Source organism: Cyanistes caeruleus, unplaced genomic scaffold (assembly GCF_971803275.1).
Source record: "Cyanistes caeruleus unplaced genomic scaffold, bCyaCae1.hap1.1 HAP1_SCAFFOLD_65, whole genome shotgun sequence".
NCBI lineage: Eukaryota > Metazoa > Chordata > Aves > Passeriformes > Paridae > Cyanistes > Cyanistes caeruleus.
Genome location: NW_028255884.1, coordinates 4,224,367 through 4,350,533, shown reverse-complemented (window position 1 = coordinate 4,350,533; position 126,167 = coordinate 4,224,367). Strand labels below are relative to the sequence as shown.

At 52.9% G+C, this 126,167-nt stretch overlaps 6 protein-coding genes and 1 pseudogene across 7 annotated transcripts; 2 read left to right on the top strand and 5 right to left on the bottom strand.

Annotated features, from left to right (window-relative positions):
- Window positions 1-20,304: 20,304 nt before the first annotated feature.
- LOC147647245 (uncharacterized) lies at window positions 20,305-22,849 on the bottom strand. The gene is made up of 4 exons (XM_086872619.1): window positions 22,753-22,849; window positions 22,192-22,299; window positions 21,390-21,564; window positions 20,305-20,862 (listed from the first exon to the last, which is right to left on the bottom strand). Exons 1-4 carry the CDS (start codon window positions 22,778-22,780, stop codon window positions 20,619-20,621), a joined length of 555 nt encoding a protein of 184 aa, XP_086728745.1. The 5' UTR covers window positions 22,781-22,849; the 3' UTR covers window positions 20,305-20,618.
- A 14,484-nt stretch (window positions 22,850-37,333) lies between these two features.
- On the bottom strand, window positions 37,334-42,851 carry LOC147647244 (uncharacterized). The gene has a single exon (XM_086872559.1). The coding sequence runs from the start codon at window positions 38,971-38,973 to the stop codon at window positions 37,609-37,611; it is 1,365 nt and encodes a 454-aa protein (XP_086728685.1). The 5' UTR covers window positions 38,974-42,851; the 3' UTR covers window positions 37,334-37,608.
- LOC147647243 (serine/threonine-protein kinase pim-1-like) lies at window positions 39,428-62,091 on the bottom strand. Its single transcript, XM_086872442.1, has 4 exons — window positions 62,074-62,091; window positions 52,919-53,285; window positions 52,157-52,392; window positions 39,428-39,439 (listed from the first exon to the last, which is right to left on the bottom strand). The coding sequence occupies exons 1-4, from the start codon at window positions 62,089-62,091 to the stop codon at window positions 39,428-39,430; spliced, it is 633 nt and encodes a 210-aa protein (XP_086728568.1).
- A 76-nt stretch (window positions 62,092-62,167) lies between these two features.
- Window positions 62,168-92,620, bottom strand: LOC147647240 (uncharacterized; annotated as a pseudogene).
- Window positions 73,705-75,998, top strand: LOC147647242 (olfactory receptor 14J1-like). Its single transcript, XM_086872589.1, has 2 exons — window positions 73,705-73,925; window positions 74,992-75,998. Exons 1-2 carry the CDS (start codon window positions 73,895-73,897, stop codon window positions 75,945-75,947), a joined length of 987 nt encoding a protein of 328 aa, XP_086728715.1. The 5' UTR covers window positions 73,705-73,894; the 3' UTR covers window positions 75,948-75,998.
- On the bottom strand, window positions 83,689-88,715 carry LOC147647241 (uncharacterized). Of its 2 annotated transcripts, XR_015281644.1 has the most exons (10): window positions 88,489-88,715; window positions 88,059-88,130; window positions 87,609-87,680; window positions 87,337-87,408; window positions 87,148-87,249; window positions 86,240-86,311; window positions 86,080-86,151; window positions 85,390-85,992; window positions 84,598-84,760; window positions 83,689-84,066 (listed from the first exon to the last, which is right to left on the bottom strand). XR_015281644.1 is itself a non-coding variant. In XM_086872618.1 (8 exons), exons 1-8 carry the CDS (start codon window positions 88,583-88,585, stop codon window positions 85,865-85,867), a joined length of 687 nt encoding a protein of 228 aa, XP_086728744.1. In that variant the 5' UTR covers window positions 88,586-88,715; the 3' UTR covers window positions 83,689-85,864. The 2 variants fall into 2 exon arrangements, 1 of the variants encoding a protein (XP_086728744.1); XM_086872618.1 differs by having other exon boundaries at window positions 83,689-85,992.
- Window positions 92,621-105,856: 13,236 nt separating the features above from the next.
- LOC147647239 (olfactory receptor 14J1-like) lies at window positions 105,857-106,792 on the top strand. Its single transcript, XM_086872593.1, has one exon. The coding sequence runs from the start codon at window positions 105,857-105,859 to the stop codon at window positions 106,790-106,792; it is 936 nt and encodes a 311-aa protein (XP_086728719.1).
- The last annotated feature ends 19,375 nt before the right edge of the window (window positions 106,793-126,167 follow it).

Here is a 126,167-nt window from a genome sequence, read left to right as displayed (position 1 = left end):
ACACTGGAAAAGACAACAGCTCCTGTTTCCAAGGGAAGCAGCCACCACTCCAGGGAACCTGAATTGCCCCCAGGCTCGTGTGTGCACTTGAAGGGTGAGCAGGTGTTGGGGACAGAGATCTCAAACTCCTTCTAAGGCTGTGAGAAACCCACAAGTGGCAAAGTATCATTGTGAGTCAACTCCTGCTGAAATTCCATTCCCCCACACCCTCCAAATGGGCAGGCAGGGCTGGGCTCTGGCAGGGTTCAGTTTTGAGTGCCTTGTGCTCCCTGGCATGGAAGTGATCCTATGAACTCTGGTACTGATGGATTGTGGAATGGCTGCTGAAGGAGGAGGGGGAATCTCAGCAGACAGGAAAGTCTCTTCTTCTCCCTTCTCCCTGCAGAGCCCCCTCTCCAAAGAGAAATGCCTGTGCTGGGTTTCCATGGCACCCCTTCCCTCAGCCCAGTGTCTGAGCCACTGTGTGCTCTGCAGGACCAAAGCCAGAGGAGTCCCAATATCAGTCACCCCACGGTCCCCACACAGCAGGAGAAAGCACTGCTTGCAGTGGGGCTGCTGATCTGTGACCCGTCCTGGTTCCATCCACCCCACTCCTCTCAGCCACAGGCACCAGAAGGATCCCAGGAAAGCCACAGTGCTCTACCAGATGCCAGGAGCACTCCCTGCTGTGGCCTCAGGGATGCTGGGTGACCTCGTGGATGAGGATCTGTGGCTGCTGATGGAATGTGTGGATGGAGGCCCTTGACAGGAGGTTGTTGGAGACACGTGTGGGGCTGAAGGAGAGATGGCAGCTGTCAGTGGGGAGGGCAGGGACCCCGCTTGTGAGTCCACTGCCTTGGACACCCTCAGCCACAGGATGTCCAAGGAGTCACACAAGGCTTTGGCACTCAGCCTTCTTTCCCCCAAGTTCCTGCTTTCTGTACATTGACAGTAGAGAACCTTGCTTGTTTCTAGAACTAGAACAAAGATCCCAGATGGAACAAGCCTTGCTGGTTTTAGTCAGAAGCATCAGTGACCAAAAGTTGTCGTTCCTTTGGTTTGGTCACATCTTTGTTCCTTCTCAGTGTTCAGGCTGGGCTGTGGGGTGTCCTCATTTGCTGCATTTTCTGAGTTCCTCTTGGATCCCTTGAGCAATAGGTTGTGCCCTCGGAGGATCCTTTGTGCTCCTTGGTGACCCAGGAGAACCTTGCAGGCGGTTTTTGGGGGAGCTGCTGCTGTGATGTCACAGGAACGCTGCCGTGTCCTTGTGGTGTTCCCGTTGCTGTGGGGCACAGAGGCCTCAGTGTCAGAGCGGCTCTGGGCACCTGCTCATTGCCTGAGGATCCTCCTGCCCGAGGCATTCTCAGCAGCCAGCCCAGCCCCTGACGGGTGTCCTTCTGTCCTGGCAGGGGGACAGACAGTCTGCAGGTGTGTGCAGCACAGCCAAAATGATCCAGCAAGTGGTTGCTGCAGGTTGCACTCTGCACTCTGTGGCTTCTTATGGGTATTTTTTAACCCACTGGGCCCCTAAGTCGAGGATTTCCCCAGGTGCACCATATGTGCCTTTGGGATTGCTGTGGGCTTTCCATTCTTCCTTTGGAACAGAGGTGATTTTGAAAGAAAATTGCCATTAAGATGCCATTTATTTGGGAAAGCTCTTGCCAGCAGCTTCTTAGGGGTTGTTTTTGGCCAGCAGGGTGTGCACAGCATTTGGAATGGAGCCTGGGGGGGTTCTGTTCCCCAAGAGGAGAGTCTGTGGCAGTGAACCCTGGCATTCCTCCCTCCGTTTGCTGATCCAGCCAAAAACTGGACACAGCCTTGTATTTTGTGCTGTTCTCTTGCTTGCTGTGCAATCCAAAAGGACTGTGGCTCCAGGAGGGAAGTTGTGAAAGCAAAATGCTCTCTTGGCATTGACTTGTTGTGTGGGATTTTCCAGCAGAGGCAGCTTTTTCTCCTAACAGCATCTGGTTCAGGTGAAGGTCCCCTCACACATGGATACTGGGAAGCTCCGTCTTCAGTGAGCAGGAAAGGAACCTTTGGTGTTCAGAGATCCCAGTTGTTCCCTTTCAACACCATCATGAGCCCAGTAAGCTCCAGTATGATCCTTGTCACAAGGCAGCACTCCCAGGATGGTCCCAGTTGCCTCTGGCTAGATCAACCCAGTCAGTCCCAGTATGATGCCATTGGCTCCCAGCATGCTCCCAGTTGCTCCCAGTCACCCCCAGTATGGGGGATGATGTGCATGGTGTGTTCCCAGTCACTCTCAGATACTCCCAGTATGAGTCCAGTCACTCCCAGTATGATCCAAAATTGGATTGCTGGGAGGCCTCATGGAATCCTGGAGACCATTGTGACACTCTAGGGCCCCATGGAACCGTGGTGACACCAGGTTGCCTGGGAGTGTTGATGTGCTGCAGGGTAGGAGGGCTCTGCACAGGGAGCTGGACAGGCTGGATCCAGGGCCCAAACCCAACAAGGTGAGGTTTAACAAGTCGAAGTTCCAGGTCCTGCACTTTGGCCCCAACAACCCCTGCAGTGCTACAGGCTGGGGACAGAGTGGCTGGACAGCAGCCAGGCAGAAAGGGAGCTGGGGCACTGATGGACAGCAGGCTGGGCATGAGCCAGCAGTGTGCCCAGGTGGCCAAGGAGGCCAATGGCTCCTGGCCTGGATCAGGAGCAGTGTGGCCAGCAGGAGCAGGGCAGGGATTCCTCCCCTCTACTCTGCACTGGTTGGGCAGCACCTCGAGTGCTGTGTCCAGTTCTGGGCCCCCAGTTTAGGAAGGCCATGGAGGGGCTGGAGCGTGTCCAGAGAAGGGCAACAAGGCTGGTGAGGGGTCTGGAGCACAAGTCCTGTAAGTGATAGTAAAAGGTCTCAAAATGTTAGAAAATTCGGGGACTTAGAAAGGAAGTTAGGTTTGGAAAGGCCTTGGAAAAGCAGGCCCTGGGAAATGTTAGGCCTTGTACTTGCTAAAGATCAGGTGAAACTGCACCTGTGTAATCAGTAGATGATCATGATACAATTGTTAGATATGATTGGATATAATTATTGTTTAAAGAACATGAGGAACAATGTGAGGGGGCTGGGGGGTATCACGAGAAATCCATGCTTAGGTAAAAACAATGCTTACAATAGAACAATGTAAGTTTAATAATTAATATGTGAGTTATATAATGATAGAGTATAAAAGATGTTCAGTTCAAAACCAAGATGGGTCAGATTTGGGTATGTGTACCCCTGACACCCAGATCTCTTAATAAAGCACCTGCATATGATCATTTGTGATTATGTCTGTTCCTGAACGCTAACCATTTCATCAGATTTTCCTGGAATTTTGTGAGATATTTGTGGAATTTTGTGGAATTTTTGTGGAACTTTGCAGGACATTGAGGAGATTTTGTGGGATGTTTCTGGAATTTGGTAGGATTTTGAGAAGATTTAGGGAATTTAGTGGAATGTTTCTGGAATTTTTTGGGATGTTTCTGGAATTTGGTAGGGTTTTGAGAAGACATGAAGAATTTTGAGGTATTTTTTAGATTGTGTGGAAATTTGTAATAGTTTTGTGGGATGTGTCTGGAATTTTGTGGGACTTTTTTGGAATGTTGTGGAATTTTCTTAAATTTTGTGGGATTTTGAGGAGACTTGAAGAATTTTGAGGGATTTTTCTTAGAATGTGTGGAAATTTGTGGAGATTTTTTGGGATATGACTGGAATTTGGTGGGGTTTTGAAAAGATTTCTGCAGTTTTGTGGTATTTTTTTCAGGAATTTTGTGGGATTTTGAGGAGACTTGAAGAATTTTGTGGGATATTTCTTAGATTCTGTGGAAATTTGTGGAGATTTTGTGGGATGTTTCTGGAATTTGGTGGGGTTTTCAGAAAATTTAGGGAATTCTGTGGGATTTTTCTGCAATTTTGTGGGATTTTTCTTGAATTTTGTAGGATATTTTGGAGATTTTCTGAGAGTTTTGTGGAATTTTGAGGGATTTTGAGGAGACATGAAGAATTTTGAGGTATTTTCTTAGGTTTTTGTGGACATTTGTGGGGATTTTGTGGGATGTTTCTGTAATTTGTTGGGCTTTTGAGAAGATTTCCACAATTTTGTGGGATTTTTCTGCAATTTTTTGGGATTTTGTGGAGACTTGAAGAATTTTGTGGGATGTTTCAGGAATTTTGTGGGACTTTTTTGGAATGTTGTGGAATTTTCTTGAATTTTGTGGGATTTTGAGGAGCCTTGAAGAATTCTGAGGGATTTTTCTTAGAATGTGTGGAAATTTGTGGAGATTTTGTGGGATGTTTCTGGAATTTTGTGGGATGTTTCAGGAATTTGGTAGGATTTCTGTGGTATTTTGTGGGATTTTTGTGGAATTTTGAGGGATTTTGAAGAGACTTGAAGAATTTTGTGGGATTTCTCTAGATTGTGTGGAAATTTGTAATAATTTTGTGGGATGTGTCTGGAATTTTGTGAAATATTGGGGACACTTGAAAAATCTGGGGGTCCCACCCGACCTGTCCGTGCACCCCCAGATTTCTTCCACAGCCCCCCTGTGATGGTGGAGGGTGGGGGCCGAGTGCTGGTGCCCCCCTGCCTGCGGCAGATCCAGCGGTGAGGGCAGTTCGGGGGGTCCCTCAGCATTTGGGGTCCCTGGGATTTGGGGTGACCCCCCGGGCCCCCCAGGATCTCCCTGAACACGCTGACGCTGCCCGTGGGCAGTGAGAAGGTTCAAACCCGGCACGGGGTCCCCAGCACTGCCACCCGCATTGCCCAGGTACCCCCAAACCTGCCGAGAACCCCCAAAGCCCCCGGGACACCCCAACCTCCCCTGATCCCAAACACATCCCTGGATGCTCCAAAAACTCCCCAAAACCGCAAAACCCCATACAGCCATTGAGAAGGTTCATACCTGTCATGGGGTCCCCATCTCCATCACCAGCAGGTTCCCCAAAACAGCCTTGAGATCCCAAATTCCACTCCCGGGAAATTCCCCCATCAGGACCCCTGTAAACCCCCTTGAGAACTTCCAAAAAACCATTGTGGCCCCAAAAACACCCAGAACTTCCAAAAACCCCCAGGAAACGCTCACAAAGGTTTATACCCAGCATGGAGACCCCATCACCTTCATCGGCATCACCCAGGTACCCCCAACCCCTCCCGGGACCCCCAACCCCTCCCGGGCTCCACTGCCGGAACCAACGGGAGCGGTGTTGCCCTTTTAAGAGGAGTTACAGTGGGACCCGACAACACCGGGGGCCCTTAAAGCGGCCATGGTAGAGAGAACCCCCAAAATCCACCCTGGGGGGACAAAACATCGCCTACAGGGGCTTGGGGTGGGGACACCCCTAAAAATGTCACTTAAAGCCGTCATGATCCCCCCTCAAAAGGGGCTTGTGGGGCTGCGGCCGCACAAACACCCTAAAATGGGGAGGAAAAAACACCCCTGTAGTGGTGGGATCCCCCCCAAAAATACCTGAAAAAGAGAAAAACTCCTCTTGAGAAGGGCCTGAAGACCCTGGAAGGCCCTGGAAGAGGGACAAGATCCCCTCCTGTGCTGGGGCCTCCCCGAGCCGGGAACTCTCCCGTTCCTGCACTCGGGGGAGCCCCGAACGACGGCGGCTCCTGGGCTGAGCCCCCCTCAGCCGGGGCTGCGGGGGGAACTGGGGGGGCTGGGACGGGGCTTGGGGCTCCTGGGGTGAACTGGGGGACCCTCAGTGCTCCCACCTCCCCCTGTTCCCCTGTCCCGCCCCGTTCCCATTGTTCCCCCAAAGCTCCGCTGCCCCCAGCTCGGTTTGGGGGGGACCCAGCCCTTTCCCATCGTGTCCCGGCCCGGCCCCGCTCACCCGAGGGCTCCGAACCACGCACAGGGACAGAGGAGGGACAGAGGAGGAGGAAGAGGAGGGACAGAGGAGGAGGAAGAGGAGGAGCAGGAGGAGGAAGAGCTGGAGCAGGCAGAGGAGGCTCCACCTGCGCTCCCCGCTCTCTGCATCTGCAGCTCCTTCGGGACCATCGCCCCCCATCCCGCAGGTGCCCGGGGAGGGGGAGCTCGCCCCAAATACCCCGGGGCTCCCTGGCTTTGGGGTTTTTGGGGGGGATGTTTGGGGATGGCAGGGCTCCAGAGCCGAGCCGCAGATGCCCCTCGGGGGCACCCCGGGGGTCCCCGGGAGGTGTTTTTGGGGGGTCCCGGTGGCGGTGGCGGCAGAGCCCCGGCAAAGGGGCCGGGGGGATGCGGGTCCGGCATGGCCGGGAAAGGGGTTCGGGGCTCCCGGTGCCGGCAGTGGCTGCTCCCAGCATTGCCCAGTTGCTCACCCCCTGTGGCTCCAGTTTCCTCTGTGCCCCACGATAAGCCAAATCACTCCCAGTCATTCCCTATTAGAGTACAATTTGTCTCCATTTTATCACATTTTTCCACATTTTTATCCAATTTTCCCCATTTTTATCCCATTTTTGCTCTATTTTCCTAATTTTTATCCTATTTCCATATAGTTTTCGTCATTTTTATCCTATTTTTTATTTTTCACCAACTTTTCCCTCATTTTTTTTTCTTTTTTCCTCCATTTCTGCCTTTTTTATCTCATTTTTCCGCAGTTTTCTCTATTTTTTCCTTTTTTTTTTCCTATTTTTCCTCCACTCTTATTCAGTTTTTTCCCTATGTTTTCCTATTTTCCCCCCAATTTTTTTCTATTTTTAATCTATTTTTTTTCCCATTTCCCCATTTTACCATATTTTTGCTCCATTTTTCCCCATGTTCTCTCCTGTTTTCCCCATTTTCTTCCATATTTTCCACCATTCTTGCAATATTTTTACCATTTTTATTCCTATTTTTACCTCAGTTTTCCCCATTATTTTCCCCATTTTTATCCTGGTTTTATCTCATTTTTCCACAATTTTATCCCAATTTTTTTCCATTTCTTTCTCCCATTTTTCCCAATTTTTCCTCCATTTCCATCCCATTTTCCCCAATTTTTCCCTATTTTTTTCCAATTTTTTCCCTAATTTTGGCTCCATTTTCCCCCATTTTTGTTCCATTTTTCCTGTCATTTTTCTCAGTTTTCCCCCCATATTTTTGTAGTTTCCCCCGACTTTTCCACGTTCTTCCTCCATTTCTATCCTATTTTTCTCGATTTCTCCTTATCTTCCCCATTTAATTATCCCAAAAATTGAAATTTGGGGAAAAAAAATAGAAATTTTGGTGGGAAAAAAGGTGCTTTGGTGGCAAAATTCCATGAATTTAAATCACAGCTTTCCCATGATTTTTCCATGATTTTTCCATGATTTCCAGCCAGAAGGAGGTGTGGGATTCATTCCAATATTCTGGAAGCTGGAAGAGGACCAAGCCATCAGTCTTCCAAAAAACCTGGAGCACTCAAAGGTGCAATTCCACCTTTCCCCACTCCCCGGATTCTCAGGTCTGGAAATTCTTCCACAACCTCCCAAGCAGGCAATTCCCAAAATTCCATGGAAAAATGGGATAGTTGGATTCCATCCTGGTTTTTTCCTGATTTTTCCCATTTTTTTCCCAGTTTTTGTCCCTTTTTTCCTGTTTTTTCCTGATCTTTCCAGATTATTTTCCTCTTTATATTCCTCACTTTTCCCCCGATTTTTCCCAATATTTTCCTAATATTTTCCCAATTTTTTCCCAATTTTTTCTTTCCTTTTTTTCCCATTTTTCCTGATTTTCCCCTCTTTTTTTCCCAATTTTTTTCCTGTTTTTTTTTCCAGTTCTTTCTCAAATTTTCCTGATTTTTTCCTGATTTCCCTTGATTTTTCCCTCTTCTTTTCCCAAATTTTTCTGGATTTTCCCCAACTTTTTCTTAAATTTTTCCCTCATTTTCTGTTTTTTCCCCTGATTTTTCCAAAATTTTTCCCTGATTTTCCCACAATTTTTTTCATTATTTTTTCTGATTTTTCCAGTTTTCATTTACTTTTTCTTTTCCTTATCTTTCTCTCATTTTTCATAATTTTTTTCAAATTTTTTTCCCATTTTTTTCCTGAATTTTCCCTCTGATTTGTACCAATTTCCCCCCATTTTTTTCTAATTTTTCCTGACTTTTGCCTTTTTTTTCTAAATATTTCCTGGCTTTTTCCCAGTTTTTTCCCATTTATCTGTGGGGTTTTTTTCCCTGTTCTCTTTTCCTCATTTTTTCCCTGATTTTTTCCTTAATTTTTCCCAATTTTTTCCCAGTCTTCTTCCTCTTTTTTTTCCACATTTTTACCCATTTTTTCCCTATTTCTTCCCCCATTTTTTCCTGATTTCCCCTCTTCTTTTCCCAATTGTTTCCTGGTTAGTCCCCAATTTTTTTATAGTTTTTCCCTGATTATTTCCCTGTATTTTCTAGTTTTTTTACTGATTTTTCGTGATTTTTTTAGGTTTCTTTCCTCTTACTTCTCAATTTTCCAAATTTTGTTCCTGATTTTTCCTGATTTTTTTCCTGATATTTTCTCTTTCTTTTCCTGATTTTTTTTTCAGTTTTTTCCCAATCTTTTCTCAAAATTTTCCTTGATTTTTGCGGTTTTTCCCATTTTTTTGCCCATTTTTCCCCCTGATTTTTCCCTTTTCCTTTCCCAAATTTTTCTGGTTTTCCCAGTTTTTTCCTGATTCTTTTTCATTGTTTTTTTATGATTTCTTTTCCAGATTTTTTTATCCTTTTCCTGATTTTTTTTCCCTTATTTCCTTTGATTTTTCTTCTTTTTTCACAATTTTTTTCTGATTTTTTCCAACATTTTTCTCAAGTATTTCTGTTTGTTCTTTGATTTTTCCAAATTTTTTCCTTATTTTTCCCAGGGATTTTTGTCTTTCTTTTCCTGATATTTTCCCTTATTTTTATCAAATTTTCCCCAATTTTTTTCATGCTTTTCTCTTTTTTTCCTTCTTTTTCCAGATATTTCTGCCTTCTTTTCTCAAATTTTTCCTAGTGTTCTCCCAATTTCTTCTCAAATTTCACTGATTTTTCCTGTTTTTTTTCCAATTTTTTTCATTATTTCCCATTTTTTCCTAGATTTTATTCCTCTTTGTTTTCTTGATTTTTTTCCTGACCTTTCCCAGTTATTTCCCAGTTTTATTCCTGGCTTTTCCCATATTTTTCCTATATTTTTCCTGTGTTTTCCAGATTTTTCCTTATTTTCCTATTTTTTCCTGATTTTTTTTCCTGATTTTTCCCCATTTTTTCCTGATTTTTTCCTGATTTTTCCCAGGTTTTTTGCACTTCCTTTTCCTGTTTTTTTTCCTTGATTTTTCACAATTTTTTTCTTGAGTTTCTTCTTTTTTTTCCCAAATTTTTCCTGGTTTTCCCCAATTTTTTGTCAAATTTTCCCCTGTTTTTCCCAAATTTTTCCCAATTATTTCCTGATGTTTTCTTAATTTTTTTGGATTTCGCCTTGATATTTTTCTTTTTCCCTGAATTTTCCCTTCCATTTTCCTTGAATTTATCCTGGGTTTTTTTTCCATTTTTCCCCAATTTTCCAGTTTCCTTCACACTCCCAGTATCATCCCAGTCACAATCTAATCCCAGTAACACCCAGTATCATCCCAGTAACTCCCAGTCTGATCCCAGTCACTGCCAGTCTAATCCCAGTCGCTCCCAGGATGAGGCCAGTGGCCCCCAGTTGCTCCCTGGCAGTGCCAGTGTGACCCCAGTAGCCTCCAGTGGGATCCCTGGGACTCCCTGTCTCTCCCAGTATATCCCAGTCAGCCCCAGCACGCTCCCAGTCATTCCCAGCTCCTCCCAGTTGCTCTCAGCATGATCCCAGTTGTTCCCAGCCACTCCCAGTCAATCCCAGTATGATTCCAGTCACCCTCAGTGGGATCCCAGTCTCAGCCAGCAGGGACCCAGCTGCTCCCACTGTGATCCCAGTATGATCCCAGTTGAGTATGATCCCAGAATAGTTGCAATTCTTCCCAGTTCCTACCAGTGTGATCCCAGTTGTCCCTGGAATAGTCCCAGTCCATCTCAGCATGGTTCCACTCACTCCCAGTTGCCCCCACCACTGTTCCAGCTGTTCCCAGTATGGTTATAGACACTCCCAGTATATCCCAGTTGCCCCAGTAAGGTTCTGGTTACCTCAGAATGATCCCACTCTTTCCCACTTCCTTCCAGTATGATCCCAGCTGTGGTCTCAGTTCCCTCAGCATGGTTCCAGTACCTTCCAGTTGATCCCCAGTTGCTCCCAATGTGTCCACATTTTCCTCCCAGCATGGGCCCAGTAGCTCCCAGTAACCCCCAGTCAGGTTCCATTCACACCCACTGTAATCCCAGTGGTTCCCAGTGCTATCCCTGTAGGAGCCATTGTCACTCCCAGTATGGTTCCAGTCACTTCCAGGATGATCCCAGTCACTCCCACTACAATCTCAGTCACTCCCAGTATGAGCTGTTGTACCAGCCACCCCCAGTATGGTTCCAGTCACTCCCAGATACTCCCAGTATGGTTCCAGTCATGGCCAGAGTGACTCCCTGTTACTCCCAGGATGGGCTCAGTTGCTCCCAGTCACCTCCAGCATGGTTCCAGTCCCAGCCAGCGCCTTTGCAGTCACCCCCAGTATGATCCCAGCTAGTTCCAGTAGGATCCCAGTATGACCCCAGCATGGGCACAGCCGCTCCCAGGATTATCCAGTGTGGTTCCAGTTGCTCCCATTTACTTGCACTGTGGTTTCAGTCTCTCCCAGTCTATCCCAGTTGCTCCTAGTCACTCCTTGGGTGCTTCCAATGTGATCCCAGTTGCTCCTAGTCACTCCCAGTCACCCTGAGTGCAGTCCCAGTTGCTGCCAGTATGGTCCCAGTCTTGCACAGCGTGGCCCAGCTGCTCCCACTGTGATCCCAGTAGGACTTCAGCATGGTTCCAGTCACTCCCTGTTCCTCTCTGTGTGATCCCAGTTGCACCCAGTTTAATCCCAGTATAGTTGCAGTCCCTCCCCAGATGATCCCAGACCCTCCCAGCATGGTTCCAGTAATGCCCAGTTGCCCCCGGTGCAGACCCAGTCAATCCCAGTTGTTCCCAGTTGTCCCCAGCATGGTTCCCGTTGTTCCCAGCGTGATTTCAATTTCCCCAGGATGGTCACAGACATTCCCAGTATATCCCATGTGCCCTCAGCATGCTTGTGCTCACTCCCAAGGATTCCCAGTTACCCCAGTAAGGTTCCAGTTACCCCAGTCCAAACCAGTCCCTGCCAGTGCTGCCACTCCTGGGATCCCCCAGCCCTCTCTGTGTTCCCCCCTCCCACATCTCCCCAGAGGAGCCCCAAGGGCTGGCAGTCCCCAGCCAGGGTCCCCAGCCAGCCCCAGGTTGGATCTGCAGCCCCCAATTTTCCCAGTTTCCCTCTCCTTTTCCCCGGGCCGGGTTCCCCCGGTCCCCAGCGGGTGGGAGCAGCGGAGAGCCCCGCGCTGCCCATCCCGACCTGTCCCGGCTCCATCCCCGCTCCTGCCGTGGGCTGTGAGGGGTTTGGGAACGGGGCACCGAGGGTGTCACTGCTCCTGGGGGAGGAGGAGGAGGGATGGAAGAGGAGGGATGAAGAAGGAGAGGGAGAAGGGATGGGAGTAGGAGAAGGAGTTGGCGTTAGGGAGGAAGAGGAGGAGAAAGGATGGAAGGGGAGGAGAGGAAGGAAGAGGAGGGACAAAGGAGGATCAGGGTAAGGAGAAGGAACCACGAGGTCGAGCACTCCCTGAATTCATAGCCCCTCACCCATGGGATGATCATCCCCCATCCCACAGGTGCCTGGGGAGGGGGATCTTGGCACAAATATCCTGGGGCGTCCCTGGGTTGGGATTTTGGGGGGATGTTTGGAGAATGAAGAACTCCAAAGCTGAGCAGCAAATGCCCCTTGGGGTGACACTGGGGAGTCCAAGCATCCCTTATTGAGGAGATGGAAATGGGGGGAACTTTTCAAATTCCTGGCACTCCCAGCAGCCTGGGGAGGGCAGGGACTGAGCAGACAGAGGACCCCCAGTACAAGTGTAACCGTGAGCAGCTGGAACAGGGGGGAACCCCTGAACAGCAAAGGGGAGAGACCAGAGATGGGGAACTCCTGGGAGGCATTTTCAGGGCTGAATCTTGGTGTTTGGGATGTTTTTATGGACGGCTGGTGACTTCTAGAGATCGACTTGGGCAGAAAAAACTCCCTAACCCAATGTGCTCGTGAATTGTATTTCTCCCCAAACCAGGATTTCCCATTCCCAAATCTTGGCTGGATGGAGAAGGAGGCTGCGAGGAAGAGGAAGATGCCCCAGGACACCCAGGCAGGTGAGGAGGAAGTCAGTGCCCCTTTCCCCCTCTCTCCTGCTCCATCTCCCAGCCCAGCCTGGCCCCCGGCTGCAGGACAACCCCGCTGCCGACGCCGTCCTGCCGGGGACGCACTGGGGGGATCTCCTTCCCCTTCCCTCTGGCACGGAGGCAAATCCCATCCTCTCCTTGTCCTTCCTCCCCCAGACAAGGAGCTGAGGATGGAGACCAGAGAGGACAAATCCCCACGGCAGAACCTCATGGAAGAGGCCACTGTGAGCAGCTCCACAGTGCAGGAATCCAACAGGGAGGAAAATCCCCAGAGATCCCGCAGGAGGAGGGGCTCCAAACCCATCCCAGGGTGCTCTGAGGAGGAAAGACCCACCCTGTGCCGGGAAGGCGGCCAGAGATCCAGCCAGAGCTCTGAGCTGGTGGTCCATGAGCAGCTTCAGGATGGGGAGAAGCCCTACAAGTGCTTGGAGTGTGGGAAGAGCTTCAGCCGGAGCAACAGCCTGATCTGCCACCAGATGATCCACACTGGGGAATGGGCCTACGAGTGTGGGGAATGTGGGAAGGGCTTCAGCTGCAGCTCCCACCTCATCATCCACCAGCGCATCCACACTGGGGAGAGGCCCTATGAGTGTCCTGAGTGTGGGAAGAGGTTTCAGACCAGCTCCACTCTCCTTGAGCATCAGCGGATTCATACGGATGAGAGGCCCTTCCGCTGCCCTGACTGTGGGGAGGGCTTCAAGCACAACTCCCACCTCATCACCCACCGGCGCATCCACACTGGGGAGAGGCCCTTCGAGTGTGGGGAATGTGGGAAGAGCTTCAGACAGAGCTCCAGCCTGATCTGCCACCAGAGGACTCACACTGGGGAACGGCCCTATGAGTGTGAGGAATGTGGGATGACCTTCAGCCAGAGGTCCCACCTGACCATCCACCAGATGATCCACACTGGGGAGAGGCCCTATGAGTGTCCTGAGTGTGGGAAGAGGTTTCAGACCAGCTCCATTCTCCTCAGGCACCAGCGGATTCACACGGATGAGAGACCCTTCCGCTGCCCTGAGTGCAGGAAAGGCTTCAAGCACAACTCCACCCTCATCAGGCACCGGCGCATCCACACTGGGGAGAGGCCCTACAAGTGTACCCAGTGTGGGAAGAGCTTCTCCAGGAGCTCTAACTTGACCCAACACAAACGGAGGCACCGGTAAGGGAAGCCCTGTGAGTGCCCCAAGTGCAGGAGGAGCTTCGTGTGCTGCCTCAGCTCCATCCCCCATCAGAGGACCCACGTTGGGCAGAGCCCTGATGACCCACGGACCCAGTGATCTGTTTTGGGAAGACACTGGGCTGGTGGTCATTTTGATTTGGCCCTGATATTCTTTTAATTCATCTTCATCCCTTTAAAATAGACAAAATTGGGGTAAAAAGTCAAGAAATTCATCAAAGGCATCTAAAGCCTCACTTTTTACTAGTGCTTGAAGGGATTCTGGTATTCAGGGAGGTAATGGGGAGGGTTTTGGGGGTATTTGGTGTATTTGTCTCCATCTCTTGGCACTCAAGGAGATGAGCGAGTTCTATCTGTCACCTCAAAACCACTCAGTGCCATTGAAATCTACTCAATCCCACCCAAAATTCCTGGATTCCACAGCCCCTCAGGGTGTGATGTCTTAAGTTTTAGCTTTCCTATTTTTCATATTCTGCACTGCCTAGGTTTGTAGTTTTGAACTTCCTATTAAGTGTTAGTGAGCTCTCTTCACAGAGTAGGTAGACAAAACAATTCCTTTTCTAGCTTGATACCAAGGACAGTCGTTACAAGTTCCAGGCCCAAAAGCATGAAGAAGGGTGGACTGAAGAGAGAAAACAAGAAGGATGGGAATTCATCATCTGAAGCTGTAACTGGAAGATGAGCCCCAATATGCAGATGGACTTAAAATTCTAAAAATGTGAGACCTCATGATCATTTTTGTGACCATTTTTGGTCCATCTTGGGTGTAGCCCTGGCCAGGTTCTTGTACTGCCCAAGGTGTATCCTTTAAGGCCTTTTAATAAACTTTATTCTTAACTCTGTCCAGCCCCTGTTCTAGGTCAGCCTTCTGAAGGCATCAGGTGGAATGGGTTTGGAAGGGGATTGGGTGAAGTGGGATGCAGATCAGGAGGGGTGAGATGGGCATTGGGTGGGGCAGGATGGATGTGATGGAGTTTGGGAGGTGTGAAATGGGGGAAATAGAGCTTGGGAAGGGGGTCTTGATGTCCAGCAGGGATGGGATGGGTTGGGGTTGGGATTGGGGAGGTGGGGTGGGGTCTGGAATGAGACAGCCAAAGTTTGGGGATGATGAATGGAGGGGGAGCCCATTACTGAGTGAGGTTTTGTGTGAGGTGCCCCTGCCCAGGGAGGCAAGGATTGAGTTTCAAATGAACATTGTTAAAGTGAGGGGTGTGGGCAAGAGTGAATTCCATCCCTCAGCCTCAGAGGATGTGCCCTGCGAGCCCAGGAAGAAACTCCACTCTGGACCCCTCGTGAGGTGACAGCCCAGGGATTTCTGATTGGGTTTGGGCCCCTGGGGTTTCTCCCTTGCTGTGTTCCCAGTGGTCCCTGACCTTGAACTCCACCCTGGTTCTCAAACCCCATCTCCCTGCCTCTGTTTGGGGCTGTCTCTGGATCTGAGTTTGTTCCTGAGCTGAATAAATGGTTTCCTGAGCAGAATCCCATCTTGTTCGTGTCTCATGCCTGTTCCTGGTAACTGTGGCTTCCCTGGACATGATCCTGCAGCCCTGGAATGCAAGGCTCTGCAAACTGGAGACCCGCCCTTGACCCCCTAAAAATCCAAAAATTCCCTAAAATTTGCCCAAATCTCCCCAAATTCCCTTAATTTCCCTAAACTGGCCTTTTTGTTCCCTTCGCTGCCTCTGCAGACGGTGTCTTGGGGACACCTCCAGGAATTTGCAGGGGGTCTTTCCTCCCCTGCCACCCCCAAAAAACCCACTGCTTCTGGGAAAAAAATTCCCCCAAATCCCTTTGATTCAAGGGGGAGTTCCCACATTTTTTATGCATTTTTTGGGGGTTCCCCCCAAATTTTTCAGTTTTTTTTACCTTTTTTTGCCAGTTTTTTTTTTGGTTTTGGCATTTTTAAAAGTGAAATTTTGGGGGGGGGGGGTCCCCCAATTTTTTTTGGGGGGTCCCTCAATTATTTCCTGGGAATTCGACCCCTCCCTCGATATATCCTTTGTCCCCCTCCCCCCAAATTGGGTTGAGGGGATTTTTTTTCTTTTTTTTTTTTTTCTGTTTTTCTTTATTTTTACCTTTCCCCACCCTTGTATTCTTTTTTCCTCTTTTAATTTATTTGTACTTAATTGGGGGGGCTCAGGGGCAGGAATTTTGGGGAGGGGTCACCTGGGGGGGCTAGAAAATTTGGGGAGACACCCATTCCCCCAAAAAACAGGAAAAATCACAGCAATTCTGGTGTTTTCCCCCCCATCCCAAGGTGTGAAAAATATGAAATAAAAAATTTACGTTCTCAACTTTTCTGGAGATTTTTGGGGAGGGAGGTGTGATTTTGGGGTGGCGGGTTGGGGAGGAGTTGCTGTTTTTTTGCAGGGGAGTCTCCCAGGTTTTGGGGTGGAATTTGGGAATTTGGGGGAATTTGGAGGTTTGGGGGGAAATTTGGGGTGTTGGGGAGAAACTTTGAGGGTCCTGGGGGAATTTTGAGGTTTTAGGGCAGAAATTTTAGGATTTTTTTTGTAACATTTGGGGGTAGGTGGAGGAAATTTGGGGTTTTAGGGAGAACTTTGGGTTTCTCAGGGGGAGGATTTGGGGTTTTGGGAAAGAAATTGGGGTTTGGGGGGGAAATTTGGTGGTTTTGGGGGAAATTTGGGGGGGGGAGAATTTTGGGGGTTTTGATGAATTCTGGGGTTTTGAAGGGAAATTTGGGTTTGGGAGGAAATTTGGAGTTTTGGGGTGGGATTTTGAGTCTTAGGTGGATTTGGGACTTTGGGGGGAGTATGGGGGTTTTGGGGTTTTTGGGGTGATTTGTGAGGAATTTTGGTATTTTTGGGGAGGAATTTGGTGGTTTTTGGGGGAATCTCAGGGGTCCTGGGGGGGGTTCTGATTTTGGTAAAGGGGATTTGGGGAGAATTTTTTGGGTTTTGGGGGAATTTCCATTGATGGGGATGGGTCCTGATCCCATTGAGAAGGGGCATTTTGGGGAGGCCTGAATTTGGGGGGGGGGGTCTCAGGGAGGATTCCCCATTTTGGGGCAGGGTTTGGGGTGGATTTAGGAGGATTTTCCAGTGATGGGGAGGCATCTTGGGGGTGGGATTTGGGGAGGGGTCTCATCAGAGCCCAATCCTGAGCTGGAAGTGGGGGGGATGTTGGGAGTAGAATTTGGGGAGGATCTGGGGGGAGATTTTCCAGCCATGGGGAAGGGTCCAGATCCTGGGGCAGTTCCTGAATTTGGGGAGCAGTCTGGAATTTGTGAGGGGTCTCATTGGGGCAGCAGGAGGGGATGGAAGTGGGGCCTGATGTTGGCACAGCCGCTCTCCAGGGGGGCCGTGGGCAGCTCCTCGGGGGGTGCTGGGGGTCGCGGCCGCAGGCGCTGCAGCAGCGAGGTCAGGAACAGGAACAGCTCTGCCCGCACCAGCGCCTCCCCCAGGCACAGCCGCTGCCCTGTGGGGAGGGGGCGTCAGCACCACCCCACCACAAAGGGTCGGGGGTCCCAAAAGGGGTGGGGGTCTCCAGAGGGGCTGGGGGTCCCAAAGGGATGGGGGTCTCTAGAGGCTCTGGGGTCCCAAAGGGGGCTGGGAGTTCCAAAAGGGGCTGGGGGTTTCAGGGATTGGGGATTCAAAAAGGGCCAAGGGGATTCCAAAGGGTCTGGGGACTTTGGGGGCTATGGGATCCCAAAAGGGTCTGGGGTCCCAAGAGGGTCTGGGCTACCCCAAAAAGGGTATGGGGGGTCCCTAATGGGTCTGGGAGCTTTGGGATTGGGGTCCAAAAATGGTCTGGGTGTTTCAGGGGTGGGGGTCCCAAATGGGTCTGGAGTACCCACCCCGAGGAATTTTGGGATTCCAAAAGAATGTAGGGCCACACCCCAAAGGAATTTGGGGATTTTTGGGATTCCAGAAGGATTTAGGACTTCACCCCAAGGATTTATGGGATTTTTGGGGTGCCGAGAAGGGCACAAAGGCCTCATTGCACTGGAACTGACCCTGCTCATCCAGGATGTTCCCAGGGTCAAATTTTGAGGATTTTTGAAGGATTTGGGGTTGTATAGGACCGAGCTCAGCAGGGGGTAAATGTCTGTGTCCTGTGGGGTCAGGTGTGTGGCCAGAAGTGTCATTTGGGGTCAGGTGTGGGGTCAGAGGAGTCCTTTAGAGTAATTTGGGGTTATTTGTGGTAATTTGGGTTCATTGGAGTCATTTGGGGTTACTAGGGTGTAAGAGACAGTCTGAAGTTTCCCTCATCTGCCTCACAACCATCACAAGAACAGAGACCAAGACCCTGAACACTCCGAGGGAATTTGTGCAGGGGTTCTGGCCCGGTTGAGGTGGAAGCTTGCCAGGTGATGGTTTGCAGGTGTGCTTGTTGTGCTGTCAGGGTACACTGCCTTCATTCCTGCTGCTGAGCAGGGACTTGTAAGGAGCAGCCTGTTCTGTACCTTACACCTGCTTCCCAGAGCAAGGGGTCTCATCACAATAGCCTGGGAATTTCCCCACCTCTTGGCCAGCTGCCCCTTGCTTTGAAACAGACTGTAAAAGTGACTTTTCCAAGTTACTTTCTTCGAGAGAGATCTCCCCATTGAAGAAGACACCGGCGACCCTGTCTCGTCTGTTGGTAACTATAACCACCTCTTTTCTCTCTTTACGTTGGCTCTTTACCCCTCTCTCCCTCTATCTCTCCCTCTCTCCTTCTCTCCCCCTCTCATCTATCACATAACCCTTGCTGCTGGCACTAAAATAAAGATGCATTATTGCTGTTGTGATTTAAACTGAAATCCCCTGGTGTCCTTTTTGCACTCTGAGATCAAACGAACCTCTCACGACTCCCACTTGTGTTAGGGGATCGTGACACTCGGCAGCGGGGTGACCCAAGGTGCGGCTTAGAGCAAATGCTCCACGGCACAAGGATATTGGTAGGCGCATGGTGGAGACAAGGATGAGGAGGAGACCTCCAGTATGGGTTCCAAAGGCTTCTACTCCACTGCAGGGTCCAGGGACTGAAGACTGAGAACACAACTGTGTGGGGGTTTTTATATGGGGGAGGCCAGAGGGAGGGTACAAAATTTTAACCAATAGGAAGAAGCTGTGGGAGGAGTGGAAGGTTCCATTCAACAATACAATAGGGGAAACAAGGGGAGCAGAGTGGGTCACATGGGCCAATGGGGCATTGGAGATCAGGGGATTTTCAGAGGGGTGGCTCAGGTAGGAGGCTGGCCTAAGGGAAGACTGACAAATGGGTGTAATGACAGATGGGGAACATGAGAAAACAAGGGGTGGGCTTGAGGCAGGATTTGATAGGTGGGTAGGAAGATACAAACTAGGAGCAAACCAATGACTTAGGGGAATAATGGGAGAAACCACTCAAACAAAACACACCACAACAATAGAACTGTTAACCATTACAGGAGGTGGCATCTTCAGGAGGCAATGGATGTGAGTGAGCCCTTGCCACATTGACACTGATTGTTCTGTGTGGAAAGGGACACTGAGAACTTGCCTCCAGCATTCTCCATGGATCTCAAACTGCCATGTGCCAGGGCTTCCAGATAATCCATGTTCTGATCTCAATCTAGAAGGGAGAACAAATCAGAACCCTTTCCATGGTGCCCCCAGCAGAGCTGCATCCGCCTTTGTCCAGCAGGAAAAGGGATGCGGGCAAAGCGGGCAGGTGCCACCCTGCTCTATTTGTGTGCCAGACCTGAGCCTCAAATGTTTCTGGTTTCTTAGCTAATTTCTCCCTGGCTCCTCTTTAACATGAGCAAAAGAAGAGCATCACGCAATCCAGTCTGGCAAATAAGTGAACAGCTGAGTGCTTCCACTAAATTAAAAACCCAATGTGCTTGAAAGCCGACCTTCTGTTCACTCAGGCCTCCTCACCTTTGTAGATTGGGTGAGTTTATAATACTGGTATGTGGGTTTTAGGAGTATGTGGGTTTTTATCTGTGATAGAGATGAAGAAGTGTTGAACTCGTTCCAATGAGCTGCCAAAAGCAGTGACTTTAGTCCCTCTTTGGCTGGGGAGCAGCACTGGCCTTGTTGAATGCCGGCAGCAGCACAAGCAGGACTCCTCCAGCAGCAGGGACACGCCACAAGCCAGGAGAGGACCATGACACCAGAGGGGATGGTGGCACCAGAGGGGACGGTGGCACCAGAGGGGACCGTGGCACCAGAGGGGACCGTGGCACCAGCCATGCCCAAGGTCTGAACAGGGTGGCAAAGTCAGGTGGTGCTACCCGGCTGCATGAACAGCCCAGGCAAGGCCTGGTGAGGAGCCAGGTCTGGGGGCCATCCAAGGAGTCCTGTCAAGAGCAAATGGTTCTAATTCTAATTCTCTCTGGGATGAAAAAGGAGCAATCTTTAGAGTGAACTGGTGCTAATAAATATTTGCTCACATATGGTGGGGTTTCTCTGCAAATGGGCTTTGATGGGAAATTTCTGACCACATTTAGTTTTACTCTTTAAGTCGAGCACCTGCGTATCTTTGTTGAGGAACAGAGAATTGTTTGTAGCTCAGTATTTCCTCAGGAGGAGCCTTTCATTTTAGCACAGGAGGAAGGTAAGGCAAAGTTTAAAAGCTTTCCCCTCCTGAAGTGACACACTTTCTGAGGAGTCTGTGAGGAGAATTCCCCTCAGCCACTGCCAGGGCTGTTTGCCTCCTCTGCAGGCTCAGGATTCTGGGAGTTCCACGAGCCTCAGCTCCCACAGTATTTTCCTTTTAATATTTCTTGTTTTGCAGTACACAGGGAGAATATTTTGTGCTAGATTCTCTTCTGGGTTTTGAGGTGAATCTTAGTAATTCTGTTGATTTTCCTGTCCAGACGAACTTTTGGTAGATAGGAAGGAAAAGGGAAGAAGTACAATGGAAAATCAATTGCTCAAAAATTGAGAGGCTCAACCACAGTAAAAATGAAGTCTAAATTGAGGAATTTTTTTATTTTTTTTTTCCCTTGCTAGGTGGGGTAAAACATGAAGTGTTAATAAAGTTCTTTGAAAAGATTCAGCAAGCACCAAGCTATATGAAAATCAAAAGAATGAAGGATGAGACAGGGCATGGGAAGAATCTTCAGCCCTTCCCTGTTGAAAGTAAAACAGTAGGAAAACTGCCTCTGGCTGTTACCCAAAGGTAACGTGTTATCTGTAGCCAAGAGCAGATGGCCCAAGCTGTTGGTGGCCCAAGCTGTTGGTGGCCCAAGCCCTGCCGTGACTGGCCCACTTTCAGTCCTAACTGGACCAGGGTGGCCGGCTCGGGAGGGGAGGAGGTGGGGGGATCTCAGGGGGCTTCTGCTTCACAGCCGGGCTGGGGGGCCGTGGAGGAGGCACGGAGTGCTGGTGTTCTGCTTTCTGGAACGATTCCTCCTTCTGAGGCCATGTCTGAGAGCTGTCAAACCGGACAGTCTTTGGGCTCCCTGGGGGCGAGGGAGAGTCGCGCCTTCTTGGCCGGGAAGCTGGAGCTGCAGCAGGGCGACTGTGGAGAGAAGAGGTGGCTGAGGCCCCCAGCTGCCACTGGCACACAGGGACCCTCCTGCACAGCAGGGCCCAGAGCTGCCAAGGCTCCCCAGCACGGCTGCAGCTGCTGGCACAGCTTGGCCCAGCTGGACAGCTGCCCCTCAAGGCCCTGGAGAGCAGGGGATGGCTCTGGGCAGGGTCCCTGGCCAGGAGCGGGCCCCAGAGCACCTCTGCCTGTCAAGGGCAATCTCGTCCCCGCTCTTTCTCCTGCCCACCTTGCTTTGCCTCTGCCCGCTGCTCCTGGGGCTGCTCTTGGCCAGGCAGCCTCAGTGGCAGCCAGCACTGGCTGCAGCCCCAGCGGGCTCCCCAGGACAAGGCCCAGCAATTAAGAGGCCAATGAAAGGCCTGGGCAGCAGCAGAACTCTCAGCAGAGTTATTTGGGCAACCAAGGACTATCCACAAGTCCACAGCAGCCTCATTGGGAATGTCTCCTGACTATGAGCAGCCTTTCAAGAAGCTGGAGGGTGGGGATGAACAACAACTTACCGTTTCTTGTCCTTCCACCACCGGAATCCAACATAGCAGAGGACCATGGAAAGGGGCACTGTGAACAGTGTCACTACAGTGCCTATCATGCAGGACTTGCGCACATCCTGCGGGCAGAACACTCTTGGTGTGCTCGGTGCATTCTCAGCATTTATATTTGACTTGCCAAGCGCTTCTGTGGGAGCAATGGGCAGCGTGAGCCTGTGCTGTGCTCCACGGCTGAGCTGGCAGCACACTGGATACGGCCAGGACATTCTCTGTTTCCCCCAGAGCTGGGTCCTGCAGGCACCTTGGCACGCCTTGGCACAGGCTGTGACACCCAACAAAGCCCAGAAGGCCAAGAGCAGAGCCCGGGACAGCACAGCTGCTTGGGCAGTGGCTCCTTCCAGGGACACGGGCCAAACCCATCCCTGAGCAGCCACTGCCACCCCTGACCCTCCCTGCTCTATGACAGCTCCCCCAGCCCAAGGGGACAGAGCCAGGCCCTGTCAGGGGCCAGTGCAGCCCCTGCCCAGTTGGGAGCCAGGGCTGGCTGTGGCTCTGGGATCGCAGCAGGGCTCCCGCTCGGGGCTGCTCCTGTGCCTTGGGCCTCTGGATGCTTAGGGCCAGCTCCAGGAGCAGCTGCAGTGGGATGGATGTTGGTGAATGAGTCCCATTTCCCAGGGGCTGGGAATGAGCTCCAGAGGCCTGGAAGCTGCAGCACCTCCAGCTTTGGCTGCTGCTCACCCGTGCAAGGGCCAGCCATGGGGGAAGAGTTACTGGCACACAGCCCGGCCGAGGGAGAGCCCAGCACAGCAATTACCTCCTGTGCCTGGGCCTGGCATCTCCTCCTTTCCTGCATCAGGAGCTGGCACAGAGACATTGCTTCCTCTAGCATATGTCATTGTCTGCACAGACATTTCCTCCAGCACTTGAGAAAGGAAAAGGGACAGCTGGATGAGATAGAACTGTTTGCCATTAGGTGAGGTGGTATCTTCAGGAGGCAATACTTGTCAAATCATGGATAAGGATCAAGAGGAAAGGCCAGGTTACTGAAGCTGGGCCAGGGCCCTCCCTCCTCCAAACAGTCCCTACACCTGATCTAGCCCAAGACTGGGAAATTGCAGGGGATCTCAGGTTGTTTATGACCCTTGCTGCAGTTTGGGCTCCCTGTCAGCTGATGCCAAATGCCTTCCTGCAGAGGCTGGGGAGAAGCTGCAGCCAGGCCAGGCTGGGAAACAGCCCTGCAGGGCATGAAAGCAGCAGAGGGGCAGTGAGGCTGCCATGGATCCCTTCCTGCTGTGCCGGGCACAGCGTGTCCAGATGTGCAGAGAAAGCCCCCGGCTGCTGAGTGTCAGGAGAAGGCTGAGGGACATGGACCCACCACGGCGTCTCTCCAGGTCACTCAGCATCTTGTCCAAAAGTTGGGATGCCTCCAGGGATTTCTTGTCTTCTGTGTCTTGGTTCTTCCATCTAGGAGGACCTTAATGGAAAGTAGTTCCATTTCTCCTTCAGGCCAGAGTGGCAGTGAGTGCACCTGGGTGACTGCTGCCCTCCAAGGCACTCCCTCCTCTCTGCCTTCCACGCAGGAGCAGGGGGACCATGTGCCTGCAGTGGCCCCACACTGGGATGGAAGGAGCCCCTTGCATGGCAGTCAGGGGAGAAAGGACTCCCTGGAGCTGCCAGCAGCTCTGAACTGAGCCCCAGGCAGGACCAGGGCTTGGCAGTGGCAGCCAGAACAGCTCAGGCTCCCTGGGGCTAGCAAAGGAGATACACAAGGCACAGCCCTGGGACACAGCCCTGGGCCCGGCCCCTTCCTCTCTGCTCTTCTCTGTGGCTGCACAGAGCACACGGAAGGAGACATTGGCATTGCACATGGGAAGAGGATTGACAGCTAAATGCTCCTTCCTCCCACTGACAGCAATGCTGTGGGATCACTCAGGGCTCCAGAAGGGAGCAGGGTGAGGTTTCCAGAATCCATCAACCTTCAGACTCTCAAGGGAAATGGCACGTGAGTGAGCTCTTGCCACCTTGACACTGATTGTTCTGTGCAGAAAGGGACATTGAGAACTTGCCTCCAACATTCTCCATGGATCTCAAACCATTATGTGCCAGGGCTTTCAGGTACTCCATGTCACGATCCCAATCTAGAAGGGAGCACAGATCAGAACCATTCCATGGTGTGCTGGAATCCCATTCTGTTTTAGGGAACTGGGCACTGCAAGGTGAATGGGTAAGGCTGTGGGTGCCAGATGTCAATGGACATGGCCAAAGCTGCAGAGTGGCCTGGGGAGCTCTGGGCTGGCTCTGGTCACTCTCCACCCTCTTTGCAGGCCCCGTGCAACATCCCTGGAGGGGCAGTGGGACCAGCCAAGGGCCCCTGAGGCCTCTGTCCCTCCCACAGAGGAAACACTCCCTAAAGCCCTGGGGAAAATCATCCCCAACACTTCCCAGGGAGAAGGGAGCACTGTCCCAGGAAAGGGAAGCCAGGACGCCGGCTCACCTGCTCGCCCTGCTCGCCACGGAGCAGCCTGGGCAGCCCTGTCAGGCAGGGCCACTGCCAGGAGGAGCAGGAGGAGGAGGTGCAGAGCACAGGCCATGGTGCCTTGCCCACTGCCAGTCCTGCAGCTCTTGCTGCCACCACTGTCCTGACACCGCTGTCCCAATGTCAGCACCGCTGCTGCCGCCGCCGCTGCTGCCACAACAGTCGTGGTCAAGGACTGACTGCTTGGTCCTTGTGGTGCTGGGCAACCACGGGGCTCTGGGACCTCTGTGACCTCAGAGCCTGCTGTCACCTCAGCCTGCTGTCACCCCAGAGACTGCTGTGACCTCATGGCCAGGGTGGAATTGTGTGGGGAGTGGGATCTGCCTCCTTCACCAGGGAGCTTATCCTGCCCAGCAGCTCTGTCCAAGGGCTATGACAGGGTCCCAGCCCAGCTGATCTCACAGGCTGGGGGATGAAGGGATGGAGAGCAGCCCTGCTGAGAAGGACTTGTGGCTGCTGCAAGGTGAGAGGCTGGACATGAGCCAGCCATGTGCCCCCAAAGGAGGCTGCCCAGCAGCTTGAAGGAGGTGATTCCACCACCCCTCTGCTCTGCTGCGAGCTCACCTGGAGTACTGCATCCACCTCTGGGTGCCCAGCACAGGAAGGACATGGTCCTGTTGGAGCTGGTCCAGAGGAGGGACAAAATGCTCTGAGGGCTGGAGCCCCTCTGCTTTGGAGACAGGCTGGGATAGCTGGGGGTGTTCAGCCTGGAAGAGAGAAGGCTCCACGGAGACCTGATTGCTCCCTTTCAGTACTTTAAGGGGGCTTGTAAAAAAGATGGGACAGAATTTTTAGTAGGGCCCATTGTGACAAGACTGAGGGGGAATGTTTTCAATCTAAAAGATGGTAGATTTGGACTAGACGTAAGAAAGACGTTTTTTACACTGTGGGTTTTGAAACCCTGGCACAGGTTGCCCAGAGAGGTGGGCATCCATCCCTGCTGACATTCAAGCTCATGCTCTGAGCAACCTGATCTAAAGGTGTCCCTGCTCACTGCAGGGCACTGGACTAGATGGCCTTTAAATGTCCCTTCCAAGCCAAGCCATTCTGTGCTGCTGTGCACCAGCAGAGCAGTGCTGGAATAATGCTGGGGTGATGATGCTGGCACCTGTGTTTTGGTAGTTGTGCCATTTAGCTGTTGGCCAAGAGAGGATTGATGGGCTGCACAGTGAAGTCTGCAGAGAACAGTGTGCTCAAGGAGAAACAGGAGAGGAACAGGACTTCCAGCTCAGATAAATGCCAGCATTTTGCTGCCCATTCCTTGTTAAGAAATAAAGGGATGTCCTGAAGATCCCTTCAATGTGGGTGCACTATTGGCTGTATCAGTACTTGTGTTCTGTAAAACAGGTGAGTTGTTACAACTTCTTGCCCCATTTATCACTGGGTAAAACCCAAATACTGCATTGCTCCATGTCTACTTTCTTCCAAGTAAAGGCAGATTTTGTTCATTCTCGAGTGGGACATATTCATCTGTTGACAAGCAAATTCTTCTTGCCGTTCATACAACGTCGATATGCTCTAATTGGATTGTAATTAAGATCTACCACTCACTGTAATTAAGACTGATGGATTGTGAGGCAAAGTGTTGCATAATTTGCCCTGGAGAGAGTTTTTCTCTAATTCAGTGACATATGAAGACAGGTGTTGCCTACCATACTTGTGGCATTAGTCTCCCGCTCTGTCCTTTTCTCTCACCCAAGGGGAAGATCGAGGTCTGCAGGTCTCATCTGTGCACAGAAAGAGTTAATATCTCACCCAGACCTGCAGATGGTCATGATGGTTTCTGCCGGGCAGTGGCCGAAGCAGTCACGGTGATGGATTTCAGGCAGCGCTGGGGCTGTGCCAAGATCTCAGGGGGCCCGGCCAGAACAGTCGTGGCTGTTCTGCCCACATGGCTGGTCCCAGGCCCCTGCTCCCTTCAATCCCAGCTGCGGGCCGATGGCTTCCCCTCCCTGTGCCCGGCAGCCGCTGGGGCCGTGCGGGCCGTGGTGAAGGGGCCTGGCCCAGCCCAGAGCCGCTCCCGGGGCCTGGCGGAGCCCGGCTCGGTGCAGGCCAGGCTGGAGCAGGGCCGGCCTGACCAGCACCCAGTTAACCCTTCACAGCTGGAAAGAACAGAGAGCTTTCCTGGGCTTGCCTGTCTTTAAAATGTGGATTTCACACAGGAGGATACAGCTTTTAAATGGTTTAGTAGGTTGTCAGTTTCTCAGAGCCAGCCAGCTATTGGATTTGCTAAGGACAGAGGCAGATCTTAGAAGCCCCTTCCTAGAAAAATAATTTCTGTGGGTGACTTCTTCCCTCCTCACCAAGTATCAACTAATACAAAACCAGCACAGACACTCAGGGTGTAATAGGAAGCAATTTTGAAGCAATTGTTTTAAAGCAAAAGCAGTTATTGCACAGAGATTGATGTCACTCCCCCAGACCACTGGAGAGGGACAGTGACTCTGCCACCTCCCCCTGGCCAGCCCATTCCAATTCCCAATCAGCCTTTCTGGGAAGAACTCCTTCCTATTGTCCAGCCTAAACCTGCCCTGGTGCAGCTCAAGGCTGTGTCTCCTTGTCCTGCCCTCCAGCAGATCCCCACTCGCAGCCAGCTTGGTGTCATCTGCAATTTGTGAGTGCTGGACTCGACCCCCTCAGCCAGACCCTCAGTGAAGATATTAACCAGGCCTGGGCCCAGCACAGATCCCTGGGGACACCACCAGGGACTGGACACCAGCTGGATGCAGCACCATCCCCACCACTCTCTGGGCCCGGCCTCCAGCCAGTTCTGCAGCCAGCAAAGAGTGCTCCTGTCCAAGCCGTGGGCTGCAGCTTTTCCAGGGAATGCTGCGGCTCTCCGTGTCCAAGGCCTTGCTCAAGTCCAGCTCGACACATCCAGAGCCTTTTCCGCACCCACCAGGCGGGTCAGCTGGTTATAAAAGGAGATCAGGTTGGTCAGGCAGGAACTGCCCCTCCTAAAGCCACGCTGGCTGGGTCTGAGCCCTGGGCCATCCTGGAGGTGCCGTGTGATGGCACTCAAGGGGATCTGTTCCAAACCCTCACCAGGCACCGAGCTCAGGCTGACAGGCCTGCAGTTCCCCAGAGCCTCCTGCCAGCCCTTCTTGGGGATGGGCTCACACTGGCACCTCCAGTCCTCTGGGACCTCCCCAGTGAGCCAGGACTGATGAGGAGAAATGATGGAGAGCAGCTTGGGGAGCTCATCCACCAGCTCCCTCATCCCCCTAGCATGGATCCCATCCCATCCCATCCACCTGTGAGCATCTGAGTGGCTCAGCAGGTCTCTGACTGCTTCCTCCTGGATTACAGGGGGTTCTTCTGCTCCCTGTCCTCATCTACCAGCTCAGGAGAACACTTGTCCTGAGGAAATCCTGTCTTGATGTTGAAAATTGAGGCAAAGAAGGAGTTAAGTACCTCAGCCTTTTCCTCATCTTTGGTAACCATATCCCCCCCAATAAGGAATGGAGGTTGTCCATAGCATTCCTTTTGCCATTAATGTATTTCTAAAAACATATTTATTATCCTTCACAGAAGCAGCCATGTTAAGCTCTAATTGAACTTTCACCTCTCTACTTTTCTCTCTGCATAACCTAATGACATCCTTAAACATTTCCTGAGTTGCCCGCCCCTCTGTCCAAAGGTGATGCACTCTCATCTTTTCCCTGAGCTCCTCCAAAAGCTCCCTGCACACCCAGGTTGGTCATTTTCCTCACCAGCTCATTTTTTGTCACAGAGGGACAGGCTGTTCCTGCTCCTTCAAGACTTTTTTCTTGAAGTGTGTCCATCCTTCCTGGAATCCTTTGTTTTAAAAGGCTCTTTCCCTTAAAAAACTCAGTAGCTGATTTAGTACTCCCCATATCTGCATCTTTAATCGGCTGAAGTCTGTTCTCCCTAAGTCCAGTGTGGGAGTTTTGTTGATGCCCCTCCTTCTTTCACAGAATATTTCAAAACTCGATGATTTCATGGTCACTGTACCCCAGGCAGCCTCCAACCACCACATCCCCCAGCAGCCCTTCTCTGTCTGTGAACAGCAGGAGAGACAGCTTTCCTTGGCAGTGGGAAGAGAAGGAAACCTCCCCAAAGTGCAGCTTGGCAGGTTCAGCCTGGAGGGGAGGAGAAAGAAAAGTCCCTGCCAGGGTAGAATTTTGGTGCAGGAGGTGTCCCAGCGTGAGACTGGACCATGCCATGGCTGTGTGTGCCAGGAGCCGGCAGTCAGTGGGGCCCAGGGATGCTCCAAGGGACTTGGAGTTTTGCTTCTGACTCCTTGAGCAGCACCTTCAACCTTCTCTCAGTGCCTGAGGGTGCTGGTATCAGCCCCAAATCCAGACTGGGGTTCATTAAAATACAGAAAGCCTCGGGGGCTCTTTCTCTTCCTTCCACTGTCTTCAAGTCCAAGGCTTGTGCAGCTGCTTGGAGTCAGTTTGGAGTTCTGTTGAGGAGGAAGATTTTCAAATCCACCTTTTTTTTTTTTTTTTTTTTTTTTAAATCAAGGGTGTATTTTTTTATTTTCTAGTTGAGAGAAGAGGTGACAGAAGCATTCCCCAAGTGATCCTGATGCTGAATGTCTCCTGAGGAGGTCTGGTCACAGAGAAGAATGAGCCCCTTGTGGGCTGCCCCTGTTTGGACAACCTGCTCCTCACCCCGAGCCTCAGCATGTCTGACATCGCCCACCTGGGACTGACAGCCCAAAACATTGAGAACATTTATCAACTTTTCTTTATCATTAAAATCTGATTCATTAATAAAAACAAAATTTTACTTTTTTATAATAATTCTGTATTTTTCTAACCTAATTTTTATATTTATATGAAAGAATTTATACATTTTTAGCAACTAAAAACATTATTGGTCTTTGTTTCTAAATACCAAAATTCCTTTCATAAATTAATTAACCACTATTTCTCCCTCTTTATGCTAATTACACCTATTTTTAATCCTTAGATTATCATTATTAAAATCTCCTCAGACAGGGTAAAAGGAGCAAGTTTGGGGTCCATGGAGACTTTTCTGAGAAACATTTGGGGCAGTTTTGGGTCTGGGGAGGGAATTTAGAGAGAACTTGGGGGTCTGGAGGGCGCTTGGGAGAGCCGGGTGGGCACTTGGAGGGGGACTTGGGGATTCTGTGGGACAATTCGGGGTCAGGGGGAACACCTGGGGGTCCAGGCGGGCACTTGGGGGGCTGTAACGGGGCTCTCTGGGCCGCGGGGGATGATGGGAGTTGTAGGCGCCGGTATAATGAGGCTTAAGGGTGCCGCGGAGCATCACGGGAGTTATAGGCTCAGCGCCAATGGGTTCCGGTGAGGCGCGGGGCATGACGGGAGATGAAGTCCCGGCTGGAATAGAGCTCTATGGGCGCCGCGGAGCATGATGGGAGCTGTAGTCCCGGAAGTGGCTCAGAAGGCGCGTTTGGCGGTGTGGGGAAGCGCTTGGAGAATATTTTTGCGTCCGAGTCGTGGCTGCAGGTCCTGGGGGCGAATGTACACGGCTCGGGAGCACTTGGGGGGAACCTGGGGAGCTCTAACCGGGCTCTTTAGGGCGCGGGGCATGGCAGGAGGTTTGGGCGCGGAACTGTGTTGTGGGATGATGGGAGATGAATTCCCAGCAGTGGCTGGAAGGGGAATCTGTGGGGTCGGGAGCATTCAGCGATCCAGGGACACTTTGGGGGGCCTCGAACGGGTGCTGAGGGGGCACTTGGGGATCCTGAAGGGTCTGGGGGACACATGGGACCTATGGGGGTCGATCCCGGAGTTCTGGGGAGCGCAGGGCATATTCCCAGTTCCTCACAACCTGGTCTCAATTGCCCCCTGCAGGCTCCTACTGACTGCCAGTATGATCCCAGTCTGATCCCAGAATGATGTCAGTACACAGCCAGTGCAATCTCAGCCACTGCCAGGATGATCCCAGTCCAAACCAGTCCCTGCCAGTGCTGCCACTCCTGGGATCCCCCAGCCCTCTCTGTGTTCCCCGGTCCCACATCTCCCCAGAGGAGCCCCAAGGGCTGGCAGTCCCCAGCCAGGGTCCCCAGCCAGCCCCAGGTTGGATCTGCAGCCCCCAATTTTCCCAGTTTCCCTCTCCTTTTCCCCGGGCCGGGTTCCCCCGGTCCCCAGCGGGTGGGAGCAGCGGAGAGCCCCGCGCTGCCCATCCCGACCTGTCCCGGCTCCATCCCCGCTCCTGCCGTGGGCTGTGAGGGGTTTGGGAACGGGGCACCAAGGGTGTCACTGCTCCTGGGGGAGGAGGGGGAGGGATGGAAGAAGGAGAGAGAGAAGGGATGGAAGTAGGAGAAGGAGGTGGGGTTAGGGAGGAAGAGGAGGAGGAAGGATGGAAGGGGAGGAGAGGGAGAAAAAGGAGGGACAAAGGAGGATCAGGGAAAGGAGAAGGAACCATAAGGTTGAGCACTCCTTGAATTCATAGCCCCCTCCTGTGGGATCATCACCCACCATCCCACAGGTGATGGGGGAGTGGGAGCTTTGCCCGGATATCCTGGGGGGGTCCCTGGGTTGGGTTTATTTTGCGGGGGGGGAATGTTTGGAGAATGTGGAACTCCAAAGCTGAGTGGAAAATCCTACTTGGGGGGACATTGGGGGGTCTCACCATCCCTAAGTGGGGAAATGGAAACAGGGGGAACTTTTTGGATTCCTGGCACTCCCAGCAGCCTGGGGATGGTAGGGACTGAGCAGACAGGTTGTCCCCAGTACAAGCGTGACTCCCAGCAGCTGGGACAGGCGGGAACCCTTGAACCTTCTCTCCTTGAAGACAGGGGAGACTAGAGATGGGGAACTCCTGGGAGGCATTTTCAGAGCTGAATATTGGTGTTTTTTGGAGGTTTTATGGACCCCAGATGTCCGGTGACTTCTAGAGATGAGCTTGGACAGAGGGACCTGCAAACTCAATGTCCTCATCCCTTGTATTTCCTCAAACCAGGATTTCCCATTCCCAAACCTTGGCTGGATGGAGGAGGAGGCTGTGGAGAAGAGGAAGATGCCCCAGGACACCCAGGCAGGTGAGGAGGAAGTCAGTGCCCCTTTCCCCCTCTCTCCTGCTCCATCTCCCAGCCCAGCCTGGCCGCCAGCTGCAGGACAACCCCGCTGCCGACGCCGTCCTGCCGGGGACGCACTGGGGGGATCTCCTTCCCCTTCCCTCTGGCACGGAGGCAAATCCCATCCTCTCCTTGTCCTTCCTCCCCCAGACAAGGAGCTGAGGATGGAGACCAGGGAGGACAAATCCCCACAGGAGAAGCTCATGGAAGAGGCCGTTCTGAGCAGCTCCACGGCACAGGAATCCAATGGGGAGGAAAATCCCCAGAGATCCCGCAGGAGGAGGGGCTCCAAACGCTGCCTAGGGTGCTCTGAGGAGGAAAGACCCACCCTGTGCCAGGAAGGCGGCCGGAGATCCAGCCGGGGCTCTGAGCTGGTGGTCCATGAGCAGCTTCAGGATGGGGAGAAGCCCTACAAGTGCTTGGAGTGTGGGAAGAGCTTCAGCCAGAGCAACAGCCTGATCTGTCACCAGATGATCCACACTGGGGAATGGGCCTATGAGTGTGAGGAATGTGGGAAGGGCTTCAGCTGGAGCTCCCAACTCATCATCCACCAGCGCATCCACACTGGGGAGAGGCCCTACGAGTGTCCCCAGTGTGGGAAGAGGTTTCAGAGGAGCTCCACTCTCCTCAGGCACCAGCGGATTCACAGAGATGAGAGGCCCTTCTGCTGCCCTGACTGTGGGGAGGGCTTCAAGCAGAACTACACCCTCATCACCCACCGGCGCATCCACACTGGGGAGAGGCCCTATGAGTGTGGGGAATGTGGGAAGAGCTTCAGCCGGAACTCCAGCCTGATCTGCCACCAGAGGATCCACACCGGGGAACAGGCCTATGAGTGTGAGAAATGTGGGATGACCTTCAGCCGGAGGTCCCATCTGACCATCCACCAGATGATCCACACTGGGGAGAGGCCCTATGAGTGTCCCGAGTGTGGGATGAGGTTTCAGACCAGCTCCCATCTCCTCGAGCACCAGCGGATTCACACGGATGAGAAGCCCTTCCGCTGCCCCGACTGCAGGAAGGGCTTCAAGCACAACTCCCACCTCATCACCCACCGGCGCATCCACACTGGGGAGAGGCCCTACGAGTGTGGGGAATGTGGGAAGAGCTTCAGCCGCAGCTCCAGCCTCAACACCCACAAACGCCTCCACACTGGGGAGACACCCTACGAGTGTCCCCTGTGTGGGAAGAGCTTCACCTGGAGATCTAGCTTGACCCAACACCAACGGCAGCACCAGTAAGGGAAGCTCTGCAAATGCCCCAAAGTACAGGAAGAGCTTTGTGCACTGCTCCAGCTTCATCCCCTCTTGGAAAATTCAAGTTTGGCAGAGACCTGGTGATCCATGTTCCCTGTGATCCATGCTGGGGAGACACCTGTACCTTTTCCTGCCTATGGCAATGACATGATGTGGGATCAAAGAACATGAGGGTCTGGCCATGGCCCTTTTGTTACATTCAATCCCATCTCAGGTCATTGCCAGGGGCAGGTGTTTGTGGTTAGGTGTCTTTTTTTTTTTTAATTCTGGATTGCCTGTGGAATTTTTACCCATTAGTTGTGGGGACAGCCTAACTGTGGGTAATTGCTGGGTGATTGACAAAAGACAAAGAGCTTGGCCGGGCCCAGGGAGGGAAGGGGGGCAGGAAAAGAGGAGAGCGGGGACAGTTTGGGGGGCTTTCTTCAGCTTCGGAGAAGGACACGTTGGGTGCATAGCTGCTGCGGTGGGCACAAGAGAATTTCACCATCACTCACACGGAGCTGCTGCTGCTTCTCCTTCTCCCCTCTTTGTTGGTGGCCTCGCACCCCCTGTCCTGCCGGGACGTGTGGCAGTGCCAGGCACCGCCGTGGAGCTGCTGATCCACCTCAGCCACCGGCCCAGGATCTCAGCTCATCCCTGCTGTTCCAGCTGAGTGTTCCTCAGAGCCCTGCAGGAGCACCGGGACTGCCCGCCCGAGGGGGTTTGTGAAACAAAGCCTCTCCTCCATCCCTTCTCGTCTCAGCCGAGAAAGCTGTCACGGGGCCCCTGGTTCTGTTTTCCTGTTAATGCTGTAGTTATTGTTGTTTGTTTGCCTGGTTATAAATACTAATAAAGAACTGTTATTCCTATCCTCAGATCTCTGCCTGAAAGCCCCTTGATTTCAGAATTATAATAATATAGAGGGAGGGGGTCTACGTTTTCATTCCAGGGGAGGCCCCTGCCCTCCCTAGCAGACACCTGTCCTCCAAAACAAAGACAGATGGGGAGTTTCTCCATCCTCCTTACCCTTGTGGGGCCAGCAGTGCTCTTGGTTCCTCATGCTCTTTTTGTGGGGCCTTTTGTGTCTGTGCCCCTCTGACTTAGGGGGACAGGGGATATTTGCTGCCCCCTTTCTGCTTCTGGGAAGCCTGTGTGGGCTCTTTGTCCCTCTCTGATTTGGGGGGTGCCAGTGTTGTCACCATCCCGGCAGCCCCCGTCTGCTCTTTGCCCTTTGCCAGGCCAGGGGTGTTCTCTGTCCCCTTGCAATTTGTGGGGCTGGCACAGGCACAATTCCCCTCCTCTTTGGTGGGGCTGGCAGTCTCCTCTTCCCCCTCTGACTTGGGGGATGCTCTGGGCTACATCCATCTCTTACTTTGGGTTGCCAGGTATTTATCTCCCTTCAGTTTGGGGGGCCTGAGGATAGTCTCCATCCTCCTCCAGTTTTGAGGGGCCTAGGAGAAGTCTCTGTCTCCCACCGGTTTGGGGGGACAGGTGCAGGCTCCACCCCCCTCTGATTTTGAGGGACAACCTGGAGGAAAGGCACCAAAAGCTTGACAAAGTCTGAGGGGAACGCTCTGATTACCCCTTTTGCTAAGAGGTTCCCTTAGCTGAAGTTGCTAACAAGGACAAAAGTTCCAGGCCCGCAGTGGGTTTTGGGTTGTTTTATTTCCTGGGCCCTCAGTCCTGCGTGGGACACAGGAACTGGGTGCTGCAGAGGCTGCGCCAAGGCATCAGAAATGGCCACCCAACACCCAAGGGTGGTAGAAGATCTGCTCCAGCACCGGCTGGTCCATGGGGTGCTTGGACAAACAGCAGCGGATCAGATGTTGGCACTCTGGGGAGAGAAGGCAGAAAGCGGCGCTCACTTGCAGAAGGCTCCTGCCCAGCTGCTCCCGGCGCCTGCAGAAGCCGGGCCACGCTGCGTGTGCTGGGAGCTGCCCTTGGCGGGAGAGCGGCACGGCAGGACAAGCGTCCCCTCCTTCAGCCAAGCGTGCCACACCCAGCCTGCCACGGGCCACCTGCTGCAGCCGGCCCTTGAGGGCACATGGACGTCCCGCGCAGCTGCGGGAGGGCCGGGCTGGGCTGCGCGGTGCCACCTGCCAAAGCCTGCCTTCTTCAGGCCGCGTACCAACCTGGAGAGACCTCCTGCGGGAAGGAGAGCTGCTCCAACACGATGTCACGCTCGTTCTCGAAGGGCAGGAACCCGCACACCGTCTCCAACAGCAGCATGCCCAGGGACCAGATGGTCGCCCCATCGCCGTGGTAGCAGCGCAGGCCGATCCACTCGGGCAGGCAGTACGTGCGTGTTCCTAGGGGAGACGGGCGGCGCTGCTCAGGCGCAGGCTGCTGCCTTCCAGAGCCTGGTGCCAGCCTCCTGCCAAAGGCAGGGGCTGCAGCCATGGCCACAACTTCCCCCCAAGGCCTGCCCGCCTCCCCCTGACAATGGGCCAAAGCCAAGGAACCATTCTGCAAGGCTGAGAACGCCAGCGGAGCAGCCCAAGGCCTTGTGGGCCTGCCAAGCCGAGGAGCCGGGGCCCGGCTTTTGCAGCCCCTTTCTGTCGGCAGGGCCGGCAGCCAGCTCCTGGGGCACAGCACCTGCCCCGTGCCCCAGGGCAGCCGGCAGCCGGCTGAATGCTGCACCCCACGGCCCAGGAGGGAATGGGGCTGTGCAGTGCCTGGCACTGGGAGCAGGGCCCGCGCTCTGGGCTCACCGGCAAACTGTGCAAAGGCCCACTCCTGGAGGAAGGTGCCGCAACCGAAGTCAATCAGCTTCATGTCGCCAGTCTCTGGGTTGATGAGGAGGTTCTCTGGCTTGATGTCCTGGTGCAGAACGCCACAAGCCGTGCAGTGCCATACGGCCTCTCTTAGGGATGGAGGCTGTCAGAGATAGTGGAGGCTCCTGGCACCATGGACGTTCTCTGACCGCCTGAGCTTCTTGCACAGATGGCGGGTCTTCTCTGCTGTGCCATCCTTGCAAGGCTTGAGGCTCTCCCAAGGATGGCCAATCTTGCTGGGAGCATCCTCCTGAAGGGATGGCGGCATCTGGAGAAGCTAGGCAAGCCACAGCAGGGCAGGTGGCCTCACCTCATCAGCTTCTCCAGTTCTTTTCACAACGCCTGCCACATCCCAAAGTAGAGCGGCACAGATGTCCCATTGAGTGCCCAGTGCCGGATCATCACTTCCTGCAGCTCTTGGGCCACTGCCATGCAGGGACCGCAGCTGCAGGAGCTCTCCAGAGGGCTTGCGGGAGCACCTGGCCGCCAGCGAGGGGTGGCCTGAGGCCTGGAGAACCTGGGAGCTGCAGGGGCTGCTCGGTTCCTCCATGGGCCTTTGGGCCTAACCCTGGGGCGCTTCCTCGTCTGCCGCCTCCGTGGTTGCCAGTGGCCACCGGCCCAGCAGACAGCCACAGCGGCCAGCAGCAGGACAAGGGCAGGCATCAGGACACCACCGTCACCCATTGCTACGGCACGTCCCATGGCGACTGCACTGGCAGCTGTGGGGGCTGGCCCGGTTTATATAGGGCTGGCGCGGTGATGTCACAGTGCTGTGGGCAGGACAGCTGTGTGACATCACAGCCCTGCATCACACCAGAGCTTAACCCCTTTGTGACATCACAGCCCTGCGTCACCCCAGCCCTCACCAGTTCCACGGGAGCGAGGAAGGGGCTCCCTGTGGGCACTCGAGCACCCTCTGGAGCAGAGGAGAAGGAAGATTCTTGTCTAAATAGGACACGGGGATGAGGAGGGGAACGGTGATGGTGTCACCTCCTTGCTGGCAGAGCATGGGACATGGATTGTCCAGTCGGGGATTGCAAAGTCCATGGACAGGACAAGCCCTGCTCAGCAACATGGAAACCATCAGTGTGCTGTCCACTACATTCCCATGCTGAATCCGAACTTGGATTCAAATCTAATTCTGTGCCTCTTTCTGGGAATTAAATGGATCCTATCCCATTGAAAACCAGTACCTTTAATACTTTAGGGATCTCTGACTTCAGGGAATTGAGGTGCAAATAAAATGAAAGGGTATGATGGAGTTTGTGTCCACCTAAAATTAACACTTTTTATGAGAAATAAAATAAGGACAACGCCCATAAACCGTGCGCAGTATAGGGACAAACTGCAAAGACCAGGACTACGGGCAGACACAAAAATATACAGGGTAGGTCTGAGGGCAGAGCCTGAGGGCATGGGTCCAACCACAAACTGGGGTTAGAAATATGCAAAATACTGCAACAAATAACAACCAATCAGGGGAGAGAACCAGGAACATTCTAGAAACATAACCTTATAAGGGGTGAGTGGATTAACATATTAACTGCCATAAGCCCTTTCTCTTTGCCACATCTTAATCAAATGCTTCCCAAGGCTTGAACTTAATGCCTCTTTTTTTTTTCTGGGTGAAATTCGGCTGGCTTTGATCCCCAGCGAGGCACATTCCCTTATCACATTAGTCAGTTCTTCGCCCAACACTCCCTGTTCCCGTTCATTTCACACTGGGATTTCTGCTCCAGAAGGATTCTCTGAGGGACACAATTAAAAGTCTCTCATGGAATGGGCAGATCCAGATTTAACAAGTGGGAAAGAGTTTAACCCTACTATCTGTCTAACTGGTCCCAAGGGTGGAGACCTGAAGGAAACTCATGACTGGATTCAGGTCATAGATCTGCAGATGCCAAGGAGATATTAAATTATCCTCCTTGGAATTAAAGCTGGGAATTTTTCTTTCTCTGGAGCAGTAAATTAGGATGTTGATGGGCCCCCCTTCTCTGCTCGCTCTGACCCTCCTGCCCTAGCCTCGCTCGGTTCCATTCACGTTCCTCCTGTAAGGGACACTCTCCACACAGATCATGGCTCGGATTCCTTGGATCCTCAGCAGTGTTTTTCCTGGATTTTAGCCAGGGCTTCCCTGGTTTTGGGGCAGGCTGGAGTGTGTGGAGCTTTCTGCAGCCACCGTTAGGGGTGTGTGTCTTCCTTTTCCCAGCAATTTCCCTCTATCTTCCCATTACCGACGTTTCTCCTCTCCACCTCTTCCAGCTCCATGCCATGTTTGAGGAGACCTTCCCTTTGCCCCCCGAAGTAAATCCACGCTAGCTCTGTCGAATGGAGGGGTCAGGGAGGCTCCTCGAGACCGAGAAAAGACCAAAAGGTGCTGCTTCTCCCTCCAGGGGATCAGAAGATGTTTATTCTGGCTAGCTGCCAGAGAGAGAAGAGGCCGGGTTACTCTTTCCCGGACTCTTTCAAACCTCGGGAGAGGGGCGGGGGGATATATAGCACCAACCAATGGGGTAACGTTTCAGGGATAAGGGAGGGGAGGGGAAAAACACGTCACAGAGAAACACAGTAACTCCCAGAAATATGCACTACCACATCTGCCCCTACTTTAACATATGTAATTAAATGAAAGGTAATGAGCTTATACTACTTACTGACCCGAAGTGGCCCACCAATTCCCATTTGTAGGTTGGTGAGGGTTACTCCGGTCTGCCAACTCTATATGGTTGACATCTGAGGTAGTTGAGACTAGCTTAACTATGCTTCTGTACAGTATTTTGCTTAGCACTCCAAACACTAACACCGTCAGCAAAACAATGACTAGCAGTGACAGAATAGTTTTCACTACTGAAGCCCACCACCCCGAGAGCCCCCAGTTCTTAAACAGTCCATTGAACCAGTCATCAGCTTCTTGCTTGACTTGTCCGATCATGCTTTTCATCTCTCGGAGAGTGGCATGGATGTTAGGAGCCTTCGATGTTAGATCTATACAGCAAAGACCTTCAAACTCTTGGCACTCATGCCCGTGGAGCAATAGGAGAAAGTCTATTGCAGCACGGTTTTGAAGTGTCGCCTGCCTGGTAATTTCCTCATCTTCTAGGAGGGCACTTATGGCATTGGATGTTAAATTTGCTTGTTTTACTACCCAGCATTCTAGGTGTCCCAATTCACCTAGGGCTTTAGCTGCAGCTACCCAGGGAAGAAAAATGGATGCAGCAATCCTTTTTGATTTTGACCAATGGAAAATTTCTGAGTCACAATTTTCATCTAATTTTGTAGCACTTCTCTTTTGAATTTTTTTGGTCAAATTGTTTTTATGGGTCCACTCGCCAATTAATGTTTGATTGGGCGCTAACAGTGACAGACACCCTCTGGTACACGGCCCTCCAAGGAGACGGGATGGAATTCCTGCCCATGCACGGTCCCCACAAATGAGGAACAGTCCTTTGGGGAGGCTTTTGGGATGTGGATGAACTGAAGAGTGCACTTTGATGTAGCTTAGTACATGGCACCACTTTTTTGCTGTGAACTCTTCTCTATGTTGTACTATATGGTGGAATGTTTCTTTATGAGTAGGAGGACTAACTCTAAAGTGTACACAGTATGATGCTGGGGAGGAACCCAGCAACTCTAACTCCTGGGGTTCCTGGGTTGCCTTAGGAAAATGGGGTAGCCACTCTTCGACAGGGTTTCTTAACTCTGCTTCTACATGAGTGCTGTGTAGTTTATTATCTGCCTCAGGAGTCAGTGTACTAAAGCTGTGTGTGAATTCATCATGCTGCAGGGGAATTCCTACCAGGCAGGTAGACATAGGATTTTTTGTTGCTGCGGTCGATAGACATATGTTTTCCTGTTGGAGTGTTTGTGCCAGGGTCACCCAGACGTTTTGACGTGGCTGTGGGACGATCCAGGCTGTTGTCAGGCTGCTCAGTGCGAGCAGGATGACAGCAGGCTTAAGGCTCATCATGGATTTGAGTAAGAGGTAGGTTATTTCTAAAAAAAAGGAAACAGACATTCTTTAAAACATATTTACAGTTACAGTATGCAGGTTTCTTCTTGCTCTCTTCAGCGGCGTCTTCTTTTGGAAGCAACAGCTACTTGCTTCTCTTCTCTTCTTGCTGGTGCTGGATTCTTTGGAATAAAAGGTTTTACCCATTTCTGAGGAATCCATCGGGGGCCTGAAGGGGTGGATACACACGCGTAACCTCGCCCCCAGGTGACAAGTTCATAGGGACCCTTGGTTTGCCAAGTTTCAGGGTCTCTGATTAACACCGGTGGATGCTGTGACAATTTAAACTGATCACTACTGTTAAAATGCCGAGTTACAGGAGGATTCATGTTTTCAAATGAGCAGTTTAGGAAATTAATAGTAAACAGAGCTTTACATAGTTTCTGTTGGGGAGACATCCACACTGCCTCGCTACCTTGCCTGGCTAGGACTTGTTTGAGCGTCTGGTGCGTACGCTCGATTACAGCCTGACCTGTGGGGGAGTGGGGGATGCCAGTTTTATGTTCCACTCCCCACTGCTGGACAAATTCCAGGAACTCCTTGGATTTATACGCTGGGCCATTATCTGTTTTAATTTCTTTAGGGATTCCCAATACAGAAAAGGCCTGTACTAAGTGTTGTTTAGCATGTACAGACTTTTCTCCTGCATGAGCAGAGGCATACACCGCTCCTGAGTATGTATCAATACTCACATGTACATACTTCAGGCGACCAAAACTGGGAATGTGAGTGATATCTGTTTGCCACACTTCACAGCTCTTAAGGCCTCTGGGATTAACTCCGATGCCTAATGATGGCACTGCCTGGAGCTGACAATTGGGACAGGTAGCCACGATGGCTTTGGCCTGATTCCGTGTCAGCTGGAACTGACGAATCAGTCCTGGCACATTTTGATGATATTGCTGGTGACTTATTTTTGCCTGCTGAAACACATCAGGGAGACATACCTTTTCGGCTGGGGCAGCAAGGGAATCAGCCTTCCGGTTCCCCTCAGCGATTTCACCTGGCAATGGGGTGTGCGATCTTATATGCATCACATAGAAAGGTTGTTCTCTATTCGAGACTAAGTAAATCAGTTTTGAAAGCAATCTAAAGAGATGTTCGTTCTCAATGTCCTTGAGAACTGCCTGTTCCGCTCTGGACACCACTCCTGCTACGTAGGCTGAGTCAGTAACTAAATTAATCGGTTCTGAAAATTTTTCAAAGGCTCTCACGACCGCAGCTAGTTCAGCTATCTGGGGTGACCCCTCTACAAACTCAACATCAGCTTCCCAAAGCTGAGTCTGTGGATTTCTCCAAGTCATCACCGACTTGTGAGATGTCCCAGATGCATCAGTGAACACTGTGAGAGCTTTGAGTGGCCTCCGGCTCCTTTTCTCACGAGGAATGAGATGGAATTCCTCATGAAACAATTTGTGTGATGGTGCATGAACTGAAATTTGCCCACTGTAGCTGTCCAGAGCTAACTGGAGGTTAGCATTGCTCTGCAGCAGATGCTCAAACATCTCTTTGGTCAGTCTCTCAGGGGAGTTTTTCCCTTCTCCAGAGAGCCTGACTGGGAGGTGAATACACATAAAGTCACAACCTGCCAGTTCCCGCAGCCTTACCCTGGCCTTTTGAATCAGCTGAGCCATCAGCTCTTGTGGCTTGGTGATAGTCTTGGGTCTTTGATGGGAGAGGAAGACCCATTCTATTATTAAGAGTGGGTCTCTCTGCCCTTCAGCCCATTGGAATATTAACCCATGTAGGTGTGGCAATTTTCCCAGGACAATAAATTTGAAAGGCAGCTCAGGTTTGAAGCGGTGTGCCTGTCTTTCTGTCAAGGCCTTTTGTGCCTTTTCAATTACAGTTTTTGCTTCTGGAGTTAGCACTCTGGGAGACAGTAACTCTCTCTCCCCTTTTAATAAATTGAGTAGGGGGCCCAGGTCTTCATTGGTGAGACCTAGCCAGGGTCTGACCCAGTTTAGTGACCCGCATAGAGAATGAAGATCTGCTAGAGTTTTAGGATTACCAATAATTTCCAATTTTTGTGGAACAACAGTCCGTGCTGTAATTTGCAGGCCCAGATATTTCCAAGGTGGCATCCTCTGAACTTTGTCTTCCTGCAATTGGAATCCAGCAGAGGTTAAAACTTTAACCACTAGGTCAAGGGTGTCTTTCAGTATGTTGTTATTGGGACAGCATATTAAAATATCGTCCATATAATGCAAAATGATAGCCTCTCTCTTTTCAGCACGCACTGAGGACAGCAATGACCCCACATACCACTGGCAGATGAAGGGGCTGGCTTTCATCCCCTGAGGTAATACTGTCCAGTGGTACCGTTTCATTGGGGCTTCCCTGTCAATGGTAGGAATGGAAAAGGCAAACCTTGGTGCATCCTCTGGATGCAGGGGAATTTGAAAAAAGCAATCTTTAATATCCAGTACTGCTAGTAGCCAATCTTGTGGTAGCATGGTTGGGGAGGGCATTCCTGGTTGGAGAGATCCCATGTTTTGTATTTTTTTGTTTATTTCTCTTAAATCTTGAAGGAGACGCCATTTGTCTTTCCCTGGCTTTTTTATTACAAACACCGGGGAATTCCAAGGGCTGGTTGTTTCTACTATGTGTCCCTTAGCCAATTCTTCTTCCACTAATTTTTCTAGCGCCCCAAGTTTTTGTTTGCTGAGAGGCCACTGGTTCACCCAAATTGGATCATTATCTAGCCAAGATAATTTTTGGACAGGACGCTGTACAGTGGCCTCTATCAAAAATCCTGAGGTGTCTCAGGAATAGTGAGTTTCACCCCCCACTGCAACATGGTATCTCTCCCCCACAGGGGGCACTTGTAGTCAATTACAAAAGGTCGGACACTAGCAATCCTACCATCCGGACCTTCGATCTGGACGATATCTCTAGCAATTTTTGCCAGTTTCATCCCTCCAACACCTTGTATTTTTCCTGCCACTGGTTGTAGTTCCCAGTGTGAGGGCCACACCTTTTCCGGTATGATGGTCACATCTGCCCCAGTGTCAATTAACCCTTCTACATGGAGATGTTCTGATTTATGTGTTAAATTGCATCCTATAATAGGCTTGTTTTCACCCACTACTTCTGCCCAGTAAACTCCCGGTGCTTTGTCATCTACTGGGACTTCTGTTGGAACAGGGATTACCTGGGCTATTACCTGCCCTTTGTCTATATAGAAAGGTGGTTGGGGGCACCTAGCTAAGAGAGTGAGGTGTGTTAGGCCTCCTGTGATTGTCATGGGAGCCACCTCAATCTCTATTGGTGTGTGTGCTGTGTCTCCAATAACAAAATACCTACTATCCAGTCCAGCCAGGTCTTGTGAATTATCCTGCAAATCTACTCCCACGACAGTCCAGCGGTCAGATCTGAAACAAAAAGCTTTAGAAGTTACAAGTCTGAATCGCTTTTGCGGTTGCCAGACCTTATTAGGCAAACGTTTTTCACAATTATAGTTTTGCAGTTTTTCACCCCCCTTCCCCCTTTTTATTAAAGGACAGAGATTCGTTTCCACTTCATTTATGTCTGCACGCTGAGTGGATAAGCGCTGTGATGTAAGTTTTTTGGCAAGCTGGTATCTGTGTGTTTCTGTTGTTTTAAAGGACAGTTTTTAGCAAAGTGTCCTGGTTTTCTGCAATAAAAACAAATTCGCTGTTGCTGGTCAGGCGTCATCTGTTCATTCTTTGTCTCAGATGAAACTGCAGCAACAGGTCTTGGGGTGGTCCAGGGAGGTCTCTTTTCTTGCGAAAACATCTCTGCTTTCTTTGCACAGGCCGCTGACATCTGTGCCAGGGTCGGAGGGGGATCCACAGGCAAACCTAAAATAATTCTACGGCAAGATTCATTAGCATTTCTCTGAGCAAGTTCCTTGACTAACTCTGTCTGCACCACAGGGTCTTCTACCTGACAGGAGACTTGTTCTCTTAATCGGTCTAAGAATTGCAGGAATCCTTCTGAGGGCATTTGTTTTACATTAATATAACTGCCCTTAGTGTCAGCTGTAGGTAGCTGTGTGAAAGCCTTTTCTGCAGCTGTAGTGATTTTATCTATCACAGCTTTTGGCAATGCCCTAGTTTGGTCCTCAGGTTTTTCCCATACTCCTTCACCGCATAAATGCTCTAAAGAAATAGGATTATTTAATAAATCTACATATTGGGGATTAGTTTTTAATAATTCCACCAGTATGTTTTTTAGAAACCGCTTCCATGTGTTTTCCCATAATTCAAATTCAGATGGTGTAAGCAAACACTTAAAAAGATCTTTAATATCTGTAGGAACTAAATCATTTGAGGTTAATGTTGTTTTAACAATGCTTTTAAATATTTCACTATTACGGCCAAATTCTCTTTGTACTTTGCAAATTTCTTTTTTGTCTTGGTATGAAAACGGTTTGTAAGTACGGTTTTGAGGTCTCGTTCCAGTAAAGGTGACAGGAGCAACAGTGGGGAAAAAGGCTGAATTAAAACTATTTAGTTTTCCATTCTCAGTTGTATTGAGCTGGGCGGGGGGAAGGGCTTGTCCTGCTGGGACATCGGGGAAGCCCGTATTCCCCCATCCCCCAGGGGCACCATGTGGCTCCACACTGGGAGCAGGCTGTGAGGTTCCACCCTTCCATCCCCCGGGGCGTCCCCCGGGGCCATCAGGGCAATTTGCAGCAGCACAACCACACCCGCCTTTGGAATGTGGTGAGGCAACCTCACCTCCCTGCTCGGTCTTGGCCCCGCCCCCCGGACCGTGGGAACTGGGCGGGGCCCCGCCCCTCAGCCCCCACTCGGCTCCGCCCTCAGACCCGCCCCCCAGACCGTGGGAAATGGGAGGGGCTCCGCCCCTCACCCCCCCTTCGGCCCAGCCCCCAGCCCCGCCTCCGGTTTCCGCCCCATCTCCGCCCCCAGCCCCGCCCCCGCAGGAGCCGGGCGGGGGGGCACTCGCCCCCACGCCGGGCTTCAGGGTTCTACCCCCCCCCATGCCGGGTCTCGGGGTCTCCCCCCCCCCCACACCGGGCCTCGGGGTTCCACCCCCCCCCATGCCAGGTCCGGGAGGCTGGCACCCCCCCATCGGGGGGCAGAGCCGGGACACCCCTCTCCCTGCCCCTCTGCAGGAGCAAGGGGTATAACTCTCTCTCTCTCCGCACCCCCTCCCCACAGGACAGGGGCCGGAGGAACAGGGAATAGGGTTGCAGCCTCGGGGGACAGGGTCATAGGGTGGGGCCAGGCAGGGCTGGGGGGGATTATGGGTAGGAGAAAGGGAATACACAGGAAGATTCACCATGTGGCTGGCTAACACGTGGCCGGCGCCATCTTGGCTCTGCACATGTTCTTGAGTAAATTCAGCAGAGCTCTCCCCTCCTTGCAGGGAGGATTTAAAGCTATATTTTTCAGGGTTTTCTGCGGGGAGGGAAGGGTACAGGCAGTTTTTGTCTGCTTGTAATGCTTGGGACAAGCGTTCCTGTGGAGGTGCCGAGGGAAGGTAAGCGGAGGAGAAAGCCGGAAGCTTCTTCCTCTGTAATATGGTTTTCCGAATTAAAAGGAAAAGGGGGAGGAAATCACCAGCTGTGCTGTCCCCCGATTCAACTTGCACAGTAAGGGCTTGACCAACTTTTTCCCAGTCAGGCAGGGAATCAACATTTAAATCCGGAAAATGCAAAAAAACCCATTTTACTAATTTCTTCAGCTTATTTTTTGAGAAATTGATATTTCCAGCTTTTAAAATATTCTTAATAAGGGAATATTTATTCCTTTCCTGTGTAGACAAAAGAGTACCCATGGCTAATCTTAAGGCTTTATTACACAGGTTGGTCTAACCCTTTTTTTATCTCCGAAAAAGCAGAAAAGATCCAAACTGCAGTCAGGGTTTAAAAACCACCGCGGAGCCCAGGACCTGCTGCCGGTGCACTCCCCCCCCACTCCACGTGGACTCCTCTGGTCCCGATACCAGGGAGAGGCTTTGCCAGCAGCACTACCACCACCGTGCCCCGCAAAAACACCTATAACAACTGCCAGATTTCTCACACCCCCCGCGACCCCCCCAGTACCTGTTTCCTGAAGGATGCGCGGTGTTCGAAGAAAAGAAAAAAGTCCCAGTCCGAGTTGACTCGTGTAGTCCGCGAGCTACCAACTCGACCCTCGTCAGAAAAACTGCGAGGTAGATGGCTATCCCTAGGCTTGTTAAAACACCCGTGGGGTGTTTTCCAGCCGTCCGGAGGGGTTTTAAAGCCCCACACGATGGGCGCCACCTGAGGAGACCTTCCCTTTGCCCCCCGAAGTAAATCCACGCTAGCTCTGTCGAATGGAGGGGTCAGGGAGGCTCCTCGAGACCGAGAAAAGACCAAAAGGTGCTGCTTCTCCCTCCAGGGGATCAGAAGATGTTTATTCTGGCTAGCTGCCAGAGAGAGAAGAGGCCGGGTTACTCTTTCCCGGACTCTTTCAAACCTCGGGAGAGGGGCGGGGGGATATATAGCACCAACCAATGGGGTAACGTTTCAGGGATAAGGGAGGGGAGGGGAAAAACACGTCACAGAGAAACACAGTAACTCCCAGAAATATGCACTACCACAATGTTGACAGGAGCTCAGAAAGAGCAGGAAAACAGAAACAAGCTCCACAGCGAATTCCTTTAAGAAAAATCCATTGATGGCCGGGAGGCTGCTGTGGCTCCTTCCTGAAAATCAGGGCTGTTGGGAGCACGGCACAGGGTGTCCCAGGACTTAGAGCTGGACACTGAACCCTCCTGGATCTCCTTGGCACCCGTCCCAGGCAGGGATGGTCCTGGATATCCTCCTGGATCTGCCCCAGGACGGTCCCTGCTCCCTGGGGTGGGATGGGACGAGTAGAGGACAAGGAATGAAGGTCAGGAGAAGAATACAGAGATGCTTCTTGCCACTGCAGCAAGAAATCTGGTGCACGGAAAGCTCAGCTGGAGATGAAGGTGGCCAAAAATGTGAGGCACAATAAAAATTGAGTTGTTAAATCCATTAATAAAAAAAAATTAAAAAATAGAAATTACATCATCCCCTTCCAGGATGTGGATGGTCACCTGACAAACATGGACACAGACACAGTGCAGGTTTTCTAATGCATTTATTGCCTCTGTCTTCAACACTCACCCCTCCCTTCCCAGAGGAAAACACGCATTGTACCAAGGGACACTGCAAAGTCCTTGAAGAGGGCAAGCCCTGCTCAGCAGAAACCAAACCACCCCAGACTGAATCACAGCATTCCCATCTTGAATCCAAACCCAGCACGTGCCAGCTCTTGGGAAGAGAGGAACCCCATGGCAGTCAAAACCAGAGCAGTGGGACAAGCATGAGCGCTCTTTGGAATATCCAGATTTATTTAGAATGGAGACTCTGCGGAAGTTGGTGAGCTGCTAAGAGAAAACTCTTGCAGTCCTCGCCAGCCATTTCAGGAGAGCTCCCCAGAGACGGAGGAACTTCACCTCCCTTTGTCTCTGGGGGATCTTCTCTGGCACAGGGGAGTGGTTGTTTGAAGTTGGTGCCACTGTGGCGTCCTGAGATCCAGGGCTTGACACAGGTGGCAGCAGCACTCTTCCTGATGTGCTGCCGCTTGCTCCAGGGAAGGATTCATTGCAAGGGGCTGAGCTCCGGTTCTGATTTCCAGGCTTTTCCAGGCCATGTTCATCTTCAGGGATGAGCCAGGGCTGTGATCCCTGAATTGGGTGGGGCCGTGATGTCACAAAGGGGTTGAGCTCTGGTGTGATGCAGGGCCGTGATGTCACACAGCTGTCCTGGCCACAGCACTGTGACATCACTGCGCCAGCCCTATATAAACCGGGCCAGCCCCCTCAGCTGCCAGTGCAGTCGCCATGGGACGTGCCGTAGCCATGGGTGACGGTGGTGTCCTGATGCCTGCCCTTGTCCTGCTGCTGGCCGCTGGGGCTGTCTGCTGGGCCTGTGGCCACTGGCAACCACGGAGGCGGCAGACGAGGAAGCACCCCAGGGTTAGGCCCAGAGGCCCATGGAGGAACCGAGCAGCCCCTGAGGCTCCCAGGTTCTCCAGGCCTCGGGCCACCCCTCGCCGGCGGCCAGGTGCTCCCACAAGCCCTCTGGAGAGCTCCTGCAGCTGCGGTCCCTGCATGGCAGTGGCCCAAGAGCTGCAGGAAGTGATTATCCGGCACTGGGCACGCAATGGGACATCTGTGCCACTCTACTTTGGGATGTGGCTGGCGTTGTGGAAAGAACTGGAGAAGCTGATGAGGTGAGGCCACCTGCCCTGCTGTGGCTCGCCCAGCTTCTCCAGAAGCCACCATCCCTTCAGGAGGATGCTCCCAGCAAGATTGACCATCCTTGGGAGAGCCTCAAGCCTTGCAAGGATGGCACAGCAGAGAAGACCCGCCATCCGTGCAAGAAGCTCAGGCGGTCAGAGAACGTCCATGGTGCCAGGAGCCTCCACTATCTCTGACAGCCTCCGTCCCTCAGAGAGGCTGTATGGCACTGCACGGCTTGCGGCGTCCTGCACCGGGATTTCAAGCCAGAGAACCTCCTCGTCAACCCAGACACTGGGGACCTGAAGCTGATGGACTTCGGTTGCGGCACCTTCCTCCAGGAGTGGGCCTTTGCACAGTTTGCCGGTGAGCCCAGAGCGCGGGCCCTGCTCCCAGTGCCAGGCACTGCACAGCCCCATTCCCTCCTGGGCCGTGGGGTGTGGCATTCAGCCGGCTGCCGGCTGCCCTGTGGCACGGGGCAGGTGCTGTGCCCCAGGAGCCGGCTGCTGGCCCTGCCAACAGCAAGGGGCTGCAAAAGCCGGGCCCCGGCTCCTCGGCTTGGCAGGCCCACAAGGCCTTGGGCTGCTCCACTGGTGTTGTCAGCCTTGCAGAATGGATTCCTGGCTTTGGCACATTGTCAGGGGGAGGCAGGCAGGCCTTGGGGGGAAGTTGTGGCCACGGCTGCAGCCCCTGCCTCTGGCAGGAGGCTGGCGCCAGGCTCTGGAAGGCAGCAGCCTGCGCCTGAGCAGCGCCGCCCGTCTCCCCTAGGAACACGCACATACTGCCCACCCGAGTGGATCGGCCTGCGCTGCTACCACAGCGATGGAGCGACCATCTGGTCCCTGGGCGTGCTGCTGTTTGAGATGGTGTGTGGGTTCCTGCCCTTCGAGAACGAGCGTGACACCGTGTTGGGGCAGCTCTTCTTCCCGCAGGAGGTCTCTCCAGGTTGGTACGCGGCCTGAAGCAGGCAGGCTTTGGCAGGTGGCACCGCGCAGCCCAGCCCGGCCCTCCCGCAGCTGCGCGGGACGTCCATGTGCCCTCAAGGGCCGGCTGCAGCAGGTGGCCCGTGGCAGGCTGGGTGTGGCACGCTTGGCTGAAGGAGGGGACGCTTGTCCTGCCGTGCCGCTCTCCCGCCAAGGGCAGCTCCCAGCACACGCAGCGTGGCCCGGCTTCTGCAGGCGCCGGGAGCAGCTGGGCAGGAGCCTTCTGCAAGTGAGCGCCGCTTTCTGCCTTCTCTCCCCAGAGTGCCAACATCTGATCCGCTGGTGTTTGTCCAAGCACCCCATGGACCGGCCGGTGCTGGAGCAGATCTTCTACCACCCTTGGGTGCTGGGCGGGCATTTCTGATGCCTTGGCGCAGCCTCTGCAGCACCCAGTTCCCGTGTCCTACGCAGGACTGAGGGCCCAGGAAATAAAACAACCCAAAACCCACTGCGGGCCTGGAAGTTTTGTCCTGGTTAGCAACTTCAGCTAAGGGAACCTCTTAGCAAAAGGGGTAATCAGAGCGTTCCCTTCAGCCTTTGTCAAGCTTTTGGTGCCTTTCCTCCAGGTTGTCCCTCAAAATCAGAGGGGGGTGGAGCCTGCACCAGTCCCCCCAAATCGGTGGGAGACAGAGACTACTCCCAGGCCCCTCAAAACTGGAGGAGGATGGAGACTATCCCCGGGCCCCCCAAACTGAAGGGAGATAAATACCTGCCCCCCCCAAACTAAGAGATGGATGTAGCCCAGAGCATACCCCAAGTCAGAGGGGGAAGAGGAGACTGCCAGCCCCTCCAAAGAGGAGGGGAATTGTGCCTGAGCCAGCCCCACAAATTACAAGGGGACAGAGAACACCCCTGGCCTGGAAAAGGACAAAGAGCAGCCGGGGGATGCCAGGATGGTGACAACACTGGCAACCCCCAAATCAGAGAGGGACAAAGAGCCCGCACAGGCTTCCCAGAAGCAGAAAGGGGGCAGCAAATATCCCCTGTCCCCCTAAGTCGGAGGGGCACAGACACAAAAGGCCCCACAAAAAGAGCATGAGGAACCAAGAGCACTGCTGGCCCCACAAGGGTAAGGAGGATGGAGAAACTCCCCATCTGTCTTTGTTTTGGAAGACAGGTGTCTGCTAGAAAGGGCAGGGGCCTCCCCTGGAATGAAAATGTAGACCCCCCTCCCTCTGAATTATTATAATTCTGAAATCAAGGGGCTTTCAAGCAGAGATCTGAGGATAGGAATAACAGCTCTTTATTAGAATTTATAACCAGGCAAACAAACAACAATAACTACAGCATTAACAAGAAAACAGAACCAGGGGCCCCGTGACAGCTTTCTCGGCTGAGACGGGATGGAGGAGAGGCTTTGTTTCACAAACCCCCTCGGGCGGGCAGTCCCGGTGCTCCTGCAGGGCTCTGAGGAACACTCAGCTGGAACAGCAGGGATGAGCTGAGATCCTGGGCCGGTGGCTGAGGTGGATCAGCAGCTCCACGGCGGTGCCTGGCACTGCCACACATCCCGGCAGGACAGGGGGTGTGAGGCCACCAACAAAGAGGGGAGGAGGAGAAGCAGCAGCAGCTCCGTCTGGGTGATGGTGAAATTCCCTTCTCCCCACCACAACAACTCTGCGCCCGAAGTGTCCTTCTCCAAAACTGAAGAAAGCCCACCAAACTGTTGCCACCCTCCTTTTTTTCCTGCCCCCTTCCCTCCTTGGTCCCGGCCAAACTCTTTGTCTTTTTTCAAGCACCCACCAAGTACCCACAGTTAGGTTTTACCCCAAACTAATGGGTAAAAATCCTATGGGCAAGCCAGAAATAAAAAAGAAAGACACCTAACCCCCAACAGTCCCTGAGACTGGGGCTTGGCTTTCCTCGTGGAGAGGTGCATCAAGGAAGGCTGCAGTGTGATGGAGACTGTGATGGGCTGGGAACTCACTGGGGGAAAGGATGGAGCAGTTGTGAAGTAAAAGGCAGGTGGGGGACAGAACTGTTCAGAGAAGGGCTGAGCTACAGCTTGAGGAAGCTGAAAAATGTCATTTGGGGTCATCCCAGATGGATTTCATTTCAGAAGTTATGGAACAAGTTTAATTTTTGGGGGGTGTCATGTTTTCCCTTGGAGGTGGACACTGCAGACTTGAGCTGCATTGCCAAAATGCTCAGGTCTCTGCTGCAGGTCACAGCGTTTCTTCTTTGGCTGATCCCGGCCCGGTGCTGAGCCCAGCAGAGCCCTGGCAGAGCCCAGAGCAGCCTCAGCATCCGCAGAGCCCGGCTGCAAGGAGAGAAAGCAGAAACGGCCCGTCAGCTGAAGGCTCCTGTCCCCTTGTCCCAGCCAGCCGCGGTGCCCAGGCCATGCTGGCCGTGCTCAGAGCTGGGCCCAAAGCTGCCCATCACTGCTGCCTTGGGGAGCAGAGCAGGAGGGCAGGACATGTGCCCAGCCTGCAGCCAGCCATGGCACACCCAGCCCCTCAGCAGCTGCCCAGAGCGGGATGCTCCTGTGCCCGCTGCCATCTCCCAAAAGCTCTTGTCCCACCCATGCCAAGGAGATGAGGACCCACCTCACACCATCCGCTGCCACAAGAAAAGCTGGTCCCAAACCATGTCCTCAGTCTTCTCCAAGGGCACGGCCCATCCACGCCACAGCTGGTCCCAAGCACTTCCTGATCCAGACTGGACCCCACCTGGAACGCTTCCTTTAGAAAAACAAACAACAAATTAATGAAAATAGGTCACAGACAAAAAGAAGAAACAAGAAAAATGGTAAAAAAATCTTATGTCTGTCAGGAGCTTGAGGAAGGCCCAACCCCTACATTCTAGGGAAAAACCCACCCATGGGTGAGAGAAGCCCATGCTTTCTCCCTTTCCCCCTGCACTGTCCCCCAAAATCATGGTGATCCCAAAGCAAAGCAGGGGAGTGGAGCAGCCCAAGCCCTTCCTTGCCTGCACAGCAAAGCAGCCGTGCTCAGGTTCTGGAGTCCCACCTGTGCTCCTGCCATGGGGGTTTGTTTGTGTCGGGCTGGCTGCCCCAGCCCCAGCCCGGGGCACGGTGGGTGCTGGGGGCTGTTGGCAGGGCCAGGATCCCACTCCCATTTCGTATCCACCCCAGCCCACGTCCCCAGCCCTGCCAAAAACCAGCTGGGCAGCCACTGAGGAATCAGTTGCATCTGCCCCAGTGAAAGGGAAACCTTTGGTTCCCGGCCAATGCACAAATCTGGGAGCATCCCCCTGGGTCTGGACTTACCTGAAAATTCCCTGTGGAGCCTGGCTTTGAAGAAGGTGCCAGAATCAAAGTCCATCATCGCCAGATCCCGCTGGCCAGGTGGAGGAAGAGGTTGTCATCCTTGCTGCTGTCCTCCATGTCTCCAGCAGCAGCAGCAGCCCCACCTGGTACAGCTTCTCCAGGGGCTCCTTCTTCCCTGGGGTGACACCAGGCTGTCAGGATTCTGCCCAGGGCCCGGCTGTCAGTGAAGCAGGACAAGCAAAACCAGCTCAGATGGTGCCCACCAGTGCTGGGCAGAGCAGCTCAGCTCCAGCACAAGGGCTGTGTGCTCCCATTCCATGACCGCAGTGCAGTGACACAGGCAGGACAAAAAAGTCTGGGTTTCTTTGCTGCTGATTGCCAGGGCATGTGTGGAGCTGTAACTTACCAGGTCCCTGCATCACTGTGCCTGTGGCTCTCTCCCTTCTTCTAGGGCTGATGAACATCCTGCATCCAGGGATCACAGGACAGGTCTTCTAATGAGGGCCTGTCCAAGGAGTTCAGGGATAAACACCACCTGATCAGAATCTGGCAGTCTGGAGAGAGAAACCACAAACCACTGGTCAGTTGGAGAAGGCTCCTGTCGGCTTTGCCCCACTATTCTCGTGCCCAGGCCACGCTGGATGTGCTCAGAGCTGGGCCTAAACTTTCCCATCAATTCTTTGTTTTGGAGGAGAGCAGGAGAGCAGGACATGTGCCACCTCCTCAGCAGCTGCCAGAGCGGGATGCTCACGAGCCCGCTGCTGTCTCCCAGCACTGGTGTTCCCCCCGTGCCCAGAGATGAGGATCCACCTTGGGAGAGCCGTTGTGGCAGCGGGAGCTGGCCCCATCTGATGTTCCTGCCCCTCCTGAAAGGGTGCTCCCCGCAGACCATCTCGTGCAGCAGGATGCCCAGGGACCAGACGGTCGCTGCCTCGCCATGGTACCAGCCGAAGTCGTTCCATTCCGGGGGGCTGTATGACGGTGTTCCTATGGAATATGGATGGAGCTCATCAGGGGGATGCTGCTGCTCCCAGAGCCTGGCCCCAGCATCCCTGGGCATGTGGGGGCTGCCCCAGTGGCACACGGGGTGACCTGCTGCCCTCTCACCAGCACCTGGGACTTGGGTACAAACCTGGGGTTGGAAAAGAAGCCACTGCTGCTGGAAGAGGGCAGCAGAAACCCTGGCAAGGCCCGACCATGACACACAAAGGGAAATACCCACTCAGTGCTGGGGAAAAACCACACCCACATCCTCCCTGCTGACATTGCCCAAAAAATATCTTGAACCAAGGCAAACCAGGTGAGCAGAGCAGTCCAAGCCCATTCTCACCTGCACACCAAACCAGCTGGTGCACAGGTTCTGCCTCCCCCTCTCTGCTACCCCCACCCATGGGGGATTTTGTCAGGCTGGCTGCCCCATCCCCAGCCCCAGTCCTGGGAGAATCCCTGCTGCCACACCCAGGTTGGGCCAGGAGATGCCAGGACCAGGATCACCACCCCTGTGTGGGCTCACCTGCAAACTGAGTGTAGGCTGTGTCCTGCAGGTAGGTGCCACAGCCGAAGTCGATCAGTTTTGCCTCGCCGGTGTCCAGGTCTACCAAGACGTTCTCAGGTTTGATATCTCGGTGCAGGACCCCGCAGCTGGTGCAGTGCCGCACGGCCGCCAGCACCTGCTGGAACAGCTCCCGCGCCTCTTCCTCGGACAGGAACCTCCGTGCCCGAATGAAACGCCGCAGGTCCTGACACCGCTCCGGGCGCTCCAGCACCATCACGATGGTGTTGGGGAGCTCAAGCCATTCCAGCAGCTGCACCACACCGGGGAAGCCTGTGGACACCTTGTCCAGCAGCACTATCTCCAGGGGTGCGCTGGTGCCGTCGGGCTGCGGGAGGAGCACGGTGCCGTCAGTGGGGCTGAGGCCGTGCCAGGGCTCGGGAAGCCCTCAGCCAGCCCGGGATGCTCTGTGCCCTCCGCTGGCCCCACGCCCGCTCTCCCTGCAGGTGTCCTGGCGGCTCCCACCCTGCCGGGCCCCGGCTCATCCCCGCCCGGCACGGCCCGGCTTCTGCCGCTGGCCCCGCTCACTCACCAGCTCGCCCCAGTGCCGGACGCGGTTCCGTGGCACCTTTTTGATGGCCACCTGCAAGCCAAAGGGAACAGCGGATTCAGCTCACCGCCCACCGTGTCCAGCCCCATCCTCCTCCTCCGCCCCCTCCTCCTCCTCCGCCCGCCGCCGGCCCCTCTGCTCACCGGGAGTCCGTCCGAGAGCCGAGTGGCCGCAAAAACTCTGCCAAAGCCGCCGCGCCCCAGCAGTGAACCCACTCGGTAGCGCTGCTGCAGGGCCTGCTGCGCCTTCCCTGGGGAAGAGACGCGGCCGTCAGTGCTCGGCCCGGGGCCAGGAACGGCCCCCGAGCGCTCCCCGAGCTCCCCGGGCCGGGCACCCGCAGGCGTTCCCTCACTGGAACGCGACAGCGGCGGAGCTCGGGCCGGGGAAGCCGCAGCGGAGGCGGCGGCAGCGGCCGCACCGCCTGTGTCCTCCGCGGGCCCCGGGAGGAGCCGGGGCCGGGGCCGGGGCCGGGGCCGGGGCCGGGGCCGGGGCCGGGGCCGGGGCCGGGGCCGGGGCTGGGGCCGGGGCCGGGGCCGGGGCCGGGGTCGGGGTCGGGGTCGGGCCAGGCGGAGCCAAAGGGCAGCGATGCCGCCCCAGCCCCAGGCAATGATGCCCGCCCAGCAGCGCCAGCGCCAGCACAGCCAGAGCTGGGCGGAGGCGAGACCGCGGAGGAACGGCCGGGGACGGGAACGGGGCCGGGGCCGAGGCCGGGGCAGCCCCGCCCGGGGCCGGGGCCGGGCTGGGGGCATGGCCCGGGCGGGCACGGGGAGAGGGAACCTGGAAGAGGAGGGGACACAGGAAAAGGGCGACGGGGATGGGGTGCGGGACAGTTGGAGAGGGAGAGGAGAATCGACGGAGTCAAGAAATTCGCTTTTTGTCTGCTTCCACTGCTGCCGCTGCTGCCGCTGCAACTGAAGCCCCGGGGCCGTTTGTCCCCGTGTCCGTTTGTCCGTTGCCCGCTCGGCCCCGCCCCGAGCCCCGCGCTCCCCGGGCAGCCCCTGAGCCTGGCCAAACACGGCAACTTTGCCCTGCTGAGCCAAGAGCCAGAGTCTGGACTCCTGCACAGGGGCACAGCAATGCCCTTGGCTGCTGCTGTGCCTTGTCCCTGCTGAGGCTCAGACACCGTCTGAGCACATTCCCTGAATGCAGAATTTGTACCTGAGCCAAGCACTGCACTTGTGTCTCCAGCATTGCTTTCCAAGGAAAACAGGGCAAGGCAAACTGGCTATAGCTCAGGGTATTTTACAGTGTCTAAAACTTGCCAAGTCTCAGATCTTAGAGGTGAGATCCATTTGGAATGAATGGGATGGAGAAACAGCGCAAGATGGAAAAGGGGAACATAAAAATAAAGAGAGAAAAATAGAGAAAAACATATTGGTTGTTTCTTTTGATTTTATTTTCATTTCTTAAAAAAGCTGTTTCAATTTTCCCAGAATCTTCTCCCCAGTCCCGTCTGTTCTTTCCAAAAACCTGTCCTGGAGAACAAGGCGCAGCTCCTGTCACAAGATGTGCCCCCAGCTGCAGCTTCTCTTGGCTTCCCACACTGTGAGTGCAGCACAACTCTTGCAGCAAAGCAGGACAAATGTTTGAAGAACTTGACAACTTGTTCTTTCTTTTCCTCGTGCACAGGGGAGCTGTGCCATTGGTGAGGTTTTCATTGTTCCTCTTCTACCCAAAGAAAACATGATGGGCTGCCAGGAATTGTTGGGGAATACAAGCCTGGCTGAATGTGGAGAAAGAATCTCCAGAGCCTGCAGCCAGCAGTGGAGAGCTCATCATTCCAACAGCCCCCTGGACATCTGGAAAGTGATCTGGAACATGAAGATGGGCTGACAGAGGGAGTTTGTTTCTGTGTTCAGTTGAGATGATTCTACATCTCTTGCACTGGGAGAAATCAAGAGCACAATCAGTTGATGATAAGCAGCAGAACATGATAAGCTGGAGCTCTCAGTGGATGAGAGAAAGAATGTGAAAAGGAGAAATGCAGGGAATGACTTGGTGAACTTTGTGTGTAAGAAGGGTCATTTTTTCCTAATAATTCCCAATTCATTCCCCTTGCTTTTATCCTTTTAACAAGGCCAATTGCATCTCAGATTCCCCAGGAAATGAGAACCCTGAGCTTGTGGAGCTGCCTGAAAGGTGCCCTGTTCCTTTTTCTTCTGCTGCTCAGAAGAAACAATGAAGCGAGTTGGGAAGTTCTGGTTTTTCCTATTCCTGGTGGATTTTTTCATTTTATTTGCCACTGCAGAGGCAATTTCTGTGATGGCCTCTGTCAGCTGATTCTATTTCAGCAGCAGCAGCAGCAGCAACAGGGCTGTGTTTGAGCACTGCAAATGTGACCTGTGTGGCTTTAATTCCCCTCGACTTAGTGCTCAGGGACTTGGGAGCATTTTGATCTCTACTGATCATGATGCCTGAAACAAAAATCCTGAGTTCCCCGTGACAAAAGCACAATGGGTAGCACTGATTGAAAGAGGCAATTGCAGCTGTACTGCTAAAATTCAAGTGGCAAGCAGAAGAGGGGCAAGAGCAGCTGGGATCTACAATTGCCAAGGCAAATTTAGATTAAATAATTTTGTGGGACTTTTCTGGAATTTTGTGGTATTTTTCTTGAATTTTATGGAATTTTTGTGGAATTTAGTAAAAATTTGAAGAGATTTTGAGGGATGTTTCTTGAATTTTGTGATGTTTGAGAAGATTTAGGGAATTTTGTAGGTTTTTTCTAAGATTTTCTGGGATTTTTCTTAGATTTTCTGGGATTTTAGATTTTGTGGAAATTTGTGGTGATTTTGAGAATCGTTTCTGGAACTAGTTGGGGTTTTGAGATAATTTAGGCAATTTAGGGAAATATTTCTGTAATTTTGTGGGATCTTTTTTGATTTTTGTGGGATATTGAGGAGATTTTGTGAAACGTTCCTGGAATTTTGAGGTGTTTTGAGTAGACAAGAAGAATTTGGTGAGGGATATTTCTTAGATTTTTGTGGCAATTTGTGGAGCTTTTGTGTGATTTCGCTGGAATTCTCTGGAATTGTGAGAAAATTGAAAGAATTCTATGGGATTTTTCTGGAATTTTGTGGGATTTAGAAGAGACATAAAGAATTTTGAGAGGATTTTTCTTAGAATTTGTGGAATTTTGTGGAGATTTGGTGGGATGTTTCTGGAATTTGGTTGGGTTTTGGGAAGGTTTAGAGAATTTTGTGGGATCTTTTTCTGGAATCTTGAGGGATTTTGAGGAGACTTGAAGAATTGTGAGGGAGTTTCTGAAATTTTGTGGAAATTTGTGGCGATTTGGTGGGATGTTTCTGGAATTTGGTGGGATTTTTTTGTACTGTTGTGGAATTTTCTTGAATTTTGTGGGATTTTGTGGAGACTTGAAGAATTATGAGGAATTTTTCTTAGCTTCTTTGGAATTTTGTGGAGATTTGGTGGAATGTTTCTTGAATTTGCTGAGGTTTTGAGCACATATAGGGAATTTTGTGATATTTTTTCCTGGAATCTTGAGGGATTTTGAGGAGACTTGAAGAATTGTGAGGGATGTTTCTGAAATTTTGTGGAAATTTGTGGCGATTTGGTAGGATGTTTTTGGAATTTGGTGGGATTTTTTTGCACTGTTGTGGAATTTTCTGGTATTTTGTGGGATTTTGAGGATACTTGAAGAATTATGAGGGATTTTTCTTAGATTTTGTGGGATTTTCTGGAGATTTGGTGGGATGTTTCTGGAATTTGCTGGGGTTTTGAGAACATTTAATGATATGTGTGGGATTTTTCTGGAATGTGGTGGGATTTTTCTTGAATGTTGCAGGATATTGGGGAGATTTTGTGGGAGTTTTTTGGAATTTTGAGGGATTTTGAGGAGACATGAAGAATTTTGAGGTGTTAGATTTTGTGGAAATTTCTGGGGATTTTATGGGATGTTACTGGAATTTGGTGGGGTTTTGAGAAGCTTTCTGCAATTTTGTTGGAGGTTTTTCTGGAATCTTGAGGGATTTTGAGTAGAGTTCAAGAATTATGAGGGATTTTCTTTGATTTTGTGTTATTTTGTGGCGATTTTGTGGGATGTTTTTGGAATTTGGTGGGATTTTTTTGTACTGTTGTGGAATTTTCTGGTATTTTGTGGGATTTTGTGGAGACTTGAATAATTGTCAGGGATTTTTCTTAGATTTTGTGGGATTTTGTGGAGATTTGTTGGGATGTTTCTGGAATTTGGTGGGGTTTTGAGAACATTTAATGATTTATGTGGGATTTTTCTGCAATTTGGTGGGATTTTTCTTGAATGTTGCAGGATATTGGGGACATTTTGTGGGAGTTTTATGGAATTTTGAAAATTTTTGAGGGTTTTTTTTAGGTTTTGTGGAAATTTGTAGGGGTTCTGTGGGATGTTACTGGAATTTGGTAGGGTTTTTAGAAGCTCTGCAGTTTTGTTGGAGTTTTTTCTGGAATCTTGAGGGATTTTCTGGAGACTTGAAGAATTATGAGGGATGTTTCTTAGATTTTGTGTAATTTTTTAAAGATATGGTGAGATGTTTCTGGAATTTGCTGGGGTTTTGAGAACATTTAATGATTTGAGTGGGATTTTTCTGCAATTTGGTAGGATTTTGTGGAAACTTGAAGCATTGTGAGGTATTTTTCTTAGCTTCTTTGGAATTTTGTGGAGATTTGGTGGAATGTTTCTGGGATTTGCTGGGGTTTTGGTAAGATTTAGTGAATTTTGTGAGATTTATTCCTGGAACTTTGTGGGATTTTGAGTAGAGTTGAAGAATTTTGTGGGATTTTCTTTGATTTTGTGCTATTTTGTGGCGATTTGGTAGGATGTTTCTGGAATTCTGTGGGATTTTTTTGTACTGTTGTGGAATTTTCTGTTATTTTTCGGGATTTTGTGGAGACTTGAAGAATTTTGAGGGATTTTTCTTAGATTTTGTGGAAATTAGTTTAGATTTGGTGGGATGTTTCTGGTATTTTGTGGGATTTTTTTGTACTGTTGTGGAATTTTTTGGTATTTTGTGAAGATTTGGTGAGATGTTTCTTGAATTTGCTGGGGTTTTGAGGACATTCAATGATTTGTGTGGGATTTTTCTGCAATTTGGTGGGATTTTTCTTGAATGTTGCAGGATATTGGGGAGATTTTGTTGGAGTTTTATGTAATTTTGAGGGATTTTGAGGAGACATGCAGAATTTTGAGGTATTTTCTTAGATTTTGTGGAAATTTGTGGGGGTTTTGTGGGATGTTACTGGAATTTGGTCAGGTTTTGAGAAACTCTCTGCAGTTTTGTTGGAGTTTTTTCTGGAATCTTGAGGGATTTTGAGGAGACGTAGAATTGTGAGGGATTTTTCTTAGATTTTGTGGAATTTTGTGAAGATTTGGTGGGATGTTTCTGGAATTTGGTGGGGTTTTGAGAACATTTAATGATTTGTGTGGGATTTTTCTGCAATTTGGTGGGATTTTTCTTGAATGTGATAGGATATTGGGAAAATTTTGTGGGAGTTTTTTGGAATTTTGAGGAATTTTGAGGTATTTTCTTAGGTTTTGTGGAAATTTGTGGGGGTTTTTTAGGATGTTACTGGAATTTGGTAGGGTTTTGAGAAGCTTTCTGCAGTTCTGTTGGAGTTTTTTCTGGAATCTTGAGGGATTTTGAGGAGACTTGAAGAATTATGCAGGATTTTTCTTAGATTTTGTGGTATTTTGTGGAGATTTGGTGGAATGTTTCTTGAATTTGCTGGAGTTTTGGGAAGGTTTAGGGAATTTTGTGAGATTTTTTCCTGGTATCTTGAGGGATTTTGAGGAGTCTTGAAGAATTGTGAGGGATGTTTCTGAAATTTTGTGGAAATTTGTGGCGATTTGGTGGGATGTTTCTGGAATTTGGTGGGATTTTTTTTTGTACTCTGTTGCGGAAGGTGAAACAGGGAAACCTTATGAATGTGATTGTTTGGCAATAGATTGTGAAAATATGAAGGCTAGAATCAAATTAGAAATGAAACCTGCTTTGCGTTATAGGGTACTGAGTACTGGTTAACCAAAGAACAATAGCCTAGCCAGCTAGAGGAGAATCCCTGTTGATAAAACAATGTCCTTCTGCTGATAAGAAGAGTCCAAAAGTAAAGAAGCAAGGAAAGAACTTGTAAAGTTCTGTAGAGTATATAATGCGACACTGTATGTTAATATAGGGAAGCCCATAGGTTGTATGTAAATTCTTTAGTGGGTGTGTCTCATGGTGATTGGTTTCTGGTAATTAAAATATTCACGATCGAAAAAGATATGTTGGACAAGAACTTCGCTCTCTTAACTCTTATCTCTTACCTCTTAACTCTTCCCTCTTCTCTCTTACCTCTTACCCCTCTCTCAGCTCCCCTCTCCCCCGCTCTTACCTCTGAACCCCTCTCCCTTACCTCTTACCCCTTTACCCCTCTCCCCTACTCTTATCTCTCAGCCCCATCTCCCTGCTCCTACCCCTCTCGTCTTCCCTACTCTCTCCCTCTGGTTTTTCCCTCTTTCTCTCTGTTGCTCTCTTACTCTCTCCCTCCCCCTTCCAACCTCACCTTCCCTGCTCTACCTGTGCTCACTCCCCTCCCCCCGACCACGTGGACGCCGAGGCTGGTGGTGGACACGGCTCTCCCCTCCTTTTACGCTTATAATAAATTGCTTATGCTTGAACAGCTTGAACCTGGAGAAGTTTCTCACCTCGCTCGCTAGCGAACGTTTTTACACTCCAATACACAGGAAAGGCAGTTCCTGCTGGAGCAGGAGGCTGTGCTTGGAATGGGCTCAAACAACTCCAGCAAGGCCCTGCTTACTTCAAAATTGCTTCCTAGACCACTATAGTCTAATAATTGTTATAGCTCCTATACTGTGGAGTAAATAACACTTTTTCTTTAATTACTCTGTGGTGTAAATAAATCTGTCTAATCATGACAGAATCAGCCACAGTGGTGTTTGTATAAATATATCTGATATTCCATTGTTAATCCTGTGGGACAAATTGAATTACGGTTCAATTCCACCTGTCCAATATTTATACATAAACCTTTGACATACTCTGGGGCTGGGATTGAATCCAGCTGCTTTCATCCTCTTCTCTTAGAAGGAATTTAAATGTCTAGGTGACCTGGAGGGGTTTGAGGATCCCTGGTGGCTGCTGGGTGTCATTTCTCCACCTCAGCAGAAGTTTCTCCAAGTTTCTCCAATAAAGCAACAAAGCTTTTGCCAGAAGCTCCCACTCTGACCATGACAGGAAGCCCTGGGAGTGTCTGTGACATCCCGGCTCTTTGGCAGCCTGGGGACACCTGGGATGTCACCGTGGAGCCCCCGGGAGTGCCTGTGACAGAGCGGTGCCTTTGCAGCCCAGGGTCCCCTGGGATGTCACCATGGAATCGCTGTGACTGTGTCTGAGCACACGGCTCTTCAGCATCCCCAGAAATCCCTGGGAAGACTCTGTGGAGCCCCTGTATCTGCCTGTGACATTCCGGTTCTTGAACAGCCTGGAGACTCTTGGAATGTCCCCATGGAACCCCTCTGAAGGCCTGTAACAAATCTGATCCTTGGTAGGCAACCAACAGCATGACCTGTTGCTATGGTCTGATTCCATGGCAACCATCACAGCTCCTGTTGCTATGGTCAGTCCCTTGGCAGCTCCATGGAGACCCCATGCCAGGGATGGTTGCCATGGACACCAGCTCAGGCCTGGAGCCAGAGCCCGTTGCCATGGCAACCATTTGCAGTCCCATCCCCAGGCTCATGGGATCACAGAGCCACAGAATTGGCTGAGTTGGGAGGGAGCCATGGGGATCCTCCAGTCCAACTGCTGGCCCTGCACAGGACACCCCAACAATCCCAGCCTGGGCCTGGCAGCGCTGGCCAAACGCTGCTGGAGCTCAGCCAGCCCTGGAGCTGGGAGCCTTCCCTGGGGAGCCTGTTCAGTGCCCCAGCAGCCTCGCGGGAAAAACCTTTTCCTCACATCCAGCCTAAACCTGCCCGCCTCAGCTCCAGCCGCTCCCTCCACTCCTGTCCCTGGGCACCAGAGGGAAGAGGTTCCCGCAGCCCCCAGCCAGGGACCCGCTCCCAAGGCTGCTGCCATGGCAACCAGGCCTGGCACCAGCTGGGATGCTCGGTTTCCACGGGCTGGGCTTCAGGAATGGCATTCCCCAATTTCCTGCTCCCGCTGAAACCGCGCTGCTGCTCGCTTCCCTCCCACCTCCCATGGAAAGCACAAAAGGCAAAGATCCCATGCTGGGATAAGAAGAATTTATTGAGAACAGCAACGAGATAAGGAACAAACAGACACAGAAACAATTTTGGTAACAGAAAGGATAAGACAAACCATTCACAGGGAAAACTAAAATACCACCAACTGACTCTTCCTGGCCACGTATTTCCTCCTGCCAAGAAAGGACACCCTTCTCTGGTGAGAGAGAGGCAGTCCTTTTCCTGCCCCTGGCAATGACCTGAGATGGGATTGAATATAATGGACCATGATCACAGTCTCACAGTCTTTGATTCCACATCATGACATTGCCATGGGCAGGAAGAGGGACAGGTGTCTTCCCAGCATGGATCCCAGGGAACATGGATCACCAGGTCTCTTTCCAACATGGATCCTCCAAGGGGGGATGAAGCTGGAGCAGTGAACAAAGCTCTTCTTGCACTTGGGGCACTCACAGGGCTTCCCTTACTGGTGCCTCCGTTGGTGTCTCGTCAAGTGAGAGCTCCGGGTGAAGCTCTTCCCACACTGTGCACACTCATAGGGCCTCTCCCCAGTGTGGATGCGTCGGTGCCTGATGAGGTGGGAGTTGTGCTTGAAGCCCTCCCCACAGTCGGGGCAGCGGAAGGGCCTCTCATCCGTGTGAATCCGCTGGTGCCTGAGGAGATTGGAGCTGCTCTGAAACCTCTTCCCACACTTGGGACACTCGTAGGGCCTCTCCCCAGTGTGGATGCGTTCGTGGATGATGAGTTGGGAGTTGAAACTGAAGCCCTTCCCACATTCCCCACACTCGTAGGCCCATTCCCCAGTGTGGATCATCTGGTGGCAGATCAGGCGGTTGCTCCGGCTGAAGCTCTTCCCACACTCCAAGCACTTGTAGGGCTTCTCCCCATCCTGAAGCTGCTCATGGACCACCAGCTCAGAGCCCTGGCTGGATCTCCGACCGCCTTCCCGGCACAGGGTGCGTCTTTCCTCCTCAGAGCACCCTGGGCTGGGTTTGGAGCCCCTCCTCCTGCGGGACCTCTGGGGATTTTCCTCCCCATTGGATTCCTGCACTGTGGAGCTGCTCAAAATTGCCTCTTCCACCAGGTTCTGCCGTGGGGATTTGTCCTCCCTGGTCTCCATCCTCAGCTCCTTGTCTGGGGGAGGAAGGACAAGGAGAGGATGGGATTTGCCTCCGTGCCAGAGGGAAGGGCAAGGAGATCCCCCCAGTGCGTCCCCGGCAGGACGGCGTCGGCAGCGGGGTTGTCCTGCAGCCGGGGGCCCTGCTGGGCTGGGAGATGGAGCAGGAGAGAGGGGGAAAGGGGCACTGACTTCCTCCTCACCTGCCTGGGTGTCCTGGGGCATCTTCCTCTTCCTCACAGCCTTCTCATCCATCCAGCCAAAGTTTGGGATGGGGAAATCCTGGTTCGGGAGAGAACAATGAATGAGCACGTTGAATTTGAAGGTCCCTCTGTCCAAGTCCCTCTCTAGAAGTCCCTGGGTATCTGGGGGGTCTTGGTTTGAAAGGAAAGGTGTTGGGTAAGGAAGGCAAAAACCCCCATTGAAATTGATAAAAATGTAAGCAACAACTCTCTCCAAATTATTATAATCTTGATATCAAAGTGATCTCAGATAAAGATATAGGAATAGAAATAATAGTTCTTTACTAAAGGAAGAAAAATGAAAATGCCGCAGTACAAAAGAAAAAAAACAACAAAAAACCAGCACTCTGAGAGAGTCAGAATACAACCTGATACCCTGTTGGTCAGGGTGCTGGTAGCAGTCTGATTAAATGGTGGCTGCAGTCCTCCTGGAGTGACTGATGTGGTTCTGTTGAAGCAATGATCCCGTAGAAGATTGTAGCTTACCTCTGAAGTTCCGGTGCTGTAGATGGGTCTGGTCTCTCCTCTGGGATCCAGTGGAGAAAGACTGCCTGTGGTGCTTTGATGCTCTGATTATATTCATGCAGGAATGCTTGGCTCCTCCCCCTGGGTGGAGCATCTCACAATGGGATGATGTCATTTTATCAGTCCTGCACTGAGACTCAATGGCCCATTAACAGAAGATATCCCCCTGGAGGAAGGATGGGTGGTGGAAGAGATAAAGAACATTGCCTCACCTGGTTTTAACAGCTGGCCCATTAACAGATGACATCCCCCCAGTTATGAGGGATGGGTGATGAAAGAGATAAAGAAACCTGCTCCTCTAGTTTTTAACAGATGTTGACAGAATACATGCTTTTGGTTGAATCTTGCATTGCAACCCAGGACATGGGGTACATAAAAATTTTACACCACCAAAATCTGGCCCTGAAAATGCCTCCTAGGAGTTCTAGTTCCATCTCTGTTCTCTCCCTTTTGGTGTTCAGGCTTTCACCCCTGTCCCAGCTGCTGGGGGTCACACTTGTACTGGCGGTCCCCTGTCTACTCGGTCCCTGACCTCTTCTTGCTGCTGTGAGTGCCAGGAATTTCAAAACTTCCTCCCATTTCCATCTCCCCACTTAGGGATGCTGGAAGTTTTTGGGGTCCCATGGTCCCTGCTCCCCTTATTCCCTTCTTGGGGTTGCAGGGGAACCAAGGAGACCCCCCTGCCCCTCTCTATGCAGTTGAGGGTCCCACGAATCATGGCGCTCCTCCTCTCTGGGCTCCCCACTTTGGGGTCCTCGGGGACACAGGGCTCTGCTCCTCCAGGCTGCCTCTGCCAGCAGCTGCCACTGGGAACCCCAAATGTCCCCCTAAAGGACATTTTCTTCTCAGCCTTGGTGTTCTTCATTCTCCAATCATCACCCCCAAAAACCCAACTCAGGAAGCCCCCAGGATATCTGGGCCGAGCTCCCCCTCCCTGGTAACCTGTGGGATAGGGGGGTGTTGATCCCATGGATGGGGGGGCTGTGAATTCAGGGAGTGAATCCCAGCTTGACTGGGATATGCTGGACCTGAGATCATACTGGGATAACAAGCACCTAACTGGGATTACTAGGAGTGTCTGGGAATGGCTATGGAGATGCTGAGGGCAGCTGGGATATACTGGGCGTGTCTGTGATCATACTGGGGATGACTGAAAACACACTGGGAACAATGGGAACCATGCTGGGGACAACTGGGAACAACTGGGAGTGACTGGGTCTACACTGGGGGCAGCTGGGCATGACTGCAACCTTGCTGGGAGCAGCTGGGATCATCTGGGGAGCAACTGGAACTATACTGGGGCCAACTGGGTGCAACTGGAATCACACTGGGAGGAACAGGGAGCAACTGGAACCATCCTGAGGGTAACTGGCATCCTACTGGGATCACAGTGGGAGCAGTTGGGCCATGCTGGGCAAGACTGGGACCATACTGGCAGCAACTGGGACTGCACTCAGCGTGACTGGGAGTGGCTGGGAGCAACTGGGATCAGGCTGGAAACACCTGAGGAGTGATTGAGAGCAACTGGGATATACTGGGAGAGACTGAAGCCACAGTGCAGGTAAATGGGAACTACTGGAACCATGCTGGATAATTGTGGGAGCAGCTGTGCCCATGCTGGGTCATACTGGGATCCTACTGGAACTAGCTGGAATCATACTGGGAGTGACTGCAAAGGGGCTGGCTGGGACTGGAACCATACTGGAGGTGACTGGGAACAACTGGGCCCATCCTGGGAGTGACAGGGAGTCACTCTGGCCATGACTGGCATCATACTGGGAGGGCCTGGGTGTGACTGGAACCATACTAGGGGTGGCTGGGTGCAACAGCTCATACTGGGGGTGACTGAGATTGTAGTGGGAGTGACTGGGATCATTCTGGAAGTGTTTTTCTGTAGATCTTCTGTCTTTCTGGTCTCTTTTTATTCTCCTTCCTATCCTACGTACCTGGAATATTTTTGGATATCTTAATATTACCCAAAATCTTAAGGGTTAACACTTTTTAGGTTAAATGAGCTAAGTTTGCAAAGTTAAGGCTATGGTAAGAGTTCTTTGTGCAGATGGATGTTGTATTAAACCCTTTGCCATAGTTCCTTGATTGTCTGTATTTCGTCAGTTAAATTTTGTGTCATTTTGACCTCTTAGCTCAGTTGGTCAGAGCATGGTGCCAGTATCACCGAGTTTGTGGGTTCAATCCTTGTGTGGGCCATTATATTAAGAGTTGGACTTGATGGTCCTTGTGGGTCCCTTCCTACCAAGAATATTCTTTGCATCTGTCCATGCTGAGAAGATCTGGTTGTTGTTTCTCCTGTGCACCAAATTCAAACACAGGAACCTTTGGTTACCACCAGCATTGAAGTGTTCTGGGGTGTTACAGCCCTGCAGGCTCACAGTGGCCTCTTGTTTCCATAAGGCCCCAGAGTGTCCCACTGGTCCCTTGGTTCCATGGGCCCAAGAGTGCCACAACAATCCCCTTATTTCCACAACTTCCCATGGTGTCACACTGGCCCCTTGGTTCCATAAGGATCTGGAGTGTCACACAGGTTTATGGCATTTGTCCTTGCTGCCCCTCACATCCCACTGCCCCACAAAGAGCCCCGAGCCACCCATGAGGGACAGGCCCTGCCTGGGCCAGGCCTGGCCTCAGGGCTTGGCCTTTCTGCTTCCTCCAACCCAGCCAGGGCTGGCTCAGCATTGCAGTTCCCTGCTCAGAGCCTTTGGCTCTCGGCAATCCTGGCCTCCAGGATCTGATCTCACCAGTCCCTGGGGAGCCTTTGGCAGTCCCTGCCCTCAGCTGGGCTGATTGAAGCTCCAAGGGACTTGGAGTTTTGCTTCTGACACCTTGAGCAGCTTCTTCAGCCTGAAGGAGGGACAAAGGAGGATCAGGGAAAGGAGAAGGAACCACGAGGTCAAGCACTCCCTGAATTCACAGCCCCCCCCACCTCTGGGGTCATCACCCCCCATCCCACAGGTGACCGGGGAGGGGGAGCTCAGCCCAGATATCCTGGGGGGGTCCTTCTTGTGTTGTGCTTTTTGGGTGGGGATGTTTGGAGAATGAAGAACTTCAAAGCTGAGTGGAAAGTGCCCCTTGGAGGGATACTGGCGGGTCCCAGCATCCCTAAGTGGGGAGATGGAAACGGGGAACTTTTTTGATTCCTGGCACGCCCAGCAGCCTGAAGAGCTCAAGGACTGAGCAGACAGGGGACCCAAAGTACAAGTATGACCCCCGGCAGCTGGGACAAAGAGGAACCCCTAAACACCAAAGGAGTGAGACCAGAGATGAGGAAATCCTGGAAGGCATTTTCAGGGCTGAATCTTGGTGTTTGGGGGGTTCATATGGACTCCATGTCTTGGGTTGCAATGCAAGATGTAACCAAAAGTATGTATTGTATCACCATTTGTTAAAACCTGGTACAGCAATTTTCATTATCTTCTCCATGACCCATCCCTCATAACTGGGGGATATCTTCTGTTAATGGGCCAGCTGTTAAAACCAGGTGGGGCAGTGCTCTTTATCTCTTCCACCACCCATCCTTCCTCCAGGGGGATATCTTCTGTTAATGGGCCATTGAGTCTCACTGCAGGACTGATAAAATGACATCATCCCATTGTGAGATGCTCCACCCAGGGGGAGGAGCCAAGTATTCCTGACTGGATATAATCTGAGAATCTAAACTCCACAGGCAGTCTTTCTCCACTGGATTCCCAGAGGAGAGACCAGACCCATCTACAGCACGGGAACTTCTGAGGTAAGCTACAATCTCCTATGGGATCATTGCTTCAACAGAACCACATCAGTCACTCCAGGAGGACTGCAACCACCATTTAATCAGACTGCTTCCAACACTCTGACCAACGGGCTGTAAGGTTCTGACTTTGTTGGTGGGTTGTTTTGTTGTTGTTGTTGTTGGTTTTTTTCTTTTATACTGCTGCATTTTCATTTTCCTTCTTTAGTAAAGAACTTACATTCCTTTTCCCATAACGTTACCTGAGAGCACCTTGGTTTCAAGATTATAATAATTCGGAGGGCATGGGATGCTTACATTTTTATCCATTTCAGTGGTGATTTCTGCCTTCCTTAGCAAACACCTTTCAAACCAAGACACCTCAAATGCCCAGGTGACTTCTAGAGATGGGCTTGGTAAAAGGAACCATCAAACTCATTGTGCTCATTCCTTGTATTTTTTCCCAAACCAGGATTTCCCAATCCCAAACCTTGGCGAGATGGAGAAGCAGGCTGTGAAGAAGATGAAGATCTCCAATGACACCCAGGCAGGTGAGGAGGAAGTCAGTGCCCCTTTCCCCCTCTCTCCTGCTCCATCTCCCAGCCCAGCCTGGCCCCCGGCTGCAGGACAACCCCGCTGCCGACGCCGTCCTGCCGGGGACGCACTGGGGGGATCTCCTTCCCCTTCCCTCTGGCACGGAGGCAAATCCCATCCTCTCCTTGTCCTTGCTCCCCCAGACAAGGAGCTGAGGATGGAGACCAGGGAGGACAAATCCCCATGGCAGAAACTCGTGGAAGAGGCAATTTTGAGCAGCTCCACAGTGCAGGAATCCAGCAGGGAGGAAAATCCCCAGAGATCCCACAGGAGGAGGGGCTCCAAACCCATCCCAGGGTGCTCTGAGGAGGAAAGACCCACCCTGTGCCGGGAAGGCGGCCGGAGATCCAGCCGGGGCTCTGAGCTGGTGGTCCATGAGCAGCTTCAGGATGGGGAGAAGCGCTACAAGTGCTTGGAGTGTGGGAAGAGCTTCAGCCACAGCAACAGCCTGATCCGCCACCAGATGATCCACACTGGGGAATGGCCCTACGAGTGTGGGCAATGTGGGAAGGGCTTCAGCTGCATCTCCCAACTCATCATCCACCAACGCATCCACACTGGGGAGAGGCCCTACGAGTGTCCTGAGTGTGGGAAGAGGTTTCAGACCACCTCCAAAATTGTCAGGCACCAGCAGATTCACACAGATGAGAGGCCCTTCCGCTGCCCTGACTGTGGGGAGGGCTTCAAGTACAACTCCACCCTCATCACCCACCGGCGCATCCACACTGGGGAGAGGCCCTATGAGTGTGGGGAATGTGGGAAGAGCTTCAGCCACAGATCCAACCTCAATACCCACAAACATATCCACACTGGGGAGAGGCCTTACAAGTGTCCCCAGTGTGGGAAGAGCTTCTCAGACAGGTCTAACTTTGGCAGACATCAACGGAGGCACCGGTAAGGGAAGCCCTACAAGTGCCTCAAAATACAGGAAGAGCTTTGTGCACTGCTCCAGCTTCATCCGCCCATGGAGAATCCACATTGGGAAGAGACCTGGTGATCCGTGTTCCCTGGGATCCATGCTGGGAAGACACCTGTACCTTTTCCTGCCCGTGGCAATGTCATGATGTGGGATCAAAGAATGTGAGACTGTGATCATGGTCCATTATATTCAATCCCATCTCAGGTCATTGCCAGGGGCAGGAAAAGGACTCTCCCTCTCTCACCAGAGAAGGGTGTCCTTTCTTGGCAGGAGGAAATACGTGTCCAGGAAGAGTCAGTTGGTGGTATTTTAGTTTTCCAGGTGAATGGTTTGTCTTATCCTTTCTGTTACCAAAATTGTTTCTGTGTCTGTTGGTTCCTTATCCTGTTGCTGTTTTTCATAAATTATTCTTGTCCCAGCCTGGGATCTTTGCCTTTTGTGCTTTCCATGGGAGGTGGGAGGGAAGCGAGCAGCAGCGCGGTTTCAGCAGGAGCAGGAAATTGGGGAATGCCATTCCTGAAGCCCAGCCCGTGGAAACCGAGCATCCCAGCTGGTGCCAGGCCTGGTTGCCATGGCAGCAGCCTTGGGAGCGGGTCCCTGGCTGGGGGCTGCGGGAACCTCTTCCCTCTGGTGCCCAGGGACAGGAGTGGAGGCAGCGGCTGGAGCTGAGGCGGGCAGGTTTAGGCTGGATGTGAGGAAAAGGTTTTTCCCGCGAGGCTGCTGGGGCACTGAAGAGGCTCCCCAGGGAAGGCTCCCAGCTCCAGGGCTGGCTGATCTCCAGCAGCGTTTGGCCAGCGCTGCCAGGCCCAGGCTGGGATTGTTGGGGTGTCCTGTGCAGGGCCAGCAGTTGGACTGGAGGATCCCCATGGCTCCTTCCCAACTCAGCCAATTCTGTGGCTCTGGGATCCCATGAGCCTGGGGATGGGCCTGCAAATGGTTGCCATGGCAATGGACTCTGGCTCCAGGTCTGAGCTGGTGTCCATGGCAACCACCCCTGGCATGGGGTCTCCATGGAGCTGCCAAGGGACTGACCATAGCAACAGGGGCTGTGATGGTTGTCATGGAAACAGACCATAACAATGGGTCAGATGTTGCCATGGGAACCGACCACAGCAGGGAGACAGCTCTGGCCAGGAGCAGCTCCTGAGCACAGCCCAGCAGGGCTGGGGCCCTGCCAGGGCAGCTCAGGGACACAGAGAGCAGGCCCAGACAGAGCTGCCAGGGGCTCAGCACTGGCAGGGGCTGTGGGATGTGCCAGAGGGGGCTGTGTCACAGCAGCACCTCTGTGGCTGTGTCCTGGAGCCCCAGAGCAGCTGTGATGTCAGAAAGGGGCTGTGTGACAGCTCCGAGTGGGCTGTGTGAGGTCACAGCTGGGGCTGTGACATCACAGAGTTTGTTGTGTGAAGTCACTGAGCAGCTACGGTATCATAGAGGAGTTCTGTGACATCACAGTGCAGGTTGTGATATTGTAGTGTGGCTGCATGACATCACAGCATGGTCTGGGTGATATCACTTAGTGGGTGGTGATATCAGAGAGAGGACTACGACACTAGAGGTTAGATAGAGAATATCACAGAGAGGGTTGTGACATCACTGAGCAGACTGTGACACCACATGGTTGTGATATGAAATCCAGGAGTGGGCAGTGACATCACAGAAGAGCCATGTGACATCTCAGGACAGGTTGTATGACATCACAGTGCTGACTGTGACATCACAGAGTGAACAATGACATCATATGTTGCTGTGTGATATCACAGGAGGATATGTGACATCACAAGGTGGTTTTGTGGCATATAGGAAGAGATGTGGCATCACAGAATGGTGGTGTGACATCCTTGGGCAGGTTGTGTGACACCACTGAGTGGGCTGTGACATCCCAGGTGGCTGTGTGACATCTCGAGGTCACTGGGGAGGTCACTCTGCCCCAACCTCCTTCACAGTTCCCCCCAGAGAAGTCCAACGCTGCCCTTGCAGCAGCCTGTCTGCACAGAAACACTTCCAGGGCTCTCTGCATTTCCCTTCCCTCACTCTTGCCTCACTCACACACCTCCCAACAACCCACTTGCTGCTTTCAGCTGCAAGGAGTTCAAAGCTTGTCTGTCCTTCAGCAGCTGCTCTAATTCTGCCTTCAGCCAACTCTGGGGTTGTGTTTATTGTAGAACTCCCTGTGTGTCTGAAACATTCCTTGTGTGGTTCTGCCTTGGGGAAGGGGAACCTCCTTGGTGGCACCTTGGGCTTGGCACTCACTTGAGGGGGGTGTCTGTTTTCCATGGGGAAACTCAGCAGTTTTAGATTGCTAAAATCAAAGAAGGAAAACCCCTCTTTGCCTGAGTGCAGCCAGTTCTGTGAGCAAAGCAGGTCCCAGGAGAGTGAGGAGAGACAGGATGGGGCTGGGGAATGTGGAGCAAGGTTGCCCCCACTGGGTCAGACCTCAAGGCACAGCTTCTCTGACCTGGCCAGACCTCCTTAGGAGAGACCCTGGATCAATATCCATCACTGAATGCTGCAATCACCTCTGCTCTAAAGAGAACAGTAAAAAAAAAAGACACCCTTTGAAACAGGAATACATATTTCTTAGAAGCTCTTTGAATTATTTCTCCATAACTATTGTAGGAAACTTTCCTAAGAACTGCACCAGACCAGAGGGAAATCAAGGCACAGCCATGGTGTCTCAGGGCTTGCTTGATCCTAATGAGCCCCGTGGTGCATTTGGAGCTGAGCCCTTGAACCTCAGGACCTGAGGAGAGATTGCACAAACCTTTCCAGGAGCCCAAGTCAGAGGAAAAACCCAAAGTTTCTCGAGGCATTAATGGGTGCCACTGAGGTCCATCCCCAACACAGGCTCCTCATGGACTCCTTGGAGGAGAGAACTGGAGGCCAGGATTGCACAAAAACCTCCCAGAGACTCAGTGTGGGAAGGAAAATCCAAAGTAGCTGGAAAAGCCCTGAGTATCTCAAAGTATTGATGAGCCCCACTGAGTGTCAATGCAAAGCTCCCAAGGGACTCGTTAAAGCAGATAATTGGGGCCATGATTGCACAAACTTCTCAGAGACTCAGGGTGGGAAGGAAAAAGGAAAGTGCCTTAAGAACCTGAAGTACCTTGAAGCATTAATGAGCCCCACTGAGTGTTGTTACTGACAAAGGCTCTCAAGGGACTAATTACAGCAGAGAATTGGAGGCCAGGATTGCACAAAGCTCTCAGAGACTCCAAGGCAAAAGCCAAAGTCCTTTGAAAAAGCTGCAGTCCCTGGGAGCATGAAGGAGCCCCCAGGGCCATTCCTGAGCAAGGCTCCCCAGGGACTCCTTCCAGCAGATCCCTGAGGCCACTGGCATGTGGGCTAGGGGGGATGCTGAGGGCAGGCCAAGGGGGTGACAGTGGCCAGCCTTGCTGGGGCTGTGCCAGGAGGCCCCAGGGCCTCAGGACAAGGTGTCTCCTCACAGCCCTTGCTGGCACAGCATTGGCTGCTGTGGCCCAGGGCACCAAGCCTTGGCTTCTCTTTGTCCCCAGCTGTCATCAGTGCCTCCAGTTCTCTGCTCTGCCTGGGGCCTGGGGACACTTTCTCAGTGTCACATCCCTCAGTGGGACCCATTAAAAGTGAAAGAAACTTTGGAGTTGGATTCTGACTTGGAGTTCTTGAGAGGTTTCTTCCCCTCCCTGTCAGGGACTGATGTTCAGGGCCTCAGCACAAAGCCCCAAGAGGCTCATTAAAGTCCTGCTGCTGTGTCTGTGCTGCTGAGCTGGGCCGGGCTCCTGGCACAGAGGCAGCTCCTGGAAACCAAGAAGAGCTTCAAAAGCACATTTCTCTTGCTGAGCAGCTCTTCTGCCAGCCCAGCAGGGCTGGGGCACTGCCTGCAGCCACCCTGGGCACAGCCCAGAGGCACAGAGAGCTTCAATCAGTCAGGGCTGGGAAGGTGCTGAGAAGTGCCTGGGGCAGAATCCCTGCCAGCCCTTGGCACAGGAAGCCTCTGGCTGCAGGACAATGCAGCTGCAGCTCCTGGAGGCATCTCCTAAAGCTGGAACATGCCAGTGCCTACAGACCCTGTGAGTACATTCTCTGCCTGTCCCTTGTGCAGAGCAGCCAGGGGTGCCCAGGGCTGTCCTGCAGAGCAGGGTCCTGCAGCCCAGGGCGCTGTGCTGGGGCAGGGACTCTGCTGCCTGCCAGGGACAGCTCTCAGCCGGCCCGGGGAGCTGCTCCCAGCGCTGGGGAGAAGCTGTGGGGGGAAGGAGCCACCCTGAGCAGGGCAGGGGCTGCTGCTGAGAGGGGCTGTGTGGGGCAGGGCTGCTCCCAGCTCCAGACCTGCCTGGACACAGCTCCGGAGGGCACTTCCCAAAAGAAGGTGAGACTGGAATTGCTGTAAAGATCAGGAGCTTTCCTGAGACTGTTTTCAATGTCTTGCTTTAAGCAGGGTGGGAAAGTTGTGATGATGACAAAAAGATTTTTGCTTTTTATATATGTTTAATATATTTTTAGATCTGTAAACTATTATTATATAGTTGTAAAATTATAATCCTTAATTAACGCTGTTAAACTTCTATTATATACTTATATAACTATTATCCTTAATTAAATCTAGTATGTTTCTTAACCTTTCTCTTAGATTTTAGAACAATAATATGATTTTCTAAATTTATTTCTAAAATACTAAATGGTCTTATCATCAGAAAGAGGAGCTACAAGAAGAACATTTGGTTTTGTAACCAGAATGTGAACAGTCATAACAAAAAGTGGGGCAAAGAAACCCTTGGACCTACTCCAGTGGGTTGACCCTGGGGTGTGTAACTGGGGCAGCTGAATCTCCTATTGAATGTTTCTGTTAAATATCCTAATGAATTAATCTTAATAAATTGCTGAAATAAGGGGCTGGGTGTGCCTCATCCCTACTGGGACACCTGGAAGTTTCCAATAAAGCTGTTTTTTCTTTACTCTTCTAACACTCTTGCAGAAGGTTATTTTTCTCTTTTGATTATTGACAACAGGGGGATGAGAGAAGCAGAAGAGGAATTGTAATCCCAGAATCACAGAATATTCTGAGTTGAAACAGACACACCAGGATTATCAAAGTAATGTTGGAACATTTACAGAGATGCCAGAATTGTAAGTTTGGGTGCTCAGTCTCTCTGCTGGGAGGCTCCTAAACAGCCTAAATGCACTGCTCTGATATTGCCATTGGTATCTGGGGCTCTCAGGGAGGCTCTGGCATCTGCAGCAGCTGAGTCAGGCCCTGCCCTTGGGATTGCTGCCAGGCAGGTGTGTCCATGGGAATGGGGTGTCCCAGCTTCCCTGTGACCTGTGGGGCTGTGGGCAAAGCAGTCCATGGGAAAGGGGAATGAGCTGAGCCCCCTCCCTGAGATCCCATCATGGGCACACCTGGGGATCTCCTTGCTGTGTCCTTCCAAGCTCTGAGCTGCCCTCCTGGCTGCAAATCTGTGCCAGAGCCTCTCAGAGTTCCCTGAATGTCCCACGGGGAAGGGCAGAGATGCCACAGCTGAGGAAATGATGTTGGCTCTGCCAAGGGAGCTGTGAGTGTCCTTGGCAGAGGGGGGTGCTGAGCCCTTGCCCAGAGACCTTTAGAGAGGGTGAGACATTCAGGGATCCCTCTGCTCTGGGCAGGGCCTGGTTTATGCCAGGGTGACACGGGAGTGTGATTGTGCTCTGATTCCAGCCAAAGGTGCAAACCCAGGGCAGTTGGGAACAAGCCCATCCAGCCCCTCACCTTCCCTAAGCCACAGGGAATCCTTTGCCTCTCACATCTCTCAGTGGGAAATTCTGAGTGCAGCAGAAATGCTGGGGATTTCTGACCTCAGAGAACCAGGAATGGTTTGTGGGTAGGAAAAGAATATTTAAAATTTCTTCCTGGTCTCAATATCTTTTAGAAGTGGGAATAAAGATGGCAACAAGCCCTTCTGCATTAGAAGTGATTCCCCTCACAAATCCTGAATATCCAGCTTTTCCCCTCTGTTACATGGCCACAAACCCAGGGCAGCAGGGCAGGGATGGCTCCTGGAGAGCCCCCAGGCACAGGCCTGGCTGCTCCTGGCACACTCAGACAGCACAGCTGGAGCTCAGTCAGGGACCTGGGTGAAGGTTTCCCAGAGCAGGAACAAAGTGGCTGAGTCCCAGCCTCTCCTGATTTGTCACTGCTCTTTTTCTTCATGAACAGGTCCCCATGTGCAGCCACAGCAAATGTCCAACAGCAGCTCCATCAGCCACTTCCTCCTGCTGGCATTGGCAGACACGCGGCAGCTGCAGCTCCTGCACTTCTGCCTCTTCCTGGGCATCTCCCTGGCTGCCCTCCTGGGCAACGGCCTCATCATCAGCGCCGTAGCCTGCAGCCACCACCTGCACAGCCCCATGTTCTTCTTCCTGCTCAACCTGGCCCTCACTGACCTGGGCTCCATCGGCACCACTGTGCCCAAAGCCATGCACAATTCCCTCTGGGACACCAGGACCATCTCCTACACAGGATGTGCTGCACAAGTCTTTTTCTTTTTGTTCTTCATCTCAGCAGAATATTTCCTCCTGACCATCATGTGCTACGACCGCTACGTGTCCATCTGCAAACCCCTGCACTACGGGACCCTCCTGGGCAGCAGAGCTTGTGCCCACATGGCAGCAGCTGCCTGGGCCAGTGCCTTTCTCAATGCTCTCATGCACACAGCCAACACATTTTCCCTGCCCCTGTGCCAGGGCAATGCCCTGGGCCAGTTCTTCTGTGAAATCCCACAGATCCTCAAGCTCTGCTGTTCACAATCAAACCTCAGGGAACTTGGGCTCATTGCAGTCAGTTCCTGTTTAGCACTTGGCTGTTTTGTGTTCATTGTTTTCTCTTATGTGCAGATCTTCAGGGCTGTGCTGAGGATCCCCTCTGAGCAGGGACGGCACAAAGCCTTTTCCACCTGCCTCCCTCACCTGGCTGTGGTCTCCCTGTTCCTCATCACTATCATGTTTGCTCACCTGAAGCCCCCCTCCATCTCCTCCCCATCCCTGGATCTGGCAGTGTCAGTTCTGTACTCGGTGGTGCCTCCAGCCCTGAACCCCCTCATCTACAGCCTGAGGAACCAGGAGCTCAAGGCTGCAGTGTGGAGAATGATGACTGGATGGTTTCGGAAACATTAAACTCCTGGCACATTTCTGCAAATCACTTGTAATAAAACTTACCTTTGATACTTCTTGGTCGTTTCATTTAGGAGGTTCTTTTACTTAGTTTTATGTTTTAAAATTGTCTTCAATAATATGTAATTTTTTGTGCCATTTCTCATTTTGTTTCTCTCCACCTTCCCTGTGCCCACACACTGTGCCAATGAGGAGCTGTGCTCTTGATGGCTTTAAATGAACTAAAGGATCTCCCAGCAAAGTTTTCTCCAGAGATGCCCCTTTTGTTCCCTTCTCTGGAGCTGCAGCAGCAGTGTCTGTGTGCAGAGCTGGGGGCAGATCAGTGCTGGCACAGCAGCTCTGCCCAGGAGCAGCAGCACTTGGTGTTGCCAGTGCTGCTCCCGTGCCACTGCCCCGCTGCCCTCCTGGCCCTGGTGTTGCTGCAGGGCCTGAGTGCTCTCGGGGCCGGGCACAGCCCTGGGGGTGGCAGTGCCGGGCTGCAGCAGGGACAGGCCATGGGCACTGCTGGGGCAGCGCTGACACCTCAGGGCAGGGCCTGGAGGCTCCAGGCTCCTTGCCCAGGCTCTCTCAAGAACACGGCCAGGCCAAAGCTCAGCACAGAAAACCCCCGTGAGCAGCCCCAGGCTGGCCGTGGGCAGGCTGGGGGCAAACAGCATGGCTGGGGCTCTGCAAGGTCCCTGGGGGAGACGGGAAGGAGCAGCAGAGCAGGGACTGATCCATCCCCACTGCGCTGGACACCCCAGGGCAGCATCCCAGAGCGTCCTCATGGAGCTGCCAACAACATCCCCCTGTGCAGCCCTGGCCTCTCCCCCAGCTCAGAGAGGTGCCGCATCCTTGCAGGCACATGTCATGAATAAAATCTCTCAAGAAATCCACCCCGGATAAAATACTGTGTTTAGTTAGGTACAGTTAATGTTCTTATCCCATTTGTAAACCTTGTACCCCTTGTTTACTCCGATGGTTATTAGTAATGTTAATTAATTACCAGTTTCTGAAGTGTTTTAAAGGTTCTTATGAGACATTCCTGTACCCTTTCCCTTACTTCCCTGCTGCCTTGTAACAGAGCTGCTCCCATGGGGGCTAAATCCAACTAACAAAAGCAACCCATTAGAAAGGTATGCCACAGAACGAGGCAACTCCCATGGTCACTGCCACACTAGAACAAGGAAACTCCCAGGAAGCTGTGTAACCGAGTAAAATGCAGACAAAGGCATGCAGGACACCAAAACAATGAGCTAACAGAGGAATAAAAGGACAAGGAAACATATTCGAGCAAGCTATGATGCAAGATCATCTCCCTGCATCACCTAAACCTGCTTAGAAACCATCTTCCTGCATCACCATGACCTAAGAGGACAGGAAAGGACTGACAGCCCTAGACAGCAAACCAGGACGACAGGTCCCTGACTACTCTCATGAGGATGGAAGCCCCAGCTCTGCAGTGTGTGCTGCAAAGCTGAATTGTGTCTCCTGTTTGGAGCTGACAGTGTGGGAATGGCCGTGATGCAAACAACCCCTTGGGCCCCTGCCACCCCAAGAGCTGAATCCTAATAAAGGCATCAAACAGGAGTCTTGTCTCCTGGCCAATTTCTTTCAATTACCGTGTGCTGCACGGGCCGTGGCCGAGGGGGCCTGGAGCCACCCGGAGCTCCTCCCGGAGCCCAGCGGACTCCAGCTCAGCGGGGGCAGGCAGCGGGGCACGGCTTAGGCTCGGCAAGGTGTGAGCAGCCGTGGTTCGGCCCAGCCTCAGCCGGGGTCCCGCAGCCTCCCGTCCCCACCCGGTCACTGCTGGGGCCAGCCCGGCCCCGCCAGGCCGAGCCTGTGCGATTCAGCCCTTCTGGGACACAGGGCCAGAAAGACTTCAGCCCTGAAGCAGCAGGCTTTGAGTTCAAGCCTTGGGAAGCACTTGCCAAAGGCTTGATGGCAATTCATACGTTCATCAAGTCACCCCACTGAAAGTTATGTTTCTAGAATCTTCCCTTATCTCTCCCCCAGTTGGTTGTAATTCGTCGCAGTATTTTGCATCTTTCTAACCCCAGTCTGTGTCTGGACCCATGCCCTCACACTGCGCCCTCACACCTCCCCTAGATATTGTTGTGTCTGCCCCTAGGCCTGGTCTTTGCACTTTGCTCCTGTGCTGTGCAGGCTTTATGGGCCTCATCCCTACTTGATTTTCCTATTCCAGTAGGTTTTGGGGACTCCAGCGAACCCGCTCCTTTAATTTCCTCCTCGGTTGCCCGGGTGTCAGGGGACCCTGAAGCTTTAAGGATTGTTGTGGCCACTGTCAGCACGACTGCAAGGGCCGCAGTGCAGCGGGGCCCGGCCCGACCGGCAGCCGGGTACCTCCTCAAAGGTGGAAGCAAGAGAGAGATTTCCCTGGCTTGCCTGTCTGCAAAATGTCAATCTCACCGAGGTGGATCCAGCTTTTTAAGTGCTTTAATAGGTAGTCAGTTCCCACAGCTAGCCAGCTCTTGGATTTTGCTTGGCACAGGGGCAGCTCTCGCTTAGCAGCTCCTCTCAGTAAAATCATTTCCATGGGGGGCTTCTTCCCTGCTCACCAAATAGCAATTCATGCAAAAGCAGCACAAACTGTTCTTCCTGTCCTCCTATCTTTGCCAGAGAGTGCCTTTCAAAGGGATAATAATTGGGAGTGAGGGGGTTTACATTTTCCATTGCAAAGGAGCCTCCTGCCTCCCTTAGCAGGCCCCTGTCTTTCAAAGGAAGACACACACGGTCTCCTTTTGCACCTTCACTTGGCCCCAGCCACTCCTGATCATTTGAAGGAGCGGCTCAGAAGAAGGGGCTGCAATCCCCCAAGGCCTGGGCTGCTCCAGGCCGCTCCTGGTGCCTTGGGCTGTTGAAGGGGTGCCGGGGTGCCCTTTGTGACACAGGCACGGGGTGCCGGGTGGCCTTTGTGACACAGGCACGGGGTGCCGGGGTGGCCTTTGTGACACAGGCACGGGGTGCCGGGGTGCCCTTTGTGACACAGGCACGGTGCATCAGGGCCCGTGGTGACGCGGGACCTTGCGGTGCCCAAAGTCCATTGTGACATGGCAGAGCCCCGCCCCGGCTGGGGGGTATATAAAGGGCTTGTGGGGCCTGGGTCAGTCCCAGGACAGTGGCTGTGTCCAGGTACCTGTGTGCGCCAGAGGACTGCAGGCACGGAGGAGGAGAAGGCGAAGCCCAAGTCCCAGCCCCCCAGGCCCTGGCCCGGCTCACAGAGAGCCCAGGCCTTGAGGGAGCAGCAGGAGGAGGCTGAGAGGGCAAGCAGAGGGAGGAGAGGAGCCGTGGAGTCCTGCGCTGAGGAAGAGCCAGAGCTCTGCCGAGGAGAAATGAACAAGTTCCAGCAAGGGACTCCAGGGGAAGCCTGCACTGAGCCACAGCTGTCCCCAGGAGAAGCCCAGAGCTGCCAGGAGCTCTCTGAGTGGGATGAAGGCCTTGAGCAAGAGCTGGTCCAAGTATGGGGGAGCTACCGGCATTTCCGGGACTGGGATGAGGGCAGGGAGCAAGAGCCCTCCCCAGTTGTCTCCGAGTGGGGCGAGTGCAGGGAGCAGGAGCCGTGGCAGGCGGACAGCGATCACTGTCAGGAATTCCCAGATTGGGAAGAATCTCCTGAGCAGCGGCTGTCCCCAGGAGAAGGCACGAGCCGCCGGGCACTCTTGGACTGGGAAGCTTGCTGCAAGCAAGAGCTGTGCCAGGATGGCCAGGAGGTGACTGGAGGCAAAGCAAAGAGAAAATCCTCCAGGTCCAGCTGGGATGATGACAGTGATGGAGAGCTGGCTCAGGACAGCAGGGAATACTGCGACATCCTGTGCAGCCAGCTCAAGGCCTGGCAGCAGGAGGACGATGACTGGGATGAGGTGAGCGTCCTGGAGCTGCACGAGGAAGGAGAAGAGGCCAGGCAGCAGAGACTGGCAGATTTAGCCCAAGGGGGAATCCTGCTGCCTGTCCCTCGAGAAGCTTGGGTGGAGTGCCAGGAGCCCGAGCTGTGCCCACAAGAGCAACTCTGTGCCGGGCCTGGCCCTCTGGCAGCCCAAGCCACGGTGGAAGATGTCTCTTCTCCTGGGCAGCCGCTTCCCCACAGGAAATGCCGCTCACTCTTGAGGTGGGCGCTGCGGGGGCTGTGGGGGCTGCGGGGGCTGTGGGTGCTGCGGGGGCTGCGGGGGCTGCAGGGGCTGCGGGGGCTGTTCCGCTGCCCCTGCCTGGCGGCACAGCCACAGGATCAGCGCCCGCTGCCAGCAGCACCAGGCTGCAGATGGCGGCTGCCCCGCGGCCTGCCCGGCGCCCCGAGGGAGCCGCACGGGCTGCCCCGGCCTGCGCTGGCCCTGTGGGCCGAGTCGGCCCCGGCCGCTCTGCGGCACCCCCGGGGCGGCTCCCCGAGGGCACACGGCAGCCCAAAGCGGCACCCGAAGGGGGACCCTCGCTGCCGGGGCTCAGCGCCGCATCCCGGCCCATCGTCCGGCCGGGAAGGCACCTGGAAAGTCATCGGCTCCCAGCGGCAGCCTGGCACCGCCAGCGGCACCCCTGCACCGGGTCCCCGAGGGCCACAGCCACACGTCTCTTGGCCCTTTGCAGGGACACTGGCTCCAGCTCCTCCCTGCTGGACTCCAAGGCCATTTCCTCTCCTCCGGAAAGGACTCCATGCTGATCCTGGGGCACTTTGGGCATGAGGAATGGACACAGACAGGAGGTGTTGCTCCCAGGACACGACGGCGGCCTGCTGGACTGCAACACACACAATTCTAACAAAAGAAAAGAAAGTTGTGTTTAGGAAGTAGTAGTAGGAAAGAAAAAAACCCCAACCCCCCCCCCCCCCCACTGAAACCTGCATAAGACCCTCCAGAAACCAAAAAATGATAAAGAATAAGAATAGGAATATTAGGAAGAAGAGGTAGAAGCTGAAGTAGATGAAGACGTAGTAGTACTTAAAACATGGAAAATTAAGAATAAGAATAAAATGTTGGAGTCTGGAATACAGAGTGTTATAAATGCAACGGCAGATTAAAGATTAACAAAGATTAATTTATTATAAATTAATAAAGCAACAAACAGCGAGGAAAAAAACCACAATAAATGGACAGCGCAGCGCTGGGTGGACAGGGTCTATACGCAAGGTATAGGTGTTCCCAAATCCACGTCTGAGGGTTCTCTGGCCTGGGTTTTTATAGGGATTTTATGTCCCCAGGCTAGAATTCCAACCAGTTTCCATTCACCAAATGTCCCTGATTGTCTGGTGAATGGATTTCCTGGCCTAGAACATTGAGTCAGTAAGTATCCGGGCAGAGTCTCCTCAAATGCAAAGTGAGTCTGTATGTATTTTAACATATTTCATCACAGCAGAATCGAGAGATCCGGGCTAGCGCCGATGGATATCTCGGAGGAGTAGTCTCTTCTTTGTCTTTTTTGATTGAGTTTCTGTAGTATGGGTTTGGCGGGTGTGGTGTTCGATTCTGGCAACGACCATCTTCCTGGGGCTTGTCCCTTTTGTCTTGCTTGATGGTCTCCGGCCGAAATCGGCCGGGCGTTGCCTTTCTCTGGAGGTAGACTTTTAGGCTGGTTCTTTTGTTTCTATGATGGCCTGTGTCCTGTCCTTTCCTCCGAGTTGATGAGTCTGCTGAAGCCTGTTATCTGGGGGGGTTCTTTTGCCATTTGTGATTTTTGGAAAAGGAATTCTACTTCGACCGGGAGGAGAATTCCTTATTCCATACTTTCATTTAGTTATAATTATACATACTTTATTTAAACTTCTTATTCCGAATTTTTATTTACCCAATCCTTTATTACAGAGATAAATACCTGGCAACACAAAATAAGAGATGGATGGAGCCCAGAGCATCCCCCAAGTCACAGGGGGAAGAGGAGACTGCCAGCCTCCCCAAAGAGGAGGGGAATTGTGCCTGTGCCAGCCCCACAAATTGCAAGGGGACAGAGAACACCCCTGGCCTGGCAGAGGGCAAAGAGCGGCCGGGGGATGCCAGGATGGTGACAACACTGGCACCCCCCAAATCAGAGAGGGACAAAGAGCCCGCACAGGCTTCCCAGAAGCAGAAAGGGGGCAGCAAATATCCCCTGTCCCCCTAAGTTGGAGGGGCACAGACACAAAAGGCCCCACAAAAAGAGCATGAGGAACCAAGAGCACTGCCGGCCCCACAAGGGTAAGGAGGATGGAGAAACTCCCCATCTGTCTTTGTTTTGGAAGACAGGTGTCAGCTAGAAAGGGCAGGGGCCTCCCTTGGAATGAAAATGTAGACCCCCTCCCTCTGAATTATTATAATTCTGAAATCAAGGGGCTTTCAGGCAGAGATCTGAGGATAGGAATAACAGTTCTTTATTAGTATTTATAACCAGGCAAACAAACAACAATAACTTCAGCATTAACAAGAAAACAGAACCAGGGGCCCTGTGACAGCTTTCTCGGCTGAGACGGGATGGAGGAGAGGCTTTGTTTCACAAACCCCCTCGGGCGGGCAGTCCCGGTGCTCCTGCAGGGCTCTGAGGAACACTCAGCTGGAACAGCAGGGATGAGCTGAGATCCTGGGCCGGTGGCTGAGGTGGATCAGCAGCTCCGCGGCGGTGCCTGGCACTGCCACACGTCCCGGCAGGACAGGGGGTGCGAGGCCACCAACAAAGAGGGGAGAAGGAGAAGCAGCAGCAGCTCCGTCTGGGTGATGGCGAAATTCCCTTCTCCCCACCGTAACAGCTCTGCGCCCAGTGTCCTCTGAAGCTGAAGAAAGCCCCCCAAACTGTCCCCGCTCTCCTCTTTTCCTGCCCCCTTCCCCCCCTGGGCCCAGCCAAACTCTTTGTCTTTTGTCAAGCACCCACCAAGTACCCACAGGTAGGTTGTCTCCCCAACTAATGGGTAAAAATTCCACAGGCAATCCAGAACTAAAAAGAAAAGGGACACCTAACCCTCAACAGGGTGTCTTAATCCCTCTTAGAGTAAACATTACCAATTAAATGCAACTTCATGTTTAATTGCAGAAGTGGAAAAAATGTTCCAGAATTCTAAAACTACTTTGAAAAATATGTTATTAATATAGAAAAAGGAAGAAATATTTGGGGATTACTTCCTACTAAAAATAATTCTAAATATTTCAAAAAAATTCTAATTTTTAAAAATAAAAACAAAGATAACAAGGTGGGTTCCCCAAGCCCGGCTGCTGCCTGCCCAGCCAAGGCTGTGGCCAGCCAAGCAGCTGTGCCAGTGCTGGTGGTACCAGCCAGACCCCAGAGCAGAAGCCCAAAGGTGTTGCTCAAGCTCTGCCTTGGCAGGAGGGTCCTGCCTTCAGTCCTGTCCAGACACCAGGGCCAGCACTTTCAGGGACAGAGGGTCCTGTTCTGGGTGGTGGCCGCACAGCAATAAGCTGATAACGCAGCTTTGGCAAGGAAAACAGACACTGGCTTGGAGACTCAGGAAGAGAGGTGCAGTTCTCCCTGACTGAATGTAGTGATTAACATTCACACTGTTATAAATGCATATCATATTATTGGCTTTTCTCAAATATTAAAAGGAATCTTATATGTATAAGATTAGAAAATTTTTTTGTATTAATATGGTTTCCTTTATTTCTGTTATTGATGAAACTTTGAAATAGTGGTATAATACATATATGTTAAGCTTTGGCATAGTACTAAAACAAAAACTACTTTAGTTTGTATAACCCAAAGACTGCAAAAGATAGCTGGAGATGCCCCCTACATTCAGAAACTATCTTATCCAGATGAAGACAGCAGTGACCAGAACTCTGGGGGAGGAATTTATTGCATTTCTGTTATCAGGAAATGTAAATCTCATTGGCGCCAAGAAGATTGATCTATTGGGAAGGGGGCAAGAGAAAACTAAACAGAAGAACACCAAAGATCCTAAGAAGAATGTATGAATATGCATGAGAATTTATGGATATGTAGTAGGATTCTGTTTTTAAGGGACAATCTTTTGTCAGTAAGGTGTGCTCTCTTGGCTGAATGCAGAGACACCTGGCCGTATCTCTGTACTTTACTTTATTTTTAGATCCGAATTATCTTTTCATTAAACCTTGAAATTCTATAAGAAAAATATGTGAACCTCATTTTTCACAACACTGAGCTGTTTGGCCGGACATCTGAAGCTGCAGAGGCGCTCCTGTAGAGAAAGAAAGTGGCTGAGGCTCCCAGCTGCCGCTGGCACACAGGGACCCTCCTGCACAGCAGGGCCCAGAGCTGCCAAGGCTCCCCAGCACGGCTGGAGCTGCTGGCACAGCTTGGCCCAGCTGGACAGCTGCCCCTCAAGGCCCTGGAGAGCAGGGGATGGCTCTGGGCAGGGTCCCTGGCCAGGAGCGGGCCCCAGAGCACCTCTGCCTTTCAAGGGCAATCTCGTCCCCGCTCTTTCTCCTGCCCACCTTGCTTTGCCTCTGCCCGCTGCTCCTGGGGCTGCTCTTGGCCAGGCAGCCTCAGTGGCAGCCAGCACTGGCTGCAGCCCCAGCGGGCTCCCCAGGACAAGGCCCAGGAATTAAGAGGCCAATGGAAGCCCTGGGCAGCAGCAGAACTCTCAGCAGAGTGTTTTGGGCAACCAAGGACTAGCCACAAGTCCACAGCAGCCTCACTGGGAATGTTTCCTGTCTACAATAGACTTTAAAAAGAAGCTGTTTGAGGGAAAAATGAACGAAACACTCACTGTTTTCTCTTGCAGACATACCAGATTCCAACACAGCATAAAACGAAGAAATGCACCAAACAAAGCAGGCCTGCCATTAATTCTAGCCAACAGCGTGTTCCCTGACAGAAACCTCTTCTGATGCCCTTCTGGGAATTGGGAACATGTGTTGTGCCGGCTGCATCTGTGGGAGCAATGGGCAGCGTGAGCCCGTGCTGTGCTCCACTGCTGAGCTGGCAGCATGGTGGGTATGTCCAGGATATTCCCTGTTTCCCTCAGAGCTGGGGCCTGCAGGCACCTTGCCAGCCCTTGGCACAGGCTGTGCCACCCAATAAAACCCAGAAAGCTGAGAGGAGAACCCAGGGACAGCGCAGCTGCTTGGGCAGTGGCTCCTTCCAGGGACACAGGCCAAACCCATCCCTGAGCAGCCGCTGCCACCCCTGACCCTCCCTGCTCTGTGACAGCTCCCCCAGCCCAAGGGGACAGAGCCAGGCCCTGTCAGGGGCCAGTGCAGCCCCTGCCCATTTGGGAGCCAGGGCTGGCTGTGGCCCTGGGCTCGTGGCAGGGCTCCTGCTCAGGGCTGCTCCTGTGCCTTGGGCCTCTGGATGCTTAGGGCCAGCTCAAGGAGCAGCTGCAGTGGGATGGACATTGGTGCAGGAATCCCGATTCCCAGGGGCTGGGAATGAGCTCCAGAGGCCTGGAAGCCGAGGCACCTCCAGCTTTGGCTGCTGCTCAGCCATGCAAGGAGGGGCCCTGTGGGAAGAGCTGCTGGCACACAGCCCCACCAAGGGCTGAGCCCAGCATGGCAATTACCTCCTGTGCCTGGGCCCGTGCCTGCAATTGCCTCCCTTCCTTCAAGAAATGCCGCCTTCCATAGAGCCTCTCTGTCCATCCCATGAGAAAGGAAGAGGCACAGCTGGATCAGATGGAACCATTACATAGCAGGGAAGTGGCCTCTTCAGGAGGCAGTGCTTGTCAAAGACATGGAAGAGGATCAGGAAAAGGCCCAGGCTCTCTCTTGTCCAAACCACCACCTCTCCTGATCTGCTCAGAGACCAGGAAGTTGCAGAGGATCTCAAGGTGTGCATGGCCCATGGTGCAGTTTGGGCAGCCTGTCTGCTGATGCCAAATGCCTTCCTGCAGAGGCTGGGCAGAAACTGCATCCAGGCCAGGCTGGGAAACAGCCCTGCAGGGCTTGAAAGCAGCAGCAGGGCAGCGAGGCTGCCATGGATCCCTTCCCATGGTGCAGGGCATGGCATGTCCAGAGAAAGCCCCCGGCTGCTGAGTCTCAGGAAAGGCTGAGGGAAATGCACCCTCCACGCCCTTTGAGCAGTTCCTTCTCTATTTCTTTCAGGATGTGGTGTGACTCAAGTGATTCTTTCTGTCCTGTGGCTTTGTTCTTCCCTCTTGGAGGACCTTAACAAAAAATAGTTCCATTTTCCAGGAATGGATCCCAGAAAAGCAATGCTCAGCCTGTGGGTACGGCAGGGACACACCACTCACCCCTGCGATGGGAGCCGGGCTTGTGGGCAGTGATCAGCAAAGGAGCTGGGAAAGTCCTCCCTGCAGACACACCTGTAACTCAACAGCCACAGAAGCTTCTGTCACCTGGTTCCTACCAGGTTGTCAATGATTATTCCTCGATGGGACACTGAGAACATACCTGCAGGAGGCTCCAATGGCTTCAAAACTTTATCCAGCCAATCTAATGGAGAATCCTTCCTGGGAACCTCATCTGGAAGGGAGCACACATCAGAACCATTCCATGGTGTGCTGGGATCCCCTTCTGCCTTAGGGAACTGGGCACTGCCAGGGGGTTGGGTAAGACCATGGGAGCCAGATGTCAGTGGACATGGAGAAAGCTGTAGAGGGGCCTGAAATGCTCTGGGCTGGCTCCTGGTCACTCTCAACACTCTTCCCATGCCCTGTGCAACATCCCTGAAGGGTGGGCACTCCCCAGCAGCAGAGATGTACAGCTCAAGCCTCAGCAGGGCTCAGGCCAGAGGCACAGCAATTACCTCCTGGGACTGTGCCTGGCATGGCCTCCCTTCCTGCAGCAGAGGCTGCCCATGAGCCACTGCTTCCTCTGGGAAACGCTGCCTTCAGCGCAGCCTCTCCATCCACTTCTGCAGAAAGGGACAGCTGGATCAGATGGCAGCATTCCCCACTGGGGAGGTGGCATCTTCAGGAGGCAATGCTTCTCAAAGACTTGGTTAAGGACCAGGATATCATATCAACTTTTGGGATTGGCCAGGGCCCTCCTTTCTCCAAACAGCTGCCATTTCTGATCTACCCGGAGACCAGAGAATTCTACAAGATCTCAGGGTGTGCATGGCCCATGGTGCAGTTTGGAAACCCTGTCAGCTGAATCCAAATGCCTTCCTGCAGAGGCTGGGGAGAAGCTGCAGCCAGGCCAGGCTGGGAAACAGCCCTGCAGGGCTTGAAAGCAGCAGTGGGGCAGCAAGGCTGCCATGGATCCCTTCCCGCTGTGTTGGGCACTGCGTGTCCAGATGTGCAGAGAAAGCCCCTGGCTGCTGAGTCTCAGGAGAAGGCTGAGGGACATGGACCCACCTTGTCCTTCCTGCAGAATTTTCTTCAGCATTTGCCTCATGGGTTTGGATGGCTCATGGGGTTTCATAACTCCTGTAGCTTTGGTATTTCCTCTTGAAGGACCTTAGAGGAAAATAATTCCATTTCACAGGAATGGATCCCAGAATGCCAATGCTCAGCCTGTGGGGTCAGCAGGGACACACCACTCACCCCTGTGATGGGAGCCAGGCTTGTGTGCAGCAACCAACCCAGGAGCTGGGAGAGTCCTCCCTGCAGACACACCTGTAACTCAACAGCCACAGAAGCTTCTGTCATCTCTTCTGATCTGAACAGGCAGCACTGAGCCTCAGGAGTGGTGAGAGGATCACACAGGGCGAGGGCACACGTGCACGGCTCTGTCCTGGCACCTGCAGCGATGCTCTCCTGGCCAAGCCTTGGGCTCTGAGCTGGCAGCTCTCCCAGGGGGAAAGGCCTTCACCTACCCTCACCATCTTCCAGAGCCTCAGTCCTGGGCGTGGGTTGGGAAGCCAGATCACCTTCAGCAAGAGGCTTGGCTGAAAAAAGAGGTAGGACAGAACAGCTCTCGTGGCTCTGTAGGAGACCCTCAGGCTCCCCAGGGCTGGCAAAGGAGCCATGCAAGGCACAGCCCCGGGACACAGCCCTGGGCCCGGCCCCTTCCCTCTCTGCTCCTCTCCGTGGCTGCACAGAGCACATGGAAGGAGACACTGGCATTGCACACGGGAAGAAGATTGACAGCTAAATGCTCCTTCTTCCCACTGGTAGTGACCTGTGGGATCACCCAGGGCTCTAGAAGGGAGCAGGGCGAGGTTTCCAGAACCCAACAAGCCTGAGATTATTTTAAGAGATATGGCAAATGCTCTTGCCACCTTGTCATTTTGTGTTCTGTCAGTAAAGGGAATAGAAGAACTTGCCTCCAGCATTCTCCAAGATATTCAAAGTATCATTCAGTAGCACTTCCAAATCATTGAGGTTGCGTTCCAAATCTAGAAGGGAGCACAGATCAGAACAGTTTCCATGGTGTTCCGAGATCCCCTTCTACCTTAGGGAACGGGGCAGTGCAAGGGAGTCGCGCTAAGGCTGTGGGTGCCAGATGTCAGTGGACATGGCCACAGCTGCAGAGGGGCCTGGGGGCTCTGGGCTGGCTCCTGGTCACTCTCCACCCTCTTTGCAGGCCCTGTGCAACATCCCTGGAAGGGCAGTGGGACCAGCCCAGGGCCCCTGAGGCCTCTGTCCCTCCCACAGAGAAAACCCTCCATAAAGCCCTGGGGAAAACCATCCCCAATGCTTCCCAGGGAGAAGGGAGCACTGTCCCGGGAAAGGGGACTGAGGCCGCCGGCTCACCTGCTCGCCCTGCTCGCCATGGAGCATCCTGGGCAGCCCTGTCAGGCAGGGCCACTGCCAGGAGGAGCAGGAGGAGGAGGTGCAGAGCAAAGGCCATGGTGCCTTGCCCACTGCCAGTCCTGCAGCTCTTGCTGCCACCACTGTCCTGACACCGCTGTCCCAATGTCAGCACCGCTGCTGCCGCCGCCGCCGCTGCCACAACAGTCGTGGTCAAGGACTGACTGCTCGGTCCTTGTGGTGCTGGGCAACCACGGGGCCCTGGGACCTCTGTGACCTCAGAGCCTGCTGTCACCTCAGCCTGCTGTCACCCCAGAGCCTTCTGTGACCTCATGGCCTTAGATGTCTGCCCCAAGTGTACTCCCATCTGTACTAGAGGACTGCTCTGACTGTGAATCTTTGACTTCATCAAAGGGTCATTGCTAAACAAAACCTTGGTTTTGCCTGCTGACATTGCTGGACAGGCAGTGTCCCAGGAGATGCTCTTGATGGTTGCCTCTTTTCCTGGGCATGGCACTGGAGGAGGTCCAGGCCCAGGTGATGCCACTGAAGGAAATGTGCCCTCATCCCAGGGACACTCAACACAGACTCCCCCAGCCCCTTGGGGCCCTGCCTCTGGTCACAGCAGCCCCTGCCTGGCTCCTGCCTGCCCACACCGTGGTCAGCCCTGCCTGCTCCTGGACATGGAGCTCAGCCAGTGCTGGTGCTGTGTGGGCTTTGCTGGTGGTACCAGCCAGACACTGGGGTGAGAGCTCCATGTCTTTATTGGAACAGAAGAGCTGTGCTGGGCCCTGCCCTGGCAGGAGGGACCCACCTTCAGTCCAGGCCACAGAGCAGGGCGGGTCCCTTCAGGGACACAGGGCCGTGCTTTGGGTGGTGGCAGCATCTGCCCAGCAGCAAGCTGGTAATGCAGTGTTGTGGTTTTAAACCAGAAACTAACAAAAAAATTACTTATTTTTTGCTGTGAGATATGGATTAGAATAAGAGCAAAACAGGCTTAAAACTTAAAAGGAATAAAGAAAGTTTATTGACAAAATATAAGAATAAGAACACCAGAATAAACTTCCAGAAAACTCCTTTTATCCCCTACTACCCACCATTCTTTTGTTCACCTGACAACACAGAGACCAAAGAACCTTGGAACTTTGGTGTCCAGAACAGTCCCTATTTTCACTAGAGTCTTTTTATCAGTCTTTGTAGAGAAACAGAAGTCTCTTTCTGCTAATCTATGGAGTTTCTCACAAGAAAACTATTTCTGCTATAGTTTTCTATTGCCCTGATGTCAGCTGCCCAGAAATGCTGCTATCAGAGCTCACTCCTCCCATTTCACATCACTCTGAGGTGTGTATGGGCCATGAGTCTAGGGATGGCATTTAAAGGATGAGTTATTCAAAGGCAAAAGTCTTCTTCATCTGTCTTTGTGAGCTCTACTGGAAAACAGTTTCTCATTGCCTCCCAAGGCTTCGAATTTTCGCTTCACTCTGTTCCAGCACCTCACTGCATCACAATCACTCTACTTTTTATTCAAAATTCACACTTTGAACACTCCATTCCTGCCCATATACTGTGTCATGAATTAAAGGAGTTTTTTCAAGACCTTATTGTCCATTCCCATAGCCTCAAGAGAAAGGTATTTCAGCTCACAAAGCATTTTCTTGTTCTCTACCCCTTCTGAAACTTAATTCTTTTCTTTACTGTCTCTGATAGTTTTATAAAGTCTCTTTACATGTTGATTACTCTCTTTTTCTTTCTCTGGATAAAAAAAATTAATCTGCAAGTCTCATCTGGGTAATGAAAGGGTTAAAATCTTGCCCAGGCTTTTGTAAGTGGTTCTGTGATCTCTGCTGGAGCAGCGGCTGGAGTTGTCTTCGATAGAAGATTCCTCATGGCTGCTCTGGAAAGTGTAGTCGCTGCCTCAGCTCGCCGCAGGTTCAGAGCCCCTTTCTTTCTTCACTCGGCAGTCCCAGGTGAATTCAGTCACAGCAAAACCTGCAGCTGAGCCAGGAACCGGCCTGGCCCGGCCAGAGCCAGGGGCAAGCCCCGCAGGCCCCATCTCCCGACCGGGAGACATGGCAGGCTCAGCCCAGCCCCCGCCCAGCCGCATGGGCGGGCAGGGAACGGGAGGCCTGGAGCTCTGTTACCTTTCACAGCCAGAAAACAAAGAGAGACAAGAGTACTCTGGCTTTACATCTTAAGGTAGCGTTCACAAGTTGATCCCACTTTTCAATGGTCAAAACTGCTGTCAATTCCCAGTAATGACCGATAATTGGTCAGGAGAAAAGACTCCCATCAGTCCCTAGCAACATCAACTTCCTTAGCTCTCAAAACAACCTTAAAGATAAAGTCACCCCATGACACCGCCTCAGCTCCAGCCGCTCCCTCCACTCCTGTCCCTGGGCACCAGAGGGAAGAGGTTCCCGCAGCCCCCAGCCAGGGACCCGCTCCCAAGGCTGCTGCCATGGCAACCAGGCCTGGCACCAGCTGGGATGCTCGGTTTCCCCGGGCTGGGCTTCAGGAATGGCATTCCCCAATTTCCTGCTGAAACCTTGCTGCCACTCGCTTCCCTCCCAACTCCTATGGAAAGCACAAAAGGCAAAGATCCTGGGCTGGGAAAAGAACAATTTATTGAGAACAGCAATGACATAAAAAACAAACAGGAACAGAAAAAATTTTGGTAACAGAAGGGATAAACCAAACTATTTACAGGGAAAACGACAACACTACTGGACGGCCTCTTCCCTGCCACATATTTCCTCCTGCCTGGAAAGGACACTCTTCTCCTCTGGTGAGAGAGAGGGAATCCTTTTCCTGCCCCTGGTAATGACCTAAAGGGGATTGAATATAATGACAGGGACATGGTCAGACTCTCAAGTTCTTTAATCTCACATCATGTCCTTGCCACGGGCAGGAAAAGGTACAGGTGTCTTCCCAGCATGGATCCCAGGGAACATGGATCACCAGGTCTCCTCCTAACCTTGGTCCTCCAAGGGGGGATGAGGCTGGAGCTGTGGAGAAAGCTTTTCCTGCACTTGGGGCACTCGCTGGGCTTCCCTTACTGGTGCCTCCGTTGGTGTCTGGTCAAGTTAGATTTGTCTGAGAAGCTCTTCCCACACTGGGTACACTCGTAGGGCCTCTCCCCAGTGTGGATACGTTTATGGGTATTGAGGTGGGAGCTGCAGCTGAAGCTCTTCCCACACTGGGGACACTTGTAGAGCCTCTCCCCAGTGTGGATGCGTCGGTGCCTGATGAGGTTGGAGTTTCGATTGATGCCCTCCCCACAGTCGGGGCAACGGAAAGGCCTCTCATCCGTGTGAATCCGCTGGTGCAGGAGGAGATTGGAGCTGCTCTGAAACCTCTTCCCACACTCAGGACACTCATAGGGCCTCTCCCCAGTGTGGATGCGCTGGTGGATGATGAGGTGGGAGCTGCAGCTGAAGCCCTTCCCACATTCCCCACACTCGTAGGCCCATTCCCCAGTGTGGATCATCTGGTGGCGGATCAGTTGGTTGCTTCGGGTGAAGCTCTTCCCACACTCCAAGCACTTGTAGCGCTTCTCCCCATCCTGAAGCCGCTCATAGACCTCCAGCTCAGAGCCCCGGCTGGATCTCTGGCCGCCTTCCTGGCACAGGGTGGGTCTTTCCTCCTCAGAGCACCCTGGGATGGGTTTGGAGCCCCTCCTCCTGCAGGATCTCTGAAGATTTTCCTCCCCATTGGATTCCTGTGCCGTGGAGCTGCTCAAAACAGCCTGTTCCATGAGCTTCTGTTGAGGGGATTTGTCCTCCCTGGTCTCCATCCTCAGCTCCTTGTCTGGGGGAGGAAGGACAAGGAGAGGATGGGATTTGCCTCCGTGCCAGAGGGAAGGGGAAGGAGATCCCCGCAGTGCGTCCCTGGCAGGACGGCGTCGGCAGCGGGGTTGTCCTGCAGCCGGGGGCCATGCTGGGCTGGGAGATGGAGCAGGAGAGAGGGGGAAAGGGGCACTGACTTCCTCCTTACCTGCCTGGGTGTCCCATGGCATCTTCCTCTTCCTCACAGCCTGCTTCTCCATCTGGCCAAGGTCTGGGAATGAGAAATCCTGGTTTGGGAGAAAACAAGGAATGAGCACATGGAGTTTGATGGTCCTTCTTACCAAGTCCATCTTTAGAAGTCATTGGGGCATCTGAGGTGTCTTGGTTTGAAAGGAAAGATGTTTGGTAAGGAAGGCAGAAACCTGCACTGAAATGCATAAAAATGTAAACATCCCATCCCCTCCGAATTCTTATAATCTTGAAATCAAAGTGCTCTCAGGTAATGATCTGGGAATAGGAATAATAGATATTTACTAAAGAAAGGAAAATGAAAATGTAGCAGTACAAAAAAAAAAAAAAAAAAACAAACAACAAAAAAACAACCCACCAACAGAGTCAGAATACAACCTTACACCCCGTTGGTCAGGGTGCTGGTAGCAGTCTGATTAAATGGTGGCTGCAGTCCTCCTGGAGTGACTGATGTGGTTCTGTTGAAGCAGTGATTCCATAGAAGATTGTAGCTTACCTCAGAAGTTCCGGTGCTGTAGATGGGTCTGGTCTCTCCTCTGGGATCCATTGGAGAAAGACTGCCTGTGGTGTTCTGATTCTCAGATTATATCCATGCAGGAATGTTTGGCTCCTCCCCCTGGGTGGAGCATCTCACAATGGGATGATGTCATTTTATCAGTCCTGCAGTGAGACTCAATGGCCCATTAACAGAAGATATCCCCCTGGAGGAAGGATGGGTGGTGGAAGAGATAAAGAACACTGCCCCACCTGGTTTTAACAGCTGGCCCATTAACAGAAGATATCCCCCAGTTATGAGGGATGGGTCATGTAGGAGATAATGAAAACTGCTCCACTAGTTTTTAACATATGGTGACAGAATACATGCTTTTGGTTACATCTTGCATTGCAACCCAGGACATGGGGTCCATAAAAATTATACACCACTAAAATTTGGCCCTGAAAATGCTTTCCAGAAGTTCCTCATTTCTGTTCTCTCCCTTTTGGTGTTCAGGGTTTCCCCCTGTCCCAGCTTCTGGGGGTCACGCTTGTACTGGTAATCCCCCATCTACTCAGTCCCTGACCTCTTCAGGCTGCTGTGAGTGCCAGGAATTCGAAAAGTTCCCCCCATTTCCATCTCCCCACTTAGGGATGTTTGGGGTTTTTTGGGTCCCATGGTCCCTGCTCCCCTTATTCCCTAGTTGGGGGTGCATGGGGACCAAGGAGACACCCTGTCCCTCTCTATTTAATTGAGGGTCCCACAAATCATGGCGCTTCTCCTCTCTGGGCTCCCCACTTTGGGGTCCTGGGGGACACAGGGCTCTGCTCCTCCAGGCTGCCTCTGCCAGCAGCTGCCACTGGGAACCCTAAATGTCCCCCCAAAGGGCATTTTCTTCTCAGCCTTGGTGTTCTTCATTCTCCAATCATCACCCCCAAAAACCCAACCCAGGAACCACCCAGGATACCTGGGCCGAGCTCCCCCTCCCTGGTCACCTGTGGGATAGAGGGGTGTTGATCCCATGGATGGGGTGGCTGTGAATTCAGGGAGTGAATCCCAGTTCGACTGGGATATACTGGGCCTGAGATCATACTGGGATAACAAGCACCTAACTGGAATTACTAGGAGTGTCTGGGACTGGCTATGGACATGCTGAGGGCAGCTGGGATATACTGGGAGTTTCTGTGATCATACTGGGGATGACTGGGAACACACTGGGAACAATGGGAACCATGCTGGGGACAACTGGGAACAACTGGGAGTGACAGGGTCTACACTGGGTGCAACTCCAGCTGGGCATGACTGGGACCATGCAGGGAGCAGCTGGGATCATCTGGGGAGCAACTGGGACTATACTGGGGCCAACTGGGTGCAACTGGAATCACACTGGGAGGAACAGGAAGCAACTGGAACCATCCTGAGGGTAACTGGCATCCTACTGGGATCACAGTGGGAGCAGTTGGGCCATGCTGGGTAAGACTGGGACCATACTGGCAGCAGCTGGGACTGCACTCAGCGTGACTGGGACTGGCTGGGAGCAACTGGGATCAGGCTGGAAACACCTGAGGAGTGATTGAGAGCAACTGGGATAGACTGGGAGAGACTGAAACCACAGTGCAGGTAAATGGGAACAACTGGAACCACACTGGATAATCCTGGGAGCAGCTGTGCCCATGCTGGGGTCATACTGGGATCCTACTGGAACTAGCTGGGATCATACTGGGAGTGACTGAAAAGGGGCTGGCTGGGACTGGAACCATACTAGAGGTGACTGGGAACAACTGGGCCCATCTTGGGAATGACAGGGAGTCACTCTAGCCATAACTGGAATCATACTGGGAGGGCCTGGGTGTGACTGGAACCATACTGGGGGTGGCTGTGTGCAACAGCTCATACTGGGGGTGACTGAGATTGTAGTGGGAGTGACTGGGATCATCCTGGAAGTGTTTTTCTGTAGATCTTCTGTCCTTCTGTTTTCTATTTCTTCTCCTTCTAATCCTATGTATCTGGAACATTTTTGGATAGATAACATCTTAAGGGTTAACACTTTTTAGGTTAAATGAGCTAAGTTTGCAAAGTTAATGCTATGGTAAGAGTTCTTTGTGCAGTTGGATGTTGTATTAAACCCTTTGCCAAAATTTCTTGACTGTCTATATTTTGCCAGTAGAATTTTGTGTCATTTTGACTTCTTAGCTCAGTTGGTCAGAGCATGGTACCAGTATCACCAAGGTTGTGGGTTTGATCCTTCTGGGGCCATTATCTTAAGAGCTGGACTTGATGGTCCTTGTGGGTCCCTTCCTACCAAGAATATTCTTTGCATCTGTCCATGCTGAGAAGATCTGGTTGTTGTTTCTCCTGTGCACCAAATTCAAGCACAGGAACCTTTGGTTACCACCAGCATTGAAGTGTTCTGGGGTGTTAAAGCCCTGCAGGCTCACAGTGACCTCTTGTTTCCATAAGGCCCCACAGTGTCCCACTGGTCCCTTGGTTCCATGGGCCCATGAGTGCCACAATGATCCCCTTGGTTCCACAACTTCCCATGGTGTCACACTGACCCAATGTTTCCATAAGGATCTGGAGTGTCACACAGGTTTATGGCATTTGTCCTTGCTGCCCCTCACATCCCACTGCCCCACAAAGAGCCTTGAGCCACCTGTGAGGGACAGGCCCTGCTGGGCCAGGCCTGGGCTCAGGGCTTGGCCTTTCTGCTTCCTCCAACCCAGCCAGGCCTGGCTCAGCATTGCAGTTCCCTGCTCAGAGCCTTTGGCTCTCGGCAATCCTGGCCTCCAGGATCTGTTCTCACCAGTCCCTGGGGAGCCTTTGGCAGTCCCTGCCCTCAGCTGGGCTGATTGAAGCTCCAATAGACTTGGAGTTTTGCTTCTGACTCCTTGAGCAGCTTCTTCAGCCTGAAGGAGGGACAAAGGAGGATCAGGGAAAGGAGAAAGAACCACAAGGTCAAGCACTCCCTGAATTCACAGGCCCCCCACCTATGGGATCATCACCCCCCATCCCAGAAGTGCCCGGGGAGGGGGAGCTCTGCCCAGATATTCTGGGGTGTCCCTGGATTGGGTTTTTTGGGGGGGATGTTTGAAGAATGAAGAACTCCAAAGCTGAGTGGAAATGGGGGAACTTTTTGGATTCCTGGCACTCCCAGGAGCCTGAAGAGGTCAGGGACCGAGTAGACAGGGGACCCCCAGTACAAGCATGAACCCCAGCAGCTGGGACAGGGAGGAACCCCTGAACACCAAAGGAGGGAGACCAGAGATGGGGAACACCTGGGAGGCATTTTCAGGGCTAAGTCCTGGTGTTTGGGAGGTTTATATGGACCCCATGTCTTGGGTTGCAATGCAAGTTGTAACCAAAAGTATGTATTCTATCACCATCTGTTAAAACCAGGTAAAGCAGTTTTCTTTATCTCTTTCATCACCCATCCCTCATAACTGGGGGATGTCTTCTGTTAATGGGCCAGCTGTTAAAACCAGGTGGGGCAGTGTTCTTTATCTCTTCCACCACCCATCCTTCCTCCAGGGAGATATCTTCTGTTAATGGGCTATTGAGTCTCACTGCAGGAATGATAAAATGACATCATCCCATTGGGAGATGCTCCACCCAGGGGGAGGAGCCAAGCATTCCTGACTGGATATAATCTTGGAATCAGAACACCAGAGGTAGTCTTTGTCCACTGGATTCCCAGAGGAGAGACCAGACCCATCTACAGCACCAGAACTTCTGAGGTAAGCTACAATCTTCTATGGGATCATTGCTTCAACAGAACCACATCTGTTTCTCCAGGAGGACTGCAGCCACCATTTAATCAGACTGCTACCAACACCCTGACAAATGGGGTGTAAGGTTGTATCCTGACTCTGTTGGTGCGTTGCTTTTTGTTCGTTTTGTTGGGGTTTTTTTGTACTGCTGCATTTTCATTTTCCTTTCTTTAGTAAAGAACTTATATTCCTTTTCCCATATTGTTACCTGAGAGCACTTTGGTTTCAAGATTATAATAATTCGGAGGGGATGGGATACTTATATTTTTTATCCATTTCAGTGGTGATTTCTGCCTTCCTTAGCAAACTCCTTTCAAACTAAGTCACGTCAGAGGCCCGGGTGACTTCTAGAGATGGGCTTGGGAAGAGGGACCATCAAACTCAATGTGCTCATTCCTTGTTTTCTCTCAAACCAGGAGTTTCCAATCCCAAACCTTGGCTGGATGGAGAAGCAAGCTGTGAGGAAGAGGAAGATCTCCCAGGACACCAAGGCAGGTGAGGAGGAAGTCAGTGCCCCTTTCCCCCTCTCTCCAGCTCCATCTCCCAGCCCAGCAGGGCCCCTGGCTGCAGGACAACCCCGCTGCCGACGCCGTCCTGCTGGGGACGCACTGGGGGGATCTCCTTCCCCTTCCCTCTGGCATGGAGGCAAATCCCATCCTCTCCTTGTCCTTCCTCCCCCAGACAAGGAGCTGAGGATGGAGACCAGGGAGGACAAATCCCTGCAGCAGAACCTCGTGGAAGAGGTTGTTTTGAGCGGCTCCACAGTGGAGGAATCAAACAGGGAGGAAAATCCCCAGAGATCCCACAGGAGGAGGGGCTCCAAACCCAGCCCAGGGTGCTCTGAGGAGGAAAGACCCACCCTGTGCCGGGAAGGTGGGCAGAGATCCAGCCGGGGCTCTGAGCTGGTGGTCCATGAGCAGCTTCAGGATGGGGAGAAGCCCTACAAGTGCTTGGAGTGTGGGAAGAGCTTCAGCCAGAGCAACAGCCTGATCTGCCACCAGATGATCCACACTGGGGAATGGCCCTACGAGTGTGGGCAATGTGGGAAGGGCTTCAGCTGGAGGTCCCAACTCATCATCCACCGACGCATCCACACTGGGGAGAGGCCCTATGAGTGTCCTGAGTGTGGGAAGAGGTTTCAGAGCAGATCCAATCTCCTCCAGCACCAGCGGATTCACACGGATGAGAGGCCCTTCCGCTGCCTTGACTGTGGGGAGGGCTTCAAGCGAAACTGCGACCTCATCACCCACCGGCGCATCCACACTGGGGAGAGGCCCTTTGAGTGTCCCCAGTGTGGGAAGAGCTTCTCAGTCAGCTCTAACTTGACCAGACACCAACGGAGGCACCGGTAAGGGAAGTCTTGCGAGTACCCGAAGTGCAGGAAGGGCTTTGTGCACTGCTCCAGCTTCATCCGCCCATGGAGAATCCACACTGGGAAGAGACCTGGTGATCCATGTTCCCTGTGATCCATGCTGGGAAGACACCTGTACCTTTTCCTGCCCATGGCAATGTCATGATGTGGGATCAAAGAACATGAGGGTCTGGCCATGGACCTTTCGTTATATTCAAACCCATCTCAGGTCATTGCCAGGGGCAGGAAGAGGACTCCCTCTCTCTCACCAGAGTAGAAGGGTGTCCTTTCCTGGCAGGAGGAAATGCATGTCCAGGAAGAGCCAGTTGGTGGTGTGTTAGTTTTCCCTGTGAATGGTTTGTCTTATCCTTTCTGTTACCAAAATTGTTTCTGTTCCTCTTTTTGCCTTATCTCGTTGCTGTTCTCAATAAATTGTTCTTATCCCAGCCTGGGATCTTTGCCTTTTGTGCTTTCCATGGGAGGTGGGAGGGAAGAGAGCGGCAGCACGGTTTCAGCAGGAGCAGGAAATTGGGGAATGCCATTCCTGAAGCCCAGCCCGTGGAAACCGAGCATCCCAGCTGGTGCCAGGCCTGGTTGCCATGGCAGCAGCCTTGGGAGCGGGTCCCTGGCTGGGGGCTGCGGGAACCTCTTCCCTCTGGTGCCCAGGGACAGGAGTGGAGGGAGCGGCTGGAGCTGAGGCGGGCAGGTTTAGGCTGGATGTGAGGAAAAGGTTTTTCCCGCGAGGCTGCTGGGGCACTGAACAGGCTCCCCAGGGAAGGCTCCCAGCTCCAGGGCTGGCTGAGCTCCAGCAGCGTTTGGCCAGCGCTGCCAGGCCCAGGCTGGGATTGTTGGGGTGTCCTGTGCAGGGCCAGCAGTTGGACTGGAGGATCCCCATGGCTCCCTCCCAACTCAGCCAATTCTGTGGCTCTGGGATCCCATGAGCCTGGGGATGGGACTGCAAATGGTTGCCATGGCAATGGGCTCTGGCTTCAGGCCTGAGCTGGTGTCCATGGCAACCACCCCTGACATGGGGTCTCCATGGAGCTGCCGAGGGACTGACCATAGCAACAGGTCCTGTGATGGTTGCCTACTACATTTCAGATTTGTTGCAGGCCCTCAGATGGGCTCCATGGCAACATTCCAAGTGTCTCCAGGCTATTCAGGAGCCGCAATGTCACAGGCACTCCCTGGGGCTACACAGAGACCTCCCAGGAGTCCCCAGGCTGCCAAAGAGCCGGGATTTCACAGATACTCCCAGGGCTTCCTGTCATGGACAGAGTGGGAGCTTCAGGCTAAAGCTTTATTTCTTTATTGGAGAAATTCCTGCTGAGTCATGAGGTGGAGAAATGACACCCAACAGCCACCAGGGATCCTCAAACCCCACTGGGATGCCTCGACTCTTAAATTTTTTCTAAGAGAGGAGACTGAAAGCAGCTGGATTCAATCCCAGCCCCAGTGTTTGTCAAAGGTTTATGTGTAAATATTTGACAGGTGGAACTGAACCGTAATGCAATTTGTCCCACAGAATTAACAATGGTATACCAGAGATATTGATATAAATACAGCTACAATTGATTCTGATCATGATTAGAGAGAAGGATTTATTTACAGCACAGAGTAAATAATGAACAAGAGTTATTTACTCCAGACTAGAGGAGCTATAACAATTATTAGACTATGGTGCTCTAGGGAGCAATTTTGAGGTGAACAGGGCCTTGCTGGAGTTGTTTGAGCCCATTCCAGGCTCAGCCTCCTGCTCCAGCAGGAACTGCCTTTCCTGTGCCATGGCCAGGGCAGATCCTGCTGCAGGAAAAGCCCCAGGCCAGCCCCAAGCCAGGGAAGGGCTCGGGCACAAGTGCAGAGTGCCGTGCTGGGAGCTGTGCCAGGGACAGCCTGAGGCACCAAAGGCACCTTGGCAGCAGCAGCTGCTTCCAGGCCATGGCCAGAAGGCTCCCTTGGCACCCCGGCCTGGTGGCCAGCGCTGCAGAGCTGCTGCTTCAGGGCTCATTTCTGGCTGGGCTCTGAAAAGCCACTGCTGCTCCAGGAGCCTGACTGGGAAGCAATTGGCCCCACACCTTGGGGACAAGATAATAATGAACAAACTCTTCATGCCAGCAGAGACAAGGCAGGGGCAGAGGAAAGGGGAGAGCCAGGCCCAGGGGACATGGCTGCAATGGTGATGGCTGTGAGGTCAGTGCCGCTGCCGCAGCCTGGCTGGCCCTCAGGAGAGGGCACGGGGATGGGCTGTGAAGCTGCAAGGCCCTGCCAGAGGCAACTTGTGCAGCCCTTTGGCCATGGCTGCTGGCCCTGGGCCTGAGGCCAGCAGGGGACAAGTGACCCTGGCAGCCCTGGGGCCTCATTGCCTCCTTGTCCCTGCTCAGCAGCCTGGCAGGGGCCGCCCCATGGTGCTGCCCTTGACATTGCACATCCCCACATGCCAGTGGCCCGGGAAGAGCCCTGAGCAATGAGGGAGGGACAGCATCTGCCTTGCCAGGGGCTGGGGCTCAGCCCTTGGCCCTTGCCATTCCTGAAACACATCCAGCTTTGCTCAGCACCACAGACACCTTTCCCTTGCTTGTCCCCAGCTGCCATCAGGGCCTCCAGTCTTCTGCTCTGCCTGGAACCTGGGGACGCTTTCTCACTCGTGTCTCTCATTTCAACTACAAGAAACTTCAGTGTTTCCATCTGACTTGGAGCTCTTGAGGAGTTTCTGGAGCACACTCTGAGGGACTGAGTGTGATGCCAAGAGCCCCAAAGGCCCGAGAGGGTGATGAAAGTGCTGGTGCTGTGTCTGTGCTGCTGAGCTGGGCCGGGCTCCTGGCCCAGAGGCAGCTCCTGGCAAGGGCAGCGCTGCAGAGAGACAGCTCTGGCCAGGAGCAGCTCCTGAGCACAGCCCAGCAGGGCTGGGGCCCTGCCAGGGCAGCTCAGGGACACAGAGAGCAGGCCCAGACAGAGCTGCCAGGGGCTCAGCACTGGCAGGGGCTGTGGGATGTGCCAGAGGGGGCTGTGTCACAGCAGCACCTCTGTGGCTGTGTCCTGGAGCCCCAGAGCAGCTGTGATGTCAGAAAGGGGCTGTGTGACAGCTCCGAGTGGGTTGTGTGTGGTCACAGCTGGGGCTGTGACATCCCAGAGTTTGTTGTGTGAGGTCACTGAGCAGCTACAGCGTCATAGAGGGGACTGTGTGACATCACAGAGCAGGTTGTGACATTGTAGTGTGGCTGCATGACATCACAGCATGGTCTGGGTGATATCACTTAGTGGGCTGTGACATCACAGAGACGACTATGACACCAGAGGTTAGATAAAGAATATCACAGAGAGGGTTGTGGTATCACTGAGCAGACTGTGACACCACATGGTTGTGATATGAAATCCTAAAGTGGGCAATGACATCATAGAAGAGCCATGTGACATCTCAGGACAGGTTGTATGACATCACAATACTGACTGTGACATCACAGAGTGAGCTATGACATCAAATGTTGCTGTGTGATATCACAGGAGGATATGTGACATCACAAGGTGGTTTTGTGGCATATAGGAAGAGATGTGACATCACAGAATGGTGGTGTGACTTCCCAGAGCAGGTTGTGTGACACCACTGAGTGGGCTGTGACATCCCTGGTGGCTGTGTGACATCTCGAGGTCACTGGGGAGGTCACTCTGCCCCAACCTCCCTCACAGTTCCCCCCAGAGAAGTCCAACACTGCTCTTGCAGCAGCCTGTCTGCACAGAAACACTTCCAGGGCTCTCTGCATTTCCCTTCCCTCACTCTTGCCTCACTCACATACCTCCCAACAACCCACTTGGTGCTTTCAGCTGCAAGGAGTTCAAAGCTTGTCTGTCCTTCAGCAGCTGCTCTAATTCTGCCTTCAGACAACTCTGGGGTTGTGTTTATTGTAGAACTCCCTGTGTGTCTGAAACATTCCTTGTGTGGTTCTGCCTTGGGGAAGGGGAACCTCCTTGGTGGCACCTTGGGCTTGGCACACACTTGAGGAGGGTGTCTGTTTTCCATGGGGAAACTCAGCAGTTTTAGATTGCTAAAATCAAAGAAGGAAAACCCCTCTTTGCCTGAGTGCAGCCAGTTCTGTGAGCAAAGCAGGTCCCAGGGGAGTGAGGAGAGACAGGATGGGGCTGGGGAATGTGGAGCAAGGTTGTCCCCACTGGGTCAGACCTCAAGGCACAGCTTCTCTGACCTGGCCACACCTCCTTAGGAGAGACCCTGGATCAATATCCATCACTGAATGCTGCAATCACCTCTGCTCTAAAGAGAACAGGAATAAAAGACACCCTTTAAAATAGGAATACATATTTCTTAGAAGTTCTTTGAACTATTTCTCCAGAACTATTGTAGGAAACTTTCCTAAGAACTGCACCAGACCAGAGGGAAATCAAGGCACAGCCATGGTTTGTTAGGACTTGCTTGATCCTAATGAGCCCCGTGGTGCATTTGGAGCTGAGCCCTTGAATGTCAGGGCCTGAGAGGAGATTGCACAAACCTTTCCAAGAGTCAAGGTCAAGGAAAGACCCAAAGTGTCTCCAGGCATTAATGGGTGCCACTGAGGCCCATCCCCAACACAGGCTCCTCATGGACTCCTTGGAGGAGAGAACTGGAGGCCAGGATTGCACAAAAACCTCCCAGAGACTCAGTGTGGAAAGGAAAATCCAAAGTAGCTGGAAAAGCCCTGAGTATCTCAAAGTATTGATGAGCCCCACTGAGTGTCAATGCAAAGCTCCCAAGGGACTCGTTAAAGCAGATAATTGGGGCCAGGATTGCACAAACTTCTCAGAGACTCAGGGTGGGAAGGAAAAAGGAAAGTGCCTTAAGAACCTGAAGTACCTTGAAGCATTAATGAGCCCCACTGAGTGTTGTTACTGACAAAGGCTCTCAAGGGACTAATTACAGCAGATAATTGGAGGCCAGGATTGCACAAAGCTCTCAGAGACTCCAAGGCAAAAGCCAAAGTCCTTTGAAAAAGCTGCAGTCCCTGGGAGCATGAAGGAGCCCCCCAGGGCCATTCCTGAGCAAGGCTCCTCAGGGACTCCTTCCAGCAGATCCCTGAGGCCACTGGCATGTGGGCTAGGGGGGATGCTGAGGGCAGGCCAAGGGGGTGACAGTGGCCAGCCTTGCTGGGGCTGTGCCAGGAGGCCCCAGGGCCTCAGGACAAGGTGTCTCCTCACAGCCCTTGCTGGCACAGCATTGGCTGCTGTGGCCCAGGGCACCAAGCCTTGGCTTCTCTTTGTCCCCAGCTGTCATCAGTGCCTCCAGTTCTCTGCTCTGCCTGGGGCCTGGGGACACTTTCTCAGTCACATCCCTCAGTGGGACCCATTAAAAGTGAAAGAAACTTTGGAGTTGGATTCTGACTTGGAGTTCTTGAGAGCTTTCTTCCCCTCCCTGTCAGGGACTGATGTTCAGGGCCTCAGCACAAAGCCCCAAGAGGCTCATTAAAGTCCTGCTGCTGTGTCTGTGCTGCTGAGCGGGGCCGGGCTCCTGGCACAGAGGCAGCTCCTGGAAACCAAGAAGAGCTTCAAAAGCACATTTCTCTTGCTGAGCAGCTCTTCTGCCAGCCCAGCAGGGCTGGGGCACTGCCTGCAGCCACCCTGGGCACAGCCCAGAGGCACAGAGAGCTTCAATCAGTCAGGGCTGGGAAGGGGCTGAGAAGTGCCTGGGGCAGAATCCCTGCCAGCCCTTGACACAGGAAGCCTCTGGCTGCAGGACAATGCAGCTGCAGCTCCTGGAGGCATCTCCTCAAGCTGGAACATGCCAGTGCCTACAGACCCTGTGAGTACAGCTCTGAGTATTTCTGGTGGAGGGGAGGTGAATGCTCCTGAAGCTCTGACCTGCTGATGGTTTCTGATCTGTCATGGAATATTTCCAAGACAAGGATTTTGATAAAAATGAGGAAATTTCCTAAGACTTTGTATTCAGTTTCCTACTATTTCAGAATGACAGGGAGGAGGAGGATAAATATTAAATTATTTTATAATAATTTATTATTATTGTTTCTTTTTATTTCTTAATTTTAAAATATTAAAGGTATTCTGAATTATAAAGGTAATACAAATTTTGACAAGTCCCTGAGACACTTTTAGTGATCAGTAGGTTCACAGGAGATTGCTAATGTGCTTTCAGCCATTCTGCCCATGGACTACACCAAGTAAATTATACAGGGGCTGCATAAAAGCGAAGATCCTGCTTTTTTAATCTAATGCTCTGGGATGCCTGGATGGGAAATTGCACATTGATATTCAGCTCTCATTTCATTTCTCTATTCAACCTCTTGTGACAGGTTGCGATAAATTAAAAAAAGAAAATTCTCAAATCTTAACCAGGCAGTGACAGAAATCAGCACTGGGCCCCTTCCAGGCAGCATCAGTGTCGCTTTTCCTGCCTCTTCAGGGTTGCTCTGCCATTGCCATCAGAGCCTGCAGAGCCAGAGCTTCCCCTGGGCAGTGCTCTGAGCTGGGAGGGCTCTGCAGGGCAGAGCTGAGCCCCCAGGGCTGGGCTGGATTTGGGCAGTGCTGGCAGGGTCCAGCCCTGGGCACAGGGCAGCAGCTGCTGGCAGGGACAGCTCCAGGCAGCAGAGCCCTGGGCAGGCAGTGGGGGGAAAGTGGCACCAAGCTGTGCTGGGATTTTAGTTTAAAGTTTAAAGTTTAAAGTCTTTTCCCAAATTAACTATTCCATGATTACTTTTATACAGATCCCCATGCCAAGATGCAGCAAATGTCTCAATGCAAATGCCTGAGGGTGATTGTCCTGCACTGCTGCTGCCTGGCAGGGGCTGGGCAGGGCTGGGCAAGGAAAGGCTTTTCCTCAGGGCCTGGCTCTCTCTCCTTGCCTTGCCCAGGTGCTCCTGGCATTGCTGACAGCTCTCTGGGAATGGCAGCTCCAGCTGCAGGGGCAGGCCCAGCCCTTGGGCTCCTCCTGTGCAGGCTGGGCACAGCAATGGGATGTCCCAGCTCCCTCTGCCCCAGGAGCTCTGGGCAGGGCAGGCTGGCAGGCTGGGAATGACCCGACTCTCCTCCAGCAGTGCCATGGACAGGACCCTTGGTGTGTCCTTGGGATGCCACCCAAGCTGTCAGCTGTCTCCAGGGGACACTGGGGACAGGAGTGTCCTTGGCCAGGAGTGGGGCTGAGACTCTGAGAAAGGCTGAACCAGTTTGCTTTGCTGTGGGTCCCTCTGCTCTCAGCTGTGTCAGGCGGATTTCCAGGGGAACACAGTGCCTGCCCTCGATCTTAGAAAGGGCATCTGGGGACAGATGGAGTAACAGAGCAGCTCCCTGCACCCTCCACTGAGTTACAGCCAATGCTCCTGCATTGCACATTTCTCTCTGATCTCTCTGGGCACACCCAAACCCTCTCAAACTGCCTTTGGCTGTCACCATTCCTGAGCCCTGGGACAGGAGATGCTGCCAGGCTCCTCTGCCTCAGGAGCAGTTTGGTCTGATGCAGTCCAACCCCAGGACTGGCCCCTGACCCCATTCCCAAGACCCCACTGCTGCAGAGCAGAGCTCACTCCTCACTGTCCATGGGCAGAGCCCCTGCTCATCACAGCAACAAGGCCAGATCCCAGCAGAGCTCCAGGCACGGGGCTGAAGGAAGGGCTCTGAGAAAAGGAAAATTGGGTGGTACAGAGCAGCAGGAGCCGGGCTGGGAGAAGGGACATGGACATTGCTCAGCAAAGTCTCCCCTGACTTGTCACTGTCTCCTCTTTCAACAGGACTCCATGGCCAGAGTGAAGAAATGTCCAACAGCAGCTCCATCAGCCACTTCCTCCTGCTGGCATTGGCAGACACGCGGCAGCTGCAGCTCCTGCACTTCTGCCTCTTCCTGGGCATCTCCCTGGCTGCCCTCCTGGGCAACGGCCTCATCATCAGCGCCGTAGCCTGCAGCCACCACCTGCACAGCCCCATGTTCTTCTTCCTGCTCAACCTGGCCCTCACTGACCTGGGCTCCATCTGCACCACTGTGCCCAAAGCCATGCACAATTCCCTCTGGGACACCAGAGACATCTCCTACACAGGATGTGTTGCACAAGTATTTTTCTTTCTGTTCTTCATCTCAGCAGAGCTTTCCCTGCTGACCATCATGTGCTACGACCGCTACGTGTCCATCTGCAAACCCCTGCACTACGGGACCCTCCTGGGCAGCAGAGCTTGTGCCCACATGGCAGCAGCTGCCTGGGCCAGTGCCTTTCTCTATTCACTGCTGCACACGGCCAATACATTTTCCCTGCCCCTGTGCCAGGGCAATGCCCTGGGCCAGTTCTTCTGTGAAATCCCACAGATCCTCAAACTGTCCTGTTCACATTCAAACCTCAGGGAACTTGGGCTCATTGCAGTCAGTGTCTGTTTGGTATTTGTCTGTTTTGTGTTCATTGTTTTCTCCTATGTGCAGATCTTCAGGGCTGTGCTGAGGATCCCCTCTGAGCAGGGACAAAGGCACAAAGCCTTTTCCACCTGCCTCCCTCACCTGGCTGTGGTCTCTCTGTTTATCAGTACCGCCTCATTTGCTCATTTGAAGCCCCCCTCCATCTCCTCCCCATCCCTGGATCTGGCAGTGTCAGTTCTGTACTCAGTGGTGCCTCCAGTCCTGAACCCCCTCATCTACAGCCTGAGGAACCAGGAGCTCAAGGCTGCAGTGTGGACACTGATGACTGGATCATTTCAGAAACATTAAACTGCTGGCCAATTCCTGTAAATAACTTGTAATAAAACTTATCTTTGATACTTCTTGGTGGTTTCATTTAGGAGGTTCTTTTACTTAGTTTTATGTTTTAAAATTGTCTTCAATAAAATGTCATTGTTTTGTGCCATTTCTCATTTTGTTTCTCTCCACCTTCCCTGTGCCCACACACTGTGACAATGAGGGGCTGTGCTCTTGGTGGCTTTAAATGAACGAAAGAATCTCACAGCAAAGTTTTCTCCAGAGATGCCCCTTTTGTTCCCTTCTCTGGAGCTGCAGCAGCAGTGTCTGTGTGCAGAGCTGGGGGCAGATCAGTGCTGGCACAGCAGCTGTGCCCAGGAGCAGCAGCACTTGGTGTTGCCAGTGCTGCTCCCGTGCCACTGCCCCGCTGCCCTCCTGGCCCTGGTGTTGCTGCAGGGCCTGAGTGCTCTCGGGGCCGGGCACAGCCCTGGGGGTGGCAGTGCCGGGGCTGCAGCAGGGACAGGCCATGGGCACTGCTGGGGCAGCGCTGACGCCTCAGGGCAGGGCCTGGGGGCTCCAGGCTCCTTGCCCAGGCTCTCTCAAGAACACGGCCAGGCCAAAGCTCAGCACAGAAAACCCCCGTGAGCAGCCCCAGGCTGGCCGTGGGCAGGCTGGGGGCAAACAGCATGGCTGGGGCTCTGCAAGGTCCCTGGGGGAGATGGGAAGGAGCAGCAGAGCAGGGGCTGATCCATCCCCACTGCGCTGGACACCCCAGGGCAGCGTCCCAGAGCGTCCTCATGGAGCTGCCAACAACATCCCCCCTGTGCAGCCCTGGCCTCTCCCCCAGCTCAGAGAGGTGCTGCATCCTTGCAGGCACAGACACGGCAGCACTGGCTCAGGAGCCCCTGTTTGCACTGCCCAGAGCAGGCGTCAGCACCCCCATGGTGCTGTGGGGAGATGAACCTGAGGGAGCACAAATGCCATCAGCCCCTGGGGCCAGGAAGGGCTGGGGGACAGGAGGGAAACCACTCAGGTTTGTTGTGGCCTCTGAAGTCACACAGAAAGTTTGTTCCCATGAGCTGTGAGTTTCCTGTGCCACTGCAGACGTTGTTGCTCAGAGCCAGGGCTGCCTGGCAGCCACCCCCAAACTGCCCTGAGCATTTCCTTTGCTTCACCTTTGCTTTCTTTACTCTTCCCTGCTCCAGATTTCTTCCTGTTGCCCACCCCTGTTCCCTGCCCTGCTAACAGCCCATCCCTGTTTGCCCTTTCCTCTTTGGCCATACTCCCCATTTCAGTTCCCCAGTTGGCACCACAGGAATGTCCCCTGGGGAGCAGGATCATCCTACAAGTGCTTCAGGAATTGTCTGCAGGGTCCTGCAGGGCCTCGTGCTGCTCCCTTGCCAGAGGCAGCACAGGCCAGGGGGGCACATCTGGGCTGCTGTGTCTGGCTCTGGGGCTCCCTGTTCTGGGCAATGAGGAGGAGCTGCAGAGGCTCTGCAGGACTGACAGGATGGGCTTTGGGACCTGTGTGGAGAAGCTGAGGGACCTGGGCTGCTGCACCTTCTGAAGAGGAGGCCTAGGGCTCATCCTGCACCTGCTCCAAGGGTGGTTTGAGAGAATCACAGAATCAGCAAGGTTGGAAAAGACCTTGGAGATCATCAAGTCCGAATTGTACACTGACACACCTTGTCTTCCCTGAGCCTCCAGGATAAACAACCCCATCTCCCTCAGCTGCTCCTCACAGGACTTGTGCTCCAGACCCCTCACCAGCCTTGTTGCCCTTCTCTGGACACGCTCCAGCCCCTCCATGGCCTTCCTAAATTGGGGGCCCAGAACTGGACACAGCACTTGAGGTGCTGCTCAACCAGTGCAGAGTAGAGGGGAGGAATCCCTGCCCTGCTCCTGCTGGCCACACTGCTCCTGATCCAGGCCAGGAGCCATTGGCCTCCTTGGCCACCTGGGCACACTGCTGGCTCATGCCCAGCCTGCTGTCCATCAGTGCTCCAGGTCCCTTTCTGCCTGGCTGCTGTCCAGCCACTCTGTCCCCAGCCTTTATGTTGCATGGGTTGTTATGGCCAAAGTGCAGGACCTGACACTTGGACTTGTTAAACCTCACCTTGTTGGGTTTGGGCCCTGGATCCAGCCTGTCCAGCTCCCTGTGCAGAGCCCTCCTACCCTGCAGCACATCAACACTCCCAGCCAACCTGGTGTCACCACAGTTCCATGGGGCCCTAGAGTGTCATAATGGTCTCCAGGATTCCATGAGGCCTCCCAGGGTCACAGTGTCCCTTTGGTTCCATGAAACCCCTTGGTGTAACAAAGTCCCTTGGATCCTTGGGCCCCACAGTGTCACAATGGCACCTTGGTCCCCCAACACCCTGCAGTGTCTCAGTGGATCCTTGCTTCCATGAGGTCTCACAGTGCAGCAATGCTCTCCTTGGTTCCACAGTGTCACCATGGCCTCTTGGTCCCAAGGGCACCATGGTGTCAAACATGTTTCCTTCATTCCATGAGTCCCTGAGGAGCAACACTGTCCCCTTGGTTCCATGGGGCCCTGCAGTGTCCCAATGGCCCCATCATGACACGAGGTCCTGCTCTGTCACAATGCTCTGCATGGTTCCACAAGGCCCTGCAGTGTCACAGGGGCCTCTTGGTTCCATGAGCCCAAGGAAGAGGTGGCCTCTGGAGTAGCAAAATTCATTAGCATTCTCCAGGTGGCTGAGGATCCGTCCTCCTTAGAACAGGAATGAACAGAAATGGGCACAGCTTTCTGGCTATCCCAGCTTTGGAATGGGCCCTGGGCCTGGAGCAGGAGCAGCTCCTGAGAGCCCCAAGACCAGGGCTCTTGTGCTGGCCTGGGCAGATGGGATGGCAGGAGGGGCTGCAGAGCTCTCGGCACCTCAGGGAGAGGGGAGCAGGGCACCCAGGGAGCCTCCTTTTCCCTTGGCCAAGCACCTTCCCCCATGGCTGGGGCTGAGGCCTCTCTGAGCTGCAGCTGCTGCTGTGCCCTGCAGAGGGGCTGAGGCCGTGGGGCAGTGCCCAGAGCAGCCGGCCCTGAGCAGAGCTGTGGGGCCAGAGCCGGCTGGGCTGTGCTGGGGAGAGGCCCTGGCTGCTGCTGAGAGCTCAGGGCAGCTGGGACAGCTTGGAGGGAGCTGGGCTGGGCTCAGAGAGCCTGCCAGAGAAACCAGCAGTGTCCATCTCAGCCTGTGTGAGGGTGCAGGGGCAGGACTCATTGGCTCAACGAAGCCACACATTGTCACAATGGTGTCCATGGTACCATGAAGCCCCGCAGTGTCACAATGGACCTTTGGTCCCACGGAGCCCCCAGAGTCACTGTGGTCCACTTGCCTCCATGTGGCCCTGTTGTATCACAATGGATCCTTGGTTCCATGGAGCCTCACAGTGTCAGAATGTTCTGCTTGGTTCCATGGAGCCACCCTGCGTCAGAATGTTCTGCTTGGTTCCATGGGGCCCTGCAGTGTCACAATGGCCCCTTGGTTCCATGGGGCCCTGTGCTGGTGCATTCCCCCCTCCCCTTCTCAGGCCGCCCTGCCAGCTGAGAAATGCTCCTTGGGCCTGGGCCTTGGCCAACAGCCCCTGGGCTCAGCTCCTCTGCAGCTCATCAGAAACACTGTCTGCTCCCAGGCACTGCTGCTGCCCAAGCAGCTCCTGCTTGCTTCAGGAGCAGCCCTGGGAACTGTTCCTGTTCCCTGCGTGGCACAACATCCCTGTTCTCAGCCTTGCAAAGAAAGCTGTTGATGCCAAGTGCGGCCAGGATGAAACATTGCTGTGCCTGAAGCCCCTCTCTTGGGGCCCTACAAACAGCGCTCCAAAAGGAGCCCCTTGCAGCTCTCCTGGGCCAGCCACCTCCCTCGGAGTGGGGCCTCTGTGAGCCGGGAACTCTCCCGTTTGCTGCACTCGGGGCATCCCCGAACAAGGACGGAGCCTGGGCCGATCCCCCCACTCCTCCAGGCTCAGCCCTTGGCCCGCTGGGGAGATGCCAAAGCATCCGCAGGGAGCATTTCCCTGCCCTGCAGGGGAATTTCTCACAGCTGCCTTGCACTGCCTCTTTGTGTCTGTGTGCACACACCAGTGCTGTGCCCTGGCAAATGTGGCAGAAATGCTGCTCTGGGAGGGGCTGGAGTGCCTTGGAGATCTGAGTCAGTCAGGCCTGTGGGTGAGGGTAAGTCATTAGATAAAAGCTAGGTTAAATGCTGCCTAGTGTTGCTCTTTTTAAAGTTTAATATAAGTTATAAGCTAAGTTGAATATTGTTAAGGATTATCCCTCTGTTAAATCAAAAAGTCATAGGTTATAAATTGGGTTAAATCCAGTAAATGCTGTTGTTTTACTAAATTGTGGCATTGGAGGTTTCAGTTAAGGTTAAGGTATAACTGAAGTCCTGTTAAGTTTGACCTCTGTTAAGTGAGCCAACTCTGGGATGTTATCATGTGTTGTCATACAGCTGTACTGTGATGTCACAGAAGACTCTGATGTCAAAAATTCAACCTGTGATGTCACAGTCTGTTCTGTGACGTCACATCCAGGTCTGTGATGTCACAGAGCCACCCTCTATGATGTCAGTCTCTGCTCAATGGTCTCACACCATCCTTTATGATGTCACAGCCAGCTCTGTGATGTCATAACCCCATCAGTGATGTCATACAACCATCTCTGTGATGTCATACAGATACCCTGTAATGTCACAGCACATACTTTGACCTCAAAACCAGGTCTATGATGACATACAGCCATGCTATGATGTCACAGCCATCTCTATGATGTCACACAGTCCCCTCTATGATGCTGTAGCTGCTCAGGGACCTCACACAACAAACTCTGTCATGTCACAGCCCCAGCTGTGACCTCACACAGCCCACTCGGAGCTGTCACACAGCCCCTTTCTGACATCACAGCTGCTCTGGGGCTCCAGGACACAGCCACAGAGGTGCTGCTGGGACACAGCCCCCTCTGGCACATCCCACAGCCCCTGCCAGTGCTGAGCCCCTGGCAGCTCTGTCTGGGCCTGCTCTCTGTGTCCCTGAGCTGCCCTGGCAGGGCCCCAGCCCTGCTGGGCTGTGCTCAGGAGCTGCTCCTGGCCAGAGCTGTCTCCCTGCTGTGGTCTGTTCCCATGGCAACATCTGCCCCATTGTTATGGTCTGTTTCCATGGCAGCCATAACCAGCCCCCTGTTGCTATGCTATTTACATGACAACCATCACAGGCCCTGTTGCTATGGTCAGTCCCTTGGCAGCTCCATGGAGACCCCATGCCAGGGGTGGTTGCCATGGACACCAGCTCAGACCTGGAGCCAGAGTCCATTGCCATGGCAACCATTTGCAGTCCCATTCCCAGGCTCATGGGATCCCAGAGCCACAGAATTGGCTGAGTTGGGAGGGAGCCATGGGGATCCTCCAGTCCAACTGCTGGCCCTGCACAGGACACCCCAACAATCCCAGCCTGGGCCTGGCAGCGCTGGCCAAACGCTGCTGGAGCTCAGCCAGCCCTGGAGCTGGGAGCCTTCCCTGGGGAGCCTATTCAGTGCCCCAGCAGCCTCGCGGGAAAAACCTTTTCCTCACATCCAGCCTAAACCTGCCCGCCTCAGCTCCAGCCGCTCCCTCCACTCCTGGCCCTGGGCACCAGAGGGAAGAGGTTCCCACAGCCCCCAGCCAGGGACCCGCTCCCAAGGCTGCTGCCATGGCAACCAGGCCTGGCACCAGCTGGGATGCTCGGTTTCCATGGGCTGGGCTTCAGGAATGGCATTCCTCAATTTCCTGCTCCTGCTGAAACCGTGCTGCTGCTCACTTCCCTCCCACCTCCCATGGAAAGCACAAAAGACAAAGATCCCAGGCTGGGATAAGAACAATTTATTGAGAACAGCAACGAGATAAGGCAAAAACAGGAACAGAAACAATTTTGGTAACAGAAAGGATAAGACAAACCATTCACAGGGAAAACTAAAATACCACCAACTGACTCTTCCTGGCCACGTATTTCCTCCTGCCAAGAAAGGACACCCTTCTCTGGTGAGAGAGAGGGAGTCCTTTTCCTGCCTCTGGCAATGACCTGAGATGGGATTGAATATAATGGACCATGATCACAGTCTCACATTCTTTGATCCCACATCATGACATTGCCATGGGCAGGAAAAGATACAGGTGTCTTCCCAGCATGGATCCCAGGGAACACGGATCACCAGGTCTCTTCCCAGTGTGGATTCTCCATGGGCAGATGAAGCTGCAGAAGTGCACAAAGCTCTTCATGTATTTTGAGGCACTTGCAGGGCTTCCCTTACCGGTGCCTCCGTTGGTGTCTGCCAAAGTTAGACCTGTCTGAGAAGCTCTTCCCACACTGGGTACACTTGTAAGGCCTCTCCCCAGTGTGGATATGTTTGTGGGTATTGAGGTTGGATCTGTGGATGAAGCTCTTCCCACATTCCCCACACTTGTAGGGCCTCTCCCCAGTGTGGATGCGCCGGTGGGTGATGAGGTGGGAGTTTCGCTTGAAGCCCTCCCCACAGTCGGGGCAGCGGAAGGGCCTCTCATCCGTGTGAATCCGCTGGTGCTGGAGGAGATGGGAGCTGGTCTTAAACCACTTCCCACACTCGGGACACTCATAGGGCCTCTCCCCAGTGTGGATGCGCTGGTGGATGACAAGTTGGGACTTGAAGCTGAAGCCCTTCCCACATTCCCCACACTCGTAGGCCCATTCTCCAGTGTGGATCATCTGGTGGCGGATCAGGGTTTTCCTCTGGCTGAAGCTCTTCCCACACTCCAAGCACTTGTAGGGCTTCTCCCCATCCTGAAGCTGCTCATGGACCACCAGCTCAAAGCCCTGGCTGGATCTCTGGCCGCCTTCCCGGCACAGGGTGGGTCTTTCCTCCTCAGAGCACCCTGGGATGGGTTTGGAGCCCCTCCTCCTGCGGGATCTCTGGGGATTTCCCTCCCCACTGGATTCCTGCACTGTGGAGCCGCTCAAAACAACCTCTTCCACGAGGTTCTGCCGTGGGGATTTGTCCTCCCTGGTCTCCATCCTCAGCTCCTTGTCTGGGGGAGGAAGGACAAGGAGAGGATGGGATTTGCCTCCGTACCAGAGGGAAGGGGAAGGAGATCCCCCCAGTGCGTCCCCGGCAGGACGGCGTCGGCAGCGGGGTTGTCCTGCAGCCGGGGGCCCTGCTGGGCTGGGAGATGGAGCAGGAGAGAGGGGGAAAGGGGCACTGACTTCCTGCTCACCTGCCTGGATGTTCTGGGGCATCTTCCTCTTCCTTGCAGCCTTCTCATCCATCCAGCCAAAGTTTGGGATGGGGAAATCCTGGTTTGGGAGAAAACAAGGAATGAGCACGTTGAGTTTGAAGGTCCCTCTGTCCAAGTCCCTGTCTAGAAGTCACCGGGAATCTGGGGTGTCTTGATTTAAAAGGAAAGGTGTTTACTAAGGAAAGGAGAAGCCTCCATTGAAATTGATAAAAATGTAAGCAACAGCCCTTTCCAAATTATTATAATCTTGATTTCAAAGTGATCCCAGATAAAAATATAGGAATAACAGTTCTTTACTAAAGAAATTAAAATGAAAATGCAGCAGTACAATAGAAAAAACCCACAAAAAAAACAGCACTCTGAAAGAGTCAGAATACAACCTGATACCCTGTTGGTCAGGGTGCTGGTAGCAGTCTGATTAAATAGTGGCTGCAGTCCTCCTGGAGTGACTGATGTGCTTCTGTTGAAGCAATGATCCCATAGAAGATTGTAGCTTACCTCTGAAGTTCCGGTGCTGTAGATGGGTCTGGTCTCTCCTCTGGGAATCCAGTGGAGAAAGACTGCCTGTGGTGCTTTGATGCTCTGATTATATCCATGCAGGAATGCTTGGCTCCTCCCCCTGGGTGGAGCATCTCACAATGGGATGATGTCATTTTATCATTCCTGCACTGAGACTCAATGGCCCATTAACAGAAGATATCCCCTTGGAGGAAGGATGGGTGGTGGAAGAGATAAAGAACACTGCCCCACCTGGTTTTAACAGCTGGCCCATTAACAGAAGACATCCCCCAGTTATGAGGGATGGCTGATGAAAGAGATAAAGAAAACTGCTCCTCTAGTTTTTAACAGATGTTGACAGAATACATGCTTTTGGTTGAATCTTGCATTGCAACCCAAGACATGGGGTACATAAAAATTTTACACCACCAAAATCTGGCCCTGAAAATGCCTCCCAGGAGTTCTAGTTCCATCTCTGTTCTCTCCCTTTTGGTGTTCAGGCTTTCACCCCTGTCCCAGCTGCTGGGGGTCACACTTGTACTGTGGGTCCCCTGTCCACTCGGTCCCTGACCTCTTCTTGCTGCTGTGAGTGCCAGGAATTTGAAAACTTCCTCCCATTTCCATCTCCCCACTTAGGGATGCATGGGGTTTTTGGGGTCCCAGGGTCCCTGCTCCCCTTATTCCCTTCTTGGGGTTGCAGGGGGACCAAGGAGAACCCCCCTGGCCCTCTCTATGCAATTGAGGGTCCCACGAATCATGGTGCTCCTCCTCTCTGGGCTCCCCACTTTGGGGTCCTGGGGGACACAGGGCTCTGCTCCTCCAGGCTGCCTCTGCCAGCAGCTGCCACTGGGAACCCCAAATGTCCCCCTAAAGGACATTTTCTTCTCAGCCTTGGTGTTCTTCATTCTCCAACAATCGCCCCCAAAAACCCAACCCAGGAAGCCCCCAGGATATCTGGGCCGGGCTCCCCCTCCCTGGTCACCTGTGGGATAGGGGGGGTTTTGATCCCATGGATGGGGGGGCTGTGAATTCAGGGAGTGAATCCCAGCTTGACTGGGATATGCTGGACCTGAGATCATACTGGGATAACAAGCACCTAACTGGGATTACTAGGAGTGTCTGGGAATGGCTATGGAGATGCTGAGGGCAGCTGGGATATACTGGGCGTGTCTGTGATCATACTGGGGATGACTGGGAACACACTGGGAACAATGGGAACCATGCTGGGGACAACTGGGAGCAACTGGGAGTGACTGGGTCTACACTGGGGGCAGCTGGGCATAACTGCAACCTTGCTGGGAGCAGCTGGGATCATCAGGGAAGCGACTGAGACTATACTGGGGCCAACTGGGTGCAACTGGAATCACGCTGGGAGGAACAGGGAGCAACTGGAACCATCCTGAGGGTAACTGGCATCCTACTGGGATCACAGTGGGAGCAGTTGGGCCATACTGGGCAAGACTGGGACCATACTGGCAGCAACTGGGACTGCACTCAGGGTGACTGGGAGTGGCTGGGAGCAACTGGGATCAGGCTGGAAGCACCTGAGGAGTGATTGAGAGCAACTGGGATATACTGGGAGAGACTGAAACCACAGTGCAGGTAAATGGGAACAACTGGAACCACACTGGATAATTCTGGGAGCAGCTGTGCCCATGCTGGGGTCATACTGGGATCCTACTGGAACTAGCTGGGATCATACTGGGAGTGAGTGCAAAGGGGCTGGCTGGGACTGGAACCATGCTGGAGGTGACTGGGAGCAACTGGGCCTATCCTGGGAATGACAGGGAGTCACTCTGGCCATGACTGGAATCATGCTGGAAGGATATGGGAGTGATTTGAACCATACTGGGGGTGACTGGGTGTAACAGCAAATACTGGAAGTGACTGAGATTGTAGTGGGAGTGACTGGGAGTCACTGGGATGCTTGGCTCCTCCCCCTGGCTGGAGCATCTCACAATGGGATGATGTCATTTTATCAGTCCTGCAGTGAGACTCAATGGCCCATTAACAGAAGATATCCCCCTGGAGGAAGGATGGATGATGGAAGAGATAAAGAACACTGCCCCACCTGGTTTTAACAGCTGGCCCATTAACAGAAGATATCCCCCCAGTTATGAGGGATGGGTGATGAAAGAGATAAAGAAAACTGCTCCTCTAGTTTTTAACATTGTGATAGAATACATACTTTTGGTTACATCTTGCATTGCAACCCAAGACATGGGGTCCATAAAAATTGTACACCACCAAAAATTGGCCCTGAAAATGCTTTCCAGAAGTTTTCCATTTCTGTTCTCTCCCTTTTGGTGTTCAGGGGTTCCCCCCTGTCCCAGCTGCTGAGGGTCACACTTCTACTCGGTCCCTGACCTCTTCAGGCTGCTGGGAGTGCCAGGAATTTGAAAAGTTCTTCCCATTTCGATCTCCCCACTTAGAGATGCAGGAAGGTTTTGGGGTCCCAGGGTCCCTGCTCCCCTTATTCCCTTCTTGGGGGTGCAGGGGGACCAAGGAGACCCCCCTGCCCCTCTCTATTTAATTGAGGGTTCCTCGAATCATGGCGCTCCCCCTCTCTGGGCTCCCCACTTTGGGGTCCTCGGGGTCACAGGGCTCTGCTCCTCCAGGCTGCCTCTGCCAGCAGCTGCCACTGGGAACCCCAAATATCCCCCCAAAGGGCATTTTCTTTTCAGCTTTGGTTTTCTTCATTCTCTAATCATCCCCCCAAAAAAACCCAATCCAGGGACAGCCCAGAATATCTGGGCTGAGCTCCCCCTCCCCGGGCACTTCTGGGATGGGGGGTGATGATCCCACAGGTGGGGCCTGTCAATTCAGGGAGTGCTTGACCTTGTGGTTCTTTCACCTTTCCCTGATCCTCCTATGTCCCTCCTTCAGGCTGAAGAAGCTGCTCAAGGAGTCAGAAGCAAAACTCCAAGTCTATTGGAGCTTCAATCAGCCCAGCTGAGGGCAGGGACTGCCAAAGGCTCCCCAGGGACTGGTGAGAGCAGATCCTGGAGGCCAGGATTGCCAGGAACCAAAGGCTCTGAGCAGGGAACTGCAATGCTGAGCCAGGCCTGGCTGGGTTGGAGGAAGCAGAAAGGCCAAGCCCTGAGCCCAGGCCTGGCCCAGCAGGGCCTGTCCCTCACGGGTGGCTCAAGGCTCTTTGTGGGGCAGTGGGATGTGAGGGGTAGCAAGGACAAATGCCATAAACCTGTGTGACACTCCAGATCCTTATGGAAACATTGGTCAGTGTGACACCATGGGAAGTTGTGGAACCAAGGGGATCATTGTGGCACTCTTGGGCCCATGGAACCAAGGGACCAGTGGGACAGTCTGAAGCCTTATGGAAACAAGAGGCCACTGTGAGCCTGCAGGGCTGTAACACCCCAGAACACTTCAGTGATGGTGGTAACCAAAGGTTCCTGTGATTGAAGATGGTGCACAGGAGAAACACCAACTAGATCTTCTCAGCATGGACAGATGTAAAGAATATTCTTAGTAGGACGGGACCCACAAGGATCATCAAGTCCAGCTCTTAAGATAATGGCCCCACAAGGATTGAACCCACAACCTCGGTGATACTGGCACCATGCTCTGACCAACTGAGCTAAGAAGTCAAAATGACACAAAATTCTACTGGCAAAATATAGACGATCAAGGAACTTTGGCAAAGGGTTTAATACAACATCCAACTGAACATAAAACTCTTACCAAAGCATTAACATTGCAACGTTAGCTCATTTAACCTAAAAAGTGTTAACCCTTAAGATTTTGGGTAACATTAAGATATCCAAAAATATTCCAGGTACGTAGGATAATAAGGAGAATAAAAAGAGACCAGAAAGACAGAAGATCTACAGAAAGACACTTCCAGAATGATCCCAGTCACTCCCACTACAATCTCAGTCAATCCCAGTATGAGCTGTTGTACCAGCCACCCCCAGTATGGTTCCAGTCACTCCCAGATACTCCAAGTATGATTCCAGTAACGGCCAGAGTGACTCCCTGGCACTTCCAGGATGGGCCCAATTGCTCCCAGTCACCTCCAGCATGAGGTGGCACCTTTCCTATCACTCCCATTATGATCCCAGCTAGTTCCAGTAGGATCCCAGTATGACCCCAGCATGGGCACAGCTGCTCCCAGGATTATCCAGTGTGGTTCCAGTTGTACCCATTTACCTGCACTGTGGTTTCAGTCTCTCCCAGTCTATCCCAGTTCCTCCTAGTCACTCCTCAGGTGCTTCCAGCCTGATCCCAGTTGCTCCCAGCCACTCCCAGTCACGCTGACTGCAGTCCCAGTTGCTGCCAGTATGGTCCCAGTCTTGCCCAGCATGGCCCAGCTGCTCCCACTGTGATCCCAGTAGGATGCCAGTTACCCTCAGGATGGTTCCAGTTGCTCCCTGTTCCTCCCAGTGTGATTCCAGTTGCACCCAGTTGGCCCCAGTACAGTCCCAGTTGCTCCCCAGATGATCCCAGCTGCTCCCTGCATGGTCCCAGTTATGCCCAGCTGGAGTTGCCCCCAGTGTAGACCCTGTCACTCCCAGTTGTTCCCAGTTGTCCCCAGCATGGTTCCCATTGTTCCCTGTGTGTTTTCAGTCATCCCCAGTATGATCACAGACACTCCCAGTATATCCCAGCTGCCCTCTGCATCTCCATAGCCATTCCCAGACAGTCCTAGTAATCCCAGTTAGGTGCTTGTTATCCCACTATTATCTCAGGCCCAGTATATCCCAGTCGAACTGGGATTCACTCCCTGAATTCACAGCCTCCTCCCACCCATGAGATCATCACCCCCCCATCCCACAGGTGACGAGGGAGGGGGAGCCCGGCCCAGATATCCTGGGGGGTGCCTGGGTTGGGTTTTTTGGGGGTGATTATTGGAGAATGAAGAAAACCAAAGCTGAAAAGAAAATGCCCTTTAGGGGGACATTTGGGGTTCCCAGTGGCAGCTGCTGGCAGCGGCAGCCTGGAGGAGCAGAGCCCTGTGTCCCCGAGGACCCCAAAGTGGGGAGCCCAGAGAGGGGGAGTGCCATGATTCGAGGAACCCTCAATTAAATAGAGAGGGGCAGGGGGGTCTCCTTGGTCCCCCTGCGCCCCCAAGAAGGGAATAAGGGGAGCAGGGACCCTGGGACCCCAAAACCTTCCTGCATCCCTAAGTGGGGAGATCGAAATGGGAAGAACTTTTCAAATTCCTGGCACTCCCAGCAGCCTGAAGAGGTCAGGGACCGAGTAGAAGTGTGACCCCCAGTACAAGCATGACCCCCAGCAGCTGGGACAGGGGGGAACCCCTGAACACCAAAAGGGAGAGAACAGAAATGGAAAACTTCTGGAAAGCATTTTCAGGGCCAATTTTTGGTGGTGTACAATTTTTATGGACCCCATGTCTTGGGTTGCAATGCAAGTTGTAACCAAAAGTATGTATTCTATCACCATCTGTTAAAAACTAGTGGAGCAATTTTCATTATCTCCTCCATGACCCATCCCTCATAACTGGGGGATATCTTCTGTTAATGGGCCAGCTGTTAAAACCAGGTGGGGCAGTGTTCTTTATCTCTTCCACCACCCATCCTTCCTCCAGGGTGATATCTTCTGTTAATGGGCCATTGAGTCTCACTGCAGGACTGATAAAATGACATCATCCCATTGTGAGATGCTCCACCCAGGGGGAGGAGCCAAGCATTCCTGCATGGATATAATCTGGGAATCAGAACACCACAGGCAGTCTTTCTCCACTGGATTCTCAGAGGAGAGACCAGACCCATCTACAGCACCGGAACTTCAGAGGTAAGCTACAATCTTCTATGGGATCATTGCTTCAACAGAACCACATCAGTCACTCCAGGAGGACTGCAGCCACCATTTAATCAGACTGCTACCAGCACCCTGACCAACAGGGTATCAGGTTGTATTCTGACTCTCTCAGAGTGCATTTTTTTTGTGGTTTTTTTCTATTGTACTGCTGCATTTTCATTTTAATTTCTTTAGTAAAGAACTGTTATTCCTATATTTTTATCTGGGATCACTTTGAAATCAAGATTATAATAATTTGGAAAGGGCTGTTGCTTACATTTTTATCAATTTCAATGGAGGCTTCTCCTTTCCTTAGTAAACACCTTTCCTTTTAAATCAAGACACCCCAGATTCCCGGTGACTTCTGGAGATGGACTTGGGTAGAGAGACCTTCAAACTCAATGTGCTCATTCTTTGTTTTCTCCCAAACCAGGATTTCCCATTCCCAAACCTTGGCTGGATGGATGAGAAGGCTGCAAGGAAGAGGAAGATGTCCCAGGAATCCCAGGCAGGTGAGGAGGAAGTCAGTGCCCCTTTCCCCCTCTCTCCTGCTCCATCTCCCAGCCCAGCCTGGCCCGCGGCTGCAGGACAACCCCGCTGCCGACGCCGTCCTGCCGGGGACGCACTGGGGGGATCTCCTTCCCCTTCCCTCTGGCACGGAGGCAAATCCCATCCTCTCCTTGTCCTTCCTCCCCCAGACAAGGAGCTGAGGATGGAGACCAGGGAGTACAAATACCCTCAGCAGAACCTCATGGAAGAGGCAGATTTGAGCAGCTCCACAGCACAGGAATCCCACAGGGAGGAAAATCCCCAGAGATCCCACAGGAGGAAGGGCTCCAAAACCATCCCAGGGTGCTCTGAGGAGGAAAGACCCACCCTGTGCCGGGAAGGCGGCCGGAGATCCAGCCAGGGCTCTGAGCTGGTGGTCCATGAGCAGCTTCAGGATGGGGAGAAGCCCTACAAGTGCTTGCAGTGTGGGAAGAGCTTCAGCCACAGCAACAGCCTGATCTGCCACCAGATGATCCACACTGGGGAATGGCCCTACAAGTGTGGGGAATGTGGGAAGGGCTTCAGCTTCAGCTCCCAACTCATCATCCACCAGCGTATCCACACTGGGGAGAGGCCCTATGAGTGTCCTGAGTGTGGGAAGAGGTTTCAGACCAGCTCCCATCTCCTCAGGCACCAGCGGATTCACACGGATGAGAAACCCTTCCGCTGCCCTGACTGTGGGGAGGGCTTCAAGCGAAACTCCCACCTCATCATCCACCGGCGCATCCACACTGGGGAGAGGCCTTACAAGTGTCCCCAGTGTGGGAAGAGATTCTCAGACAGGTCTAACTTGGCCCAACACCAACGGAGGCACCACTAAGGGAAGCACTGCCAGTGGCCCAAGTGCAGGAAGAGCTTTCTCCACAGCTCCAGCTTCATCCCACCTTGGAGGACCGACACTGGGAAGAGACCTGGTGATCCATGTTCCCTGGGATCCATGCTGGGAAGACACCTCTACCTCTTCCTGCCCATGGCAATGTCATGATGTGGGATTAAAGAACATGAGGGTCTGTCCATGGCCCTGTCAGTATATTCAATCCCATCTCAGGTCATTGCCAGGGGCAGGAAAAGGACTCCCTCTCTCTCACCAGAGGAGAAGGGTGTCCTTTCTTGGCAGGAGGAAATATGTGGCCAGGAAGAACCAGTCGGTGGCATTTTAGTTTTCCCTGTAAATAATTTTTCTTATCCCTTCTGTTTCCAGAATTATTTCTGATTGTGTTAATTCGTCATCTCATTGCTGTTCTCAATAAATTATTCTTATCCCAGCCTGGGATCTTTGCCTTTTGTGCTTTCCATGGGAGCTGGGAGGGAAGCGAGCGGCAGCGCGGTTTCAGCTGAAGCAGGAAATTGGGGAATGCCATTCCTGAAGCCCAGCCCATGGGAACCGAGCATCCCAGCTGGTGCCAGGCCTGGTTGCCATGGCAGCAGCCTTGGGAGCGGGTCCCTGGCTGGGGGCTGTGGGAACCTCTTCCCTCTGGTGCCCAGGGACAGGAGTGGAGGGAGCGGCTGGAGCTGAGGCGGGCAGGTTTAGGCTGGATGTGAGGAAAAGGTTTTTCCCGCGAGGCTGCTGGGGCACTGAACAGGCTCCCCAGGGAAGGCTCCCAGCTCCAGGGCTGGCTGAGCTCCAGCAGCGTTTGGCCAGCGCTGCCAGGCCCAGGCTGGGATTGTTGGGGTGTCCTGTGCAGGGCCAGCAGTTGGACTGGAGGATCCCCATGGCTCCCTCCCAGCTCAGCCAATTCTGTGGCTCTGGGATCCCATGAGCCTGGGGATGGGACTGCAAATGGTTGCCATGGCAACGGGCTCTGGCTCCAGGCCTGAGCTGGTGTCCATGGCAACCACCCCTGGCATGGGGTCTCCATGGAGCTGCCAAGGGACTGCCCATAGCAACAGGGGCTGTGATGGCGGCCATGGAATCAGACCATTGCTACATGGGGCTGATGATGGTTGCCTACCAAGGGTCAGATTTGTTACAGGCCCTCAGAGGGGCGCCATGGGGACATTCCAAGAGTCTCTAGGCTGTTCAAGAGCCGGAATGTCACAGGCAGAGACAGGGGCTCCACAGAGACCTCCCAGGGATTTCTGGGGATGCTGAAGAGCCGTGTTGTCAGACGCAGTCACAGCAATTCCATGGTGACATCCCAGGGGACTTTGGGCTGTAAAGGCACTGCTCTGTCACAGGCACTCCCAGGGGCTCCACGGTGACATCCCAGGAGTCCCCAGGCTGCCAAAGAGCCGGGATGTCACAGACACTCCCAGGGCTTCCTGTCATGGGCAGAGTGGGAGCTTCAGGCAAAAGCTTTATTTCTTTATTGGAGAAACTCCTGCTGAGTCATGAGGTGGAGAAATGACACCCAACATCCACCACGGATCCTCAAACCCCTCCAAGCTTCCTAGACTTTTAAATTCTTTCTAAGAGAGAAGACTGGGAGCAGCTGGATCCAGTCCCAGCCCCAGAATTTGTCAAAGGTTTATGTGTAAAGACTGGACAGGTGGAATTGAACCGTAGTGCAATTTTCCCCACAGGATTAACAATGGAATATCAGATGTATTTATACAAATGCCACTGTGACTGATTCTGGCATGATTAGACAGATTTATTTACACCACAGACTAAATAAAGAAAAAGAGTTATTTACTCCAGACTAGAGGAGCTATAACAATTATTAGATTATAGTGCTCTAGGGAGCAATTTTGATGTGAACAGGGCTTTGCTGGAGTTGTTTGAGCCCATTCCAGGCACAGCCTCCTGCTCCAGCAGGAACTGCCTTTCCTGTGCCATGGCCAGGGCAGATCCTGCTGCAGGAAAAGCCCCAGGCCAGCCCCAAGCCAGGGAAGGGCTCGGGCACAAGTGCAGAGTGCCGTGCTGGGAGCTGTGCCAGGGACAGCCTGAGGCACCAAAGGCACCTTGGCAGCAGCAGCTGCTTCCAGGCCATGGCCTGAAGGCTCCCTTGGCACCCCGGCCTGGTGGCCAGCACTGCAGAGCTGCTGCTTCAGGGCTCATTTCTGGCTGGGCTCTGAAAAGCCACTGCTGCTCCAGGAGCCTGACTGGGAAGCAATTGGCCCCAGCACCTTGGGGACAAGATAATAATGAAACAACTCTTCATGCCAGCAGAGACAAGGCAGGGGCAGAGGAAAGGGGAGAGCCAGGCCCAGGGAACATGGCTGCAGTGGTGATGGCTGTGAGGTCAGTGCCACTGCAGCAGCCTGGCTGGCCCTCAGCAGACATTCTGGCCAGGAGGGTTGTGAGGGCACCCAGCACATCAGAGAACCCACACAACAGGATTTCCATCCTTGGGGAGGGGCTTTCACTGTGTCAGGTTGCACAGAGCTCCTGCTCTGGGAGCAGTCCTGGGATGGGGCATCCATTTCTCTGGAAAAGCAGTTGCAGTTTTGTGCCGCTCTGATTGTAAAATATTTTCTCCTTCTAACAAATCTAAATCCATTCTCCTTCAGTTTAATTATATTGATCCTTGTCAATGCAAGATTTGGTAGAAAATAACTTTCACCAATGTTTCCATTTTCACAGACCATGGAGAAGACCCAAAAATCTCCCAGGATGGGGTTTGGAGGCCTCATCACATAAGCAGCAGGTAGAGGCTGAGGGCCCTGGGCTGTGCAGCTGCAAGGCCCTGCCAGAGGCAACTTGTGAAGCCCTTTGGCCATGGCTGCTGGCCCTGGGCCTGAGGCCAGCAGGGGACAAGTGACCCTGGCAGCCCTGGGGCCTCATTGCCTCCTTGTCCCTGCTCAGCAGCCTGGCAGGGGCCGCCCCATGGTGCTGCCCTTGGCATTGCACATCCCCACATGCCAGTGGCCCGGGAAGAGCCCTGAGCAATGAGGGAGGGACAGCATCTGCCTTGCCAGGGGCTGGGGCTCAGCCCTTGGCCCTTGCCATTCCTGAAACACATCCAGCTTTGCTCAGCACCACAGACACCTTTCCCTTGCTTGTCCCCAGCTGCCATCAGGGCCTCCAGTCTTCTGCTCTACCTGGAACCTGGGGACGCTTTCTCACTCGTGTCTCTCATTTCAACTGCAAGAAACTTCAGTGTTTCCATCTGACTTGGAGCTCTTGAGGAGTTTCTGGAGCACACTCTGAGGGACTGAGTGTGATGCCAAGAGCCCCAAAGGCCCGAGAGGGTGATGAAAGTGCTGGTGCTGTGTCTGTGCTGCTGTGCTGGGCCGGGCTCCTGGCCCAGAGGCAGCTCCTGGCAAGGGCAGCGCTGCAGAGAGACAGCTCTGGCCAGGAGCAGCTCCTGAGCACAGCCCAGCAGGGCTGGGGCCCTGCCAGGGCAGCTCAGGGACACAGAGAGCAGGCCCAGACAGAGCTGCCAGGGGCTCAGCACTGGCAGGGGCTGTGGGATGTGCCAGAGGGGGCTGTGTCACAGCAGCACCTCTGTGGCTGTGTCCTGGAGCCCCAGAGCAGCTGTGATGTCAGAAAGGGGCTGTGTGACAGCTCCGAGTGGGTTGTGTGAGGTCACAGATGGGGCTGGGACATCACAGAGTTTGTTGTGTGAGGTCACTGAGCAGCTACGGTATCACAGTGTGATACGGTGTCACTGTGTGACATCAGAAAGCAGGGGGTGACACTGCAGTGTAGCTGCATGACATCACAGCATGGTCTGGGTGATATCACTTAGTGGGTGGTGATATCAGAGAGAGGACTATGACACCAGAGGCTAGATAAAGAATATCACAGAGAGGGTTGTGACATCACTGAGCAGACTGTGAAGCCACATGGTTGTGATATGAAATCCAGGAGTGGGCAGTGATATCACAGAAGAGCCATGTGACATCTCAGGACAGGTTGTATGACATCACAATACTGACTGTGACATCACAGAGTGAACTATGACATCAAATGTTGCTGTGTGATATCACAGGAGGCTATGTGACATCACAAGGTGTTTTTGTGGCATATAGGAAGAGACATGACATCACAGAATGGTGGTGTGACATCCCAGAGCAGGTTGTGTGACACCACTGAGTGGGCTGTGACATCCCAGGTGGCTGTGTGACATCTCGAGGTCACTGGGGAGGTCACTCTGCCCCGACCTCCTTCACAGTTCCCCCCAGAGAAGTTCAACGCTGCCCTTGCAGCAGCCTGTCTGCACAGAAACACTTCCAGGGCTCTCTGCATTTCCCTTCCCTCACTCTTGCCTCACTCACACACCTCCCAACAACCCACTTGGTGCTTTCAGCTGCAAGGAGTTCAAAGCTTGTCTGTCCTTCAGCAGCTGCTCTAATTCTGCCTTCAGACAACTCTGGGGTTGTGTTTATTGTAGAACTCCCTGTGTGTCTGAAACATTCCTTGTGTGGTTCTGCCTTGGGGAAGG

Excerpts from the sequence above, each read along its gene's own strand:
- LOC147647245 (XM_086872619.1), bottom strand. The coding sequence starts at position 22,780 with ATGCTGAGTGACCTGGAGAGACGCCGTG. Across the intron at positions 22,300-22,752 it reads TGACCTGGAGAGACGCCGTG|TGCTGGAGGAAATGTCTGTG; the intron begins GTGGGTCCATGT and ends TCCTTTCTCAAG. Across the intron at positions 20,863-21,389 it reads TGGTGGAAGGACAAGAAACG|TCGCCCTGCTGCAGCTCCAG; the intron begins GTAAGTTGTTGT and ends TTCTCTCCACAG.
- LOC147647244 (XM_086872559.1), bottom strand. The coding sequence starts at position 38,973 with ATGTCTGTTTCCTTTTTTTTAGAAATAACCTACCTCTTACTCAAATCC.
- LOC147647243 (XM_086872442.1), bottom strand. Across the intron at positions 52,393-52,918 it reads AGCCTACACTCAGTTTGCAG|GAACACCGTCATACAGCCCC; the intron begins GTGAGCCCACAC and ends CATATTCCATAG.
- LOC147647242 (XM_086872589.1), top strand. The coding sequence starts at position 73,895 with ATGTTGGAACATTTACAGAGATGCCAGAATT. Across the intron at positions 73,926-74,991 it reads TTTACAGAGATGCCAGAATT|GTCCCCATGTGCAGCCACAG; the intron begins GTAAGTTTGGGT and ends CTTCATGAACAG.
- LOC147647241 (XM_086872618.1), bottom strand. The coding sequence starts at position 88,585 with ATGGCCTTTGCTCTGCACCTCCTCCTCCTGCTCCTCCTGGCAGTGGCC. Across the intron at positions 87,681-88,058 it reads TATCTTGGAGAATGCTGGAG|CCAAGCCTCTTGCTGAAGGT; the intron begins GCAAGTTCTTCT and ends CTCTTTTTTCAG. Across the intron at positions 87,250-87,336 it reads GCCTGGCTCCCATCACAGGG|GTCCTTCAAGAGGAAATACC; the intron begins GTGAGTGGTGTG and ends TTTTCCTCTAAG.
- LOC147647239 (XM_086872593.1), top strand. The coding sequence starts at position 105,857 with ATGTCCAACAGCAGCTCCATCAGCCACTTCCTCCTGCTGGCATTGGCA.